At 36.0% G+C, this 144,179-nt stretch overlaps 1 long non-coding RNA gene across 1 annotated transcript; it reads right to left on the bottom strand.

The window, feature by feature from the left end:
* Window positions 1-87,927: 87,927 nt before the first annotated feature.
* LOC105483767 (uncharacterized) lies at window positions 87,928-140,134 on the bottom strand. The gene is made up of 4 exons (XR_988575.2): window positions 140,073-140,134; window positions 138,642-138,726; window positions 134,268-134,431; window positions 87,928-88,000 (listed from the first exon to the last, which is right to left on the bottom strand). It is a non-coding gene; the product is annotated as an uncharacterized lncRNA (long non-coding RNA).
* Window positions 140,135-144,179: the final 4,045 nt, after the last annotated feature.

Here is a 144,179-nt window from a genome sequence, read left to right as displayed (position 1 = left end):
ATGCTCTGTTGATAGAAGCATATAATCCATGGTGATAGAAATAAATATATTCCATCCCCTTGGCTAGTCATTTATAGCCAAGTTCAGGAATTTGAGTGTGACACAATCGATATTAGTAAGATGTTAGGACTGGCCAGAAAAAGTATCTTACTCTTTTCCCATTAGATTTGATTAGAGATGATCTAAGTCTGAAGTTAGAGCAGCCTTCTCCAAATAAAATAGACACCGAATCTGATAATAGAGGAACATGATAGATGAACAGAAAAATATTGGTACAATTTTCTTTGGAATTGGGTATCCTGTCAAATGGAATTGAATAAAATCTACTAGTACATAATTCTTAAAAATTTAAATGTATTTTCAGTTCTTTGTAATCCGATAAAAACTTCTTTCAAAGCAACATTTTTCTGGAGTCCATCTGAAATTAATTAAAGACAGACTAGAATGATAAGATTGCACAACAGGAGGAAATATCAGGGCTGTTATTTTGTATTCTTTTTTTTTTTTTTTTGAGATGGAGGCTCACTCCATTACCCAGGCTGGAGTGCTGTGGCACAATCTTGGCTCACTGCAACCTCCACTTCCTGGGTTCAAGCAAGTCTCCTGCCTCAGCCTCCAGAGTAACTGGAATTACAGATGTAAGCCACCACACCTGGCTAATTTTTGTATTTTTAGTAGAGATGGGGTTTCATCATGTTAGTCAGGCTGGTCTTGAACTCCTGACCTCAAGTGATCCTCCCGCCTTGGCCTCCCAAAGTGCTGGGATTACAGGCATGAACCACTGCTCTTGGCCCTATATTTTGTATTCTGTTTTGAATATATACAAAAAGTAATGTGCTTTAAAAGGTCTACCTGATTAATGTGCTTCAAAAGGTCTACATGATTCTTCTCCTGACTGACCTGCTACCTCTCCCCTCCTCATCCATTTTGCTCCAGCTCAATCAGCCTCCTTGCTGAACTCCCACCTCAGGGGAAATTTGCCCCTCCCAGCCTTTCTTCCTCAATGCTGTTCTCTCAAGTATCCACATGAGTTCCTAAACTCATTTAGATTTCTTTTCAAACAAAATCAAACATCAACTGCAATGTAAAAATTTAAGGAAATCACAAGGGTAAAATGCTGAGAAGGGGGTAACAATTACCTATAGGTAAGAACATGATGCTAGATGGATCACCAATTTTTTTTTTTTTAACTATTAAAAATGAAAAAGGAAATAGATTAATGGTCATAAAGGCCATGTCTTCAAGTCCAATATATATGGCTCTGCCTTCCTAGGATTAATGTACTTAGTATTGGCACATAGTGTGGCAATTGTGGTGGGTTGTGGAGATTTTAGAGAGTGAAATAAAGGATTATAATTCTGCAAAATATATTTTTAAATTAATTTTCCCCTCTGTATTGTGATTTTTTCTTTTTAGGGTGTTTTCTCTTCACCATTATTTCTTTGTTCTTATCTTTCTTCCAAGACAGTTTACATACGTGGTTGCATCTAAACACTCCTGAGGTCTTTGAAAGTCTTGAACAGCCAAGTATGAGCAAGGTATAGTTCAGAGGACAGGGCTGTTACGTTAAAGCATAGTTGGCATGATGAGACATAGAAGTATAAGCCTGAGTTTCCACACAGAGGCCAGTGGGAAAAGAGGCCAAAGGAGCCTACTCATGCCTATAAGCAGAAAAAGGCAAAGAAGGCCTTGAGACTTTCAGTGTAGTCTGGGTCAAAGACGTACTGGAGTCAGAGATTAACTTGACAATGACTCAGCAAAAAGAAATCCAGACTTCTTTATTGTGGCTTGGCAAGTTGGCCAAATTAAATATTTGGTGAAATAGAGAAATTGAGTAAATAAAACTACAGTTGTTAAATGAAAAAAATATTGAGCCACTTATCTGTAGAGTTTATTGCATTTTCCAGTCTCAGAAGATCTGGAACGTGAAGATGACTATGTTCTTGCTAACACTAAGAACTGTGCTACTCCATATTCCCTTAAATTCTTTCAATAAACTTCCATCACTGAAGGTACATTGGAAGTTTTACATCCATGTTTGTGCATGTGCACTTACATGTGATCCTGAATAGCCTGACTAGGACTCACAATGAAAATTGATTAGTAATAAACAGTTTGTCATGGACCACAGACCTTTTTATGTTTCAGAAACCTAGTGACAGAATTTAAGAACTGTATTTTTTTCATCTATGATAACTATAATTATTATTCAGAAAGTTGTTTGCTAAATATATTTTAATTAAGAAAATATTTATTTAAATAATAATAATTACTATTTACTGACCAACAGTATTCAAGGAGCTCTAAGAACATTTTCTCATTTGAACCTCACATCTAAAGAGATATAATTTTTATTTCCTTTTTCAAAATGACAAAATTAATGTTTAGAGAGTTAAAGGAAAATTTTTAAGAATACAGCTCATGGCAAATTCAGGATTTGAAGTTAGATGTAACTGACTCTGAAGTCTGTTCATTCCACTAGCCTGCTGTCTCTCATTACATGTTGTCAGTTTATTGGTGAACCCTCATTGTCTTTAAAGAAATACTTATTTGCATAATAATAACAGCTATCATATACTGAGTGCCAACTACAAGGTATTGTGTTAGGAAAAGTCCTCGTCATGTTGCCTTCACAGCATAGAAATAGGTATGTAAATGAAAAAATGCAATAATATCTGAAAGAGTACGTTTATTTAAACAGTTGATCCCATAGGAAAAGTAGATTTAAGGAATACATTTCATAGTTACTTTCACATGCTCTTTGGGTGGAATTACAAATGAGATTATTTACATTATTTCTCTTTCTTTAAGCATGCAAATTAATTGAAGTAACTATAATGTGACTAGAATGGAATGCCAATGTGCTGCACACGTGCACAAAAGTATTTATTTTATCTTTTTTTCTCTGAAAACGGTCACTTTTTAGTGCAATGTCCACAGTGTTCTTGTATAATGGAATGGGAACAGCCCTTTAAACTTCTTATGTAATACTCAGAATATCCCTATGTGTAAGTAGTTCTATTAGTTCTACTTTACAGGTGAAGAGGTTAACACTTGCCCAAAGTGTGCACCTGTATTATAAACCCTCTTTATAAAAGTAGCAAGGTAGATGTCAGTAAATAAATTCATGAGTCGTTTCAGTATCTTCTCTAGTAGTTACGAGTTCCTCTAGTATGATGATTATGGTAGGCTAAATAATGACTCCCAAAAGATGTCCACGTACTAATTCCTGGAATTTGTGAACATGTTACCTTATATCAGGGGTCCCCAACCTCCAGGCCACGGACTGAACCATGGGTTGGGAACCTGTTTAGGAACTGGGAAGCACACTAGGAGGTGAGCAGTGGGCAAGTGAGTGAAACTTCATCTGTATTTATAGCCGCTCCCCATTGCTTGCATTACCCCCTGAGCTCCACCTTCTGTCAGGTCAGCAGAGGCATTAGATTCTCATAGGAGCGCAAAACCCTATTGTGACCTATGCATGCAAGGGATCTAGGTTGCATGATCCTTATGAGAATATAACACCTGATGATCTGTCATGGTCTCTCATCACCCCCAGATGGGACTGTTAGTAGTAGAAAGCAAGCTCAGGGCTCCCTGTGTATTGACATTATGGTGAGTTATACAATTATGTCATTACATATTACAATATAATAATAATAGAAATAAAGTGCACAATAAATGTAATGCACTGGAGTCACCTGGAAGGTATCTCCCCGACCCCAGTCTGTGGAAAAATTGTCTTCCATGAAACTGGTTCCCGGTGCCAAAAAGGTTGGGGACTGCTGCCTTATATGGCCTTTACTGATGTGAATAAGTTAGAAATTGTGAAAAGGGAGGATTGTCCTAGACCATATAGGTGGGTCAAATGTAATCACAAGGATCTTTATGAGCCAGAGAGAGAGAGAGAGAGAGAGAGAGGGATGTCAGAAGCAGAAAGGAAACTGACAACAAAAGAGGTTGTTATGTGCTTTTAAGATGGAGGAAGGGGGCATGAGTCAAGGAATGCAGTGGCCTTCAGAAGCTGGAAAAGGAAAGGAAACACTTCTAAATCTTCCAGAAAAAAATGTAGCCCTAGGAATTGCTTGATTTCATGTCTCTGATCTGTAGAGCTGTTAATACATTTGTTGTAGGACACTACATTTGTGAGAATTTGTTATAGCAGCAGTAGGAAATTTACAATAATTTTGTCCTATTTACCTAGGGAATAAATAGAACCAGGATTCAAAATCCAGGTCTGTTTCATTCTGAGTCCATTTCTTTTCAAACATGAAGCATTTTTCCTATTTATATTGTCAGTCTCTCTGGGGCAGTCTGTATAAATATTGACAAATCCAAATGTTCAATTACTCTTCTCGAAAAATCTATCAGCAAACACATTTGCTTTGTGTTATGTGTCAAGTGATGTCATTTAAGTGTTTTTGTTTTTAAAGTTCCAACAAGAGGACAAGATTCCAATCTTACAGGGTATACCAAAGAGTAATGGTATAAGACTATGAAACACTTGCCCTTTGACACTAAAATTAATGTGCTTGATATAAAAATGGATGAGACTAACCATTAGTAGATAAAAACTAGATTTAATAATATGTTGCTAAAGGCATGTTGCTATGAGACCCAGGTGTTTTCAGGATCAAACAAAAAGTAAATGATATTTTAAATACTTTGATGTTGACAACCTGGTTAAATCCTCAGTAAGATGTGATTGTGGGTTTAATCAATTAGGAACTAGTACTGAATTGGTTATCCATATATCTTTATATCCTAGCCATTTAAAGGCAAGGAAGAGACTCAACAAATATTTTTTAGTGATTGAATAAAACTCTTCTATCAGGTATTAAAAAGTACTTAAAGTTACAAAATAACTAAATCTATCTCTTGGGTATGAAAGTAGACACAATAATCAATGAAGATAATTTTAAAAACCCAGAACAATATACTAACATAAAAATAACAACAGTATCATGCACCAATGCTTATTGTGAGCCAGACACTGTGCTAAGTGCTTTAAATGCATTACCTTATTTAATATAATAATCTAGTACTATTTTCATCTCTCTCCCTTAAGGAAGTTAAGACTTAAGGAGATCAAAGTGGTAAAAAGAGGTTTTCTATTATGCTAAGTGCAATGAATTTACCCACTCTGCTCTACTGACTTTTATAATTTAAAACATGATAAAGGTAGCATTTTAATTTCATAAAGAAAAACTAATTTTAAGTAGATAATGTTAGGATGGTTACTTAAAGCTCTTTGTCATGTTATTCATCAAAATTAATTTAAGACATAATAGACAAAAATCACTAAGTTGACAAACATCTTGATGAACATTACTATCTAAAAATTAAAAATTTGCATTTTAGGAACATTATAAATAAAATGAAACCCAGAAGAATATTTAAAATATATGTTGCACTTGAAAGTTTACTCAACTAATATTTAAAGTATTCTTGCAAATAAAAGAGAAATAACAATTATTCCAATAGAAGAAATCAGTAAACAATGTTCACAAAGATGTGAAACAAATGACCCATAAGTATATAATATGTTTAGCTTCAGGAGTAATCAAAAAGTACAAAATAAAATTATAATGAGAACTTTCTCACAATCAAATAGTCAAAAATTTTAAAATGGTAGCACAAAATATTGCAGACATGGGAGGAACATACATTCTCATAAATATTAATTGAGATGTAAGTGGATATAGCTTTTTAGAGGGAATAATAAGAAAATGGAATCATAAGGTATAAAATACGAAAACTCATTAATCCACAGTTCCATCTTTGTGAATTCATTTTAGAAAAATAATGAAATAAATATGTAAAAATATGAATACCAAAAATATTATCTCGGTATTGTTTATGATACTGAAAAATAGACAATTATGTGAATTTACTGGAAAGACGTTTACAGTATATTATTAAGTGAAAGAGGCAAATTACAAAAAGGTATGCATAAAAGAATTCATTCGAAGGCATCATTGCTTATAAATACTATACATATATTATGTGTATGTTTATATTTATCCTAACTCATTAAAAAGGAATAAAATAATCTCTGAGTGAATGGGATTATGGGTGAGTTTTAGTTTCCATGGTATGACTTACCTATATTCCATAATTTCTTTTTTTTTTTTTCTTTTTTTTTGAGACGGATTCTCGCTCTGTCGCCCAGGCTGGAGTGCAGTGGCCGGATCTCAGCTCACTGCAAGCTCCTCCTCCCGGGTTCCCGCCATTCTCCTGCCTCAGCCTCCCCAGTAGCTGGGATTACAGGCGCCCGCCACCTCGCCCGGGTAGTTTTTTGTATTTTTTTAGTAGAGACGGGGTTTCACCGTGTTCACCAGGATGGTCTCAATCTCCTGACCTCGTGATCCGCCCGTCTCGGCCTCCCAAAGTGCTGGGATTACAGGCTTGAGCCACCGCGCCCGGCCTATATTCTATAATTTCAAACATAAATAGGTATTTTCTGATAATCAAAGAAAGAAAAGCAAGAAAAACTAAAATAAAAAAAAATAAGGTTACACTCATCTACATTCCACATCTGATCATGTACTCACTACCAGCTTAAAAAACCTCTAATGAGTCATTTTTATTTATTTATAAAAATCCAAACACTTGAACTTGGCATCCAAAATCATTTCACATCTGGTCTTACCATACCATATTGACTTCATTATCCACTTCTGTGTCCCATGGGCCTTTTAAATACTTTTTTAAAATGCCAACCCTCTTTTTTCTCTTCTGCTGAAGAACCTCTAGCCTTCTTTCATTGAAAACATAATCTCCTCCCTGAAGACTTTCCAGTTCCCTAAGAAAGTTAGTGCTCTCCAAGCTTTGCCTCGAAACATTTTTCTTTTTCTTTTTTAAAAGAATTTTAGAGATTGGGTCTTACCATGTTGCCCAGGTTGGTGTCATACTCCTGGGCTCAAGAGATCTGCCCGCCTTGGCCTCCAAAAATGCTGAGATTATAGGCGTGAGCCATGACACCTAGTCCTTGAAGCATATTTCTAAGTGATTGGCCCATTGTCTTCCTACCTTCTACGACTGTGGATCATGTGCTCGCATTTATTCCAGATAAATACAAATAATATATATGGCAGCTATGTTTTCCCTATCTCTTAGGAGTTGAAGGATTTGGCACTAGAAGAAGTTGCGGGTTAAATGGAATAAAGGAGAGATTTGTAAAAGTTTGCAATGAAGTCAATATAAGATCAGCACAAGTGTAACAAGATACTCTTTGCATGTAATTAGGATTTACTGTAATTAATTATTTGAATGAAGTTCAAACTGACAATTTAATGCTTTTTGCAGGCAATAGCTCACAGGACTCTGTGCTAAGAGGAAATGTAACAAAAAAATAGAAGGATGGAAGGATGGATGGATATGGATGATAGATAATATTGTGTTGCTCTCTTTAATTATGGATTATGAACCTACGGTCATATACTATTCTGAAAGCATGCTATAAAATTGCCTCTTTCAGGCCGGGCATGGTGGCTCATGCCTATAATCCCAGCACTTTGGGAGACCGAGGCAGGCAGATCACTTTAGGCCAGGAGTTCGAGAATAACCTGGCCAACATGGTGAAACCTTGTCTCTTCTAAAAATATAAAAATTAACCTGGTGTGCTGGCCCACGCCTGTAATCCCAGTTACTCTGGAGGCTGAGGCATGAGAATCACTGGAACCAGGGAGGTGGAGGCTGCAGGCTGCAGTGAGCCGAGATTGTGCCACCACAATCTGGGTGACAGGGCCAGACTCTGTCTCAGAAAAAAAAAAAAAAAAAGCCTCTTTCAAACTCTTTTTCTGAAAAACTTTTGAATGTCTTAGAAATGGCACTTTGTTTTTGAATAACATGCTAACTTGTCAATTTGTAGTAGCTGCTCGGAATTCTGTGTTGGCTTATTTTCATTCAGGAGGAGGACTATGATCAATTGGCAATTGGAAAGGGATAAAGGTTTGGCAGTATATGTCATCCTTGGGCATATGAACCTCTGAAACGCTTATATAATGGGAATTTAAGAGTTGGAAGACTGTATAAACTTTCTTCTTTCATTCTTTGCTTCCTGTCTCTTCGTGCAGGGTCTGTGTTCTTGGATAGCATCCCAAAATGATGTTTTTCTTCATAGTCAAGTTCTATATAAACTCATGTTGATAAATTAAAACACCTTTAGCCTTTAGCTACTTCAACATAAATAAAAAGATTGCATTATTATGGTTCATTTTAATGATTCAGTAGGTAAAATCACTTAAAGCAACTCAGTTTGTCCTAGTGGCTTAATAAGCAATGTTTCTTGGCTCATGCTATAGTTTGGCTACCAGCTTATACTTATGAGCTGTTTTAAGAGTAAGAAATTTGGGAAGTTATTTGGCTGGGGGCATTCAAAAACAAGATGTCATGCTAGGGCTTGTTAAAAGTTCCTCTGTGACAAATTCAAACATATACAATATTATTAACTGTGTCTTGGCAGCTCATTTTCTTCTTTTATAAACAGTCAAAAAAAGCAGCTCTGGTTTATTTAATTCCCAGAAAAGAAAAATTGGAACCATTTAGCCTGCTTAATATCAAAATCTACCTGACCCAAAGGAGAATCGGGAGGAATTTCACTGAACACTTTATTTTAGTTACATCATCCTATACACAAATTCTTTGACTGTAAATAAAACATAACTTTTTAAGAAGCCCTAAAATAAACAAATTTTATAACATTCATTTCTTCTGTTATCTCTCCCTTTAATCCTGTTTCTCTGATTTCATTTTTTTATATCCACATTCAGGGATTTCCAGAAATTACTTCCTTGTTCCTTGCTCCTTTCCTATAACATGTATCTTTCTCAGAAGCTCCTCCATTCTTTATTTTTTATTTTTTTGAGATGGAGTTTCCCTCTTGTCACCCAGGCTGGAGTACAATGGCACGATCTTGGCTCATGGCAACCTCCACCTCCCGGGTTCAAGCGATTCTCCTGCCTTAGACTCCCAAGTAGCAGGGATTACAGGTGCGCATCACCATGCCTGGCTAATTTTTGTGTTTTTACTAGAGATGGAGTTTCACCATGTCAGCCAGGCTGGTCTTGAACTCCTGACCTCAGGTGATCCACCTGCCTTGACCTCCCACAGTGCTGGAATTACAGGTGTGAGCCACCACGCTCAGCCCCTCCATTCTTATGGTATGAATTTACCTACTTTGTATGAATTGATTGATGTATAAAAGTCTAAGTTTTAAACTCTCCATAATTATCTGCAGATCAATCATACTCATATCAAATATTGAACTCTTATCTTTCTGCCCACAGGATGATACATTTCAAAGATATTCATCCACTCATTCTCCATCATATCATTACCAATTATCTCTCATTTGAATCTTTTACCAGGACCTACAGACTTCATAATGTAATGAAGTTTTAGTCATTTCCTGAACTCTTCTCCTCCTCTGTTGAAACTTTTCTTCATTTCACTTTGGCTCTTTATTTAGAGCCCTGAAGAACTGGGGCACTGAACCAAGTAAATTTTGATTGGTGAATAGTAAGTAGAAGATAATGAGAATCATGATTTTAGAAGATTGCTCTGGCAATAGTGTATACAATAGATAGCTGGGAAGTATCTAAGGACTATTGTAATTGTTTAGTAAAATTAGGGATCGGAGAAGAGAAAAAGGTGTGGCTCATAATTGCATGTTAGGATATGATAATGGCTTTCTGCCTAATCTCTTCCAGAAGACAATCATAGTTCAAATGGCTCAACTAAAGGAAAGGAAGAAGAAAGAAAAATACTTATACTAGTGCCCATGCAACATTGTGTGTGATACTCAATAAACATTTTCTAGTTAAATGAGTAGTTGATGGGTTGGACTAATGGTGAAAATTAAAGTCATTTTGGAGGACTACCAAGGGATAAGTTTTTCCTCTCAAAATTTTTCTCAACACATCTCCATTAGTATTACACACCTGGCAACCCAATTTATTTCTGGATATGGGTGCCCACCTCTTGTCTTTACTGATAAATCATAATTCACTCCTAAATTTTTTCTACATCATTTTAATATTGTGCACTTCTTAGAAACTGTTACATAATAATTCTATGCCATTTCATTTGCACTCGTCTTGACTTCCCAGAGAGTCTTTAAACTCCTAAATATCAGAGACTCAGTTTCTGAATTTTCTCACAATGTCTAACAGAATGCTCTTCAGAATGAAGATCTAAATGTGTTTAATGCTTTATTTCTGAATTCTAATTAAGTATGCTAACAAACACCTTGTCTTAGAAAACATTCAGTTTATACTATGTTTTAAGCATTTCATACGGGCTATGTTAGGTTGTTTTGTTTTATAATATTTTTGTAGTTAATTCACATTTCTCACTTTATAGGAAAGTACCTTTGGTTTCCAGGAAGCAAACATTCCCAAAAGATTAATCTCTTATGCTTTTGTTTTCATTACACTATCTTTCTCCATGATATGAACTTCCAGATGTTGATGCGTTTTCTTCAATATCTGTTTATGAATCTTGATATTTGATTTTATTCATATACCAAAATCTTGGAATTAAAATGCACTTATTACATATCACAAACAGCTTTTATTCAAACACTTCCTAAAGCCTTGTTAAGAATATTTGATCATTTGGGACATGGCTATGATTAGTAGAAAGATGAATTAATTTGGTGATAATTTTTTTGTGATGTCATAATTTTTAAGGATTATGCAATATCTCATGTCACAATTATACAGTATCTTATGTTACAAGTTGATATAATTCTTAAAAATTATAAGGGTTAGTCTTTGCTATGTAAAATTATTTTTTTGGCACAATAAGCAATACTTTTTTTGAATTTTATTTTATTTTATTAATTACTTTATTTATTTTTTAGCGACATGATCTCTCTGTGTCACCCAAGCTGGAGTGCAGTGGCACAAACATAGCTCACTGCAGTCTTGAACTCCTCGGTTCAACTGATCCTCTTGCCTCAGCATCCAAAGTAGCTGAAACTAAAGGTGCACTCCACCATGCCCAAATAATTTTTAGTTTTTATTTTTTGTAGAGATGGAGTCTTGCTTTTTTGTCCATTTTGGTCTCGAACCCCTGGCCTCAAGCTATCCGCCTGCCTGCGCCTCCAAAATGTTTGGATTACAGGAATGAGCAACCACCACAGTGCCAGGCCTCTTTTGAATTTTATAGCTTACTGGTATGAAGATGGCTGTTACCTTCTTGGGAGTGAAGATTTCTTGTGTACAGAATTATTGATTCATAGACTGTCATATGAAAGATAGAGAAATTTTAGTTACTTAACCCTTTCCATCTTTGAAAATATTTTTATCAGCATAATTTCTATCTTAACAAAGATGGAACACTAAAGAAATGCAGAGATTATAAAATATACTAATGTTTGTGTGTTCGTTTTCTATTGCTATCATAAGAAATTATCGTCAGCGAGTTGAATAAAACAACACAAATGTATTCTCTTAGAGTTTCATGGGTCAGAAGTTCAACACATGTTTCACTGGGCTAAAAATCAAAGTGTGAGCAGGGACGAGTTGCTTTACAGAGGTTCTAGGGAAAAATATATTTTATTACCTTTTCCAGCTTTCAAAGGCTACTCACATTCTTTGACTTGTTTTCCTCTTCCTCCGTCTCCAAACCCAGCAATGCTGGGCCAAGTCTTTATCATGTTGCATCTCACTGATACCCTTTCTGTCAGATCTCTCTCTCTCTGACCATAGCCAGAAAAAGTTCTCCACTTCGAATGACTCATGGGATTATAGTGGGCCCCCAAATCTACAAGCCACCAATAATACAGCCTTTGTCCTTGAGAAATTAAATTTTCACATGTGAAATTTTTAAAATTATGATTTAGTGTACTAAAAAGCCCCTGCCTTCAATATACATCAGGTATCAAGAAGATATTAAATTTAGTTTTAACCTAATCCCATTCCTTGAAATTTTTAGACTCCCTCCTATCTGTAACTGCCTTTTGATATTAAAAATATTCTCCTTGCAAATGACTGAGAAGAAAAAGTATATTAAAGCTAATGACATGGAAAATTTGTTTTGTCAGTATTTGAAGAGACAAAATATTATCTTTCACCATTCCCAGAGGAAGTTTTCAGGCTATAAATCAAGATATTAGTTGTAACTGTCAAATGAGTAAGTACAGATAAAGCAGGCTGTTGAAAGTTGTTAAAATAACCCTACAACGTGTGTTTATATTTGTATGCTGTATTATTTAGGTAGACTTTTAAGCATATGCGTAGCTTTTCTTTTCTACCCATTGAAATTTCTAGTATAAATTTTTGAAAAAATTATCGTAACATTTGATCCTGCCTATTGCCATGCTTAACTTAGAGTTAAAAAAAAAAAAAAAAAAAAGGCCTTTGTGTAAGAGAGTAACTTTGGTGACTCAGTATATCTATATGCATACCCATACATAGATATTGATATAGGTACCAGAGGCTGAGTTAAAAAGAGTTGGACTAGCCTGGAAAATGATTGAAGTGTGGTTTTAACATTTATTTTCCTTTTGCTGTTCAAGTTTCACAGTTAGAAATGAAGCATTTATTAGCTAAAGAGACAAATACTTTCATTGTTCCAGGGTTTCTCTGCAGGGTTTGAGATCCTGAGGAACTTCAAGCAAATACCAAAGCAATATATTGCACATTTTATCCCTAATCAAGGACTCGGTGGTGGAAATTTGCCTATAGTTGTGAAGATAAACTTACTCGATAAGCCCAAAGAAGACCATAGGGAAGGAAATAATCAAGTCAGTGGAAGAAACCAGGTAAAGTGTCAAGTTCAGTTCAGTTATGGCTTTTTGCCATAGTGCTTGTGTAAAGTTATGACAACATTTGGACAACTGTCTTATTCTCCTTATTCACTGTAAATCACACTATATAGAATATGCTTTACAAGATGTTATTTCAATAAAATGGTTTCAGCCACTCATTCAAACCAACTTACCTGACAATAGTTTCTAGCTAGAAAATATAATGTGGAAAAACGTATTTAATAGAAAATATAATGTGGAAAAAAAATCACACAAAATAGTTGGAAAAAAAAACCCAAACCATTTTGTTTTACATACAAATGTCAGTGAGAGGGAGGAAGAAGTATAATTTTCTGTCACTTTTCAGTGGATATACATTATGCTCATGTATTTCTAAGAGCTCTCACATTTAGCTTTTATTTTGCCAAAGTCTCAAGGAAAACAGAATTATCATCAAGCCTGCCTACTTTAGATACTGAATGCCTATCTGAAAGATGCTCACCTCATTCTCCATCATCTTTCGAAGAATTGCTTCCTTGTACTGTCTTCCACCAATGGCCGCCTACTGTCGAGTCCACTCTTTCCCTTGGGAAGTACAGTAAATGTTTGTTACGTTTTATACAACAAACTGTACTTATCTATTTTCAGATTGTTTATTTTATTTATATAAACATATTTCCCTTACTCAATTGACATATATTCCTATCTGTGAAAATAATTTGCATATTTTAAGTTGGGGAAAATGCATCAAAGTTTTCCCCATTAAAATAGATTTTTTTTCACTTAACAACTTTTCACTCAGCAATAGGAATTTAAGAAATAATTTAAAACTATTCATTGAGTGATAGATGTAAGTAACATAAGACATACCCAAGGTTTCAAAAATTTTCCTCCCAAACACCCCTTTTCAGGAAATGAGTGGACGTTAGGTTCCAGAAAGTAATGAGGATATAAGCAAAAAAATATGAGATTCAAGTAAAAAGTGTTCCAACACAGGAAGGGTGATAGGAATTCTCGAAATGATGTTGAAAAGGAAGTGCTAGAATAATTGTGGAGCAGGCCTGGCTAACATCTGGCCCAAATTAGAGCAGTCTCCAAAACCGATGTCTTTAGGCTACGTTACTCATAAACTTGTGTTTCTTGTCTCAGCCAGATTTTGCTGGCCTTAGTTAACTTCATTTCTTCCTGACTACAGACTCAAGGGGCTCTTTCACATCCTCTGATTCTCTGTTGTCCCAGGAATCAATGCCTAAACTCTGCCAGGGGTCATCTTGCCCCTTTTAGTAGGCCCTATGGCAGGAGCTTTGCCCTCAACTCTCACCTATACCATTGAAATCTGGAAAGCTAACTGGGAAAGTTAAGCCTAAGGGCTCCCTCTCTCCAGTCTCACAGAATATCAAGGAAATGTGGCCAAGCACTAGGTTGGTGCAAGAATAGCCCACAAGGTGAATTCTTTCTAGAGTCCTAAATAGGACATTGGGAACAGCCGCATGCCCAGTGTAAGCTTCTTTTCTTAAATCACCTTTTCCTCTCTCTGAAACTATGCCTGGTAGGAAGTTGTCATACATGGAATCTTACACTTTCCTTTCTCATTATCTCTTTGTATTCTCCTCTGGATCTAGAAAACGGACATTTTCCCCCCTTTTATTATGTCATATTTTCCTTCTGCCATTGAATAGCAGTAAACTTGTCCTTGCAGAAATGAAATTTAAAAACATAATTTTTAAATAAAGAAAAAATAATAGCACACTTGGCTGCTTTTTTGTTATGGTTAAAGTAGTAGCTCTGTACTATAGGAATCTCTGTGGATTGGGTTCTCCAAGCCTTTGATATTTTAGTGGAGGAAATGAAGCAATTTGGATAATCTTTCTTGACTTGTTCTCTCAACTGTAGTCTTGCTTCTTGGCTACTTACTGCATACTTCTCATTTGCATATTAGTAGCTGAATCTAACTTCTTGTATTTCTCTAGTAACAAGTTCTGATCTCCTTCCTGTTAAATGGATACCTCAGAATGACTTGAACAAAGAAAAAGAGAAAAAACTCAATAACTTTTCAGTTACTACCCCGTATTACTGGTTTATATGAAGATTTTTCTTAATTAGCCTACTATAGCATACACATATACACACACAGAAAGCACATATTTTGAGAAACTGCTACACTTTTTTTCTTGTTGCTTTTTCAAAGAATTTTTTGTCTTTAAGGTTTTTTTTTTTTTTTTTTTTTTTTTTTTTTTTTTTTTTTTTTGCCAACAAACTTTAATCATTTTAAAGAAAAGAATAAGATTATGTGACAAGAAAATAAAAATTATAGGGCAATTAAAAATATTCTATTTTCTAGTTTTAAAAAATGTGATATATAAGGAGAAAACTATAACAGCTTGAGTAAAACAAATTCAGTGTATGTATAAGAGGGGTGCTTGTCTGGCTGAATTATGTAGGGATAAGGCCCTTTGGGCATCACTTGGGTAAGACACTGCTAGTTTGGCTGCCCACGTTAACTTCTATTACAGTGTGAGGTTAATGAATGATGTTATGTTGGCTAAGACTATCAGGTTTAAGGATATATACTAATAATGACAGCTACTATTGAGTATGGGCTAGACATTTTATGTACATCTATAATTAATTTTTTAACTTTTAAAACATTTCTAGATAAGTAGGTATTATTGTCCCCATTTTTTGAATGAAGAAATAAAGTCTCAATGAAGTTATATAATAGCACAGATTTCCATGGTTAGTGCTGGGCCTGGGCTGGAATTTGAGCCTAGTTTTCTTGGGTAGACTCCAAAGACTGTCTTCTTCCTTTTATATACTAGACAGCCCTCCATGATCTCCTGGGAAGGTTTTCTTTTCTACTCTGCAACACTCACAGCTTTACCACCCTTATATCTGTATCTCTGAAAAGACTTCAAAATTCTGAAGGTAACTCAATAGAATATACTTACCATAGTTTACTGATATTGATATAAGCAAAGTATCAAGGATTGTAACTTATGGGTACCCGTAAGGGTGAAGTGTAGGTTAGATGGCATTGTGCAGGGTCGAATTTCAGGGGAGAAGATATTCTGGGCAGGAAGAAGATGGGGTCTCACTCTGTCACCCATGCTTGAGTGCAGTGGTGCGATTTTGGCTCACTGCAGCCTCTGCCTCCCATGCTCAAGCAATCCTCCTGCCTCAGCTACTGGGTAGCTAAGTAGCTGAGTAGCTACTCAGTCCTGAGTAGCTAAGGACTACAGGCACATGCCACCATGCCTGGCTAATTTTTAGTAGAGACAGGGTTTCACCATGTTGCCTAGGCTGGTCTCAATCTTCTGAGCTTAAGCCATCCACCCACCTCAGCTTCCCAAAGTGCTGGGATTACAGGTGTGAGCTACTGTACCTGGTCAATTTAAAGACTTTCAAGACTAATAAGCCTCAATGGTGCACACGTTTCTACAGTTAGAAAGTAAAAGAAACAGTTCGTGTCTTCATTGCTACTTGGGCAATAACTAGAATGTGGCTGCTTCCCCTTATTTCCTCGTTTAAGTATCTATTCATACAAGGCTGTGGCAGGTAGAAGAACTTGTACTGAAGGCTTGGGAGTCATGGGAGAAGGATCTCATTAACTAATACTTAAATAACTTAACATTAAGTAAAAGATACCTCTGTTTTAAAAAGTCTTTGTGCCTACTCCACCTTATAAAATGTCTCAATGAATTCCCCTCCATAGGTAATAGCCTGGTGCCTCAATATTTTCCAAACTCCATTTTCTCTTTTTCTCTCCTCATTCATCTCTTTAACTCACACCTCCTGTAGGAATGTACCATTCACTCCATTGCATTTCCATTTCTTCTCTTTCTATCATACAGAGCAATTAGAGCAATTTAGCGTTCTTCAGACTCTTCTCAATTCAACACTCCACAACCAATTTTTTATATCTTATATCTCTTATGGATTTTGGACATATGCATTTGTGGATTTGGATATATAAATCTCACAAGGGATTTAGCCATTAAAAGGGCATCAACTCTGGCAGTCTTCATACTCTTCTTCTTAAAATTTTATTTTAAAAACTATTTTATTATCTTAAAAATATTTTTAACTGACACAAAATTGTACATATTTATGGGGTACATTATATGTATGATGTTTTGATACATATAATGCATAGCGATCAGATCAGGGTAATTAGCATATCCATCTCCGCAAACATTTGTCAGTTCTTTGTGTTGGTAACATTCAATATCATCCTTCTAGCTATTTGAAACTATGTCATATATATACGATACTCATCCTGCAGTGATACAGAACTATAGAACCTATAGTTTTCATACTCTTGATCATGCATCACTACCAGCAAAAAAGTTTGGCAAATAAATTTTATACCTGTAATATCAACTCATGTTTTAAATATGAATAAACTTTATTTCTTTCTTTTGAAAGACATACAATTAACAGAAGTGTAATTATTCCTCTATGATTATCATGTTTTGCAGACTACTGATTTATCAACACTTTATCAACAGAATGGCCCAGAAAGACCTAAGATTACCTGTACTTTTTAATAAGAAAACAAAAAGACTTTTCACAAAGGAAGTACATACCTTTAATTCAGCAAATAGCATTTTAGGTAAACAGTGAGCAATTGATAGAAAAGAACATAGGAAAGATATTTTTCTTTTAATATTTATTAGAATGATATTCTTATCAGAAGGACTTATGAAAATGCTTAAGGATGCAATGCATTCTTCCTATGTTACTCAGGGAAAATATATCTAGTCTTCTCACTGACAATAAAAACATTGACTTTTATCTAGTTTGGCTTGACTTGATACTGAAATATATATTTCAAAAGAAGAAATTGTGTTTTTCACTATTTGTCCTATGGCATAAAAATAATTGACTGTGAAACATAATTTTTCCAGTTATTCTCAGGCATCTTTTTAATGAACACCTTTCTGCATTTTGCTCCTCTCAAGGATATCTAAACATGAGTCTGAGTCAGCGTCTATTTGAACCAAATTAAAGACTTATTTCTCTAAAATGTATCTTTAACATATTGATTCCAAAGAAATGATAACTATAACCCAAATCCTTGCACTCAAAATATGATATGCATTTCTTTTCCAGACACCACCAAAATTTATTTTTAAAATCTGTAGATGATATTTAGAAAAGTACATAAATTCAAATAACTTGTTAATTTTTAAAAAATTTTCCACAGCAACACCATCCAGAGAAACCAGGCAATTCTTTCAATTAATTTCCTTCAAAGAATATTTTACCCTAACCAATTGGTTGTTCTAATTTTATTACATCTTATTTAGTTTTATGGAGACAATCAGAATCTTCATTTCAAAAGATAATCTAAGACAAATCCTCGTTCTATGGGCCACAGGGTAAAAATAATAGAGATAATTTTCAACCACAACACATCCTCAAAAATGCTGAGAAAAATGATTTGCAAGCTCTGTTAAAATATGGCACTAAATATCAAATGATAAGTTTTAAAATAAGTCATTGCTTTCCACATTATGTTTGAAAACTGCATGAAAATGTTGCAGTCATATTATGAACTCCCAATAGAAAACGTTTTTCTTTCAAGCAAAATCATCAATTCTCAAAAGATAAAATCAAAAAATGTTTTCCCAAGCCTATACACACGAAAGGAAAAAAGTATTGTGCAATTAATGGACATCTTTTCACCAGACCTGTTCTAGTCAAATTGTATCTGTAAAACTTACTTTTAAATAACAACTTTAAAAAAGGAGTTTTAGAAAATGTGGCACAATGATATTCATAGTAAATACAGCCAAAGGAGTTGGTTAATATCTTAGCCAACTTTATCAAAGTTACTGTTTTCTCAACCCTGTTGTCACTATAATTATCTGGGGACCTTTTTAAAAAATTATAGACCAATCAAATAATAATCTCTGAGGGTGATTCTGGACTTTGTTATTTTGTTAATGATCCTCATGGGCATTAACAATTGAGAACATTCAATCTAAATGAATGTTAGTAACTGTGATTGTAATAACCACTCTCATTTGTTGACTTCTCCCCTCTGTGTCAGAGACTGTGTTAAGTGTTTAACATACATCCTGTGACTTAATCTCTTTACATTTTAGAAAACTTACCCAAATCCCCTACTATTCAGTGGCAGTACCAAGACTCAGACCCCAAGCTGTCTTTCTGTAAAACACCATTTTCCTCACAATGTCCCTCAAGCACCTTTTCTTCTCTTCCAATTGTAACTGAAGTCAAGTAAAGGATGAAGCAGACATGGGATCAGTCAGCAATCAGCTAGAGAAAAAGCGTTTTCTTAGCTCTTCAGAGAAGTTCTGGATAACAACCACTCTTCTCCCACAACCCACACAAATGTATTTGAACACTTTTGAAATCTTTTGCATGCAGCCCTCAATTTGGATGTAGCAGGCAGAATAATAGTTCCCAAATATGTCCACATCCTCATCCCTATAGCATGGATATACTTTACATGGTCAAAGAGACTTTGCAGATGTGATTGAGTTAAAATCTCAAAATGGGAGATTATTCTGGATTACCTGAGTGGGCCAATCTAATCACAAATTTTCTTATAAGAGGGAGTCAGAGAACACGTGATGGCAGAGTAGAGTTTGGAGTGATTCAGAGACATAACTCAAGCAATAAGCATAGCCTTTAAATGCTGGAAAAGGCAAGGAAATGAATTTGTCTCTAGAGTTTGAAGAAGAAAAGCAGCCTTGATAGCCAATTTTGAACTTCTGATATCCAGAATTGTAAGTTAATATATATGTATTGTTTCTACCCAATAAACTTGTGATAATTTGTTACAACAGCAATAGGAAACTAATATAGAAGATATTCTATTTGCATTCAAAATCATAAAATGATGCAAAACTGTACCCACTGAGTCAGTCTAGTCATGATAAAGGATACTCCAATTGTAGCATTGTTTTAGGATTGTTGCAAAACAGAAACTACAATTCATAGATTGCACTTATTGGCAAGATATTTGCAAGACAGAGGAAAAGAGATAAACCACAAAAATTCAGGAGTCTGCCACTGCAGTGATGTTTTTGGAGTCGAGTGGTTTGGAGCCTATGAACATATCTCCTCAAAGATGAAAGACACATTGCTGCACCTTTCACCACCCCCACTAACAAAGGCTCAATTCTTGGTGGCCTTTATGGATTTTGGAGACAGCATATACCTTATATAACCCATGAGGCTTCTGGTTTTGATCAGGGACCAAAGCAAGAGAAGGTTGTGCAGCAAGTTAAGGCTTCAATACACACTTCTCTGCTAATGGGGCCTCATGATCTAGCAAATCCAATAGTACTCAGTGCAGTGTGGATCCTCTTGCGAGCACCACCAACAGGAGAATCTCAGGCATCTAGAATTTTGAGGTAAACTCATGCCTTCCTCTGCAGATAACTATTCCTCTCCAGAAAATCAGTCCTAGCATGATCCTGGGTCCTGGTAGAGACTAAATGCCTAGTTGTGGGACATCAAGTGACCATATGACCTGAGCTTTCCATTTTGTGTTGGGTGTTTTTTCGGCCCATTAGGACATGAGGTTGGGCGTGCACAGCAGCACCCTGTCATCAAATGGAAATTTTATGTAGGCTCAGGCTCCTTTGCCACTGACTCCAGCTGCATTGTCTTGTCTATCTCAGTAAACCCCTGTGTCCTTATAGGGTGTTCCTTATGACCAGTTGACTGAAAAGGGAAAAACTCTGATGATTCTGCATAATTTTGCTAGCACCAACCACAAGTAGATGGCTGTAGCATGACCATCTCTCTCAGGTATGGCCCTGAGTAAAAGGGTAAATGGAAATCATCCCAGTTATGCCTTCATTCTAGACAGGACATTGAGTGAGGGACTTTATTGTTTTGATAAAGTCTTATCTGGACGAAGAGATGTCCAGAATAATAGATCTACATTGATTTCTGGGCAATTGCCGGTGGTTTGGTTTTTCGATCAGGGATAAGAAGACCAGAACTGGAAGGTTGGTGGCAAGGGAATCTAATGGAAGATATAAATGAATGGATGTATACAATTTGGCATCTAGTGTAAAAATAATTGTGTCTCATATGAATGCTCACCAAATGGCACCTACTGTACATGGCATCTACTGAGAAGAGTGTCAATAATTAGATGAATGAAATGACGTGGTCTCCAAATGTTAAATGCCTCTTTCTCCAGCCACCCCAGTGCTTGCTCAAGGAACTCATTGGCAAAGTGGTTATGGTGAATAGAAGCTAAATGTGGGCTCATAACTTAAACTTCGTTTCACAAATATTGACCTGACTACTGTTTCTGTTAGTTTCTATCTATCAACTACAAACAAAACCACCATGTTCTTGATATGGTCATATCTATATCTATAATAAAGGATCACAGTCTATTAGTTGATATTGGTTTTATAATTTTTCACACTATGACTGGCCTAATAATTTTCTTTATGTTGTCTTTCTATATGTAGATAATTTGGTTTTGATAAAATCTAAAGTACCTTTTTTTTTTTTTCTTAAAACTATTCCTTTCTCTATCCAAGAAACATTTGACTACCTTCAGGTCACAAAAATATTTCTTTCTATATTACCTTATAGGAATTTTATAATTTTGGATTTTACATTTAGGTGTATGATTCACCTCCAAGTAATTTTTGTGTATGGTATAAGTTAGGGATCAGAATTTATTGTTTTTATATGAATTTCTAGTGGTAAGACCACTTGGTTCAAATAATTTAGTTTCTCATTGGATTGCTATGGAGCCTTTATTGCAAACAAAACCGAAGAAAAACCCTGAATAAATATCAGTCTATTCTCTTTTTTTTTTTTTTTTTTTTTTGAGACGGAGTCTTGCTCTGTCACCCAGGCTGGAGTGCAGTGGCTGGATCTCAGCTCACTGCAAGCTCCGCCTCCCGGGTTTACACCATTCTCCTGCCTCAGCCTCCCGAGTAGCTGGGACTACAGGTGCCCGCCACCTCGCCTGGCTAGTTTTTTGTATTTTTTAGTAGAGACAGGGTTTCAACGGGTTAGCCAGGATGGTCTCGATCTCCTGACCTCGTTATCCGCCCGTCTCGGCCTCCCAAAGTGCTGGGATTACAGGCTTGAGCCACCGCGCCCGGCCCAGTCTATTCTCTTCTACTGTTCTATTTGTTGAACCTTATGCCAGGCTTACACTGACTCATTACTATAGTTGTAGAGTAAATCTTGAAATCAGATAGTATAAACTCTCCTACTTTAGTCTTCTTTCTTATGACTGTGTTGGACATTCTGAGTTCTTCACATTTACATACATATTTTCAAATTAGATTGTCAATTTTGACAGAAAAAGCCTGCTGAAATTAAAATTATGACTGATGTTATCTGTCCTTGATGTTTTGTTGGTGAATGAGGAGTGCCCTATTTTTCCAAATAGAAGTAACTATTTCATTACTAAATGTTAAGAGACTTTAACTGTTAAACTTCAATGCTAATTCAGTACTTTCCTTATATTGTCATCCTTTTTGTCTACTGAGGATGTCACTGATGGTGTTGCCTTCTATGTGTGGCCTAGGCTGAAAAGATCAGTGTAATCCTAAAGTAATTCTTTATCTTCTGCTTCTTGCCAAAAATATAGTTTCCATGTAAACAAACACCAGTAAAAACACTACACAGAGGAAACTATAAAAAATGTGCTAGAAACAAATGTTTATAAATACAGAAAAAGAAAACCTTGTTTCTGGCTAATCTAGTGGTCACCATGTGCTCATGATCATTGGCACTTGTCCATAAGTGAGTTAGGTTTTAATAAGCAACTTCAACTAGGGTACTTCAGAGTACAACCATGGCAGTAAAAGACTTCAGGACTCCCTGTGGTCAATTTGACATTGTTTAATCACAATATATTCTTTTATATTTACAAGGACTGTAAAGATGAATTCCTTTAACAATTCAGTCAGAAGCCCTTTGAAACCCCTTATCAGGGACTCAGACCTTGATTTATCCAGTAAGTTGCTTCAGTAGCTGCTCAGTTTTTTGTTTGTTTGTTTGTTTGTATCTTAAAGTTTATCTGTTTCCTAATGAATCATAGTGCTTTAAAACATAGTTTAAAAACTTGGTCCAGACATATAATCTGCTTCATAATACAATTCATAATTTATTACCAAAACTGTAGAAAGGCATCAAATTCTGAGACTTGCTTAAAGAGCCCTTACAGAAGGGAAGTCTGTTTAATCTAAGTGAGTGGATATTTTGTGGGGTTTTTTTGGCTGAACATAATCCACAGAGGACTCTGAAAATAAAACGTACATGGAACATGATCTAAGAGGCCAAAAATAAATGAACTGAATGTAGAACTTTTATGGCTAAATAATGTTGTCTGTTGCAGCTGCTCGTATACTCCATAGTCACTGTGTGTTGAAACTGACTGTATGTGCATGGTTCCACCAAACCCACATTTAACCTGTGGCTACTCAGTTTTAGACTTGTATTAAGCCCTGGGGATGAGCATACTAATAAAAAGCTGTCCATGCCTTAGATAATTTCACAGCCTAGTGGGAAAAGAATATGTAACAACTAATTCTAGTAATAAAATGTGACAGAGTTATGTACAAAGTGTTCTGAGAACCCTTCTACAGAACCATGAGTACTGCTTGCTGGAGAAGCTGTGTGTATTTGCAGGAAGAGGGCAAAAAGATTGACCAAAGAGGTAGTATTTGAAATAGATTTTAAAGAAATGAGTAGGAGTGGCTACTAAGTCTGAAATGAAGACAACATATGCACCTTAAGTCTGGAATAAATTTTAGGATGTGTAACTTCTCAGTACTACCACTGATTTAGTTAATACCTTGTTAAAATACTTTTAAAAAATCTATACCCTGAATCTGTGTCTTTTAGGATTACATTAAGTTGTGGTAATTAATATTGCCACTGATTGCTCCTTCTATTAAAGTTTTGATCAGGAAACCAGAAATTCTGTCATTGATAGAGGAGGCAAAGAAAACATTTTAGCTTATTGGCAATCTGAATTATTGCAAAAGGTTTTCTTTTATCTGCCAAATGGTAGCTGATTCTATGAAAGAATTGCTGCCCAGGAACTGTCTGCACATCTCAGTAGGAAATCAGTTATACTGCAGCACCATTCTCCGAGACTCTGTGCTCCCTTAGCCAATCTATGCTCTGAATGTTGCTAGAGGTGCTTTTGCATGTTTTGAATTACATAATTGTCCTTCATGAAAGCTAAAAGAGCTATTTCACTTAATGCTTATCATCCAAGCACTGTGGGACGCTGGGGCAGGTGGGTTGCTTGAGTCCAGGAGTTCGAGACCAGCCTCGGCAACATGATGAAACTCCATCTCCATGAAAAAACACATAACTTAATCAGGTCTGATGGTGCAACCCTGTAGTCTCAGCTACTCGGAGGCTGAGGTGGGAGGATCGCTTGAGCACAGTAGATCAAGACTGTAGTGAACTATGTTCACACCACTGCACTCCAGCCTGGGTGACAGAGCAAGACACTGTCTTAAAAAAAAAAAAAGAAAAGAAAAGAAAAGAAGAATATCTTATGAATAACTACACAATAAAACTTAAAAATTATATACACTACTATATAATAACCTTAAGAATAACTATTAATAGAACCTGTTCTAGGAGCCTCTGTCCTGGATTTTCTGGTGAAACCCTTAGGCATCTGTGACCAAGAAAAATCTCTAAAGAGATTGGCCTAGTTCTACTTGTTTTTCTTTTTATATTATCATTTAATTCTCTTCTTTGCCTTTTGAGTTTGGGCCCTTCCTTGTCTAAAGTGGAATAGCCACTCTCCTTGTAGCAAGGCTTTAAATAAAATTGTTCAGTACTCTCAATGTCCCTAGCAGGAAATGTTTAGCATTCAGACTAAAACAGAGAGTTGACATCATGTGTTCCTCAGAAACATTTATCGCAGCAACAAAGACAAAATCAGGATTCTCTCTGTTCTGTAAAATCTTGACAGTATCTTTCATCAACCAAAAATTTCTTTTAAGGATGTCTACCCTTTATCTTTTTTCTTTTGGTTCAAAAAGCCATGGCTATGATTTTCTCAAACACTTTTTATTTCCTATTACTTTACTCTTTTCAGTAAGGATGATTTCCCATACCGTCATCAGGAAGAGGTAAAAATATATGAAGTGGATTCTTAATGGAACACAGTGAGGCCACTGTGGTGGGGTAGAGTTTTAGAAGGAAAGAAAAGGAAGTCATAATTTCCTTTCTTCTGATGGTTTATCTCTCCTGATGGAATATTGTGATTGGATTGGCAAACGTCTTCTTGAGAAAGCTTGTGTGACAGAGAACCAGTACCTCGCTATAGAGTGAACAACAGTCTGGCAGATCCTCAGTTCTAGAGTGCCATTTGGAACCAGAACAGGACTGAAGGAAAAGGGATCAAGGAGAGTTAGGCTAACTGTGAACTAGAATTTAAGGAATAGATATTAAAATGAGAGGGATCTTTGTTGTCTATGACTTTTCTGTCCGAGTTTATTATGGTAGGAATTTGGAGGATAAGCCCTAGTGTGAAACACTGTACACACAGTATCTCAAATAAATGATCCTTTGTCAGTTTGTTTTCATAAATTATTTCTCTCTCTCCACCCCTGTTCCCCCAATCATTTTATAGACAACAGATACATAGTTTGTATTCATTGACAATATTCCAAATATAAAGAATGCCTCCTCAGGACAAGCTAAATGGATTCCATCTCTGTCTTTTCTTACTAGTGCCCTTTCTTAAGGCTTTGGAAATCTATTAGCACATTTTGGAGCTGTCTTCATTGTTGATATGGTTTGGCTGTGTCCCCACCTAAATCTTATCTTGAATTGTAGCTTCTATAATTCCCATGTGTTGTGAGAGGGACCCAGTGGGAGATAATTGAATCATGTGGGTCAATTACCCCATACTGTTCTTGTGGTAGTGAATAAGACTCAGGAGATTTCCTGGTTTTATAAGGGGTTTCCCTTTTCGCTTGTCTCACATTCTCTCTTGCCTGCTGCCATGTAAGATGTGCCTTCAGCCATGATTGTGAGGCCTCCCCAGCCACATGGACTGTGAGTCCATTAAACCTCTTTTTCTTTATAAATTACCCAATCTCAAGTATGTCATTATCAGCAGCATGAAAACGGACTAATACAGTTGTAGAAACAGATAAGGTAGATTATAAATTGATCTTTTCTGACGACATACTCCAGTATGAAGACATTTTAAGATTTGTTAACAAAATAAGGATGTTTCTCTAATTTATTTCTGTATGTTAGCATTTAATACAAAATTTGTTGAATGAATACATGAATGAATGAATGAAAAGAATTTAGAAGTTTGGACTTGATCAATATAAACAAAAAGGTACCACAATGCTTTTTTAAAAAAGGAATCTTTTAAGCCTATAGTTCTTCATTATTTTACTAACAGAGAGTTCTCTTGACTCCCAAAAAGTCCTGCCAGGTTGCTTCTGATTTAGAAATAAAGAAATATCCCTTTTTAATGCCTGTAGCCCCTTACATCAGTGTTTGGAGGTTCTCTGATCCAAATCAGAAGAGTACAACTTCCAATGGAGATTTATAATTACTGAATATTGGTATCAACATAAGTATTTTAGTAAATTCAATGTCTTCTCTTCAGTCAGCTGTTGACTTATTACTGAATTTATCACTGAAGTAAACAATATGTGCAGCTTAATAAAAATTAACAAGAACACTGAATTAAATGCTGTGGGGTGCTGTGAGGGGGTGTAAACATGGGTGAAGAGTAAGGATAGAGCCTTCCCAGTAAGGCACAGAAAATGCCTTTTTTCTCCTCTCAAGAGTTAAAATGATTTCAAAATTGGGAAATGTTGCAGTTTTTTAATTTTACAGATGAAAAAGGTAGAAGATAAAATAATTTAAGAAGTCCTATTTTGCTAGGATAGGGGAAAAGAGAGCACAGCTTTGTGAATTTTTAATGATCAATTTATTAAGGTAGAAGTCAAACTATTCCTATGTTAAAGCTTTAGTTTAATCAAAATGAAATGATCAGGAAACAGATTTTTATTTTAGCTGATTCTTATACTGTTATTTTACTTTACTCTTCAGTTCTGAGAAAGAGGACATAAAAAATCTTGAATTTCACTCCTGTTGCTCAGTGACAATGTTCAGAGAAATGTGGCATTTTAATCATCATTTTGGTAAACTTGGCTATTTTTGTATGGCCATCTGTCCCTAAACTACATTATTAAGGATGTTCTTAACTCTGTTCTTTTCAATGTAAAAATATAAAACAAAACAAAACAAAACACACACACACAAAAACAACAAAAAACTCCAAAGCACTGAAATGCTTTTCTATGCTCTGCCTGGAGAGGATGAGGAGAGAAAACACAAAGGGATATGCCTTAAATATTATTGAATTTTAAGATAGGAATTAAGAATTTAACTTTTACAAAGTTGTTGCTACTTAAAGGATATAACACTCTCAAAAATTTTCTGTCAAATCTTTTAAACTATGTATAGAGTTCATGTGATTTGCTCTCTCTGTATTGCCTTATTTTTCACTGCTATATAGGGAATGCTAATTTCCTGATAATAATTATCTAGTAATATCTTGCCATAAAAGCAGTATATGTCCACTAGAGTATTGAGACATGACAGATGAAAAAGAAAAAGAGAAAATAAAAATCTTTGGCAATTCCACCATCTAGACATGTCTCTTTTTATTTAGAATAGATTCTTATTGTTAAAAAGGATAACAATTGAAAAGTCAGTGTAACAATATTTGAAAATGTTAACAACATATGAAGTGAAAAATAATCAGATTAAACAACAACAACAACAACAACAACAACAACAAACAGTTCTGGCCAGGTATGGGGGCTTTGGGAAGCTGAGACAGGGCAGATGACTTGAGGTCAGGAAATCGAGACTAGCCTGGCCAACATGGTGAAACTCCATCTCTACTAAGAACACAAAAATTAGCCGAGTGTGGTGATACACACCTGTAATCTCAGCTACTTGAGAGGCTGAGGCGGGAGAATTGCTTGAACGCAGGAGGCCGAGGTTGCAATCAGCCAAGATCGAGATCTTACCACTGCACTTCAGCATGGGTGAGAGAGCAAGACTCAGTCTCAGAAACAAAACAAAACAAAACAAACAAACAAGCAAATAAAAACACTTCTGGATCAAGTACATGTACCTCTTTCTATTCCTCCTACTTAATACGACAATCTTCTGTTCTCTCTGGTCAAAGGACCAGGAAAAGGGTAATCTAGCAAAATGAAAACTTTTTGACAATTACCACCCTGTTCTAACCAAATGTCACAGAAAAAAGCACTGATCTGTCTTCATCCCACTGAGAAAGGCCCATCAGGGAATTCAGATATCCACTCCTGTCCATGTGTAATGAGCTGCCCCAACCTCTCCAGTAGGGTGGCATTAGAGAAGGCTGAGTCAGGATCTGTGACTTTTAATTTCTCCCTGGTGATTATCAGACACTAATCCCCCATAGATTCAGTCGAGGCATGTGAGGATGCTGGACTACCATCGCTAACCAGTCATAAAAAAGCACTCTCTCTTCCCACAGGTGTCAGAGAAGACTAAGTGCGAAGCCAGAACTTTTGCCACGATTTGGGAGCACGAGCCCTCCCCGACTGCAGTGTCAGTGGAAGTTATGTGGGAAGCATTAAGGAAGTGCTGTTCCCTCTCCAGGCAGGGTGGTGTCACCAGATGGCTAGTGAGGAGCATGAAATACCATCTCTGCTCAGCAGTAACAAAGTACTCCTCCCCATTGGGGTGCCAAAGAAGGACAAGTGGAGAACTGGGACTTTCACGCCCACATATCAAAGGTTTGCTAAAACAGAGATTTAAATAAGGTCCAGAGTCGCAAACGCAATACACAAAATGTGCAAAGCACAATAAAAAAAAAAATCACAGAAAAATCTCACTTTGAGTGAGAGAAAACAATAGATAGATGAAAATGCCAGGATGACACAAGTGTTGGGATTAACTAATAAAGATTTTAAAACAGTCATCCTAAAAATGCCTTTGTGGGCAATTAGAAATAGGTTTGAAACAAAAAACAAAAGTAGTCCTCAGCTAAGAAATAGAAGACACTAAATGAAAACTTTAGAATTAAAAATACAATAACTGAAATAAGAAACTCAATGAAGAGGCTCAACAGCAGAATGGAGAGGACAGAGAAAAGAATCCATGAATCTGAAGATATAACAGTAGAAATTACCCACTTTGAACAATAACAAATGTAGACTTAAAAAAGAAAATAACAGAAACCTAGGGACCTGTGGGACTCTAATAAAAGATCTAACATTTATGCCATGGGAGTGTTAGAAGGAGAGGAGAAAGGGGATAGGACTAAAAAAGGTATTTGAAGAATTAATGGCTCAACATTTCCCAAATTTGGAAAAAGACATAAACCTACAGATTCAAGAAGCCGAGTCAACCAAACAGGCTAAACCCAAAACACTGCACAGATGTGGCTCAGCCTTAATTATAAAAGCCCTTTTTCTTTTGTTGAATGACTTTAGCAGAGATTTCTAACTTTGACTAAATTGTGATGCATATACAAGTAAACGTTATCTAGCTAGTCTGGTGGATTAAAGATGTGTCTAAATCTCTCATTTTCTTCATTAAAGAATGGAGTCTATTTTGCCTCCATTTAATTAAGGCCTATGGCTGCTTTTTTCTAGAAAATGTAACGGATGTGACACTGTGTCAATTCCAAATCTAGCCTTTAAGAGTAGCAGCTTCCAGTTCCTCTCAATTGGAATACTAGCTATTGGAACACTCTCTCAGAACCCAGTCACCACACTGTGAGAAGCTCAAGCCCCACGGAGAAGACAGAGCTCTTAGCCAATGACCTGCATATTCTGCCAGCCATATGAGTGGCCCCCTTGGATTTTCTAACCGAGTTGAATTTCTGATGACTGAATCCCCAGTCAATGTGATGTGGTACAGCAGAACTGCCAAGCTGAGCCAGTCAACATACAATAATAACACATAATAAACGAATTATTCTAATGCAAAGCTTTGAGGTCTTCTACTATTAGAATAAAAAACTATTTCAAACAGATTTTGATGACATGGGAAAATGTTGATTTTAATGTTAAAACAGATGACAAAAGTAACAACCTGTGACTGATATTGTTTAAAAACGTGGTAAATGCAGTATAATTTAGCACTTCATTTATACATGTAGGGCCTCACATAATCGTGTCATGTTTTCATAATTGTATGATTAGAAGAGTATACAATATGTTACCAGTAGTTGAATAATTTATTTCCTCAAATTTCTTTATTTTTCACAAATAACAGGTAATGCTACTTGCAGAGAAAACATTTTAAATATTTGACCTATCATTAACAATACACAGAATAAATCTGGTAGTTTAAATATAAGCAGTAAATATAAAAATAATTAACTCTCAGTTTGGAAGATAAATTCAGAATATCGAATTATATAATGCAGTAATGTAATTTTTATTGATGAATAACAACTATTAGACAAGTCAATAACATGGGAAAACATTGATTTTAATGTTAAGTTAAAACAGATGCCAAAAGTAACAACATGTGATCGATATTGTTTAAAAACATGTGGTAAATGCAATATAATTTAGCACTTCCATTTATACATGTAGGACCTCAAATAATCATCTCATGTTTTCATAATTATGAAGTTGTACACAGCATTAATTCTAATTAAGTTTTGCTATATTATAATTCTAATTTAGTTTTGCTATAGTAACCAAGTAATTTTTAAATATTGGAAGTGCCAATCAATATTTGTTTTTTGTGCTAAATCATATTTCTTGTTTTAATCCATGATTAAATGACTTTTGTTTTTAAGTTAAAATTGTCTTAGAAATAGATGTTTTAAATAAAATTGGTTTTTATTATCCCTGTTATGGACTCAGAATTTCCAAGAGAAGTATTGCATGGAATAATAGATAGAGACTCAGAAGGGACTATAGTGTTTATCTAGTTAACCTCTTAACCACGGAGATAATAATTTAATCTTTTAAAATTAATCAAATCCAGATTCGATTAATTCCAGATAGCAGAAGAGATTAAATTTGATCATTGAAGTTGGATCATGGAACAGTATCTGGCCTTCTCAAAATCGTGAAGTGGTGGTAGGGATTGGTTGGCGGGGCTTGAGGTTAGAGGCAGATAATCCCACTACAGAGGAGTTTCAGTTCAGAGACAAAGTAAAACATTGAGAAAACAGCAAGATGGATAGTTTTCCTTACAAAGTAGGTTATCATTAGGAAAACCACTCTATCTACTTTTGGAGGAGATTTTTGAACATTACATCACTTTATACAACATAACCAAATTAAATGTATAGCTTTTAAGGGGTGAGAACTCTAAATATTTTCTACATATGCCACATTATCTTCTTGAATACTCCAGGGATTTTTCTAGCGTTAAAATAAAATTCATTAATTCTCTGTTATAAACCCATAATTTACAAGGCACAATATTTTTATTGAATGGTGAGAATATTCTGGCTCTCAACAACTACTTCTTCTAGGAAAGACTAATAATTATTTACTCATTTATTCAACAAATATTTTTTACTGAGCACTTTTGTGTTATAGTCACTTTAATAGGTTCTGAGGATACACCAGCAAATAAAGCAGGCCAACTCCCTACTCTCATAGAATTTATATTCTAGAAAGAAAAAGAGATAAAAATACAAATAAATACAGTTATTCACCACCTAACAATATTTTAGTCAATATACAATGATATACAATGTGGTCCCACAAGATTACAATACCATATCTCTACTGTGCCTTTTCTATGTTTAGATATTTTATTTTTATTTTTATTTTATTAATTATTATTATTATTATTATTATTTTGAGACAGTCTTGCTCTGTCACCCAGGCTGGAGTGCAGTGGCGCAATCTTGGCTCACTGCAAGCTCTGCCTGCTGGATTCACGCCATTCTCCTGCCTCAGCCTCCCGAGTAGCTGGGACTACAGGCGCCCACCACCTTGCCAGGATAATTTTTTTTGTATTGTTATAGAGACGGGGTTTCACCATGTTAACCAGGATGGTCTCGATCTCCTGACCTCGTGATCTGCCCGCCTCGGCCTCCCAAAGTGCTGGGATTACAGGTGTGAGCCACCGTGCCCGGCCCTTAGATATTTTAAAATACACAAATACGTACCACTGGGTTACTATTGCCTACAGTATTTAGTAAGTAACATGACGTACATGTTTGTAGCCTAGGAGCAATAGGCTATACCATATAGCCTAGGTGTGTAGAAGGCTGTACCACATAGATGTGAGTAAGTACACTCTATGATGTTCACACAGTGATGAAATCGCCTGACAACACATTTTTCAGAACATATCCCCATCATTAAGTCATGCATGACTATATAAAAAAGTATCAGACAGAGATAAATGCTAAAAACAAAAATAAATTAAAGAGACTATTTTAAATAGAATTATTTAGAATAATCTTTATAAGATGTTTACATTTCAGCAAAAGCCAAAATGAAAGGAAAAAACATATAATGAATAAATAACTAAGGGGCTATTACATTTTTTTTGAGAAGGAAAGTGATAAGACCTGTTGTTTATATTAGGGGCATGCTTTTCATGTAAGGATAAATAAATATTGAAGAGTTATGAGTTAGGAGGTTATTACAAGACATGAGTAAGTGCTGATATTGGTTACATCTAGGTCAATGGAAGAAGAAACAGATATAATGGGCTTTGCAGAGGTAAAATTGGTTAACTTTTCATGCTAATGAGGTTAACTTTTCATGCTAATGAGTTAAATGTTGATTCATCATTCCCATTTTCATCATCATTAATATCATGAGCAGCATAATTTTAATAGGTAGTTATCATTGTGCTATGCACTGCACATGTGTTATTTCATCTAATCCAAAACTGATTACTGAAGAATAGCTATTTTTAAAATTATTTTTATTTTTAAAATAAGGAACCTGAGATTTAGAAAAGTGTAGAAACTCCCTGTGAGTCACACAACCAACAAGTGATATGCTAGGATTCAACCTCCAGAGTCTACACCCCTAACATTTTACATTGCTGCTCCCTCTACTATGCCAAATTCTTACCATTCTAAGTATTCCTCAGACTCATAAGGAACACTAAAATTCACTTTTTATTTGTGTCTTTCTGCCTTAAAAATATTTCATAGATAATATCTTCTTCTACTAATCAATTCTGTGAGCTTGGGTATTTTTACTAAAATAATGTAAGTAATACGTATTTCTTGTTATAATTATTATATGAAGCCTAATTTAATTTTTAATGTTTATAAAATGTTCTATTTGGGAGAGTTCTATTTTTCTTCTTAATACTTGTTTCATTTTTCTCTAAGCTTCTACAATATCTTCTGCTTAGTTATTAACTTTTGTATTTGTCACCATCTTTCATATTTCTTCATATCATTCGTATTTCTTCTTATATCTCTGTTATTTTCTTTTGCATTGTTTCCTTGAGTAGATCTTGCATTGCCTAACTTGAGTTTACGTGACATTAGTTATATTATTTACTCTATCTAATGTCTATTTGTAATTTTCTATGGTGGAATTAAGCCCATTTAACTTTTGTTTAACAACCACTAAGTCTTTCACTTTTAATTTTTTTTTTTTTTTTTAGACAGACTAAGTCTTTCACTTTTAATTTTTTTGTTTGTTTGTTTTTTTGTTTTTAGACAGAGTCTTGCTCTGTCACTCAGGCTGGAGTGCAGTGGTGCAATCTCGGCTGCTGCAACCTCCACCTCCTGGGTTCAAGCAAATCTCCTGCCTCAGCCTCCCAAGTAGTTGGGATTACAGGTGCCCACCACTATACTCGGCTAATTTTTTGTATTTTTAGTAGAGACAGGGTTGCACCATATTGGCCAGGCTGGTCTCCAACTCCTGACCTCAGGTAATCCACCTGCCTCGGCCTCCCAAAGTGCTAGGATTACAGGCGTGAGCCACTGCACCTGGCCTCACTTTTAATTTTTTATAAATGGCTTATATTTTCTAAAATTTTCATCCATATGGTTGAGGGAATCTACTTTATTGATAACTTATCTTTATGATTTTGTGTGATTAAGTTAAGCCTTAATTTGACCAAAATCTAATTATTATTATATAGCTCCCAGGCATGAATGAGTGTATTAATGTCTTTATAATCTCCTCTCTCCCCACCCTCTACTTCTTTCTTTTTCTCTCTGTCTCATTGTTTCATTTGGAGCAAGGATACTTTCTTCAATGGAATATATATAATAATGTAAACTAAAAATAAAATCCTAAACCCCCAACAAATGAATGCATCCCCTGTTGGCCAAGGAGAATCCAGAAAAATCTTAAAAGCAGAGTTCCTGGCCATGACAGGACAGGATGTCAGTCATGGCTTATACCACCTCACTTTTGTAATTTAGACACAACAACTGACCAGCATTAATGTTAAAATAAAGATCATAAGACTGACAGAAAAGACTCTCCCATAGTAAGATACCAAATCATTAATAACACCCAAAGCCGTGCCAGGTAAGAGTTAAGTCACACACCCCTACACTTAAAGAATAAACTATGTTCTAACTGCTAAAAGGTTTTTCAATAAGCAATATTAAAAGAATTGTAGCTCACCACCAGACACTGAACGAACTCTCCTGTTCCACACACCATAACTACAGCATTAATTGGACAAAAGACTGATTTCAGTTATTTTCTCCTGTCAAGACCACCGACCACGGACTGGTTCTAGCCAGTTTACAGAGGCTGTGCACAGTTTACAGCGGCTGTGCTTTTGTGTCTCTGCTTTACATTTTGATGTCTTGGGCCTAACTGTACTACATTTAAATATTGGGTCTCCACCCCAAGGTGAACACGAGTCATATCTTACATGCGTGTTTGTTTAATATGCATGCATCAGGACTACCTTCATGAATATTCATAGCCTCTCCTGTACTCCTATAACCCATTGAATATGTATATATAGCCAACCCATTCAGCATAAAGCTCCTACCCAAAACCCTTCTCGTGCTAAGTGTCTGTCTCTGGTCTTTGCCAGAAGCTGTGCTTCTCAGCATGCAGGATGGTGACCTTGCAGGCTGTAACCCTTTATAAGAAATAAAGCTCTTCATTTCTAAATTTACATTATGTGACTTTTTTTTTTTTTTTTAGTTAACAATAATAATAGCATTGAAGCAATTTCAAGAAGTCATGTAAGCTCACAGGAATACTTCTTGGATATACAAATCACACGATCATTTATTTTGACATTAACATTTCCAAAGATTTACATTCTGTAGCCAATCTCTGTAAGTTAATTTAGTGCCAATTCTCTTTCAATAGATAAAAATCGTTGTAAGGTTTAACAACTTTCTCACATGAGATGAATTAATTTTCTTGTACTTGCTAGTTGATATATACCTCACTTAATAAAATACTATGTTATTCCCAAGTTACTTACAAACAAATTCAATCAAAATTAAGATATTCTCATTGACAAAAAACAGACAATGAGAAATATGTTACTACTAAGAAAAATTCACCCAACTCAGTAAAATAATATTTAAAAATGTAGTGTAATTTTATAAATCATAAACAAGTGTTTTGTGATAAAAATTATCATTTTCAATGCCCTATCTCACCACTCTTCTTCAACACAGTATTAGAAGTCCTAGTCAGAGCAATTAGACAAGGGAAAGAAAATACAGGGCATCCAAATAGGAAGAGAGGAAGTCAAACTATCACTGTTTGAAGATGACATGATTCTATATTTAGAAAACCCCACAGTCTTGGACCAAAAGCTCCTTCAGATGATAAACAACTTCAGCAAAAGTTCAGGATACAAAATCAATGTACAAAAGTCACTAGCATTTCTATAGACCAAAAACAGCCAAGCCAAGAGCCAAACCAGGAACACAATCCCACTCACAATTGCCACAAACAGAATAAAATACCCAGGAATACAGATAACCAGCCATATGAAAGACCTCTACAATAAGCATTACAAAACACTGCTCAAAAAATCAGAGATGACACTAACAAATGGAAAAAAATTCCATGCTCACGAATAGGAAGACTCAATATTGTTAAAATGGCTATACTGCTCAAAGCAATTTATAGATTCAATGCTATTCCTATCAAACTACCACCTATGTTTTTTACAGAAGGAGAAGAAAACTACTCTAAAATTGATATGGAATCCAAAAGAGCCTGAATAGCCAAGGCAATACTAAGCAAAAAGAACAAAGCAAGAGGCATTACACTACCCGGCTTCAAACAATACTACAGGGCTACAGTAACCAAAACAGCATGGTACTGATATAAAAACAGGCACATAGAACAATGGAACAGAATACAGACCCTGGAAATAAGGTTGCACATCTAAAACCATCTGATATTCAACAAAGCTAACAGCGAACAAGCAATGGGGAAAGGACTCTCTGTTCAATAAATGGTGCTGGGATTACTGGATTGCTACATGCAGAAGATTGAAACTGGACCCCTTCCTTACACCATATACAAAAACTCACTCAAGATGGATCAAAGACTTAAATGTAAAACCTGAAACTATAAAAACTCTGGAAGACAACTTAGGAAATACTATTCTGGATTGTGGGGTTTTCTAGATATAAAATCATGTCATCTGCAAAGAGTGATAGTTTGATTTCCTCTCTTCCTATTCGGATGCCCTTTATTTCTTTCTCTTGCCTACTTGCTCTGGCCAGCACTTCTAATACCAATGCTATTCTTAGATTTCCTAGGAACTGGAAAAGATTTCATGACAAAAGATGCCAAAAGGAATTATAACAAAAGCAAAAATTGACAAATGGGACCTAATTAAACTAAAGAGATTCTGCACAGTAAAAGAGACTATCAACACAGTAAACAGGTTACCTACAGAATGGGAGAAAATATTTACAAACTATGCATCTGACAAAAGGTATAATACACTACATCTATAAGGAACTTAAACAAATGTACAGGCAAAAAACAAACAATCCCATTAAAAAGTTGGCAAAGGACATGAACAGACACTTTTCAAAAGAAGACATACATGCCACCAACAAACATGAAAAAAAGCTCAATATCACTGATTATTAGAGAAATGTAAATCAAAAGTACAATGAGATACCATCTCGCACAAGTCAGAATGGCTATTATTAAAGTAAAAAAATAACAGGTGCTATCCAGGTGACAGAGAAAAGGGAACACTTATACACCGTTGTTAGGAGTGCAAATTAGTTCAGCCATTGTGAAAAGCATTGGTGATTCCTCAAAGAACTAAAAACAGAACTATCATTCTATCCAGCAATCCCATTATTGGTTATACACCCAAAGGAATACATATTGTTCTATTGTAAAGACACAGGCACATGTATGTTCACTGCAGCACTATTCACAAGAGCAAAGACATGGAATCAACATAAATGCCCATCAATGGTAGACTGGATAAAGAAAAAGTGGTTTATACACACCATAGAATACTATGCAGCCATAAAAACTGTGATACTGTCCTTTGCAGGAACATGGACAGAGCTAGAAATCATTATCCTGAACAAACTAAAGCAGGAACAGAAAACCAAATACTGCATGTTCTCACTTATAAAAGGGAGCTAGATGATGAGAACACATGGACACAAAGAGGGGAACAACAGACACTGGGGCCTACCTGAGGGTGAAGGGAGGGAGTAGGGAGAGGAGTAGAAAAAGTACCTAATGGGTACTATGCTTAATACCTGTGTGATAAAATAATCTGTACAACAAACCCCATGACATGAGTTTACATGTATAAAAAACCTGCACACATACCCCTGAATCTAAAATAAAACTTTAAAGAAAATTAAAAAAAAATTTTTTCTAATTTTTCATGTTTCCATTTATTTTATGTTTAGTTTTCTTTTCCTTTGAAAATAATCATAGTGGTAATACTTTTAAAGATTTCAAATAAAACAGCATTCTAGGGTACTTCACATTGGAAGAAGAAACCCTATAAGATATGAATATTTCTTTGCCTATTTTATAAGACATTAGATTATCTTTCCTCATAAATTTTATTCTACATCACAATGAAGTGTACATTTAAAAACCCAAAGCCATATCTCCCAATTTTTGTCTATTAGTTTTCAATTTGTATTTGGTTCATATTTAAAAAAAAATTTGATCTAGGTTTGTCTGAGGCAATGTTACATATTGTTCGTTTTCTTGTCATTTTCAAGTTGCATTTTTTTCTTAAGATAGAGTATATATCTTTAAGTGTTTCTGATAGCAGAAATACCTGTTCAAATAATTTGGTGGTCCCTAATCTGTGAGTTATGGTATTTTCATTAAAACAGTAAAGATTTTAAGAGGAAGTTCTCCAAAAACAATTGTTTCTATCAAATTTTACAAAAAGTTACTCTAAAAATTCTCCAAGAGTAGGCCAAGAAAATGTCAAAACAAGTTTTAATTTTGACCATGCATGTAAACTACTAAAATCTGCATGAATCAACTCATGTGCCAAATAAAGTTCAAATATTTTCAGATGTTATTTCCTGGTTCTCTTTTTCAAACCTAATAGTTTCCAGAGATATTTTTTCAAATCTACTTTATCTTTCAATTATGGAAGAAAATAAAATTCTTGTCATTTGGCATAATTTTTTGCTTTAAAGACATAACTGGCTATTAATTTTATATTTGGTAAAACAGTATAATATATTTGAAGCATAGCATATGAAAAAATTCAGTTCAAGTGACTGCATTGATGCAACTCTGCTAGATAGAAAATGATATAAACTTGGAAAGCAATTTTCTTACTCCTAGGTTTGTTTTTCTACTATATAATCAGGTGAATTAGAAAACTGTATACAGGAAATGAAATTATCATCACCATTCACCTTTTGTTGAGGGCATACTTTGTTCCAAACCTTGACCTCACAACAATATTTTCATTATATCATTTAATCATCACAAGAATTTCATAAGGTAGGTTGCTGTCATTATCCCAGTCTTGAGAGGAGATAGCTGAGGCTTCAAAAGATTAAGTTCCCAGTGCCCAAGAGACAGAGCTGATAGCTAATTGCTAGATATGTTGGAAGTCAGAGCTCTAATTAGAATAGTTTATAGACAATGCTTTTTTCTCCCTCTTGCTTTTCTTTTTAAATCCAAAAATGGTTGGATTTATCATTTCTATCGTACTTAGTTTTTTGCCTTTGCTTACCTTGTTTTGTCTTCTTTTTGATGCCAAAAGGGTGAGGGCTCTGTATTTAAATTTTTTCTGCTTGATTGTTTTGGTCAATTTTTATTTTGAGATAAAAATTGGCTCATGCAGAAAATTCATCCAACACATTTAGAAAAAATTAAGCCACGTTTTACATGGTCTAAATGAGCTTTAATATTCTCTACCAACTCTATAAATTCCTCAAATCACACTTTTTTTCTCTTACTTGTTTTTCTCTTCCAATTCAAACTTTTAGAGAGAATAGGCTATACCCATTCTTTCCAGTGTTCGTGCATTCATTCATTCACTGCTACTAACCAACTACTATCTGGCTTCAGCTTCTAATACACTGAAACTTTTGTCATCACCAACAATCTTAGAACAGCCAAATCCAGCTAGACCATCACTGTCATTCACTTTTTTTCTTTGTGACCTTTGACATGGTTAAACATTCTAATCTTTGAAACACCCAAATCCTGCTTGTCATTTTCCTTTACAACATTTTTCCCACATTACTACTAGAAAGAGCTTTGTAAAATAGACATATAACCAACTTTTAAAAATCATTCAGCTGCTCCTCATAGTTTTCAGAATAAAGATTTCATTCTTTTGAAGTCTGTGATATCATTCTTTCCTGGATTTCCTTCCACGAAGTTCTCCTGTGTTCGTTGTGGTCTTCCCATTTGCTTACTCTGTGACTATTCATGTTTCACACAGTAGCATCCTAAGCTTTTATTCTTTTTTCCATTCTACACTCTCCTTGTGGTAACTCATCCCTATCCATACATTTTATTAAAGTTAGTGAGTCAGTAACTACCATATCTGTGTCTTTAATGCAGATCTACCTGCTGACCTCAAAATGATTACTGGATTTTTCCATTTCAAACTCATCTTAAACTCAGTATTTTCCAAACCAGAATTTAGCTCTTCTAAATCTTATCTTCCTCTGAATTAACTACCTTGATGAATGACTCTATATAAACATGGCTATTCAACTCACATATAGGACACATATCCCTAGAGGATTTTCTTATCTTTATATATACCCTATACATTCATACTAGTTTTCATGTTTTAAAAAATCTCCAAATTTAATATATTTTACAGCTGCTTTAAACTGTCTATCACTACTAATACTATCCTAATTCAGAATTCCCAGGGTTTATAAAATTCTTTAAAACCAGTAGAATATTTTTCAAAACAAAATGGCCCAAAGAAACCCATGTATAACTGATAAAAGCACATTTATTCTGATCAAGCAAAAGTGAAAGAAAGTTCAAAGTTCTATTTATTTTACATTCCTCCTGCTTCCTATTGGGACTTCTGAGATACCCCTGAGGAGTTTTGGGATCCAGAAAAAAATATTTTTTATTTTTTCTAAATAAGAATATATTATTTTGTATAATAATAATAATTATTATTATTTTCCTAAGTGAAAGAAGCCAGACCCCAAAGACTACAAAGTCTATGATTCCTTTATATGACATTCTAGGGAAGCAAAACTATAGGAATGAACACCAGATGACTGAACACCAGATGACTGAACACCAGATGACTGAACACCAGATGAACACCAGATGACTGGTCTAATGCCTATTCCTATAGGCATTAGACAAGAAGAGACTAGTTGACTACAAAAGAGCCACATAACAGAATCCTTAGGGTGATAGAACTGTTGTGTATGGTACTATGGCAGTGGATACCACTTTTCTTATTGTCAGAGAAAAAATTTACAAATAAGCAAGGGGAAGACTAGAATGAATCTTGTAGTACTAGAGTAGAGTTGGAGGTAATAGTATGAACTCATGTTAATGTTAATATACAGATAGGTACAGAGTAAGTATATAGATATGTATGTATAAGCAGTTAGTATACAAATACCTACTTCCAAGTTCTGTCTGCTGAGAGAACCTAGGGAGCAGTGATATCCTGGTATCAATGAGCACATCTAATCTAGATCTTATTTTTAAATACAGTTCTCCAAAAAATGGTACGTAGGCTCCTTGGAGAAATGGTTGATACCAGAGCTGAGCAGGAAAAATACAAGATGATCCTAGAGCACAGTGTAGAGCCAGAAAGTAAGGAAATGATAAAAGGAAAGAATGAAAAGAAAAAGACAAGAATATAGAGATAGAGGAGTATCAAAAGGACACAAGAGCCTACCTGAAAGAGTTCCCAATGGCCAAAGCTGAAAAAATTTGAACACAATAAATAACAACACCATTGGCTTATAACCCAAAGAAAAAATAAGGGTCTATTTCTTCTCTTGCCCTTATTAACTTATATATTCAATCATTCACTTTTACACAGTATGAATAAGACTAAGGGAAGAAATAAATTTTTCTTATAGAAGAATTCCAAATAGTGGATATGGAAGAAATGAGAGACAGAAAATTACCATTAAAACATCATATTAATACTTAATAAAAACAATATCCACTGATGAATGCTATACTTCGTGGGTAAAACTTTAAAGAGAAACAGGATATTTGCCCAACCTCAAAGAATTTCTCCAAAAAATAATAATTACTGTGGTGTTTTTAACTACCTAAAAACTAATTGATATCTCTTCCTCTAAGAGGGGGAGCTTACTTGTCCTTCCCTTGGGTTTGGGCTGTCAAAGTGATCTACTTCTAATAAACAGAGTATAATAACAGAGTATAATAACAAAGATACTACTTTGACCAGGTGATCAAATTTAATATCATCAGTTATGTCATGTTGATATCATGTATGCCCTGACATGATAAGAAGGGCACTTCACGTATGTAGTATTTCCACAGTTTAACCATTTAAAAAAATCTCAAGTCTAATAATGAGCAAATATTAACGTAACCCAAATTGAGAGACGTTGTATAAAATTCCTGACTAATGCATGTAATCCCAGCATTTTTGGAGGACGAAGCAAGAGGATCACTTGAGTCCAGGAGTTTGAGACCAACCTGGACAACATAGTGAGATTCATCTCTACAAAAAAATAAAAATAAAAAATCAGCTATGTGTGATGGCATGCATCTGTAGTACCAGCTATTCTAAAGGCTGAGGTGAGAGGATCACTTGAGCTCCAGAGGGAGGTCGACACTGCAGTGAGTCATGATTATACCACTGCGCTCCAGCCTGGGTGACAGAGCAAGAGCCTGTCTCAAGAAAAAAAAAAAAAAAAAGGAAAAAATTCCTGACCAGTATATTTTAAAAGTGTCAAGGTAATGAGAAATAAGGAAAACCTAAGAAGCTGTCACAGATTGAAGGAGACTAAGGAAACATAAGGACTAATGAAGTATCATGGGTTGGATCCTGGACCAAAAGAGAAACATTGGTGGAAAAATTGATGAAATATACATAAAAGTCTGTGTTAGTCTGTCTTCGTTAATGGGTAGTGCACCAATGTTAATCTCTTCATTTTGATAAATGTTTCACAGTTCTGTAGGATGTTAATATTAGGGGAAGCTGAGCAAAGGGTATATGGAAACTCTTTATTCTATCTTTGTAAGTCTTCATAATTTAAAGAACTTAAAAATAAAAAGTTATAAAATACCCAAAAACATGATTTAAATTATTGCTTCCTAGTTTACAGAAATAACCTCTTTATTATATCTGCTTATCTTCATTTTTCCTTACAATCCATTCTCCACTTTATCACCAGAAAGATCTTTCTAAAATGAACAAACGATCATCTTTTAAATAGCTTTCAGTTGCTTCTCATAGCTTTCAAAATAAAGGTCAAATTTATTAGTTTATCCTTTTCTGTAGGATAACTCCCTTTCTTTAAAGTATCACTATTATTCCCAAGCACACACTTTGCTACAGTCTTTAGGAATTATCAGCAGTTCCCCAAATATGTCAGGATGCTCCATAGCTTCATATTACCACACATGCTGTTTCTTTTAAGGAGAATGTCCATCTCCTTTTATTCTTTCATTACTTGTTCTTGGAAACTGCACAAACTTGTCTGCTTCCTGGAAGGGTTTTCTTGTATGAGTCTAAATAGTTTGTTCCCTTATCTGTACTCCCTTTGCAGATAGTTCAAAGTTGTATCATAAAATGTTTGCACTCTACTGTAATTATTCATTTACTTTTCTGTCTCTCTCCCTGAAGTCAAGGATCACGTATTTTTTAAAGCCAGTTTTATTGAGTTATAATTTATATACCGTAAAATTCACCATTTTGTGCATTCAGTTTTATGAATTTAGACAAAAAAGTATATTGTGCTGTAACCACCACTATAATCAAGATATAGAACAGCTCCACCATCCTCCAAAATGTTCTCATGCTGCTTTGTATTCAACTCCTTTCCTCACTCCTTTAACTACTGATTTTTATTTGGTGTCTATAGTATTGACCTTTTAGGATGTAATACATAGGTAGCCTTTTGCGTGGAGCTTCTTTTGCTCAATATAATGCATTTGAGATTCATCCATGTTGATTGGCACATCAATAGTTTGTTACTTTTTGTTTTGTTTTGGGTTTTTTTTGAGACAAAGTCCTGCACTGTCACCCAGGCTGGATTGCAGTGGTGCAATCTCAGCTCACTGCAACCTCCAACTCCTGGGTTCAAGTGATTCCCCTTGCCTCAGCCTCCCAAGTAGCTGCGATTACAGGTGCCCAACACCATGCCGGGTTAAGTTTTTTATTTTTAGTAGAGACGGGGTTTCATGATGTTGGACCAGGCTGGCGTCAGGTGATCCGCCTGCCTCGGCCTCCTAAAGTGCTGTGATTACAGGTGTGAACCACCGCACCCGGCCACTTTGTTACTTTTATTGCTGAATAACATTTCATCATATTAATGTATAATAGTTGTTTATTCACTCATCAGTAGAAGAACATTTGGGTTGTTTTCAATTTTTGGCAATTATAAATACAACTGCTATAGACGTTTATGTATTGACTATTATGTGAATATAAGGTTTTACTTCTCTTGGGTAAATAGCTAACAGAAGGATTTCTGGGTCACATGGGAAGTTTGTTATTTTTATAAGAAATTGCCAAACTGTCAAAGTGCTTATAACTTTTTTTTTTTTTTTGCATTCTGCTCAGCACTATATTGCTCTGCATCCTCCCCACCCCTTCATATTGCCAATCTTTTAAATTTGCATTTCCCTAATAACTAATATTAAACATATTTTCATGTGTTTATTTGGCATATGTACATCTTTTGGGTTGTCTATTCAAAGCTTTAGCTGTTAAATATTGACTTATTTTCTTACAATTGAGTCTTGAGAGTTCTTTACATATTCTGCAAAAATTTACACTATCGGATATGTACTTTACAAATATTTTCTCAATATTGGATGTATTCACCTATATAACAAACCGTCACATGTACCCCTGAACCTAAAATAAAAGTTAAAAATAAATAAAATCACATAAATTGTTAATAATAGAGCTCTATCATACTATATTTATATGTTGAAATGTGCAGCTGGCTATTCGAAAACATTTTTATCTAAGACTACTAAATTATACTGGAAAAAATTCATGATAAAATAAAGATGCAAAAATAGAATACAAACTGTATATGCCCTGTGAAAGCAATTTTGTTTTTAAAAATATGTGTATAAATACATATATAGAAAAAAGGCTGGAAAGAAAGTTAGTGTTTATCTTGAGTGATATTTTATCTTGAATTGCAGGTGATTTTTCTTCACTGTTAAATATCTGTTTTGCCCAAATCTCGTTCAATCCAGGTGTGTTTGTTTTGTTGACATAAAAAAAAAAAGCAATAAAACAAAAATAGCTTCAGTGGTTCAAATGTCTAAATTCTTCCCCATCTGGGTCTGTGTTGGGCTACCCTGTGTACCCACCAAGCCTGGCACTGGAAATGAATCCAAAGGTCCAAAACCAAGGAATATCAATCTACAAGAGATAGTCTAGAATGGGAAGTGTCACGGGATTGAGTATCACTCAAATGTCAAAAAAAAACTTTGAGGAAAATTGATAACTAAAAATCAGTGATGAATGTAGATGTCCAAATCTGAAAGGTTAAAAATGTAGCTTTAAATAGCAGACAGGGATAAGAGTCAGAACCAGTCAAATAAAGGATGAGAATAGGAGCAATTTAGGAAGAAATTAGTGGGAGCCTAGAGGATTGCCATGAATTCTCCAAAGTGGGCCTGGGGCTAATTTTTACTTTAGTTGCTAGTTCTTGGGAGGTGAGGTTGACTTAAACACAGTGTTAAGTATCATGGAGAGAGAGAAAACAGCTTTCAAAATACCCAGTTTCACTTTACCAAGTTTAATGAACTTTGGCAAACACCTATATTACCAGTCCTTTCTATCACATCCTCATTTATCAAGATTCTTGAAGGTCTAGCTCAAGTTTGACCTTCCCTCTGAAACCTTCCCCAGGCCCAGTTGGATACGATTTCTCACCACCTCCATTAAAGTCCTGCAGATTTTATTTATGCTATTTGTAAGGAACACAAGTTTGTCAGCACTATGAAATATCAAACCATCTTTTCAGGTTTGATAACTTACAGAAGCTTAGCTTGACATATATTAGGCTGCTTTATGTGACACATTGTGTAACTTTTAGTGAACTAGCTAAATGACAAAGTGCTACAGACATACACACAATTATTAAGAGGAAAATGATAAGGATGGGTGTCACCAATTGCAAATATACTCCTCTTGGAAGCTATATTTTATCTTAGTAGCTAATACTTTCACATACCAACTAGGTTCTCTCCTGCTTGCTTTTGAGTCATAAATTATTTTGTAAAAACTGGCATGCTTCCCACTGTCAAAGTTTACACATTAAATTATAATCTAGAACATTTCCTTTACTTAGACAGGTAAAATTTAATTTAGGCCTCTAGGCCACTGACGTTTCCCAGTTAATCATGTAACAGTAATGCTGTTGAGGTGAGGGCAGAGGAGGGATAGGATAGGCTGTCATACTTTCATTTTAAAGAAATGGATATATCAGCAAATTATGGTAATTGTTGCTTTTTCTCACCCTGTATGTTTTTTAATTAATGGAATGACTCTAATATTTTTGATTCCTCGAATTTTTTTCTTCTGGCATTTGATGGCCTTTTGATGAAGTGGTGCCACTTTTGATTATGTTGTGTTGTCTCGAATAACTTGCAAATTGACTTTTCATTCTTTTCTATTTCTAATCAACTGTGTACTTTGAAATGAAATTTTGACACCTCCCATAACAAATGCTTTAATTCTTTTAATAATTTTTTTTACTTGACTTTCATTAGGAAGTCCTACTGACACCTTAAACTCAAATAAATTAGAATCATTGGATTTTCTTCATTCTGCTTCTTCTCCCATAAAATCTCTTTTCTAGAGTCTGGGAGTTATTCCAATTCTGTCTTTCTCACCTCCCACACACAATCAACCACTAAATCTTCTCATGCCAAACCAAAAAATAACTACAAATAAAATACAAATTGCAGAGATTTTAGATAGTTAATATATAATACCTCCTTTTCCTTTTCCTTTTCCAGGGCAGAATCAATTGAGAAATAGAATGTCAGAAAGAGGAGACTATAGCGTTATCCTAATTGCTGCAGAACTCTTAAAGTAGTGTGAGGGCTAAATAGACTAATTAGAATGTCTTGGTAGCCCATGTCCCCTCTCAGACCTCCCATCTATGTCTGAGGAAAGTTCTCCTGTGAGCAAACTTGGTATTCAATAGTTAACATAAGCTCTTTGCTTCCCTGCCTGTCTGGTGGAGAAAGGAGAAAAGATTAAAATCCTCAGTGATCATGGATGATTGACATAATATATGAACCAATGACTTTCACTCATCAATAGAATGTTACATATTATTCATGGGGAAGAGTGAGTAAGAGGTCAGGCAAGAGACCAGGAGTGCATGCTAGGGAAGTCTGTCAGCTAGAAACAGGAAAAAATGAAAATACCTTAACTTTTCTGTAATGAGAGATTGGAAGAAAACAGGGAGAGTAGGAAGTGATGGTAAAAAAAGAGTGGAGATTATGTCAAGAAGAAAATGGTTAAACAGAGTGCTAATGCCACCCTTACACATGACATTCTGCCTATAATTTTTTGAGATCATGGTCTTTTTTAAAATTTTAATAGTTTTTGAGAAACACATGGTGTTTGGCTAAATGGATAAGTTCTTTAGCCATGTTTTCTGAGATTTTGGTGCACCCATCACTTGAGCAGTGTACACTGCATTCAGTGTCTAGTCTTTTATCCCTCATCCCCTCCAACCCTTTCCCTCAAGTCCCCAAAGTCCATTGTATCATTCTTATGCCTTTGTGTCCTCATACCTTATCTCCCACTTATAAACGAGAACGTACGATGTTTGGTTTTCCATTTCTGAGTTACTTCACTAAGAATAATGGCCTCCAACTCCATCCAGTGCTGAAAATGACATTATTTTGTTCTTTTTTATGTTGAATAGTATCCCATGGTGTGTGTGTGTGTGTGTGTGTGTGTGTGTGTGTGTGTGTATCACATTTTATTTATCTACTCATTGATTGATGGGCATTTGGGTTGGTTCCATACTTTTGCAATTGTGAACTGTGCTGCTATAAACATGCATGTGTAAGTGCCTTTTTCATATAATGACTTTTTTCCGTGTGGTGCATACCCAATAGTGGGATAACTGGATCAAATGGTAGATCTACTTTTAGTTCACTAAGGAGTCTCCAAACTGTTTTCTATAGTGGTTGTACTAGTCTACATTACCACCAACATTGTAAAAGTGTTCCATTTTCACTGTGTTCCCATCCACGTCTGCACCTATATTTTTAAAATTTTAATTATAGCCATTCTTTCAGGAGTAAGGTGGTATCATGGCTTTGATGAGCATTTCCGTGATAATTAGTAATGTTGAGCATTTTTAAATGTTTGTTGGCCATTTGTATGTCTTCTTTTGAGAATTGTCTATCCATGTCCTTAGCTCACTTTCTGATGGGATTATGAATTAAAAACAAAAATCATATGATCATCTCAATAGATGCAGAAAAAGCACTTGAGAAAATCCAGCGTCTCTTATGATTAAAACCCTCAGCAAAATAGGCTTAGAAGGGACATACCTTGGCTGGGAACGGTGGCTCACGCCTGTAATCCCAGCACTTTGGGAGGTTGAGGAGGGCAGATCACGAGGTCAAGAGATCGAGACCATCTAGATTAACATGGTGAAACCCCATCTCTACTAAAAAAAAATACAAAAAATTAGCCGGGTGTGGTGGCAGGCACCTGTAGTCCCAGCTACTCAGGAGGCTGAAGCAGGAGAATGGCATGAACCCGGGAGGTGGAGCTTGCAGTGAGTGGAGATGCACCACTGCACTCCAGCCTGGGCAACAGAGTGAGACTCCATCTCAAAAAAAAAAAAAAAAAAAAAAAAAAAAAAAAAAAAGAAAAGAAAAGAAAAAAGAAAAGAAAAAAAAAAGAAAAAAGAAGGGACGTACCTTAAGGTAATAAAAGCCATCTATGACAAACCTACAGCCAACATTACACTGAAAGGGAAAAAATTGAAAGCATTTCCCCTGAGAATGGGAACAACATAAGGATGCCTACTTTTACCACTTCTATTCAACACAGTACTGGAAGTCCTAGCCAGAGAAATCAGACAAGAGAAAGATATCAAGGGCATCCAAATCAGTAAAGAGGAAGTTAAACTGTCACTGTCCATCATTGGTATGATCATATGCCTAGAAAACCCTAAAGACACATCCAAAAAGTTCCTAGATTGGATAAATAAATTCAGTAAAGTTTCAGGATACAAAATCAATGTACACATATCAGTGGCACTGTTATATACCAACAACGACCAAGCTGAGAATTAAATCTAGAACTCAACCCCTTTTATAATAGCTGCAAAAAAAAATATTTAGGAGCAAACCTAAGCAAGGAGGTGAAAGATCTCTACAACAAAAACTACAGAACACTGCTGAAAGAAATCATAGATGACACAAACAAATGGAAACACATGCCATGCTCATGGATGGGTGGAATCAATATTGTGAAAATGACAATATTTCCAAAAGCACTCCATAAATTCAATACAGTTCTCATCAAAATACCACGATCATTCATCACAAAACTAGAAAAAACAATCTTAAAACCCAGAGGATTATAAATCATGCTGCTATAAAGAAGCAGGTGCACATATGTTTATTGTGGCACTATTCACAACAGCAAAGACTTGGAACAAACCCAAATGTCCATCAATGACAGACTGGATTAAGAAAATGTGGCACACATATACCATGGAATACTATGCAGCCATAGTATAGCATGCCACCACACCCAGCTTATTTTTGTGTTTTTAGTCGAGATGGGGTTTCACCATGTTGATCAGGCTGGTCTCAAACTCCTGACCTCGTGATCCACCTGCCTTGGACTCCCAAAATGCTGGGATTACAGCCATGAGCCACTGCACCTGGCAAGTATCTGCCAATTCTCAAGTAAAACATATCATATTGACTTTTGCATATACAAATGGGATGTTTCAAGTTGGTCTTCCAGTCAGTGTCTGTTCATTTTCGTTTTCGATGTTTATTTTTCAGCTATACCACCCATCCCATACAGCTTTCATTTTGGGTATCCATATGAGATTATAGATGTTCCTTGACTTATGATGCAGTTATATCCTGATAAACTCTTTGCAAGTTGAAAATATATAAGATGAAAATGCATTGAATACACCTAACCTAGCAAACATCATAATTTAGCTTACCCTACCTTAAATGTGTTCAGAACACTTATATTGGCCTACATTTGGGCAAAATCATATAACATCAAGGCTATTTTCTAATAAAGTGTTGAATATCTCCTGTAATTTATTGAATAGTTTACTGAAAGTGAAAAACAGAATGGTTGTATAAGTATTAGAAGTCTAGGTTCTACTGAATGTATATTGCTTTTGAACCACCATAAAGTAAAAAAAAAAAAAAAAAAGATTATTTAATTCAGGGACTGTCTGTAGTTCATTAAGAAGGTTAATGTATCGAAATGCAATCTATCCAGGTTTATCTTTATGGGACTTGGTTATCTTTGTTTTTCATATGAAGAGGTATGATTGGCCAGTTTCCTGTAAAGCTGAAAAAACCTAGTATCTCTTGAAATGCAATACTTTGCTTTTGTGCAATGTAAATTGATTACATTGTTGCATTTTTTCTATGTATCTTTCTTATAAACTTGCTTTGTTAAAAATGTTTAATTTTTTCATATTTTCCTTGCATTCTTCATTTTGAGTTTCTTTTACAAGGCTTCTCTTTATTGACAGTATATTTACTTAACTCTTTTTCTTGATCAGCACAAGTCATTTTGGGCAGCTGCCTATTATAGAGGGCAGCTAAGTACACTCTTAAAATTAATACAAAAATCTGTGGCCAAGTGAATATTTGATGTAAATGTGAAATTCTTCATGCTTGCCAATGAAAATCTGTCTTGTTAATCAAACTACTTTTCTTCTTGGTTAATAGAATCATAATAGTAAACTCCTTTCATTTTTTTTCTCAGTCTCTCCTTGAGTTGAATGTTGTTACCTTATTATTCTTTATCTCATGGTTTTCTTTTGTTTCTTAAATGTCAGAATATACCTGTAATTCAAATTCCCTGGTGTGGTTAGCAGTCTCTAACAGAACTCTCAATGATTTCTGCTTCCTGGAGTTCCCCTCCTTCTGAGTGTGGGTTGAATTTAGTGACTCACTTCTAATTAATAGAATGTGGCAGAAGTGATGGGATATCACTTACAAGATTAGGATACAAAGACATCGTGGCTTCTGTTCTGGCACCCTCTCACTTTCTCACTTGCTCACTCTAAGAAAAGCCAACTAGCATGGAGATCTTTTTCATAGCTTCCCTAAGATGATAATCATTTAACAAGTGACACGGGGAGGCTTCCAGCCAACAGACAGTAAAGAGCTGAGGTCATCAGTTCAATACCCCATAAAAAACTCAGTCCTATCAACAACAATGTGAGGGAGCTAGGAAACATTTCCCCTCTCAGTTGAGCCTTCAAATGAGACCATAGTCTCAGCTGACACCATAGCTACAACCTCATATAAGTGTACTTCCATTCCTGATCCACAGAGTGAGATAATAAATGGAATGAGATAATAAATGTGTGAGTTTTTTTAGATAATTTTGAAATAAGATATTATGAATCAATAGACAACTAAAACACTTTGTCACATATATTTTCTGATATTCCTGTTTAAGGGAAGTTTTACAACTATATTTTTGTGATCATTTCACTTTACAAATGGGAAAGATTTGAAAATTACAAGATGTTGGAATATAAGTTCAGAAGATACCATTTTGAGTAAAAGATGTATATACGATTGTGCATTGTCCAGCAAATAGTTGCTGAAAATTTCTAATTCCCAATGAAAACATTGAACCAATAAGATGTAGACTTCCCACACCTAATGAGCTAAATATGGGAATGCATGAGTCAATGGGAAATCAGCTCTCACTTCTTATGAAGCAACCCTGAGAAATGTGAAGCAAAGAAAATATGACAGTTGTTTCTACCAACATAAGCTTGAAGAGGGAGGAAGGTACTCTAATACTGAAACCTAGTCATAGGTCAAGGCTGCAGAACGGGTCAAGGCTGCCCCGTTTCCATTTTGCTGATTCATAACAGCTTATCAGATATGACTATGCCACTTGATTTTGTCATAGAGCAAACCCAACAGTGGTTCAGCCACATTCCAAGAAGAATTTATCATTTTCCCCTTCTACCGCCACAAACACATGTGCTGACCATGCGGTCATCCCACTGCAGCAATATGTACTGGGGCAATGGCTCAGCTCACAGTTCTACCCTATAACTATGTCTGTGCCACTACCTTCTGACTCAAAGAAACTCTTGCCAGGGTGATTAACCAAGGATAAAGATGTCTGATTTAAGTTGGACCAACCCAATTCTCTTTCTTGGAAATTTGAAAGTAGAAGAAAGCCACATAGAGAATGAAGGTTATTGAAGCTGGAATAGCTAATGTCAATACTTCAGAGAACATCCAAGAGCTTCTTTCTGATGCCAAAGACTCAGAACAGTCTTTGTCCCTAGCCTTTGTCAAAGCAGGATGATGGCTCTAAGCCTTTCACTTCTTAGTAATGTGTTGTCTTAGTAATCTAATCTTAGTAAGTGTTATCTTAGTAATCTAATTAATATAACTTTCTTACATTAGAGTAATTTTTGGTTGTTTAACAGGTAGGCCAGATGTTGTTGTGGGAAGTCAGGGACCCCAAATGGAGGGACCGGCTGAAGCCATGGCAGAAGAACACAAATTGTGAAGATTTCATGGACATATATTGATTCCCCAGATTAATGGTTTTATAATTTCTTATGCCTGTCTTTACTGCAATCTCTGAACACAAATTGTGAAGATTTCATGGACAATTATTACTTCTCCAATCAATACCCTTGTGATTTCCTATGCCTGTCTTTACTTCAATCTCTTAATCCCATCATCTTTGTAAGCTGAGGAGGATGTATGTCACCTCAGGACCCTATGATGATTGTGTTAACTGCACAAATTGTTTGTAGAGCATGTGTGTTTGAACAATATGAAATCTGGGCACCTTGAAAAAAGAACGGGATGACAGCAATGTTCAGGGAACAAGGGAGATAACTTTAAACTCTGACTGCCTGTGAGCTGGGTGGAACAGAGCCGTATTTCTCTTCTTTCAAAAGCAAATAGGAGAACTATCACTGAATCCTTTTTCTCAGCAAGGAACATCCCTGAGAAAGAGAATGAGTCCTTGAGGGACAGCCTCTAAAATGGCCGCTTTGGGGATGACTGTCTTTTACGGCTGTAGACAAAGGGATGAAATAAGCCCCGGTCTCCTGTAGTGCTCCCAGGCTTATTAGGATGAGGAAATTCCCACCTAATAAATTTTGGTCAGACCAGTTGTCTGCTCTCACACCCTGTCTCCTGATAAGATGTTATCAATGACAATGCATGCCCAAAACTCCATTAGCAATTTTAATTTTGCCCTGTCCTGTGATTCTGTGATCTCGCCCTGCCTCCACATGCTTTGTGATATTTTATTACCTTGTGAAGCATGTGATCTCTGTGACACACACCCTATTCATACACTCCCTCCCCTTTTGAAAATCACTAATAAAAACTTGCTGGTTTTATGGCTCAGGGAACATCATGGAACCTGCCCACATGTGATGTCTCCCTCGGACATCCAGCTTTAAAATTTCTCTTTTTTTGTACTCTTTCCCTTTATTTTTCAGACCAACTGACACATAGGAAAATAGAAAAGAACCCATGTTAAATATCAGGGGTGGGGTTTCCCTGACAAGACCTACTATTATTTATCCACTACATTCCTACTGAATAGGCTTCTGCTTGAAGATCCTGGCTGACACAAGACTCCAATTTAGTTTTCCCACACAGACAAGGTAATATAATAAAGATAAGTGAATTGATTTTATTGCTAAATCAGTCATGAATTTTGATGAGCTTAGATCTTGACAGCAAATGTAGAATTTAAGATGTGGAAAAATATTCTTAGAAGGCAAGGTCATCAGATCTGGTGTCCATTCTAATTCCCACTGGAACTCTGTGACTGCTTAATGCATAAGACACAGTTGGGTTCAGATCTTCATAATGTTCCACACTGACTTCCTGACTGTCTCAAGTAGCTATTTTATGGTCTCTTAAGAGGTAAACTGTATCACCAATTGTTGTTTAAACCTGTAGACTTTGCATCAGTAAAGTTATCTTATCATTCTGAAAAATTTGGGGCCATTTAGAAGAGCAAAACAGTATTTTAGTAAAGTGTTACCTTCAACAAGTATGTTATTGTAATTTAGTCATTGGGAAGATTAATTCATCTTCTTTAGAAAATGTTGCAGCTTAACACAATGATTAAAATCATGAGATTTAGTAATTTCAAAGCTTAACTCTCCCAGAGTTTGGCTGTTCCTTCATTTTAGAGGGATGTGTTCAGGTCATCATAGCAGGTTCCCATATCAGTGTTGTGCTCTTAGGCTCATAGGAGTTTTGTTTTATGGATGAATATTTACTTATGTCTGTTTGACTAACTTTGCTTTGTGGCTGAGCAGTTCTTTCTTACTAGTTGTGAAACTAGGTTGGGTTACATTAAAATGACATAGTCATTTCATTTCTCCTTCCACTTTTGCCACTATGTGCCAGGGGAAATAACAATTTATTCTCCCTTTACTATATACCAGAAACTGGGGATAAGTTCTTAACAGAAACATTATGGTTCCTGACCTCACAGAGCTCATGGTCTAAGGAATCCAAAATGGTGACCCACATTACTCCTGAAACTCATTCAAATCACAAAAGATCCTATCTCCAAGTAAAGAATTTTTAGGAGTACTCCTTACTTTCTTCCCAAACAGCATCTCACTCTTGATTAGGGGAGCTATATGCCAAAGCCGAGCCCCTTCCTTTTATTTGGATGAAGTATTATTGTAATTGGTAAATACATTTTAGATTCTCTAGTAACGGATATTGGTGATTTACTAATTCACTTATGAATGAAGATTCCTTTATTATTTTCTGTTGCTTTTATTATTTTGTTTAGTGTGCTATTCAAACATGCAGTCATATCATCATCTTTCCTAGAAGTCTAATTTGATTCAAGTTTGCACATTTAAAAAGCCAATGACAAACTCTACCCCCTAATCTCTGTCATCTATCCAGGTCACTATTTCCACTGTTGTTCAGAAATGATCCATACAAATTCAGAAGTAGATTTAAAATGTTATAGGTAAGCTTATTTTTTTTAATCAAACTTAAAAAAATGAAAAGGTCCTCATGGGATTTACACCCAAATACATAATAAACATATGTTTATAAAATATTAGATAATGACAAAAATAAACAATCAAAAATACTATTGTTAATCCTGTCATACAAAAATAACCAATATTAACACTTTGATGTATATTTCTGAAATTTTTAGTAGACATACACACACATAAAGACATTACATTCTTGCTCTCTCCTTCTAATTTAAATAATTAAAAGTCTTTAATACTGTAAAACTACTTTATAACCTGCTTTAATCATAGAGCTTTGTATCATAAACATATTTAGATTTCAAAAGTATAGATCTACAGCATCATTTTAATGGCTGCATCATACTCCATTTAATGTTGTAATGTATTTGCTCATTTCTGCTTACATTTAGTTTGCCTTCAGCTTTTGGTTCTTAGGAGCTCTCAGGTACTCCCTAGCCCCTTGCAAGACTTGATCTCTGTTACAAATTTTTCATCTATTTATGCTTTTAAAATACTTAATAGAAACTCATTTTACTCACGAGCATTTGATTAAGCATGCACACAATCAGAAATAAATACACATCAGTATTGTGTCATGAAGTAATACTGGTTTTGTACTTTTTCTTGTCCTTGTGTAGCAAACACTGGTAATCTGGATTTTGCAGTGTTCTCTAGTGCTTTCCACTGGTTTCAAACTGCTCTCCTTCCAAATTTAGTAATGTTTATTCCAGAATGAATGTATTAAATCTGAACTGTTTAACAAGAGTAGCCAACCCCCAAAGTTAGAATAAAGGGAAAGGCAAAACATGCCACCCATTAAGAAGCCAAGGCATTACCAAGGTAATTCTATCATCTATCTCTTTCTCATACAATGTGAGATTTGGCATTCTTGTCTATTCCTTTCCTGGGCTGCAGGCAGGAGAAGAAAAGAAGATGAATATTCTCCTCACCATCTCCCATACTCATGCAAACACACACAATGGCAAAAGTATTGATAATTTATTATAGAACCACATCTAGTACTTATTCCTACCACCTCGTTATTTTCATTATGGTCTTCTCAATTTAGGAAAACAGAGGAGGTCTCACAAACCCTCTTTGATAAAGCAGATAATAATATTTAATTTTTACATAGTGCCAAAATTGATATAAGTCTTTTGCATATGTTAACTGATTTAACAATTGTATGGACTCCATGAGGAAGTTACTGTAATTATTTGTAGTTTATAGAGGAGGAAATTGAGGCACAGAGAAAATTAGCAACTAAGGTCATATGGCTAGTGAATGGCAGAACAGTGTTTAAATCTTGAAAATCTGAAATCTGATTTAGAGCTAGACCTTCCAACCAATTTGTTATGCCTTTGTCTAATTTTATCAAGTCAATTAAATGAAATGAATACTTGGCAGCCCTTGTGTCTAAATTTGTGACAGAATTTATCTACTTACCTTGTATTAGAATTATTAGGCTCAGACAAAATAAGGGAAATCTGTTGTCAGTAGCCGACATAGACACTATTCCAACTCCATAACCTCAAATTAAATTGTGAATGCTGCAATGCATGGCAGGAACCAAGAGAATCCTTCTAGACCTTGATGTTTCTCTTTTATAATAAAACTCTTAGCTGGTGGTCCTGCTGCTGCCAATTCCACTTCACACTGTGGTAGATCCTCCCTACAGCTGCTATTTTTATCTCACTGATGTAAATGTTGTCATTACCTCCACCACATCTTGCCACAGGTTCCATGCTCCAGGCACCAGGTGGGCACGATGAATCTGGACTCTGACTTCCACACTTCCTGAGGCAAAGTTTTCTTTTTCTTTGGAGCTGGGGTTCTATGTTGGAGCCAATTATCTGCCCTTCAGTGTTCATGACACTCTTCCCTTGGAGAGAGTTTCATCTTCAGACACAAGAAACTTTATCTTCATTTCTCTTAGTTTTAGTACCTAAGAGTTAACCTCATTTCCTCTCTCAAATCCAACCATTAGCCTTTTCTCTTTTACTTTGATATTTTCATTTACTAATGATCTATTATTGTAATCACACTACATAACAAACTTAAATCTCAGTGGCTTATCATCATGTATACAGTTAGCCCTCTGTATCTGTGGGTTCTGCACCCAAAGATTAAATCATGAATCAAAAATATAGTGTTCACAGGATGCAGAACCTATGAATTTTGAGAGTTGACAGAGGGCTGACTTTTATCAGTTGGTTCTGCAGGGCCAACTGTGGGACTTGAGCATCCAATCCCTCATGGATATCAAGGGAGAAATATTCAAATATATATATGTCGCACTCACGGGTTTGTGGGTGAGCTGAACCTTGTCTCAGTTTCTTTGGGCTTGGCTGGAAGGTATAGTTTGATTTCAAGTATACACTACATGTCTCATATTTGGACCATGGTCATCTTGGGGGCATTGTGTTGTTATGACAATAACAGGGTTGCAAGTAAAGAAGCTGGCAGTAGTTAATTTTGTCTGTCAACTAAACTAAACTAAGAGATGCCCATATAGCTGGTAAAATATTACTTTTTGGTATGTCTGTGAGAGTGTTTCTGGAAGAGATTAGTATTTGGATCAATAGAATGGGTAAAGAAGATCCACCCTAGCCAATATGAGTGAGCACCATCCAATCGAGAACCCTAATAGGAAAAAAAAAAAAAAAAAAAAAAAAGGAGGAGGAAGGGCAAATGTGCTCACCGTCTTTTTGAGCTGGGGTATTTGCCTCTTCTTGACCTGGGGTATTTGCCTTTCCTAGTATTTGGACATCTGAGCTCCTGGTTCTCAGGTAATCAAACTGTAGAACATACACAGGCACCTCTCTCTTCCCCCTCCCATTTCTCAGATCTTGGCCTCAGACTCGGGGTTACACCACCAGCTTTCCTGGTTCTCCAGCTTGCAGACAGCAGATGGCAAGAATTCTTGACCTTTAGATTATGTGAGGCAATTCCCATGAGAAATATCCTTTTATATATCTATATAAATCCTATTGGTTCTACTTCTCTAGATAACCCTGATCAAACGCAAAGCCAAACCACACAAGTGCATTTAAAATTTCTGCTCACATTATGTCCACTGGCCAAAGCAAGTTGCTTGCTTGACTCAGTTGTATATCAATAAAGCAAGAAAATATATTCTACTTGCTCTAATGGAGGTACTCCCATATCATGTGGCAAAGGTTACGGATGGTTCTATCATAGGGAAGAAATAAAGAATTGGGAAAAATGTGTTACTAAAATAAATGGAATTAATGTGTTCTAAAATTCTAAGATTACCAGGTAAGTTTAAAAGATGGTATTTTTGTACTAGATGAGTCCAAGATAGATGTAGTAACATCTAGAATAGTCAAGAAAAGAATAGCAAAAATATGTATATGGCATTAAAGGTCAAAAACAAAGCTTCTCTAAAAAGCTATGAATCTTTAAATCTTAAAACCTTTACCTTTAAACCTTAAACTCTATGTATAAATTTGAGGTAAGACAGTGCATACAGTCAAGAGAGAGGTGATCTGGAATCCAGGTGACTGCAAGGATAGATTCATTCAGTTAAATCTAATATGGTATCTGTATTATGCAACTCTACTTTAGGCCTCCAGGTTTGAGCATAATTACCTGAAATCTTGTTGGCAGAACTTTTTTTTTTTTTTTTTTTTTTTTTTTTTTTTTTTTTTTACCTTTTAAAGGAGAGAATCCTCTTTCAAAAGAAAACTAAACATAATTTTTTAATGATGTAAGAAGATCCATGTCCTTAGACAAGCTTGAGCATGAATATTTTGTCCTAGTAATTCAAGCAATTCCTTTTGTGCCATTCAGAAAAAGGTCACACATAGCTAACAAGATAAGCCTGCGCATATCAAACAGTGAATATTTGTGCTCTGCTACATTTATGTTGGCAATTCTCTCGGCCTTACGAGTCAAATGGCAAAGGAATAAAATAGCTGCCTATGTGTTCTGCTATTCATTACAGATTTTCCATCTGTATTTAATATTCACTGGAGCCAGGTCAGCAAAGAGGTCAAAGATCAGCAAGAACACATCATATTAGCTAAGACTCAGGATGCTGATTAAGAACCAAGAGTAACAAAATTTTGGCTACATTCAATCAAAAGTCGTAATCAGAATGTATTTTTAAAAATAAATTTTATTGTGTATATTTGAGGTTTACAACTATTATGGGATACATATAGGTAGCAAAATGGCTACCACTATAGTGAAGCAAATTAACATATCTATAATCTTACATAGTGAAGTTTCTTTTATGGCAAGAGCAACTAAAATCTAATTATTTAACAAAAATCCTTAATATTTAAGTTTAGTATCTTTGGTTCTTACGTTGTACATTAGATTTCTAAACCTGTTCACCATAAAAATCTGCTATGTGTTTTTGTTTAAAGAATGACTAAAAACAGAACCCTCTTTAAGATTATCATTGCAGTTGAAAAGTAAAGAATGGTTTAAACATAATGAAATATTAGACCATAAGCTGCTTTGTATCTTTAAAGAAATATACTAAGGTAACTTTGGACTGGCTAAAACAGCACAAGATGATCTAGTACAGCAGTTTGCTACCTGTTAGTAATGATATTTTAATGATACTATAGCTCATTTAATCCGTCTGGTTCTTTCCAGCCAAGAATGCATCTCAGTTATCTCTCATACATATGTGTTCAATCAAATCAAACACATTTCTGACTCTCAAACATTATTAGTACATACATTATTGTGTATTAGTAGCTTGTGTCAAAATTTCACAAACTCTTTTTCCAACTGTGACTTTTTATCGAGGAACTGAATTCCACCTTTGAGAATAACCTGTTTGCTTTCTCCTATCTTGCTTTTAGATAGTAGAACATCATGGAATTATAAATTTAAGATTTCTAATCTTATCTTGACTTTATCTCCATGGAAAACCTTTCACTTGTATTTTGTAAATTTTCCTTCTGATTCTCCATGTTCAATTATTCTCTCCAATCCAATCCAAACCTATTTACTTTCCTTAAACTCAGCCTGACCTCACCCTAAACTCAGCAGATAACAGTGCCTCTTCTTATCAGAGAAAGCAGTAACTCCTTCATCTTCCTCACTCTCCTACTCTAGGCTTACTCGTATACCACTTTCACTCTTAGAGCAAGAAAGAGTTTCTTTCTGTTCACTGGATCATGCACTGGACAATCAACCATTTAAAATGTCCTTTTTCATTTATTTAAATGAAGAAATCTCTGACAATACCTGGAATTTAAGTTTTCTTGCTCCTAAAACTACTCTGTCTCCTGAATTGTCCATGTCAATGATGTTGCCTAGGCTTCTAGCTGAAAATCTTCTAGGCCTTCCTGACTCCTATGTTGCATGACTTGCCCCCTCTTATTCCATCCTCCTCCCATCCTACAGGGATGATATAAACTCACCCATCTAGTAACTAAACACTATGAGTTCTATCTAAGAAATACTTTTCAATTTTATCCATTTCTTCATTTCCACTGGTTTTTTCCAGATTGCTTATAGTTGCTCATTTGAGCTTCAGCAACTATTTCCTAACTGGATATTCTTCATTAGTGTCTCCTTTTAGTCCAGGTGACTTTCTTCAAAGTGTAAGTTCACTTTGAAGAAAGGAAGAAGAGGAGAGAGGGAAAGGGGAGAGAGAGCACGCATGCATGAGAGAGAGAGAGAAAATTAATCACATTCTTCTACTTAAAAAGTTCTTCTGGTATCTTGACTTCAGGAAAACATGTACTTGTTTTGGCTTACTCTCGATTGTCTCTCACATTCTCTAGTGAATTTCTCATTATGCTGTCATTATACTATTCCCTGATATGTACCCTACTGCTCTTCTCAAGAAAAGTCTTGGTGTTTTTTGGATAAGCCAGGCTTGTTGACAAATGTATAACCTCTGATATGTTCCCTCTGCCACTACAACCTGCACTTTTTCACCAGACATATCCTGCTCAGCTTTTCCATTTCCAGCTGTATTCATCCATTCTCACACTGCTGTAAAGACATAATTATGAGACTGGGTAATTTATAAAGAAAAGAAGTTTAATTGATTCACAGTTCCACATGGTTGAGGAGACCTCAGGAAACTTACAGTCATCGTGGAAGGAAAAGGTGAAAGCAAAGATCTTTTTCACATGGTGGCAGGAGACAGAGAGCATGAGTGAGAGCGCAGGAAAAAATGCCATTTATAAAACCATCAGATCTTGTGAGAACTCACTCAGTATCATTAAAACAGCATGGGGGAACCACCCCCATAATCCAATCACTTCCCACCAGGTCTCTCCCTCAACACATGGGCATTACAATTCAAGATGAGATTTGATTGGAAACACAAAGCCTAACCACATCACTAGCTCAACTGCTGCATTCTTAGGAAAGCCTTTTCTAATGTCTTCAGGCAGCATTTTGAAACCCTTTATGCTCTCACACCACATATTCATATCTCTATGGAACTTAATTTTTTTTTGATAATTCATATCTCTATGGTACTTAATTTTTTGAATTGCAATGCATCTGTTTCAATAATCAGCTGTTTTTTTATAGCATCCTGTTTATATCTGTGCCTTAAAGTTTGTTAAGCCATACTGTAATCACTTCTTTATATTCTAAATCTCCACTAGAGTGTGAGAAGCTTTAGGCAGGATCCGTATCTGTCTTCTTTATTTCTTTATCCCCAGAAACTATCATAAATTTAGTACGTAGCAAATGTTCTTAAGTATTTGTGGAATAAAAGAATCCATTCATTTCTCTCCATTCTTTTCTACAGAGAGAACGGGTCTTTTCTCACTATATTTTGCTTTTTCTTAGTATCTATGCCTGCCGCATAAGATGCATTCATACATGTTTATTGAATGAATTATCTGTGGTTGCATTCCAAATTTATTTCTTTGAACTGGTTTTTGAGAAAGAATAGCAATTAAGAGTTAAAGACATGAAAAAATTTTCATTGATGTGACTTGGTCAACTCTACATTCTTTGCACATCTGAATTTTTCTGAGTCTCTTCTTCAGGACAATCTTTGAATTACAGAGTCATTGAGATGACTCAATCAGTAATTCTGAGATCATTACTCCCCATTACATTTTTAAACTTGTTTTAAGTACAATAAATTCTACAGGCACTTAATTTTGGAAGTAATGCATGGCAAGAGTTTAATAATCAGTGAAAAGAGAGGACAATGCTCTGATTCACTAATACCATCCCTTTTTATCAATCATTTTGGCTCCTAGAGGTCTCCTCTTTATAGTTTGACCTATGAGTTGTGTAAACTTGGCAGAATAACAAGGGACTGATGCACATGCAACATCAAGTGAAATCATCTCATGGGAAAAACATGATATCTTGTTGTATAGCTTATGGAATTCTGTAAGAAGTACAATTTGTTTCTTTGTCACAGCTTCAAAAGTTTTCTTTCTTCTTATATAGGTTGATTTCTCCAAAATAAAATAAAGATTTTCTTTATATCTTGTAGATTGTCAGGCTAATTATTTCTAACAACCAACACATATTTATTGAATATTTACCATGTACCCATTACTGCAGAAGACTCAAAAGCAATGCCATATAAATCCAAGTTTCTGACCTCCTCCAGGAGCTGATAGTTTTGTTAGAGACACAATATCTTCCTCCCTTCTTCCCTCCCACTCTCCCTCCCTCCCTTCCTTCCTTCCTTCCTTCCTTCCTTCCTTCCTTCCTTCCTCCCTCCCTCCCTCCCTCCCTCCCTCCCTCCCTCCCTCCCTTCCTTCTTTCCTTCCTTCCTTCCTTCCTTCCTTCCTTCCTTCCTTCCTTCCTTCCTTCCTTCCTTCCTTCCTTCCTTCCTTCCTTCCTTCCTTCCTTCTCTCCTCCTTCTCTTTCTCCTCTTCCTTTTTCCTAATTAGAGGATTCTATTTGTGTTTTAGTATATATTTATATTTAGAAGATTGGAGTATAATATTTACTTTAACTCCTTCAATCTTTATCTAAAACTCAGTTATTTTTGAGTTCTGCAGAAGGAAATGAATCATCATCTGGAAAAACTGATTTCCTTCCCACGGTCCTAGAGACAAATCAAAATGACCAGTCCCAATAAAAAATGGACTATTTTTCCATCTCTCATTAAATTATGGTCTAAAATTGGGAGATAAAAGTATGACACATAAATATAAATAAAAAAATGTATATTCATTTTGCATGGAACTACTCAGATTTGCAACTCAATCTTTAGAATTAAAAATGGTTTAAGAAAAGTTTAGGTCTTCTCAGAAAGAGTGTCAGTGATTTTGGCCTTAGGGTGAATTGATCTAATCACAATTACTTCCTCTAATTTACCACTATTAACAGCACTGCATAACATACTGATGTACTATACCAGTTGAGAGGTATGTGGCAGCTTTGTTACTGGTGATACTGCTACTACTACTAGTAATAATTATACTTTAAAAATTAGAGATAATTCATTTTTAAGGCCAATATCCCTTTTCATCTTCTGCATCCTGGAGTAGTTTCTCGAGGGAAGAGGAAAGAGTTGTAGCTCTCATGCTTGGAATGCCCATGGGAATGTGAGGCAGATTCGAATTTCAGTTGTTACATGTGTCACAGCTAAAAATGTTGCAAGTCATAAGTGAACATCCTGAGACTTTGAAAAGAAAGTATGAGAGCAATTTTGGAGAATGGGATAGTTCCTAAATGAGGCAAACATGGGAGAAGAGAGCAAATAGAGAATATAAGGGTTGATGCCTTGATAAAGAGACCAAAAGCAAAGAGAGGAGTACCAAAAGAAGAGTTAGAAAACCATTGAAACAAATAGTCTACTTAATAATTTTAATTGAAGCAGGACTTGCCATTTTTTGGAAGATGACTTTTGACTACTGCTTCATTTTCTTTCATGATATTAATTTTTTTTACTTGGATAAATTTTGATCACTTTTTTTTCAAAACATTTTCTAGATTTCAACATGCATGCACCAGGTCGTAGGTAGTAAGCAGGATGGATAGAGAAATCTCTGGTATTTCCAGACAAGAGATTTGCAGAGCAGATCAGTAAGGTTCTGGAGCAAGGCTATGCCTTCTGCGGCATTGAAAGCAGAGCCTGCTGGACACTTAAAAAGCAACTCTTGGCATGCTGCTGGGCTCTAGTAGAGGCTACGCTGGACCGTGGGATATCAGGTCATCATGCAACTTGTTATGATCTGACCCACAGAGTCATGAGGTTGGGCAGGTGCAGTAGTGATCCATTAGACTATGGAAATAGTTCTTTTGAGGTCAGGCCTGGCCAAACAATTGACCAAGACCTGCATGTCACCTATGTCACAGCAATGAGACCTTTATGTTTTTCTGAATTTCATAACAATGTTTTTAGAATTTTAGTGTTATGATGGCTTTTCATTTTGATACATAGATAAATATAAGGTCAAGAACATGTCCTGCAAGACCTATTATAATAAGATTAAAAAACAGTAATGGTTGGCAGATTATCAAATGCCTTTTTGACCTGTGTGAAGATGACTCAAGTTTTTCCTTTTGACCCAATATTAAGGAAATTATATTAATAGATTTCTTAAAATTAAATCTTTCTATTATCCCTGAAATGAATTCCCCTTTATTATACAATATTATTCCTTTAAAAGGCAGGTGAGTTCTATTTGCTCATATGTTTTATAAAAGTTTTGGAATGATATTGTGTTTGAACTGTAGTTTTCTTTTTTCATGCCCTTTGTTATGCAGATTTTAGAATTTTCTTTCTTTCTCTATCATCTGAAATGTTATAAATAGTATTAAACCTCTGTTCATTAAAGCTTTGATAGAATTTGCTGGGGATGAGTTGAAATATTTGCATTTTGACTATTTATAGACTTTCTAAATGCATTAAGCAGACCCTTTAACTGTAACAAATACTTTCATTAGAAACACAATTAGTTTTTTTAGGAATTTAAACAAAATTGAATAAAATCTTTACTTTCAGAAAAGACCTACATTTATAATTGTGGCATAATAACTGAGATTGAATAAAATACATCCTACTAAATTGGGAAAAAAGTCTTAAAAATCAGAACTCCAACACTATATATGATTCCTAGAACAAAACTATGAGGCAGATAAGTCTAGAGCTTCAGAACTACATGCAGTTTTCAGCATGTAGTGGTTACATGGACTTGTCCAAGACTATAAATAAATCACCATCACTGAAATTTTCTAAATATTAGGTAGCAATAATACATACTTGCTGTATGCTGTATTTTGTTCTTTTCTCTGACAGAGATACTATGAATAAAGGAGTTCTGGTCAGGGTCAGATAAACCTATCTTCAGGTTTCTCTGTTAGCCTGTGTTTATCACTAAACTTTGAGAATTAGCTTTGAAATATGGAAAAGTATTATAACTTTTTTTTTCCATATATGGAAAAGTGGAAAGAGTAATTTAGTATAGAAATAAAAAGTTTAATACTTATGCCTTTGTAAATGTGTGTTCTTGAACATTCCATTCACGAGTTTCTGCATAAAAATGGGAAAGTTCTGGCTAAACATACATTATAGTTTTTGCGAGGATTGTGTGAACTAGATATGAAAAAAATTCTATTATGATGCTTTTTTCACCTTCATCTATTTATTAATTTAAACAATAATATTTAGAATAATAACACAATAATTCTTAGAGTAATTTAATTAAAACAATAAAACATTTACTAAAATCTGTGACATTTTACTCAGCTATGATTAGAAGAGAAGAATGAAAAACAAAAAGGGAAAAAATAAAGACTCAGAAAAGAAACAAAATATGCTATCTTTACCTCTCCCAGAAAAGACTGAGGCTGAAGTGGGCTCGCCTGTTGTGTCTGGACACAAATTATATTTATATTATATATTTTGTGTGCCTGAACCTTGCACACATCAGTATGTATACTGACACATCTCTTGTATAACCTGAACTTCACTGGTTATAAAATTCTTTTTTAAAACATTTTTTCCTTTAAACAAAGAATTCACAAATCTATTCACCAGTGCCCTTCCCTCCCATTTCTTTTCTTCCTTTAAAAATTTTTTATTTTTGAGATAAATTGTATATTAGACATATGAATCATTAAAGAATAATAATATTGTGAATAATAAGAAATAAGACACTGTTGCGCCGGGCGCGGTGGCTCACGCCTGTAATACCAGCACTTTGGGAGGCCGAGGCGGGCGGATCACGAGGTCGGGAGATGAGACCATCCTGGCTAACACGGTGAAACCCCGTCTCTACTAAAAATACAAAAAATTAGCCGGGCGTGGTGGTGCGCGCCTGTAGTCCCAGCTACTCGGAGGCTGAGGCAGGAGAATGGCGTGAACCCAGGAGGCGGAGCTTGCAGTGAGCCGAGATGGTGCCACTGCACTCCAGCCTGGGCGACAAAGTGAGACTCCGTCTCAAAAAAAAAAAAAAAAAAAAAAAAAGAAATAAGACACTGTTAATAGTATGGAAATTCTGATGTGTTTTTCTCAATCATACTTTCCTCTCTCACTTGCCAGAGGTAACCAACAGAAGAAATTCTGTTACTTCCTTGTTTGTTTTGTTGTTGTTTTTTTAAACAGATTTATAGAAGTTAATGTAATCTCAAAACAATACGTTATTGAAATTGGGCTACTTTAAACTTTATATTAAAATTGTAATGCATACATTTATATTTTATCTTTCATCTTGCTCAATTCTATAGATTTTTAAAGTCATTCATGTGAGAGCAACAAAAAAGCAACCCAGGTAAAAAATAGGCAAATAACTTAATTAGCTATTTCTTCAGAGAAGGTATACAAATGATCAACAAGCATATGAAAAGATGTTCAACATCTCTAATCATCAGGGGAATGCAAATCAAAGACACAATGAGATATCACCTCATGCCTATCAGGATGGCTACTATCAAAAAAAAAAAGAAAGAAAATAACAAGTGTTGTCAAACAAATTAAAGAAATCAGATGATTTTTGCACTGTTGGTGGGAATTTAAACATTAGGTAACTGCTATAGGAAACAGTATGGCAGTTCCTCAAAAAATTAAAAATATAATTATCATATGATCCAGCAATTCCACTTCTGGGAATATACCCAAAATAATTCAAACCAAGTTCTTCAAGAGATATTTGGACACCCATGTTCATAGCAGCATTATTCATAATAGCCAAAGGATGGAAGCAGCCCAAGTGCCCATCAATGGATAAACAGATTTGAAAAATGTGGCATATACATACAATGGAATATTATTCAGCTTTTTTTAAAGAAAGGAAATTCTGAAACATGCTTCATGAACCTTGAGTATATTATGCTGAGTGAAATAAGCCAGTCACCAAAACACAAATACTATATGATTTTACTCATATGAGGTACCTAAAGTAGTCAAATTCATACAGATAGAAAGTAGAAAGGTGATTGTCAGGCACTGGGGGGAAGGGGAAATGGAGAATTGTTTAATGGGTTATAGAGTTTCAGTTTTGCAAGATGAGAAGAATTCTAGAGATTGGTTACACAACACTATGAATGTATTTAATACTACTGAACTGGGATGATTAAAAATGGTTAAGATGAGAAACTTTATGTGATATATATTTTACCATAATTTTAAAAGTCATACATATATATGTTATGTAATACCATCATTATATTTCTGCAAATGTATTTATTCTGGGGAATATTTTGCTTGTTTTGAGATCTTGCTATTGTCTTTTTACTCTCTATAATATTTTTGTTGAAATAAATTATTAATTTCAATATAGCCAAATTTATCAAACTTTTCTTTTTATGACTGCCATTTAAAAATCTTTCCTCAATAAATATTTCCCTACCTTGAAGTCATAAAACATTTCCTTATTATTAAGTATATTAAAATTTTAAGAAAAATTCTATTTAAGTCTTTGATCTACCTAAAATTCATTTTTTGTGAAGCAGGATGTTTATTTCTTTATTTTTTCTACATGAATAACTAAATGCCTCTGCAGCATTTATTGAACAACCCCTCCTTTCCCACTGATTTACATTTCCAGCTCTGTTATGTATCCCATTTCTATGAGTATATTTTTGGATCTTTCATTTCTCTTCCATTGATCAAATTTCTATCTCTATATCTCAGCCATCTTCTGAATTCCTTTGATTTTTTCAAATCTCAAAAGTTACATTTTCTAATGTGTGCTGCTGGTGTATGCAACCTTATTTGGATTTGTATATTGATTTAGTATAAGACACCATGACTAAACTCTTTAATTAATTTGGTAATTTTTTCATAGATTATTTGAGGTCTTATATTTAGAGAATGAGATTGTTTGGTAATAATGATAACTTTTTCTCCCTTCATAAAGCCGATATTATTTTCATATTTTTTCCTCTCTAATAGTGCAGGGGCTTCAATTTAATATTGAATAAATGATGGCATCTTGGTCTTGTTTCTGTTTTCTTCTTTTCTTTAAAGAATATGTTTTAGATTCAGGGGTGCATGTATAAGTTTCTTATATAGGTAAACTCATGACTCAGGGGTTTGGTGTACAGATTATTTCATCACCTGGGTACTAAGCATAGTACCTCACAGTTTTTTCTTTTTTTCCCCCAAACCTCTCCCTCCTCCCACTCTTCTCCCTCAAGTAGGCCCCAGGGTCTGTTGTTCCCCTCTTTCTGTCCATGTGTTTTCATCATTTAGCTGCCACTTACAAATAAGAACTTGCAGTATTTTGTTTCTGTTCCTGTGTGTGTTTGTTAAGGATAATGGCCTTCAGTTGCATCCATGTTCCTAGAAAAGATGTAATCTCATTCTTTTTTATGGCTGCATAGTATTCTGTGGTATATATGTGCCACATTTTCTTTATCCAGCCTACCGTTGATGGACATTAGATTGATTCCTCGTCTTCGCTATTGTGAATAGTGCTGCGATGCACGTACACGTGCATGTGTCTTTATAACTGAACAATTTATATTCCTTTGGGTATATACACAATAATGGGATCGCTGGGTCAAATGGTAATTCTGTTTTAAGTTATTTGAGGAAACACTACACTGTTTTCCACAATGGCTGAACTAACTTACACTCCCACGAGCAGCGTATAAGCGTTTCCTTTTCTCTGCAACCTCACCAACATCTGTTATTTTTATGACTTTTTAACAAAAGCCATTCTGACTGGTGTGAAATGTTATCTCATTGTGATTTTAATTTGTATTTCCTAATGATTAGTGAGATTGAGCACTCTTTAAAATGCTTGTTGGCCCCACATATGTCTTCTTTTCAAAAGTGTGTGTTCATGTCCTTTGCCCATTTTTTAATTGGGTTCTCTGTTTGCTGTTTGTACATTTGTTTAAGTTCCTTGTAGATTCTGGATATTAGGCTTTTATCAGATGTTAATTTGCAAATATTTTCTCATTCTGAAGACGGCCTGTTTACTGTGTTGATAGTTTCTTTTGCTGTGCAGAAGCTCTTTAGTTTAATTAGGTCCCATTTGTCAATTTTTGTTTTTATTGCAATTGGTTTTGACATTTTCATCATGAAATCTTTGCTAGTTCCTGTGTCTAAAATGGTATTTCCGAGGTTGTCTTCCATTGTTTTATAGTTTTCGGTTTTATATTTAGGTCTTTAATCCATCTTGAGTTGATTTTTATATGTGGTGTAAAAAGGGGTCTAGCTTCAATCTTCTGTATATAGCTAGCCATTCATCCTAGCATCATTAATTAAATAAGTATTCCTTTTCCCATGACTTTTTGTCAGCTTTGTCAAAGCTCAGATAGATTTAGGTGTGTGACTTTATTTCTGAGCTCTGTATTCTATTCCATTGGTCTATCTGTCTGTTTTTGTACCAGCAACATGCTGTTTTGGTTTCTGTAGCCTTATAGTACAGTTTGAAGTTGGGCAAAACGATTCCTTCAGCTTTGATCTTTTTGCTTAGGATTGCCTTGGGTACCAGTACCATGCTGTTTTGGTTACTGTAGCCTTGTAGTATAGTTTGAAGTCAGGTAGCGTGATGCCTCCAGCTTTGTTCTTTTGACTTAGGATTGTCTTGGCAATGTGGGCTCTTTTTTGGTTCCATATGAACTTTAAAGCAGTTTTTTCCAATTCTGTGAAGAAACTCATTGGTAGCTTGATGGGGATGGCATTGAATCTATAGACCAATGGAACAGAACAGAGTCCTCAGAAATAATACCACACATCTACAACCATCTGATCTTTGACAAACCTGAGAGAAACAAGAAATGGGGAAAGGATTCCCTATTTAATAAATGGTGCTGGGAAAACTGGCTAGCCATAAGTAGAAAGCTGAAACTGGATCCTTTCCTTACTCCTTATACGAAAATTAATTCAAGATGGATTAGAGACTTAAATGTTAGACCTAATACCATAAAAACTCTAGAAGAAAACCTAGGTAGGACATAGGCATGGGAAAAGATTTCATGTCTAAAACACCAAAAGCAACGGCAACAAAAGCCAAAATTGACAAATGGGATCTAATTAAACTAAAGAGCTTCTGCACAGCAAAAGAAACTAGCATCAGAGTGAACAGGCAACCTACAGAATGGGAGAAAATTTTTGCAATCTACTCCTCTGACAAAGGGCTAATATCCAGAACCTACAAAGAACTCAAACAAATTTACAAGAAAAAAAAACCCCATCAAAAAGTGGGCAAAGGATATGAACAGACATTTCTCAAAAGAAGACGTTCATACAGCCAACAGACACAAGGAAAAATGCTCATCATCACTGGCCATCAGAGAAATGCAAATCAAAAGCACAATGAGATACCATCTCACACCAGTTAGAATGGCGATCATTAAAAAGTCAGGAAACAACAGGTGCTGGAGAGGATGTGGAGAAATAGGAACACTTTTACACTGTTGGTGGCATTGTAAACTAGTTCAACCATTATGGAAAACAGTATGGCGATTCCTCAAGGATCTAGAACTAGATGTACCATATGACCCAGCCATCCCATTACTGGGTATATACCCAAAGGATTACAAATCATGCTGCTATAAAGACACATGCACACGTATGTTTATTGCGGCACTATTCACAATAGCAAGGACTTAGAATCAACCCAAATGCCCATCAGTGACAGACTAGATTAAGAAAATGTGGCACATATACACCATGGAATACTATGCAGCCATAAAAAAGGATGAGTTTGTGTCCTTTGTAGGGACATGGATGCAGCTGGAAACCATCATTCTTGGCAAACTATCACAAGAACAGAAAACCAAACACCGCATGTTCTCACTCATAGGTGGGAACTGAACAATGAGATCACTTGGACTCGGGAAGGGGAACATCACACACTGGAGCTTGTCATGGGCGGGGGAGAGGGGAGGGATTGCATTGGGAGTTATACCTGATGTAAATGACGAGTTGATGGGTGTTGACGAGTTGATGGGTGCAGCACAGCAACATGGCACAAGTATACATATGTAACAAACCTGCATGTTATACACATGTACCTTAGAACTTAAAGTATAATAATAATAATAAATTAAAAAAAAATAAAGGATTGCCTTGGGTATTCAGGCTCTTTTTTGGTTCCATATGAATTTACAGTTTTTTTTTTCTAGTTCTGTGAAGAATGCCATCGGTAGTTTGATAGGAATAGCATTGAGTCTGAAAATTACTTTGGACAGTATGACCATTTTAATGATTGTGACTTTTCCTATTCATGAACATGAAATAGTCGTCTATTTGTTTGTATCATTTCTGATTTCTTTGAGCAGTGTTTTGTAATTCTCATTGTAGAGATCTTTCCCTTCCCTAGTTAGCTGTATTCCCAGATATTTTATTCTTTTAGTGGCAATAGTCAGTGTGATTGTGTTTCTGATTTGGCTCTCAGCTTGGGTGCTGTTGATGTAGATGAATGCTACTGATTTTTGTACATTGATTTTGTATCCTGAGACTTTGCTGAAGTTGTTCATCAGCTCAAAGAGCTTTTAGGCAGAAATTATGGGGTTTTTTAGTTATAGAATTATGTCTTCTACAAACAGTAATAGTTTGACTTCTTCTCTTCAAATTTAGGTGTCTTTTATTTCTTTCTCTTGTCTGATTGCTCTGGCCAGGACTTCCTCTTGTTCCTAAAAAAATGCCTTAACATTGTATTATTGTATATGATGTTTGCTGTAGCTATTTTTACATATACCTTCTATTAGATTAAAACATTTTTCTCTATTCATTGTTTGCTAAGAATTATTCTCAGCCAGGAGCGGTGGTTCATGCCTGCAATCCCAGCACTTTGGGAGGCCGAGGAGGGTGGATCACCTGAGGACAGGAGCTCGAGGCCAGCCTGGTCAACATGGTGATACCCTGTCTCTACTAAAAATATAAAAATTAGCTGGGCATGGTGGCGGACACCTGCAATCTCAGCTACTCGGGAGGCTGAGGCCGGAGAATCGCTGGAACCCGGGAGGCGGAGGTTGCAGTGAGCTGAGATCAAGTTATAGCACTCCAGCCTGGGCTGACAACAGTGAGATTCCATCTAACAAAAAACAAACAAACAAACAAACAAAAAGAATTATTCTCATCTGTGTAAGTTGATTGATATCTGATGCTATTTTTTTAGTTGACAATTATACAATCTTTCTTGCTTAATCTGTTAAAGGAGATTATGGTGAATTATATTAATTCTTTAATATTAAGAAAATTTGGTCATTATATATCATCTTTTATATATGTTTCTGGATTTGATTTTTATATTTTTCTTAGGACATTTCACTAATTACATTGGTCTTTTTTGTATTGCCTTTGTCTGGTTATTCTGTCAAAGTTCCAGTAGCCCTCTAAAATGAGTTGTGATGTTTTCTGTATCTATTCTGTGGAAAAATTTCCTTAAAACTCAAATCAATAATTCTGTATTTTCTGTGAAGAAAAATTTTAAATAATGAATTCATTTTCTCTTTACAGTTGTTTTTTCTAACCATTTGTGTAATGGCTTTGAAGTTTATTTTGACTGAAATTAGCATAGGCTTCTTTTGATTTATATTCACAGTTTTCATGCTTCATTCTTTCAAATGTTTTTCAAACTAAAGCTCCCTTTCATATATATTATTGTTTATTTGTACTGTTTTTGCTTTTTTGAATTAATATTACCAGAACTTATTTATTTTATTAGTCTTATCAGTCTCTTTATGTAATCTTTTGTTGAAATAAATGCTCAGCCATATTTCTGATTTTTGTTTTGTTTTGTTTTAGGTGCAAGAAAGGCTTATACCTATACCCTGGAAGTTAAGGATGGCTGTGTGATTCACATTGGCCAATGAAACACAAGAATATCTTACTGTATCACACCCAGATGTGCACATCTCCATGTTCTCTTTCCTTGTTATGGCAAATGCTGAACCTCTTGTTGAGACTGAAAGAGATAGTAGGGCCTCTGGCAGCCTGAGACCCTCAGTGACTTCAATGAGTAGAGCCTCCCCGATAACTCCTGGTGCTATGAAATATGAGTTAGAAATAAAGCTTTTGTTACCTTTAGGCACTGATATCTTGGCGGTATTTGTGTCATAGCATAACTAGCCTATCTTGACTCTGGAATAACATATTAATATTTATTATGACTTATGGTGGGATATGGATTTTATTATATTATTTAATATATTTTCCATATATTTGGACAATTTCAATATTTAAAATTAAATTAAATTAAAAATAATATTTTAAAATGTTTTCATAGCTACATATATTTGCTCTATTTTAAAGCATAGGAAATTTTAGGCTTCAGCCAAACAACTTGTTTCTGGGCCAAATGGCAAAGTAAATCCCTAAGTATTTAATTGAAAATTCCTGTTATTATAGCCCATTAAACAGATCTTTATTTTCTTTACTTGAATTCAAATTCTTTGTGTGCTTTAACACAGAAGTTTACTAATTAGTGGCTTTTCCTGGTTTCTGGTCTCAGGATCCTGGCCCTGGATCAAATACTGAGAGAGACACTGTTAACTTGCTGTAATCCCTGCAATAAAACATGTGGGAAAGGATCAGGGATCACTGCTCTGAACTACATTTCATACTATATTCATCCAGTAGTTGATTCTCAAGGCCATCAGAAAGCTTAGAGATTATCACAGTAAGAACCTTCAGCAGTATTATCTGTGCATTTCACAGCCTCATTCACTCTAGACTGGTTTTTATGATATTCTCTAAGCTTTGAGAATTTCCATGGTAAGTAGGTGCTAGAAATGTGGACTGACAGAAGTTTCTCACAGAAAGCTTTCCCAAAGTCCAACCAGAAATAAGCTTATCAGAAATAACCAGAAATTTTTGTGTCTTTTCAGAACTAGTAGGTAGAGTTTTAGAGGTCATTTCTTTTTCTTTTTTTTTTTTTTTTTTTTAACCTATTTGCTAAGAATCATCCTTTGTAGAGCACAGGCTTTATGTAGAACTTTATGTTCCTCATGAAGTAAGAAAACACCAGTGTCTAGGTCCCAGGTCGCCAACGCCCAAACTACAGACTGGTACCAGTCCATGGCCTGGTAGGAACTGGGCCACACAGTAGGAGGTGAGTGGCAGGTGAGATAGCAAAGCTTCAGCTATATTTACAGCCCCTCCCAATTGCTCACATTACTGCCCAAGCTCCGCCTTCTGTCAGATCAGTGGCAGCGTTAGATTCCCATAGGAGCACAAAACCTATTGTGAACTGTGCGTGCGAGAGGTCTAGGTTGCACACTCTTTGTGTGAGTCTAATACCAGATGATCTGTCACTGTCATTCATCACCTCCAGATGGGACTGTTTAGTTGAAGGAAAACAAGCTCAGGGCTCCCACTGATTCTATATTATGGTGAGTTGTGTAATCATTTTATTATATGTTACAAGGTAATACTAATAGAAATAAAGTGCACTTATTATGCACTTTAAATAAAATGAACGTAATGCACTTGAATCATCCCAAATCCTTCTTCCCCCCAACCCCCCCACCAGTCTGTGAAAAAATTATCTTCCATGAGACCGGTCCCTGATGCCAAAATCATTAAGGACTGCTACTCTAGATCATTTCTATTATGTACCAAGTGTTCCAAGAAATCTATGACAAAAAACATCAAAATCTCAGTAGAAAATGGGCAAAGGGCATAAGCAAACTGGTCGGAGTAAAAAAATACATAAATGAAGGGGTCTTAGTTGCATGAAAAGATATTCACCTTGAAAGTCCAAAAGTTTGACCTGTCCTTTGTGTGCCAGTCTTCAGAGGAAGAGACATTTCCTTACAATGCTGGTCAGACTGTCAAATGATATTAAATACAACCTCTGTGGAAGGCAATCTGACAATAACTCTCAAAATTAAACATGCATCTCATTTCTAGGAATTCATCCTACAGGTAGATATATACATGCACATGATGTTTGTAATTACAAGTTTTTATACCACAGAATCTTGTGTCCATCAATAAACAATTGGTTTTTATATAAAGCAATACTATGCAGTTTTTGAAAAGAACAAAGAGGTCTCCATGTACTTATTTGGAAATAATCAAGATATAGTATTAACTGAAAAAGAAGCAAGTCTCATAATATTGCATACACGAGGTAGGTCACCTTTTGTGTATGAAAACAGGAACAAATTTACATTGACATGTGCTTATTGTTGCCCGGAAACAGTGGATGGATACATAATAAACTAATAAAATACATTATTTATAGGGAGAAGGAGAACTATTGGATGGGGACAAAAGTAAAACTTATTATATAGTTTTTATGTTTGAACCATATGAATGCATTATCCATTCAAAAGTAAAATAAGCCAGTGTGGTGGCTCATGCTTGTAACTCCCAACACTTCGAGAGGTGGAGGCCAGGAGTTTGAATTCAGCCTGGGAAACATAGAGAAACCTTGTCTTTACTAAAAACAAACAAAAAATTAGCTGGGCATGGTGGTATGTGACTGTAGTCCTAGCTCTTTGGGAGATAGGTAGGAAGATGGTTTAAGCCCAGGAGGTTGAGGCTGCAGCAAGCCATAATCACACCACTGCACTCCAGTATGAGCAACAGAGCAAGACCTTGTCTCAAAAAACTAAAAATAAAATAAAAATAAAACATAAAACCCATAGCAACAAACTCCCAGTCCCTAGCTGTCAAAATCTCTGTAGGGTCAGACATTTCTCTGGGCCACTCAGAAACTTATTACTTTAACTCTAAATTTTCTCTTGATTTCTGACACCTCAGTTTCCTCCCTTTTTTCTTGTGAATTCGGCTATGTATTTAAAATTTAAAAAAATTATCTAATATTACTATGAATTTTCAGTAGGAGAGGTGTTCCGGTTGGTTTAGTTTTTGAAATTGCTGGAGCCCCGGTATATTCGTAGAATTAAGCAGCCAAAATGATTTCTCAAAGTTAAAGAGTGGAAGGTTTTAACGCAGCAAACTCACTGTAATGGTTAATACTGAGTGTCAACTTGATTGGATTGAGGGATGCCAAGTATTGATCCTGGGTATGTCTATGATGGTGTTGCCAAAGGAGGTTAACACTTGAGTCAGTGGGCTGGGAAAGGCAGACCTGCCCTTAATCTGGGTGGCCACAATGTAATCAGTTGCCAGCACAGCCAGAATAAAAGCAGGTGGAAGAATGTGAAAAGACTAGACTGACTTGGCCTCCCAGCCTACATCTTTCTCCTGTGCTGGATACTTTCTGCCTTCAAACATTGGACTTCAAGTTCTTGGACTTTGTGACTCGGGTTGGCTACCTGGCTCCTGGCTCCTCAGCTTGCAGACGGCTTATTGTGGGACTTTGTGATCATGTGAGTTAATATTCCTTAACAAACTCATACATAAATATATATATATATATATATACACACATATATATATATATATATATATATATATATATATATATAGTTCTGTCTCTCTGGAGAACCCTGACTAATACACTCACATGAGAGACAAGCTTTATAAGGCTCACTTATGTGGTGTGTACTTAAATGGCCCTTTATGATCATCCCTTCTTGAAGGAGATATACCTAATGTAAATGACGAGTTAATGGGTGCAGCACACCAACATGGCACATGTATACATATGTAACAAACCTGCACGTTGTGCACATTTGTACCCTAGAACTTAAAGTATAATTTAAAAAATGAAAAAATAAAAATGAAAGTCAATATTGGCTTGTATATATCATGAAATTTCTAAGCTATGATGTTATGACTGTTTGTTCTTGTTAACAGAGAAGAGTTCTGATCTGTGTGTTTAGTTTCATATATAAGTATATTTAACACTATACCAGAGATCACCTGTTCTCTTTAGCATGTTTTAGATTTTAAAATGTTTTAGTCTCTGAGTATTACTAAATACTATTCTCCTAAATTATATAAAGTAATTGAGCCAGACTAACCAACTCTTTTATTCTTCTGAATGGGCAGAAACATTAGGCCTTATAACAAAATAAGTCTTCGTTTTTTAGATATTAATAAATAGATTGTGAGATAAATGTCCATGAGGAGGATGGAGAGTACAGTTGTAAAAGGCTTTGAGCCCTGTATTAGTCTGTTCTCACGTTGCAATAAAGAAATACCTGGGACTGGGTAATTTATAAAGAAAAGAGGTTTAATTGGCTCATGGTTTGACAAGCTGTACGGGAAGCATGGTGAAGAGGCCTCAGGAAACTTACAGTCATGGTGGAAAGCAAAGGGGAAGCAGGTATGTCTTACATGGACAGAGCAGGAGGAAGAGAGAGAGCAGGGAGGTGCTACACACTTTTAAACAGTCAGATTGCGTTGCTCACTATCTCAAAAGCAGCAAGGGGGAAATCTGCTCCCATGATCCAGTCACCTCCCACCAGGTCCTCCTCCAACATTGGAGATTACAATCTGACATGTGATTTGGGGGAGGACACAGATGCAAACCATATCAAGCCCCATCAGAAATTGAGATAGTTGTGGAAACAACACTGCTAATTCAGCTGCTACACTTACTCCTATACAATCCCTTATAATTCATTCCATGGAATAAACAACTTAAAATGGAGAATCTGAAACAGTTAAGTTGTAGCAGGTTGAATGGTGTCCCCCAAATATATATATATGGCCTAATATATATATAATATATTGTATATATATGTGTATATATATACAATATATTATATATATATGTGTGTATATATACACACACACACATATATATATGTATATATATGGCCTAAACCCCAATACCTGTGAATGTGACCTTATTTAGTCACAGGGTTTTACATCATGGGATTACATCAAGCTAAAATGTGGTCATATTCGGTCAGCATGGGCCTTAATTTAATCTGACTGTTATTTGAATAAGAAGAAAAGAGACACAGTGACAGACATGGGGGAGAGAAGGCCATGTGAAGACAGAGGCAGAGATTGTAATAATGCAGCTGCAAGCCAAGGAATGCTGAGGATTACCAGTAATCACCAGAGGCTTGGAAGAGGCAAGAAAAGACTCTTATCTAGAAACTTCAGAGAGAGCATAGTCTTGCCAACTCCTGAATTATGTACTGTCAGTGTCCAGAACTGGGAGGGAATAAATTTCTGTTGTAAGCCATTTGGTGTGTAGCAATTTGTTATGGCAGCCCTAGGAAACAAAGGCACAAGTTAAGATCAAAAAGTGTAATTGACATAATCTACATTTTCAATCATAGCCATCTCTTGAAGGATGTTTAAACCTTGAGAAGATCATTCATGAATTCAAAATTGGGAGAAGGTGGGATGGGAAATTCTTGCCACTATTTCGGTCTTGGATCACTTCAACCACAAAAAGTCTTCTTTTTCTCTTTTTAGGGGTTTTGGTATTAGGAGTGCTTACTTTTATCAACCTCTTTGGTCAGCAGGATGGAAAATATATACTAAACTTTTTATAAAAATAATATATAATTAACAGTGTCAAACAATAAAGATGTTTATACACAAAAATCATCCTTTCCCCCTTTCACCTTTAAGATATACTCCAGAGATAAGCACTATAAACCATCTTTTATATCCTTCTAGAAATGTTTTATGTATATACAAGCATTTTCATAGACAAATATGTTTACACATAATTGTGATTTTAGTTTACATGGGAATTTATGCTTTATTTTCTTTGTTTAATATATTTTGGTTATCTTTTTATATTGACTCTTACAGAATCTACTTTATTCTTTTAAAAATTGCATAATATTTTATTGCATGGTTCTTGCAATTAATATGCCAAATCTTCTATTATAGGCATTTAGATGGATTTCAACTTATCAATTATACTGCAATACATGTGCTTATATGTAATCTTTAAGAATTTGTATATACAGCCATATAGTGTGGGAAATTTTAAAAAATAAAAACAAAGAATTTGTATGTATATATTTGAAGACAAATGTTATGAAAACAGAAATGTCAGGGCATGTACACTTAAAAATTTGATAACTGTTATCAAATAACTCTGAAAGAGAAATATTAATACATTTCCATGTCAACTAACTCCTGCAGCTAATTCAGTATGCATACAATTATTAAACAGCAAAATCACAAGATTGATTTAGGATAACTTTTACTCTCAAGAATATACTCAATTTTTAATTAAATAACCATGGAACAAAGTGTTTTAGGGATGAAGAAGAGAGAGTCCGTTCTAAAGATCTTGGCCTTAATGGTTTCTTTTCATCAACAGTCAGAAACATCTGTGGACAACATTCTAAGGAAGCATTAAGAAGTTGTTTTATTACAGGTAATTTCTAGGAAGCAACTCAGAAGAAGTGAACCTTGTATTTGCAGGAATTTGTAGCCAATAGAAAGGCATGGCTAAATCAGGAGAACTACCACTGGTGACATTAGTTCTTATGCTTTTAATTTTTTGACCCTTATGTTTAACTTAGAGACATAGAAACAGCTGTGATTTGTATATCACCTCTAGTAATAGTCCAGAACGAATTGTTACAGAGGCAACTAATGTGAGAAGCAAAAGAGGAGTAATGGATGAGTAATAAGTTTCACCAATTATCTTTATCAGGAGGGACTGAAAGTTAACATCAGAATCACATTATTACATAATTCTAAGTTACCAGTATTTTGAAATTTACTTATGCCAAAGTTTTAGCTGTCTATTAAACATATCTTATTTATATCTAATTGCATGACCACCCTACATATAATAGACCACCAATACATATCAGTATCTCTCTTATTTTTCTAAAATTAATTATGTTAATTATGGGTTATACTTTTAAGTCAAAAAACTTTCTGCATCTTTTTAAAGCCTATAGACAAAGGTCCCCTTTTTCCTACTGCTTAGGGGAAACACTCAAATAAGAAGATCCAGTGAGTACTGACTATCAGCATCCAAGCTGCTGCAAGAAACTTGATTTTCTTATTAAAAAATGCCTGAACAAGATGAATAGTAGCAAGACCTGTCCTATCATGTCCTTCTCCTAACATTGTGAAAGAACAAGTATGTTTCTGCAAAATCTGTTTGCCTGTACTGTGTGTGTGTGTGTGTGTGTGTGTGTGTGTATGATGATAATAGTGAGGTTGGGGATGGAGAGAGTGATATAAGTTCCCTTGCTTTCAGGCCTTACTACCCAAAGTTTCTTTGCTTTTCCAATCTTGAGCACTTGTGGTGGGAAGATATGACTCTGACTGACTCAGCCAGCTGGGTTCAGTCTGTGTCTATTGATACTTGTCCTATTTTTATTTCCCTGGAACTGAACCCTATCCTTGTTCTCTCCTGTCTCATTTTCAGGCAGAATTCCTGGAATGATTCAGCTCTGCAGCTCATTTAATTCCCATGAGTTTTCTCTATGTGGCCTATAACTAGCCTGCATTTGCTTGAGTTTCTTTGGTGACTGTTTCTCATTGTTGCTTCCTATCCACCATTAGGGCTACAGCTTTAATCCATGTTTTGCCCATGTACTCCTGTTAATTCCACTCCAGCTTCCCTGAAAAAAAGAACTTGAGCCCAATTCCTTGTAGGCTTCATGACCAACAGAGCACAGTGGTGTATCACCCTGCTGGAAGCTATAGTTGATGATTTTATGGCTTGTGTAATAAGGAGGTAGAATCCTTAGCATTTCTAGAGGGTAGGCATAGGCCCATGAACTTACATTCCTTCAAATTCCTTCCACTCAGAAACCTCTATCTTCTCAAAATGATTAATAATAGATTCCAGCTATCAAAACAATTATTTTCAAATAGTAGATTATTACACAACAAGCAGGAAGTTATGACTCAAATGTTTTAATTTTATAAACAGCTTATGATGTATTATGAGAGAGCAGAGAGATTTTCGAAAGTATTTTATTATAACTATTTGCTTTACTGAACTTTCAGCAAAAGGCAGAATAACAAAAATCTTAAAATGCTGGCATCAGTGTAACCCATTTGTTGTTTGTGTCTGGTTAAGAATTTGTTTAAAGACAGTGTACAAAATATAAATGTGTCAGTTGTTTTCACTCTGATACTAAGTGTTCATTGCGGTGTGCTGGAGCCAGGGACTCAGCAGCCACTCAGATTTGAGCTAGGCTTCAAATTTTGCTGGACACTGACCAACTCCATAACATTGAAAGGCTCACTTGACTTCTCTAAGGCTCATTTTATCTCATCTATAATAATGATTGTTAGATATCCTCTCTTTTAAAGACTTAAATAGGGAATGATACATGAAGGCATTTATCATAATGCTGATCAGATGAGTTGTCTAAAATGCATTCATGACTTTTCCAATCTTCTTTCAAAAATAAAAAAACATTAATCCAACTGGAAAATTATACAAAAGTGAGCCTATCAGATACTGTCAAATTTCTGATGTATTTTTCTTCATTGTTATTTCTGCAATATGATTCTTGACAGTAACATGTTATAAGAAAACCAGAATCACATCAAAGAAATTTAGGAACTCCAAGACCACCAAATATCAAAGATGCTCTTAAATAACATAATTTGAATAAATTGAATGCATTTAATAAGGTGTCTAATGAGAGATTGAACTAATTGTTAATACATTTAACAAGAAATTTAAAAAAGAATCAATCAAAAAATGATCTCATCTGGAATTTTTAGTTACATGGCGTTTGTCTGATAGTCTCCAATGGTCTTTTCCCTTGCTTCCAACTAAAACATTTATGAAGATAATGGGAGAAAATGTTACAAAGCAGTATTAAACACTAAGGTCCATAGACCACCAAGAGTAGATTTGGGGAGGAATCTTTGTCAAATATATGAAAGTTGAAGTGATTAGAAAAAAAAATTTTACTTCAGTAAATACAATGGGGGTACAGGCATTAGCTAACTACTCCCGTTCCAAAAGGGATAAATTGGCCAAAACAAAGGGGCTACAGAACCTGTGCAAGTTTGAAACCCAACAAGGCAGTCATTAAATCTTAAAGCCCCCAAATAATCTCCTTTGACTCCATGTGTCACAGCCAGGCAACAATGATGCAAGAGGTGGGCTCTATCCATTATCTAGTTCCAAAGCTGCTTCCACATTTTCAGGTATCTTTACAGCAATGCCCCACTTTCTGGTACCAGTTTTCTGTGTTAGTCCATTCTCTCATTGCTATAAAGAACTACCAGAGACTGGGTAGTTTTTAAAGAAAAGGGGTTTAATTGACTCAGTTCCACAGACTGTGCAGGAAGCACATCTGGGGAGGCCTCAGGAAACTTAAAATCATGGAGGAGGGTGAATGGGAAATAGGCACAACTTACGTATCTGGAGAAGGAGGAAGAGAGAGAATAAGTTGCTACACACTTTTAAATAACCAGATCTTATGAGAACTCACTCACTATAACAAGAATAGTAAGGGAAAATCCTCCATCATGATCCAATCACCTCCTACCAGGCCTCTTCTCCAACACTGGGACTACAATTTGACATGAGATATGGGCAGGGACACAAATCCAAACCATATCAAGGATAACTAGCAGTCCCAATGGTACATAGCTGAACAAGGAATATCCTTGCAAAAAACTGAGAATTTATCCAAGAGCTTTTTATATTAACTTTCTCTCCAGCTGTAGATTTGAGAAATAGATTTAATCATTATCCAAGAATGTATGAATTGAACCAGAGGCAATCCACATAACCTGTCTGTTGACAAACACAAATCGGAAAAGATTTGCTTTGAAAAAACAGTACCCAAAAACATGGGCAAGGAGTATTTCAAACACAACCTAACATACAGTCTATTGTATGGGTGAGAAAATGAGTGTACATTCTCAATAGAATGCAAGAAGTATTGGCCTTTTTGAAATAGTAGCAGAAAATCACAAAGGGAAAACATGATGCATTAAAAGGACGTTACCAAGAGATAAAAAAGAGATAAAGAGAGAAGACTAAGTAAGGATTTCTAAAAAGTAAGAAAAAATAGCATAAATAAAATCCACTGCAGAGTCCAAGAAGCAGTAAAAGATATTGTAGAAAATTAAATCAGTGTATAAACTTCCAAAGCTCTCACAGAATATACATAGAGAGAACAAAGATAAGAAAATTGTGATAGTGAAGATAAAAGACATGGTGTACAAAGAATATAGAGTCAATATACAGATAGTACATTTAGCCGCAAAAAATCTCAAAAACAATGAAGCCAGTTGTATCAGTCTGTTTTTGCACTGCTATAAAGAACTACTGGAGACTGGTTAATTTATAAAGGAAAAAAGTTTAATTGATTCACAGTTCCACATGGCTGGTGAGGCCTCAGGAAAGTTACAATCATAGGTGAAGGGGAAGCAAGTCACAACTTACATGGCAGCAGGAGAGACAGAGAGCAAAACGGGGAAATGGTATGCTTTTAAACCACCAGATCTCATGAAAATTCCATCACAAGACAACACGAGGGGGATGGTGCTAAACTGTTAGAAACCACCCCCATGATCCAATCACCTCCCACCAGGTCTCCCTTGACAAGTGGGGATCACGTTTTGAGATGAGTTTGGTTGGAGACACAGAGCCAAACCATATTACCAGTTAAATCAGAACCAGCAATTTAAAAAAACATAAATCAAAACATTTTCCTGTGCTGAAAAAGGATCTATGTATCTGTTCAAAGAGCTCACTACATTCTAGAAAAAATTCATTAAAATACATACATTTAGATACATTATTTTTTGAGGTGCTGTCATAAATTAAAAGTCCTCTTTTAATCCAGCATACAAACAATGAATAAACGAATAAGCAACCAAAATCTTACCCTCAGAACAGGAATTAAACTTAGAGTATACTCAGACTGCTTGTATAGCCCTAAGTACCAGAATAACAAGCAACATCTAATAATAAAAATATTTATCATTTAGTTGAATGCCTATTGCACTTAACATACTTACATAATTTATCTCTTTATTTCAAACAACAACCCTATGAGGTAGGTAATATATCCTCATTTGCAGAATATATCCTCATTTTTAGAAACTGAGATTCAGTTTCATAGAACATGACCAAAATTTCATAGCCATAAAGTTATAGAAATGAAATCTAACCTAAGTTTACTTGATTCCAAAACATGTGCTTTTAAAATCATGGTATGCAGCCCCTGTGATACTTGGGAGGAAATGTCTTTGATCTAGACTTTAGTACCCTGCTAAGTTGTTTTTAACAATAGTATTATTCTGTTCTCACGCTGCTAATAAAGATATACCTGAGACTGGGCAATTTGTAAATAAAAGAAGTTTCATTTATTCACAGTTCCACATGACTTGGGGGCCCTTGCAATTATGGTGGAAGGCAACGAGGGACAAAGTCACGTCTTACATGGTGGCAAGGAAAAAGAGAGCATGTGCAGGGGAACTCCTCTTTACAGAACCATCAGATCTCATGAGACTTATTCACTATCATGACAACAGCATGTGAAAGACTTGCCCCCATGATTCAATTACCTCCCACTGGGTCCCTCCTCTAACACATGGGAATTATGGGAGCTATAATTCAAGATGAAATTTAGGTGGGGACACAGCCAAACCATATAAACAACAAACAAAAGAAAACCATGGTCAGATAAGCAAAGTCTCAGAAAATACACTTTTAAAAAAACAAATATGCTTTTTGAAAGCTGCTTATATGCTTTTTTTAAAAAAAAATAGTACCAGACTGACTTTAGTTATGCAAGAAAATAAAACAAATTAAGACTTATAAAAGTCAATTCTATTGGAAAGGGATTGGGAATAAGCTTTGGAACCTTTTATGAAGTTACAGAAAATAATTATAATGAATCAAATTAGGGTTATGGTGTCAGAGATGAATATGAGAAAACGGGTTTGCAAGAATTAATGAGGCATTGACCACGGATGGGGAGTGATGAAATAGAGACTCTCTTGGGCAACTTTAAGATATATAGACTTTAGTGGCTAGATGAATCTTAGTAATGACTGGCATACAGTAGGAAGAACAGAATTTCATTTTAAAAAATCATTAATCTTTGAATATGCAGAGTTTGTTTCTTTTGTAAAATACCTACAGGCAAGCAGTTAAACAGGACTAATATTTATGAGAAGCATTTTGAGTAGAGATGCAGACTTGGAAAGTGATATTAAAGACTGAGAAGTGATTGAGATCACTTAAGGAGAGCATGACAGATGTAAATAAGACAGGTATTAGGGAATGCTGCATGCAGGAGTTAAGAAGTAGAAACATGCAATAACAACGAGTCAATGAAAGAAAGTTTTAAAAAGAAAGTAATTATAAACAATGCCAAGGGCTATGCAGAGAGCTCAGCAAAATGAAGATACAAAGCATGACCAATGAATAGAGCACTGGAAGAAGCACTGGAAGATACAAAGCATATCCATTGAATTGAGAGCTCTGAAAGAAGCACTTTGCACAAAATTGTGATACTGAGAGTCTAACTAATGACTTTAGGTAGTGGAGAAGTGAAGATAGTGAATGAGAGAAGGAACAGTTGAAGGAACAGTTTGGTTTTGAAAGACTAGATATCTGAGCATATTTACAGTCTGGATGGAAGGATGTCAAAGAGAAAGGGGATGGAGGAGGGAGAGAGATTGCATCATTGGTAGAGCTTGAAGCAAAGTCCTGAATGAGGTATGAAAGAGCAGAGCTGGAAGAATTGTCTTAGAAAAGGAGAATGAACACCCTGTACCTGAATGGCGGCAAATATGAATGATTTTGTAATGAGAAGTTGAGGCATTTTCCTTCTGACACCTCTGTTTTCTCTGAGATGTTAGAGATAAGGTCATGTGTTAAAATTGCATGAAGCAGGGACTATGCAGAGGGTTTGAGGAGAGTTTCTTTTTAAAATGAATACACTATTTTATAAACAAAGTTATATGTGTAACATGTATGTGAGTTATAATGTAGAACAGGAAGGTGAACACCAGGAATCTGCCATCCAGCTTATGCTCTAGAAGACTATATATTTATTCCCCATCTTATCACCCAGCCTCTATTACAGGCAAAATAAAGGTTTGCAACGCCAGTGGAAAGGAATGGAAAAGAAAGATAACCAAGCACAGTAGGATAATTGTCAAGCAACCCTGTAGGTCTACCTATGACTTGCTGCAGTAAATTTGTAGTGGCACAGATCTTCCTGGTTGTTAGATTTTGTTAAGCTACGTTGGTAATTCTAGTAAGAAAGAACCCAGCTTGCAGGATTGCAGCAGAATAAGGAGACTAGGAAGTTGATGGTACATGGAGAGAATACTTCAAATAATTTTCCATGGATCTGCATTCAATAATAAAAAAAAAAAGTTTAGTGAGAAGTTGGTCAAGAAACTCTAGGGTAGTGGAGATTTAATAGACTATTTCAGTTCAACAATAAAATGAAAGGACAGGTTTAGTGAAAAGGAGGAGGTAAGACAGGACAATGGTAGGAGCATTTGGTTGAGGACAGGATATTGAAGACTAACACTTTATAGGTAGAATAGTACTGAATGTCGACCAACATCTTAGGTGTGGTCATCCATTTGTGTTCCTGACATAACATGCAGGTACAGTTTATTCATTTTAAAGGCAAATAATTGTGAAATTACTATGTTGGATGCATTTTTCATATGCATGCTGAAATCATCCAGTATCATTCCAAAGTCGTGTTTGAGAGACAGACTCTGAACCAAATGTCTAAATTCTCAATGACTGGGAGTGTCTAAGAGACTGAAATTGCTATCAATTTTAGAAGCTTACCATGCCCTTACTGGGTGTCAAGAGCTTTGGAAAAAGAGAGTTTAAAATGAGTGTGACTCCTTTGGAATTTTTAATAGAGGTCAAGAGGGCTTTGCTCCATTGCATGGTTGAGGAAAGATGGAGAGATAGAAAACAGTCTTGTTTAAGAAGACTTACAGAGAAGTAAGTGTAGAACAATAGAAAGATGAGAATAGTGGGGAGAGGTGATCAAAAGAAACTGATGCAGGACAGGCAATCCCCCAAATTGGGTCTTAGCCTGTGAGAGTTCTTTGTTTCACTCAGAAAAAATTCAAGGGTGAACTGTTGGTATTAAATAGCAATTTTTTTTTTTGAAATGGCAGTGTACAGCAGTAACAGAAGCACTGCTTTTTGCAGAGCAGTGCTACCCCATAGGCAGGGTGCTCAGAATAGCACCTCAGAGGCAGTGCTGTACTTACATTTGTGCCTACTTTTAATTATGTGCAAACTAAGGTGAGGTTTATGCAGAAATTTATAGGATGATGGTGGTAACTTCCAGGTCATTGGGCTATTGCCATGGAAAGGGGCGTTAATTTCCAAGTGTTGCTGTGGTAATGGTAAACTGACATGGCACAATGGTGGGTGTGTCTTATGGAAAGCCACTTCTGCCCTAACCTGTTTTAGTTAGTCCTCAATTTTGTCTGCTGTCTGAGCCCTGCCTCTGAAGATTCCTGCCTCCTACCTCAAAACTACACTTTGAAAAGGGTCTTAATATTTCAGGAGCAAGAGTCATGGATATGGTTAACACAATAATGTGATTGCAAATTAGCTTTGGGGCCAGAATTAGATGAGAATCTGCAGTGATACTGTTGTGACCTTCCTGCAGAATTTGTCTCTCTTGTACTGGTTTGGATGGTTATCTTCCCAATGGAAACTGAAAACGTAGAAAATTCTTATTGCATAAATGAAAGTAGTCTTAAATGTGTTCATCCTATAGTGTGGATTAGATGGTGGATGAAGTGGTCAAGAAGTGATAATTTCCAGAAACAGACTATAATGACAGACACTCAGGAACCCAGTGATATACAAAGTAACCGTGCTGGAGGCAGCATCTGAAATATCTGGAACCTCAGGCAGGCTCTCCTTCTCCATAATATATTTGTAAGAGAAAGGAGTCTATTTAACCTCATGGGAGAAAAACCTAAACTGGATAAATCTTTCCCAAAAAATCTCACTATGGCTTTTGTATTGCTAAACCCAGGACTGCTTTTTAGGTGCAAAAAGATCCTTGGGATTTCCTGTCTCTGAGATAGACTAGGAATAGAGTCAGGTCATACCCTTTTTACCTCTTGTTCACTTCCCCACAAGCCAGTCTGCAGAGTAGGAACTGCTTTCCACCCTTTGTTGCTCCTGAAAAAGAGCATAGAATCACTTCTTTCCTTGAATATATAGAGCTTTGTATATATAAATGCAAGTAAACATTATTAAATATTTGTGAAATAGATATAAAGATTCATCAGATCACCATACATTCACATTTTGATGACCCGAGAAAGAAAGAATCTCGTGACAGATCAGTGGAATCTGCCATGAGCAAGTTTCTGCGATTGAATGAAATGCTCCAAGTGAACACATCTATGTTCTGTGACATTGAACAAAAGATTCAAAATATTCTGCAATATTAAAAAATAATTAAACAAAAAATGGTTTTGTAAGATTGCTTTCGAAGAGGCATTTGCTCGCGTTTGTAGTTTTCTCGGTTATTTATTCCTTCATTTCTGGTAAACAATACTTTTATAGATTTACTTTAATGAAGTCAGTTGCTACAAACTTCACATTTCTATCCTCTGAGATAATTTAATTGACAAATTATTTTCCCTGTGTTATATATTTCAGCTAGACAAAGAATAGAAAAGCAACATATGTTAATGTCATAACAAGTGAGACTCTGCAGCTGAGTAGAACCTCATTCCTTGGCTCTCAAGGTGGAAGAGATAGGGTAGGGAGGCTACAGTTGAACACAAGAAATGAAGTAAGTAAAAGCATAGCTGAGAAAACACTACAGCTCTCTCAGAGAAGAGGTCTCTGGTTATCAAGAATATGACTTAAAAAATGAAAAAGAATCAAAATGCTGTTAAAATTGGGGTTAAAGACAAGGATTGGAGAAAAGTGATAAAGGATAGAGGGTAAATCAAAGAATATTGAGAGGAATATACTGAGTATAATGATTTAAAAACAGAACCATTATAATTGGGTTCTAATCAGTTTTTCAGGTCATTTCTAAGACATAGCTTAGAACATTCGGGGACAGAAGAGGGAGACGGAAATATCCATGCAAATAATAGCACTATACAGGAAATACGTTCTTAGCATCTAGACATGTACACATATAACTGATGGGAGGGGAATGATTTGCAGAAACTTCAAGTTTCTGGTACACTTCTCACTTTTAATATTTTGTTTTACTGATAAATTGTTTAATTGGTCAATGTGTTAAGATTTTTCAGAAAGATTATAGTAATTGTGAGAGCTATACATTACTGTAGTGACAGAAAAGGAAAATGTTAGACAATTGAGGAAACAAAGGCCAGATTATTTAAAGTTCACTCGGATTTCTGTGTATTTCCTAACACATAGCCATTCACGAAAGACCATATCTTTGGAGAAAAAAGGGAGAGTTTTATTTTCTATTAAACTCAGACTGCAGATTGGGGAGATGCGTCATTCAGTGCACAAGGAGGTGGGGTTGGAGAGTTGGCGTTTATAGAGGCAAAAACCGCAGGGCAGGGAGAGGAGTCTGAGGAACAGTCCTTAAGCCCCAAATCACTAATCTTTCTTACATGGCTGTTTCCAGGTGGTCAGTACAATAGTGCCAGGTGTTCTGTTGGGGTCAACTGGGGAATTTCCAGCTGCAGTTGTTTCCAGGAACTGTTCTTTTATTTGCTTGTAGAAAAACAGGTTTTGTAATACTTTCTAAGGACATAGAGAGTGCGACCACTCCCTCACAGTGCCACGGTGTCTTGGGTCTGCTTTTACTCCCGAGTCAGGGAGTTCATCTTGTCTGTTAACTGGGGGCATCGTTTGATATAGCATAATTCTGTTTTCCTTTTACCATCACCATTTAAAAACGTTTTAAAAAGTTTATATGAAAGTTTTCTAAGGACTTGAAATATATGTAGATGATTCAGTTGAGTAAATGGCTACTTTTCACAAAATTGACTGGCTTTCATTAATTCACCGAGTGTTGTCAGTCACAACAGGATATTTGCACTAAAACTATTGACATAATTGTTTAAATGATTGTCACCACTAAATATGATAACTCTATACATTTGATGATAGAAGAATTGATTGGAAAACACTGAGTTGGTTCCATTTTCTTTGTTCAGCAAGGCTAGCATTTAATGTGCAAAATTAACACCTTTGCCAGGGGCCTATTTTTCCTTATGAAAGAAATTCACAGTGACAGTATGTGTTGCAAAGCTCATAAAAATCAGCTAGCTGATTTTTATAAGACCATATTAATAAATAATAGAAGATCAGAGTGGAATCTTTCCATCAAATTTTTCTATATTCTTTTGACATACATTATTGACTATTAAGAAGTTATTAATATTTTATATTATAAAGTCCATCAATGTTTTGATAATAGTGATGGATCCTCTACTGAGGAAAAATAAATGTGTCTGTGAAACATTTTTTACATTTCTTTGAGCCCATTCCTGGATTTCTTGGGGGTTCTTGAATGATAGGTTAAGAATTTTTATTGTAGAGTAACATCTGAAATATTACCTTTTTGTGCTTATAAATAAACTTCACTGTTAATTGTCTCTTCCTACCCTCATTAACCCCTCTTTCTTGCTCTTCTCAGCAACAGATCTATCATTTTTGTTTATTAAACTTTAAAGCAGTCAATAAATGTGTTCAGGCATGCGAAAGATTCTAATGTCTAAGAATCTTCAAATAATAAGCACATGGATCTGGGCACTTCTTTAAGTGTCACTAAGTTAAACTTGTTTCAGATTTGTTTCAGATTCATCTTTCAAAAATACCGTGAATTTATGTTTTGTGGAATCTAATCCATGGTTAACATCTGGTAGCATGATCTTTGAGGTCAAAAAAAATCCTGGATATAAATCTAAATTCTCATGTACAAGACAAAAAAGTACAATTACTATTTATTTTAACATGACTTTTAGCTTTTGGAATAAGAGAGGTTTAAAAAAAAACTCTTAAAAGGGTTTAGTTTATTCAGTTTAAAATAGCTTTACTGAGGTATATTTCACGTACAATGAACTCGTGTATTTAAGTGTACAATTTAATATTTCCTCATATGTATATACCCATGAAACCACAACCACAGTCACAATAATAAACATATTTATTGCTTCTGAAAGTATTGTCATGCCCTTTTGTAATATATCCTTCTACCTCTACCTGCATCATCCCCAGGCAATTGCAGATTTGATTTCTATTATTAAAGATTAGTTGATAGTTTGTAGAATTTTTAGTAAATGAAATAATAATGTGTGCATTTTATTTTTTTTGTCTCTCTGCAAAATTATTTTAGAATTCACCCATGATTTTATTTGTATAAATTGTTCATCTGTTTTTTATTATTGTGTGGTAATCCATTGTCTGGATACATCAGAACATATTTATCCACTCACCAGTTGATGTGTAACCAAGCACAGGCTCAGCTGCTCGCAGCTTGAAAAGCTAATGATAAGGATGAAGTGAAAGTGAGTTTGTTTTCCAAAGCTAGCAGTGAGAAGGAAGCTGGATTACACCTCTAGAAACTGCTTCGAAAGGTTGGACTGAGAGCAGGTGTTTAAAAAAAGGCTTGATATGAGAGGCATGCAGGAGTTGTGCAGGATTCAGGGGCCATGTATCTTGTTCCAACAAGTTATGGTCACCCCGGAGCAACAGGCTGATAGCATCTCGACAGCATCTGGATTGTAGATTATAGATCTTGGGGCAATCTTTAAGAGGGGGAGAGTTCCACAGCTGGGCCTTTATGCTTGGTTCATTTTAAATTGGCCTCTGGAATTTAACAAGCATATAATAAGTGTGCATGGTGTGAATTTAACAAGCATACAATTAGATAATGTGCATAAGACAAGACAAGACAGCATAATGTAGAAAAGGAAGGGAGTAGAATTTTGAAGTACATTTCAAGGCTATAGTTTAAGACTAAGGAAAAGGCTTCTGCAGGTTCCTTCAAGGTTACATATTGAGATTGGGGAAAAAGGAGAAAAATGAGAAAGGAAAAATTAAAACAAATGTTTGAAGTTAAATTACTTGGTTACAATTGGACATTTGGGCTGTTTCCCATTTGGACTATTACAAATAAGCTACTATGAACATTCATTTACAAGTCTGTTTGTGTACATATGGTTTCATTGATCACGAAGTAAGTACCTCAGAGTAGAGTGTCTGGATAATACAATAGGTGTATGATAAACTTAAAAAAAAACCTGCCAAACTGCTTTCCAAAGTGCTAGTACCATTTTACATTTCCAGTATCAGTGTGTGTTCTGGTTGTCCCACAAGTTTATTAACATTTGGTATGATCAGTCTTTTCCATTTCATATATTCTAATAGGTGTTTCATAGTATATCAACATTGTTTTAAGTTGTACATTCCTAATGAGTGTTGATGAATATTTTTTCCTGTGTTTGTTATGTTTGTCATCTGTATATCTTTTTGGTGAGTTTCTTTTCAAGGCTTTGTCTAGTTTTGATAAGATATTTGTTTATTTTCATTATATTGAGTTTTGAGAGTTCTTTATATATTCTGGACATAAACTGATTTTCACATATGTGATTAACAAATATTTTCTCCCATTCTGTGCTTCTATTTTCATTCATTAACATTGTTTTTGAAGAACAAAATTTTTGAGAAAGTCAAATTTGTCAGTTTTTACTTTAGTGAGTCATGTTTTTGCTGATATATTTATAAAATTTTTACTTCACCAAAGGTCACAAAGATTTTCCTCTATGGTTACTTCCAAAATATTTATAGTTTTAGGTTTTACTTTCAGTCTGTGGTCCAAGTTACCTTTTGTATGTGATGAAGGTCATGGAACAAAATTTATTTTTCATATTTATTCCAGCACCACTTGTTGAAAATGCTCTCCTTGAGTGGGGGCCAATATTCAACATTCTTAAAGAACAGAATTTTAAATCCAGAATTTCATATCCAGCCAAACTAAGTTTCATAAAGGAGAAATAAAATCCTTTACAGATAAGCAAATGCTTAGAGATTTTGTCACCACCAGGCCTGCCTTACAAGAGACCCTGAAGGAAGCACTAAACATGGAAAGGAACAACCGGTAACAGCCATTGCAAAAACATGCCAAAATGTAAAGACCATCGAGGCTAGGAAGAAACTGCATCAACTAATGAACAAAATAACCAGTTAATATCATAATGACAGGATAAAGTTCACACATAACAATATTAACCTTAAATGTAAATGGACTAAATGCTCCAATTAAAGGACACAGACTGGCAAACTGGATAAAGAGCCAAGACCCATCAGTGTGCTGTATTCAGGAGACCCATCTCACATGCAGAGACACACACAGGCTCAAAATAAAGGGATGGAGGAAGATCGACCAAGCAAATGGAGAACAAAAAAAAGCAGGGGTTGCAATACTAGTCTCTGATAAAACAGACTTTAAACCATCAAAGATCAAAAGAGACAAAGAAGGCCATTACATAATGGTAAAGGGATCAATTCAACAGGAGAGCTAACTGTCCTAAATATATATGCACCCAATACAGGAGCACCCAGATTCATAAAGCAAGTCCTTAGAGACTTACAAAGAGACTTAGACTCCCATACAATAACAATGGGAGACTTTAACACCCCACTGTCAACATTATACAGATCAACGAGACAGAAAGTTAACAAGGATATCCAGGAATTGAACTCAACTCTGCACCATGCAGACCTAATAGAAATCTACAGAACTCTCCACCCCAAATCAACAGAATATACATTCTTCTCAGCACCACATCACACTTATTCCAAAATTGGCCACATAATTGGAAGTAAAGCACTCCTCAGCAAATGTACAAGAACAGAAATTGTAACAAACTGTCTCTCAGACCACAGTGCAATCAAACTAGAACTCAGGACTAGGAAACTCAATCAAAACCGCTCAACTACATGGAAACTGAACAACCTGCTCCTGAATGACTACTGGGTACATAACGAAATGAAGGCAGAAATAAAGATGTTCTTTGAAACCAATGAGAACAAAGATACAACATACCAGAATCTCTGGGACACATTTAAAGCAGTGTGTAGAGGGAAATTTATAGCACTAAATGCCCGCAAGAGAAAGCTGGAAAGATCTAAAATTGACACTCTAACATCACAATTAAAAGAACTAGAGAAGCAAGAGCAAACACATTCAAAAGCTAGCAGAAGTCAAGAAATAACTAAGATCAGAGCAGAACTGAAGGAGATAGAGACACAAAAAACTCTCCAAAAAATCAATGAATCCAGGAGTTGGTTTTTTGAAAAGATCAGCAAAATTGACAGACCGCTAGCAAGACTAATAAAGAAGAAAAAAGAGAAGAATCAAATAGATGCAATAAAAAATGATAAAGGGGATATCATCACTGACCCCACAGAAATACAAACTACCATCAGAGAATACTATAAACACCTCTACGCAAATAAACTAGAAAATTTGGAAGAAATGGATAATTTCCTGGACACTTACACTCTCCCAAGACTAAACCAGGAAGAAGCTGAATCCCTGAATAGACCAATAGCAGGCTCTGAAATTGAGGCAATAATTAATCACCTACCAACCAAAAAATGTCCAGGACCAGATGGATTCACAGCTGAATTCTACTAGAGGTACAAGGAGGAGCTGGTACCATTCCTTCTGAAACTATTCCAATCAATAGAAAAAGAGGGAATCCTCCCTAACTCATTTTATGAGGCCAACATCATCCTGGTACCAAAGCCTGGCAGAGACACAACAAAAAAAAGAGAATTTTAGACCAATAACCCTGATGAACATCGATGCAAAAATCCTCAATAAAATACTGGCAAACCGAATCAAGCAGCACATCAAAAAGCTTATCCACCATGATCAAGTGGGCTTCATCCCAGGGATGCAAAGCTGGTTCAACGTATGCAAATCAGTAAACGTAATCCAGCATAGAAACAGAACCAAAGACAAAAACCACATGATTATCTCAGTAGATGCAGAAAAGGCCTTTGACAAAATTCAACAGCCCTTCATGCTAAAAACGCTCAATAAATTCGGTATTGATGGAATGTATCTCAAAATAATAAGAGCTATTTATGACAAACCCACAGCCAGTATCATACTGAATGGGCAAAAACTGGAAGCATTCCCTTTGAAAACTGGCACGAAACAGGGATGCCCTCTCTCACCACTCCTATTAAACATAGTGTTGGAAGTTCTGGTCAGGGCAATCAGGCAAGAGAAAGAAATCAAGGGTATTCAGTTAGGAAAAGAAGAAGTCAAATTGTCCCTGTTTGCAGATGACATGATTGTATATTTAGAAAACCCCATTGTCTCAGCCCAAAATCTCCTTAAGCTGATAAGCAACTTCAGCAAAATCTCAGGACACAAAATTAATGTGCAAAAAGCACAAACATTCCTATACACCAGTAACAGACAAACAGAGAGCCAAATCATGAATGAACTTCCATTCACAATTGCTACAAAGAGAATAAAATACCTAGGAATCCAACTTACAAGGGATGTAAAGGACCTCTTCAAGGAGAACTACAAACCACTGCTCTATGAAATAAAAGAGGACACAAACAAATGGAAGAACATTCCATTCTCATGGATAGGAAGAATCAATATCATGAAAATGGCCATACTGCCCAAGGTAATTTATAGATTCAATGCCATCCCCATCAAGCTACCAATGAGTTTCTTCACAGAATTGGAAAAAACTGCTTTAAAGTTCATATGGAACCAAAAAAGAGCCCGCATTGCCAAGACAATCCTAAGTCAAAAGAACAAAGCTGGAGACATCACGCTACCTGACTTCAAACTATACTACAAGGCTACAGTAACCAAAACAGCATGGTACTGGTACCAAAACAGATAAAGACCAATGGAACAGAACAGAGTCCTCAGAAATAATATCACACATCTACAGCCATCTGATCTTTGACAAACCTGAGAAAAACAAGAAATGGGGAAAGGATTCCCTATTTAATAAATGGTGCTGGGAAACCCTGCTAGCTATAAGTAGAAAGCTGAAACTGGATCCTTTCCTTACTCCTTATATGAAAAGTAATTCAAGATGGATTAGAGACTTAAATGTTAGACCTAATACCATAAAAACCCTAGAAGAAAACCTAGGTAGTACCATTCAGGACATAGGCATGGGCAAGGACTTCATGTCTAAAACACCAAAAGCAAGGGCAACAAAAGCCAAAATTGACAAATGGGATCTAATTAAACTAAAGAGCTTCTGCACAGCAAAAGAAACTAGCATCAGAGTGAACAGGCAACCTACAGAATGGGAGAAAATTTTTGCAATCTACTCCTCTGACAAAGGGCTAATATCCAGAACCTTCAAAGAACTCAAACAAATTTACAAGAAAAAAACAAACAACCCCATCAAAAAGTGGGCAAAGGATATGAACAGACATTTCTCAAAAGAAGACATTCATATAGCCAACAGACACATGAAAAAATGCTCACCATCACTGGCCATCAGAGAAATACAAATCAAAAGCACAATGAGATACCATCTCACACCAGTTAGAATGGCAATCATTAAAAAGTCAGGAAACAACAGGTGCTGGAGAGGATGTGGAGAAATAGGAACACTTTTACACTGTTGGTGGGATTGTAAACTAGTTCATCCATTATGGAAAACAGTATGGCAATTCCTCAAGGATCTAGAACTAGAAGTACCATATGACCCAGCCATACTATTACTGGGTATACACCCAAAGGATTATAAATCATGCTGCTATAAAGACACATGCACATGTATGTTTATTGTGGCACTATTCACAATAGCAAAGACTTGGAATCAATCCAAATGTCCATCAGTGACAGACTGGATTAAGAAAATGTGGCACATATACACCATGGAATACTATGCAGCCATAAAAAAGGATGAGTTTGTGTCCTTTGTAGGGACATGGATGCAGCTGGAAACCATCATTCTCAGCAAACTATCGCAAGAACAGAAAATCAAACACCACATGTTCTCACTCGTAGCTGGGAACTGAACAATGAGATCACTTGGACTCGGGAAGGGGAACATCACACACCGGGGCCTATCATGGGGAGGAGGGAGGGGGGAGGGATTGCATTGGGAGTTATACCTGATGTAAATGACGAGTTGATGGGTGCTGATGAGTTGATGGGTGCAGCACACCAACATGGCACAAGTATACATATGTAACAAACTGCACATTATGCACATGTACACTAGAACTTAAGGTGTAATAATAATTAAAAAAAAAAAAAAAAAAGATCCTGCAGAGATGGTGAGGAGAGTTGGGGGATAACAGAAGAATATTAATAAACATAATAATGGCCTGGAAAAAAAAAAAAAAAAAAAAAAGAATAGTTCCCTGATACCCAGTTGACTCTCATATAAAGTCCAAATTTTGTAGGCTGAAATAAAAGGTTCTTTATGTATCCCCATTATCTGCTTCTCTAAAAATATTACTTTTTTTCTTTTTTTTTTTTTTTTTAGATTAAAGAAATAAGATATTCTTGGGGGGGGGGGGAAGAAAATGTTCTCCTTTATCCATTACATTGCCATTGAAACTTTGTGAAAAATCAGTTGATTGTACGGATGTGGGTCTATTCATGAACTCTATTGTATTCCTTTAATCTATTTCTCTATCTGGATGCCAATAACACACTCTTTTGATTACTGTAATTTTATTATAAATCTTGAAATCAAGTAGTGTTAGTCTCTTAGCTTTACTTCCTCATCAGAGTTGTTTTGGCTAGTCTAGGTGCTTGGATTTCCAGATAAACATTAGAATCAGTTTATAAAGTTTTACCAAAATATCCTGCTGGGATTTTCACTTGAACTGTGTTGAATCTACACTTTGTTTTTAGAAAAGCTAACATCCTAATAATAGGGAGCCTTCCAATTTGTGAACACTGTGTTTCTTCTCGTTTTTCTAGGTCTTCTTTAATTCCTCTCAACAGTGTTTTGTAGTTTTTAGTATGTAGGTCTTCCACATCTTTTGTTAGTTTTATTCCTGTGAACTTTAAAGTTTTGATTCTATTTTCCAAAAATATTATTATTTTTTTTAATTGTACTTTATGTTCTAGGGTACATGTGCTCAACGTTCAGGTTTGTTACACATGTATACATGTGCCATGTTGGTGTGCTGCATCCATTCACTCGTCATTTACATTAGGTATATCTCCTAATGCTATCCCTCCCCCTCCCCCTACCCCACAACAGGCCCCAGTGTGTGATGTTCCCCTTCCTGTGTCCAAGTGTTCTCATTGTTCAGTTCCCACCTACGAGTGAGAACATGTGATGTTTGGTTTTCTGTTCTTGCGATAGTTTGTTCAGAATTATGTTTTCCAGCTGCATCCATGTCCCTACAAAGGACATGAACTCATCCTTTTTTATAGCTGCATAGTATTCCACGGTGTATATGTGCCACATTTTCTTAATCCAGTCTCTCATTGATGGACATTTGGGTTGGTTCCAAGTCTTTGCTATTGTGAATAGTGCCGCAATAAACATACGTGTGCATGTGTCTTTATAGCAGCAGGATTCATAATCCTTTGGGTATATACCCAGTAATGAGATGGCTGGGTCAAATGATATTTCTACTTCTAGATCCTTGAGGAATCACCACACTGTCTTCCACAATGGTTGAACTAGTTTACAATCCCACCAACAGTGTAAAAGTGTTCCTATTTCTCCACATCCTCTCCAGCACCTGTTGTTTCCTGACTTTTTAATGATTGCCATTCTAGCTGGTGTGAGATGGTATCTCATTTTGGCTTTGATTTGCATTTCTCTGATGGCTAGTGATGATGAACATTTTTTTCATGTGTCTGTTGGCTGCATAAATGTCTTCTTTTGAGAAGTGTCTGTTGATATCCTTTGCCCACTTTTTGATGGAGTTGTTTGTTTTTTTCTTGTAAATTTGTTTGAGTTCTTTGTAGATTCTGGATATTAACCCTTTGTCAGATGAGTAGATTGTAAACATTTTCTCTGATTCTGTAGGTTGCCTGTTCACGCTGATGGTAGATTCTTTTGCTGTGAAGAAGCCCTTTAGTTTAATTAGATCCCATTTGTCAATTTTGGCTTTTGTTGCCCTTGCTTTTGGTGTTTTAGACATGAAGTCCTTGCCCATGCCTATGTCCTGAATGGTATTGCCTAGATTTTCTTCTAGGGTTTTTATGGCTTTAGATCTAACATTTAAGTCTCTAATCCATCTTGAATTAACTTTTGTATAAGGTGTAAGGAAGGGATGCAGTTTTAGCTTTCTACTTATGGCTAGCCAGTTTTCCCAGCACCATTTATTAAATAGGGAATACTTTCCCCATTTCTTGTTTTTGCCAGGTTTGTCAAAGATCAGATGGTTGTAGATGTGTGATATTATTTCTGAGGCCTCTGTTCTGATCCATTGGACAATATCTCTGTTTTGGTACCAGTACCATGCTGTTTTGGTTACTGTAGCCTTGTAGTATAGTTTGAAGTCAGGTAGTGTGATGTCTCCAGCTTTGTTCTTTTGGCTTAGGATTATCTTGGCAATGTAGGCACTTTTTTGTTTCCATATGAACTTTAAAGTAGTTTTTTTTTTTTTCCAATTCTGTGAAGAAAGTCATTGGTAGCTTAATGGGGATGGCATTGAATCTATAAATTAGCTTGGGCAATATGGCCATTTTCACAATATTGATACTTCCTGTGAGCATGGAATGTTCTTCCATTTGTTTGTGTCCTCTTTTACTTCATAGAGCAGTGGTTTGTAGTTCTCCTTGAAGAGGTCCTTCACATCCCTTGTAAGTTGGATTCTTAGCTATTTTACTTTATTTGAAGCAATTGTGAATGGGAGTTCACTCATTACTTGGCTCTCTGTTTGTTATTGGTGTATTAGAATGCTTGTGATTTTTGCACGTTGATTTTGTATCCCGAAACTTCGCTTAAGGTGTTTATTAGATTAAGGAGATTTGGGGTTGAGATGATGTGGTTTTCTAAATATACAATCATGTCATCTGCAAACAGGGACAATTTGACTTCCTCTTTTCCTAATCGAATACCTTTATTTCTTTCTTCTGCATGATTGCCCTGACCAGAACTTCCAACACTATGTTTAATAGGAGTGGTGAGAGAGGGCATTCCTGTCTCATGCCAGTTTTCAAAGGGAATGCTTCCAGTTTTTGCTCATTCAGTATGATACTGGCTGTGGGTTTGTCATAAATAGCTCTTATTATTTTCAGATACATTCCATCAATACCGAATTTATTGAGCGTTTTTAGCATGAAGGGCTGTTGAATTTTGTCAAAGGCCTTTTCTGCATCTATTGAGATAATAATGTGGTTTTTGTCTTTGATTCTATGTATATGCTGGATTACGTTTATTAATTTGCAAATATTGAACCAGCCTTGCATCGCAGGGATGTAGCCCACTTGATCATGGTGGATAAACTTTTTGATGAGCTGTTTGATTCGGTTTGCCAGTATTTTATTGAGGATTTTTGCATCGATGTTCATCAGGGTTATTGGTCTAAAATTCTCTTTTTTTGTTGTGTCTCTGCCAGGCTTTGGTATCAGGATGATGTTGGCCTCATAAAATGAGTTAGGGAGGATTCCCTCTTTTTCTATTTATTGGGATAGTTTCAGAAGGAATGGTACCAGCTCCTCCTTGTACTTCTGGTAGAATTCAGCTGTGAATCCATCTGGTCCTGTACTTTTTTTGGTTGGTAGGTGATTAATTATTGCCTCAATTTCAGAGCCTGTTATTGGTCTATTGAGGGATTTGACTTCTTCCTGGTTTAGTCTTGGGAGAATGCATGTGTCCAGGGAGAATGCATGTGTCCAGGAATTTATCCATTTGTTCTAGGTTTTCTAGTTTATTTGCATAGAGGTGTTTATAGTATTCTCTGATGGTAGTTAGTATTTCTGTGGGGTCGGTGGTAAAATCCTCTGTATCATTTTTTATTGTGTCTACTTGATTCTTCTCTCTTTTCTTCTTTATTAGTCTTACTAGCAGCCTATCAATTTTTTTGATATTGTCAAAAAATCAGCTCCTGGATTCATTAATTTTTAGAAGGGTTTTTTGTGTCTCTATCTCCTTCAGTTCTGCTCTAATCTTAGTTATTTCCTGCCTTCTGTTAGCTTTTGAATGTGTTTGCTCTTGCTTCTCTAGTTCTTTTAATTGTGGTGTTAGGGTGTCAATTTTAGATCTTTCCTGCTTTCTCTTGCGGGCATTTAGTGCTATAAATTTCCCTCTACACACTGCTTTAAATGTGTCCCAGAGATTCTGGTATGTTGTATCTTTGTTCTTCTTGGTTTCAAAGAACATCTTTATTTCTGCCTTCATTTCGTTATGTACCCAGTAGTCATTCAGGAGCAGGTTGTTCAGTTTCCATGTAGTTGAGCGGTTTTGATTGAGTTTCTTAATCCTGAGTTCTAGTTTGATTGCACTGTGGTCTGAGAGACAGTTTGTTATAATTTCTGTTCTTGTACATTTGCTGAGGAGTGCTTTACTTTCAACTATGTAGTCAATTTTGTAGTCAGTGCATGCGGTGCTGAGAAGAATGTATATTCTGTTGATTTGGGGTGGAGAGTTCTGTAGATGTCTATTATGTCCGCATGGTGCAGAGTTGAGTTCAATTCCTGGATATCCTTGTTAACTTTCTGTCTCGTTGATCTGTATAATGTTGACAGTGGGGTGTTAAAGTCTCCCATTGTTATTGTATGGGAGTCTAAGTCTCTTTGTAAGTCTCTAAGGACTTGCTTTATGAATCTGGGTGCTCCTGTAATGGGTTCATATATATTTAGGATAGTTAGCTCTTCCTGATGAATTGATCTCTTTACCATTATGTAGTGGCCTTCTTTGTCTCTTTCGATCTTTGATGGTTTAAAGTCTGTTTTATCAGAGACTAGTATTGCAACCCCTGCTTTTTTTTTTTTTTTTTTTTTTTTTTTTTGTTCTCCATTTGCTTGGTCGATCTTCCTCCATCCCTTTATTTTGAGCCTGTGTGTGTCTCTGCATGTGAGATGGGTCTCCTGAATACAGCACACTGATGGGTCTTTATCCCATTTGCCAGTCTGTGTCTTTTATTTGGAGCATTTAGCCCGTTTACATTTAAGGTTAATATTGTTGTGTGTGAACTTGATCCTGTCATTATGATGTTAGCTGTTTATTTTGCTCATTAGTTGATGCAGTTTCTTCCTAGCATCAATGGTCTTTACATTTTGGCATGTTTTTGCAGTGGCTTGTACTGGTTGTTCCTTTCCATGTTTAGTGCTTCCTTCAGGAACTCTTGTAGAGCAGGCCTGGTGGCTACAAAATCGCTCAGCATTTGCTTGTCTGTAAATTATTTTATTTCTCCTTCACTTATGAAATTTAGTTTGGCTGGATATGAAATTCTGGGTTGAAAATTCTTTTCTTTAAGAATGTTGAATATTGGTTCCCACTCTCTTCTGGCTTGGAGAGTTTCTGCCGAGAGATCCGCTGTTAGTCTGAATGGCTTCCCTTTGTGTGGAACCTGACCTTTCTCTCTGGCTGCTCTTAACATTTTTTCCTTCATTTCAACTTTGGTGAATCTGACAATTATGTGTCTTGGAGTTGCTCTTCTTGAGGAGTATCTTTGTGGTGTTCTCTGTATTTCCTGAGTTTGAATGTTGGCCTGCCTTGCTAGGTTGGGGAAGTTCTCCTGGATAATATCCTGCAGAGTGTTTTCTAACTTCGTTCCATTCTCCCCGTTACTTTCAGGTATACCAATCAGATGTAGATTTGGTCTTTTCACATAGTCTCATATTTCCTGAAGGTTTTGCTCATTTCTTTTTACTCTTTTTTCTCTAAACTTCTCTTCTCACTTCATTTCATTCATTTGATCTTCAATCACTGATACCCTTTCTTCCAGTTGATTGAATCAGTTACTGAAGCTTGTACATTTGTTTTTATCTACCTTTAGTCTTTGATGATGGTGATGTATAGATGGGTTTTTCGTGTGGATGTCCTTTCTGTTTGTTAGTTTTCCTTCAGACAGTCAGGACCCTCAGCTGCAGGTCTGTTGGATTTTGTGGGAGGTTCACTCCAGACCCTGTTTGCCTCGGTATCAGCAGTGGAGGCTGCAGAAGAGTGAATATTGCTGAACAGCAAATTTTGCTGCCTGATCGGTACTCTGGAAGCTTCGTCTCAGAGGGGTACCCAGCTGTGTGAGGTGTGAAGTGTCAGTCTGCCCCTAGTTGGAGGTGTCTCCCAGTTAGGCTACTCAGGGGTCATGAACCCACTTGAGCAGGCCATCTGTCCTTTCTCAGATCTCAATCTCTGTGCTGGGAGAACGACTACTCTCTTCAAAGCTGTCAGACAGGGACATTTAATTAAATCTGCAAAGGTTTCTGCTGCCTTTTGTTTGGCTATGCCCTGTTCCCAGAGGTGAAGTGTACAGAGGCGGGCAGGCCTCCTTGAGCTGTGGTGGGCTCCACCCCGTTTGAGCTTCCCGGCAGCTTTGTTCACCTACTCAAGCCTCAGCAATGGCAGGCGCCCCTCCTCCAACCTCGCTGCCACCTTGCAGTTAGATCTCAGACTGCTGTGCTAGCAATGAGGGAGGCTCCCTAGGCGTGGGACCCTCCGAGCCAGGCACGGGATATAAACTGGTGTGCTGTTTGCTAAGACCCATGGTAAAGCACGGTATTAGGTGGAAGTGACCCAATTTTCCAGGTGTGTGTCACGGTTTCCCTCAGTTAGGAAAGGGAATTCCCTTCCCACTCACACTTCCGGGGTGAGGCGATGCCTCACCCTGCTTCGGCTGTAGCTCAGTGGGCTGCACCCACTGTCCTGCACCCACTGTCTGACACGCCCCAGTGAGATGAACATGGTATCTCAGTTGGAAATGCAGTAATCTGTGTCACTCACGCTGGGAGCTTGAGGTTGGAGCTGTTCCTATTCAGCCATCTTGTAACCCTGCCTATTTCTTTTTTATTTTAGTTTTCAATTGTTTGTTGCTAGTATATGTAAATACAATTTTTTATATTGTTCTTATGTCCTCCAAACCTGCTAAACCCACTCATAATTGTGGCAGCAGTTTTGTGGGTTCCATTAAATTTTCTACATAGACAATTATGTTAACTGCAATGAAAGCTTAACTTACCTCTTTCCAATCTGGATGCCTTTTATTTCCCTTTCATGTAATATTGCAATGGCTAGAAACTCTGCTACAATTTGAATGTAAGTGATAAAAGCATACATCTTCACCTTCTCCTGATCTTAGGGGAAAATCACACAGTATGTCACCATAAAAATGGTATTAGTTTTAGGCTTTTCGTAGATGCCTGTGGTAGGCTGAATAATGCTCTTCCACTTCCCCACAAGTGTCCATGTCCTAATTCTTGGCACCTATGACTATGTTACCTTACATGACAAAAGGGACTTTACAGATGTGACTAACTTAAGGATTTTGAGTTGGGAAGATTGTAATGCATTATCAAGTTAGGCCTAATGTAATCACAGGCCCTTTTAAGTAGAAAGGAGTAGTGGTGTAGTTAGAGAAGGAGATGTGATGATGGAAGGAGTACTAAGAGATCATAAGCCAAGGAGTGAGGGAACCCTCTAAAGCCTGGAAAAGGTAAGACAATGAACTTTTCCCCGGAATCTCTAGAAGGAACTCAGCCCTGCCCACCTCTTTTAAACTTTGGGCCTCCAGAACTATGAATTTTTGTTATTCTAAGCTACTAAATTTTGGTATGTTACAGTAGCAGAAGAAATGAATACCGTGCCTTTGATCAGGTTCAGGAAGTTCTCTTGTATCTCTAGTTTGCTGACAGTTTTTATAGAAATTGCTATGAGATTTTGTCAAATGCTTTGTCTGCATCTATTGAGATAATTATATAATTTTCATTTTTATTTTTTTTAATATGGTGAAGTATGTTGATTAATGTCCAATGTTAAGTCGAACATGCATTTATAGGATTGATCCTGTTTGGTCATGGGTTATTTAGAGTTCTGTTGTTTAGTTTATACTATTTTGAGATTTTCTAAGTAACTTTCTGTAATTAATTTCTAATGTAATACAATTGTGGTCAGAGAACATACTTTGACTTGAGTCATTTTAAACTTGTTGAGACTTCCATTATGACTCAGAAAAACAGTTAGCTTACATGTGCACTTAAAAAGAATATGTATTATGCTCTTGTTGGCTGTAGTGTTCTATAATTTTTTTCATAATTTATAATTCTATAAATTTCTTGATAATTGCTTGATAATGTTATTCAAGTCTTCTACATCATTGGCAATTCTCTCTCTACTTGTTTAATTATTGAGAGTGAGGTGTTAAAATTATAGAAATTTATTGCCTTACAGTCCTGGAGGCCAGAAGTCTTAAATTAAGATGTCAGAAATGCTACGTTCTCTTGTAATGTGCCAGAGAAGAAACTGTTCCATGCTTTCTTGCTAGCTTCTGGCAGCCTCAGGCACTCCTTGGTGTGTAGATGTATCACTCTGACCTCCTTTTCAGATTACATTCTCCCTGTATCTTCACGTCATCTTTCCTCTGTGTTTGTCTGTGTCTTCATCCAAATTCCCTTCTTTAAGAAGGCCACCCATCATATTGGATGAAGGTTTACCAAAATGGCTTCATTTTCACTTGAGTACCTCTCAAATAACCTATTTCCAAATAAGATCACATTTTGAGGTACTGAGAGTTAAGACTTCAATATGCAGTAGTCCTCTCTTATCCATGGTTTTGCTTTCCATGGTTTCAGCTATCCACAGTCAACCATGGTTCCAAAATAGTACACGGAAAATTCCAGAAATAATTCATAAATTTTAAATTGTGCTGTGCTCTGAGTAGCATGATGAAATGTGCTCTGAGTAGCATGCTGTCCAAACCTGTCTGACCCAGCTAATTAATCATCCACACCTTCTAAGCTACTGAAGTCACTTAGTAGCCCTCCTGGTTATCAGATTGACTGTCCTGGATCACAGTGTTTGTATTCAAGTAACCCCTTATTTGACTTAATAATGGCTTCAAACTCAAGTAGTGATGCTGGCAATTTGAATATGCTAAAAAGAAGCTGTAAACTGCTTTAAGTGAAAAGGTAAAAGTTCTTGACTTAAAGAAAGAAAAATATTTATGCTGAAGTGGCTAAGATCTATGAAAAGGACCAATCTTCTATCCATGAAATTGTGAGGAGGAGAAAAGAAATTTGTGATAGTTTTGCAGTTGTACTGCTAACTGCACAAGTTATAGCCACAGTGCATGGTAAGTGCTTATATAGGCCTTGGAACTATCAGTGGCTTCAGGCAACTATGGCAAGTCTTGGAGTATATCCCCTGAGGATAACAGGAACTGCTGTATCTTTTTGGAAGGACACAGTTCAACTTATAAGGAGTGTCTTGCTTTTTTTTTTTTTAATTTCAATCTGACAATTTGCCTTTTATTTAATTATGATTTGAACATTTACAATGTGATTATTGGTATGATTGAGTTTAAATCCATAATCTTGCTGTGTGTTTTCTATTTATTCCATGTGTTTTTCCCCCAAGTATCTGCATTCCTTTGGATTAATTTACTATTAACTGATTATTTGTATCTTCTTTGTTGTCTGGTTATTTATAACTCTTTGTTGTGTTATTTAATGAGTGCTCTATGGCTAATCTTTCATTTAGTATAGCTTACTTCCAAGTAGTAAAAGCCTTATAGTATATTTCCATTTCCCTCCTCTGGGTCTTTGTGCAACTGCTATCATACGCTTTAATCTTCATTTATTAGAAACCCAACACTACGTTGTTACTATTTTAGATTTAAACAGTTGATTATCTTTTAAAGTAATTTACATAATAAAAAGTATCTTACATTTGTTCATGTATTTATTCTTTATTCCTTTCTGTAGATCAATAGTTTATTTATAGGAAATTAATTTGATAAATAAGGTATCTCTAGCCAACTAGTAATAAGAATTATGAAATAGAATACATCTCTCAAGCTTATGTGTAACATTATTATATTTTAATATCAATACTTATTGAATTATATAAAATCTTTTGGAATGTATGTATACCAGCAGCACACTTACTTCAAAAATAATTATAATAGTCCGCCGGGTGCAGTGGCTTATGCCTGTAATCCCAGCACTTTGGGAGGCCAAGGCAATTGGATCACCTGAGGTCAGGAGTTTGAGACCAGCCTGGCCAACAGGGTGAAACCTCATCTCTACTATAAATACAAATATTAGCTGGGCGTGGTGGTGCACACCTGCAATCCCAGCTACTTGGGAGGCTGATGCAGGAGAATCACATGAACCAGTGAGGTGGAGGTTGCTGTGAGCAGAGGTCACGCCATTGTACTCCAGCCTGGGTGAAAGAGTGAGACTCCGTTTCAAAAAAAAATTATTATTATTATAGTTAATTAATAACAATGAAAGCAAATAAAAACTCAAGAATGTAAATTTAATTTTTTAAGGGTTTTTGGATTAATTCTATTACATTGGGCCAGGGTGTTACAATCATTTTCACATAATGACACATAGAGAATATGGTTATATCAGTGTAACATACTGAAGTAAATTTGATGAAGTTGCTTGATGTCTAAGGTCTGACTACCTCAGCTCTTCAAAATCTCCCAGCAGGAATAAATGTCAATGTCTTAGACCCACTGAGAAACTCCACATTAAGTGACAATACTTTATTGCGGTTATTCCAATGACCACCAGTCTTATTTCAGCCCTATATAACATGTCCTTACAATTTCTTGTCATGTTCTCTGATAAGGAACTATAACAGGGTCTAATCTGTGACACATTTTTATTTAACTTTGGCAGGTTTGATGCTCTAACCATCAATACCATGAAAAGTAGTAAGCAAACATAAATAAGGACCAAAGGAAGAAAATATGCTATTTGTCATAGGCTCACTACCTGATAGTTTCTGGGACTCACATGTATTTTTATGTCCATGATTATACCTGGCAAAAAATACATGTATAGCTGAAAGAGAATAAGCATTCCAAGCCTAATACTGTCTTTTCCTGCCCCTCAATTCACTGAAAACAAAAAATTTCTCTTTCTAAAAGAAGCAGAACAAAATAATATGGTATCACTGGATAACCACATCTGAAAAGAAGACTGGAAATATTTAACAGATAAACGTGCCTACCTTTTATGTTCAGGTTGAACAAATTTTTCTGAGACTTTAAAACTCTTAGTAATATTGGGCAATGATTCCTATTGCTGGATTTAAATTGTAGCTCATTATTTCTCCTCTGAACTTTTTATAAGACTTTATCTAAAGACTCAATAGCCATTGTTGGCAAAGACTTGTGCTCTTTGCAGAGAAGTGCTTTCATCAACAATAATGTCAGAGAGGATATTAGCCTTCCTTTTCTAAATTCATTCCATTACAGTTTCCTAAAAGTGATAAAAATAAAGTATGATGCTTGGGTTTGCACAATGAAGCTGTTGTGTTTGAATGCTGAGACTAACCAGAATGCTGTTGAGAGAAAACTTAAACTAGTAAATCATTGGTCTCTATTCCAAGTGTAAACTCCTTCTTAAATGAAAAAGAGAAATGTTTGAGCTTGGGTAGCATTCTTTTCTTTTTTCTTTTGAAGACTAATCTTTCTTGCATCAGATTTGACTTCTCAGCACCGATTTTAGTGCCGGCCATCTGTCAGTTTTCAATTAAGTATAAAATTATTTATTTATTTAAGTGATATGTAATTTCTGTTATTTTTTGGACTGGATATAAAAATCAGCATTTGAATGTTATGTAATTGAATCCTAAAAATGAGAAGATTATTCTTTGAGTAAATATTTATTTTAATGCTACACATTATAATTTTGAAATGGAAGACACTGAGTTCAACAAGTGAAGGGCCCATGCACAATTTCATGTAGTACAGGAATCTCTAATCTCGTCTTGCAATAGTTATTCTAACAATTAGTCTTAAAATCTTAGTAATAAATCAGTTCTTTTTTTTCTGAAGCCCAAATTGTTTTATTCATACAAACATTTTTCAGTTCATTTTTTTAGTTGTTCATTAAATGTTAAGTTATTAAATATCTACTATGTATCTTGCCTTTAGCTAGATGAGAAAACTGATGAAGAATCACAGTCTCTGCTCTCTAGAAGTTTTTGATTTAGTTAATCCTGGATGTTGAAATCTCTAATTATGATTCTATATTAAGCACTCTCATAAAGGTTTATTTTATGAAATAAATGAACTATGTGAATGAAGTTTAGAATCATAATGTTGAGTGAAAAAACAATTTTCACAAGATTACTTAAGCTATCAAAATTTTTTTTAAATTTATTTTTTAATTTGTGAGACAGGGTCTCACTGTGTTGCCTGCGCCGAGTGCAGTGGTGCAGTCATGGCTCACTGCAGCCTTAACCTTCTGGGCTCAAGCAATCCTCCCACCTCAGCCTCCCAAGTAGCCAGGACTTCAGGCACGCACCACCTTTCCCAGCTAATTTTGTATTTTTTATACAGACAGGGTCTTGCCATGTTGCTCAGACTGGTCTCGAACTCCTGGCCTGAAGGGATCCTCCCACCTTGACCTCCAAATGTGCTGGAATTACAGATGTGAGTCATTGTGCCTGCTGAAAATATTTTTATGAAGCTCAAAAATAGCGATAAAATAATGATGATGATGATGATTATGGAAACTTTAGGTAATCACAAAAAACTCAGGATAATAGTTATCACTTGGGATGGAGCTAAAGGGAAAGAGATCAGGGAGAAACACCAGCTGGGTGTAACAGTATTGGTTTGATAAAATGGGTAGCAGAATCAAGTGTGTTTATTTTATTATTATAAGTTATAGCTTAAGTATGTATTGTATGTGTGTGTATTTTTGCTTAATGGTTTCACTTTTCATTGGTGGAAAATTTCAATCATACAAAAGTAGACAACTACAATATATATCATGTTTCTATCACCCAACTTCAAAGAGCCTCAGTATACGGGCAATTTCATTTAATCTAATACCCCATCCATTTTATTCCCCTGATAATTTATTTTTTTACTGAGGATTCAAATAAGGAGTGATCTTTAATTTATAGATTCCTTTTTATATTTGTAATAGACTGTTTTTTATAGCAGTTTTATGTTCATGGCAAAATTGAGCAGAAGGTACTGAGATTTCCCATATACTCCCCACCCAACATTTGCATGTCTTCTCCCAGGGATAATATATTATTTCTTTTTTGCACTGCATAATATTTCATTATTTGGATGTGCCATTGTTTATTTATCGAATCACTTACTGAAGGACATCTTGGTTGCTTATGAGTTTCGGCAATTATGAATAAAACTCATATAAACATCTGTATGTAGGCTTTGTGTGAACATAAGTTGTTAACTCCTTTGTGTAGATAGCAAGGAGTGTAATTATTGGATCATATAGCAAGAGTATGTTTTGTAAGAAGTCACCACACTGACTTTCAAAGTGGCTGTATCATTTTGCATTCCCACCAGCAACGAATGAGAGTTCCTGTTGTTTCACATCATTGCTAGCATCTGGTATTGTCAGTATTCTGGATTTATGCCATTCTAATAGATGTGCAATGTATTTCACTGTTTTAATTTGCATTTCCCTGATGACATATGATAGGGAGTGCCTTTTCATATGCTTATGTGCCTTCTGTAAATCTTTCCTGTTGAGGTATTTCTTAAGGTCTCTGGTACATTTTTTAATCAAATTGTTTTCTTATTGTCGAATTTTAATAATTCTTTGTATATTTTCATAACAATCCTTTATCAGCTATATATGTTGCAAATATCTTCTTTCAGTCCGTTGTTTACCTTTCATTCTTTTGACGGCGTCTTTTCCAGAGCAGAAATTTTTGATTTTAACGAAGTCCAGTGTATTAATTATTTGTTTCATGGATTGTGCCTGTGTTGTTGTATTTTAGAAAATCATCTCCAAACCCAAGGTCATCTTGATTTTTTTCTTATATTATCTTCTAGGAGTTCTCTGGTTTTGCATTTTACACTTAGATCTGTTATTCATTTTGAGTTAAATTTTGTGAAGGGTGTAAGGTCTAAGTGCAGATTCATTTTCTTTTTTATTTTCCTTCTTTTTTTTTTTTTTTTTTTTGCAGGTGGATGTCCAGTCATTCAAGTACCATTTGTTGAATTACCTTTTCTCCATTGTACTGCCTTTGCTCCTATGTCAAAGATCAGTTGACTGTATCTAATTTCTCAGGTCAGTTAGGCTCTGATAAAGCCTCCGCATGTTAGGCTCTGGTTAAATAGTCCCCCTGCCTGATATTCACTGTGAGCATCTTATAACACTCCTGGAGGTAAAATTCACGAAAGGTAGGGTCACACTTATGACTGGGTCCCCCTGGAGTTTTATCTCTCAGATCTAACCACACTAAGCCTCCAGCAACTCATCAATTACAGCTCAAGTTTCCCCACCTTTGCACTGGTTTCTGAGGAGGTTTGTGCTCATGGGTTTCTGTTTTGATGTGTTGTAATTCTCTCTATTTCTCTGTTGGTCTTTCAATGTTTTGGGGAAGCAGTTTGCCTTATGACATCACTTCTCTGAATATTCTCAGAAAGTTTGTTGATTTTTCAATTTGCTCAGCTTTTCACTTGTTGTGAGACAGAGTGTTGACTTCCAGCTTCTTACATCCTCCAGAAAATGGAGGTTCCTTTTTTTTTTTTAATGTAATCGTACTTTCTGTAAGAAACCTCATGCATGTTGTGTAACGTCTTTTGCTCTCTGCCCAAATTTTGATGATCCATCCATGTAACAATTTCATTTAATATATTTCTCTGTACTTTGCAAATTGGTAATTCGATATAGAGGCTTGATCTGATTGCTTTATGTTTTTGACAAGATTGTTTACAGATGGTGTAATATACTTCTCTAAGGAGGTATACAATATCTGGATAGCTCTCTTTTCATGATATTAGCAGTCACTGGTAACTGCATGGATCTATTACTTGACTTGTTGTTGCAAATGGTGATATTCTGATAAGTTCTGCATTGGTTACCTGATTCACTTATCTAAAAAGAAACTTCCTTTCATCAGCTATTTGTTTACTATATATAACAAAGGAAAGATAACATTGATATGACAAACTATTGATACTATACTATTGATATAACAAAGGAAAGACAGACAACCAGCTCTATTGTTTCACTGTATTTATCAGTTTTCAAGAAAATGAACTGGCTCTCAATCAACCTTCAAGGATGCACAATGTTTTACCTGTTATTATGAACATAAGGGTTAAGCACATTTGATGTATTTTATTTTATTTTATTTATCTTTTTGGAGACAGGGTCTCTCTCTGTCACCTAGGCTGGAGTGTAGTTGCATGATCTTGGCTCATTGCAACCTCTGCCTCCTGGGCTCAGGTGATCCCCTCACCTCAGCCTCCTGAGTAGCTGGGACTACAGGCTCATGACACCATGACTGGCTAATTTTGTGTGTGTGTGTGTCTGTATTTTTCATAGAGTCAGGATTTCAACATGTTGTCCGGGCTGGACTCGACCTCCTGAGATCAAGCCCTCCCCCTGCCTTGGCCTCCCAAAGCGCTAGGATTACAGGCATGAGTAATAATATATATGCGCCAAGACACTTGATATATTTTAATCTATTGCAATTATTATCCTCCTTGAAGCTCAATTTTCCCGTCTTTGACTGAGGGGTTTGGGCTTTCTTTTGACACGGTGTAGAGCCTTTGAGAATATCCTTACTATCTGGTAGGTCAAGTTATTTCATATTCACTGTACACATTTTTTGACACAAACCTGGAATTGAGAGTCACCCATTTTTCTAAGCCCAGTTTCTTTCATGAGAAATGGTATTTTTCATTTATTATTATTATACTTTAAGTTCTAGGGTACATGTTCACAATGTGCAGGTTTGTTACATAGGTATACATGTGCCATGTTGGTTTGATGAACCCATTAATTCGTCATTTATTACATATATCTCCTAATGCTATCCCTACCCCTGCACCCTACCCCACAGCAGGGCCCCATGTGTGATGTTCCCTGCCCTGTGTCCAAGTGATCTCATTGTTCAATTCCTGCCTATGAGTGAGAACATGCAGTGTTTGGTTTTCCTTGTGATAGTTTGATAAGAATGATGGTTTCCAGCTGCATCTGTGTCTCTACAAAGGACACGAATTCATCCTTTTTTATGCCTGCATAGTATTCCATATGTGCCACATTTCTTAATCCAGTCTATCATTGATGGACGTTTGGGTTGGTTCCAAGTCTTTGCTATTGTGAATAGTACCGCAATAAACATACATGTGCATGTGTCTTCATAGTAGCATGATTTATAATCCTTTGGGCATATACCCAGTAATAGGATAGCTGGGTCAAATGGTATTTCTAGTTCTAGATTCTTAAGAAATTGCCACACTGTCTTCCACAATGGTTGAACTAGTTTACACTCCCACCAACAGTGTAAAAGTTTTCCTATTTCTTCACATCCTCTCCACTATCTATTGTTTCCTGACTTTTTAATGATCGCCATTCTAACTATCAGATGGTATCTCACTGTTGTTTTGATTTGCATTTCTCTGATGACCAGTGATGATGAGCATTTTTTCATGTGTCTGTTGGCTGCATAAATGTCTTCTTTTGGGAAGTGTCTGTTCATATCTTTTGCCCATTTTTTGATGGGGTTGTTTTTTCCTTGTAAATTTGTTTAAGTTCTTTGTAGATTCTGGATATTAGCCTTTTCTCAGATGGATAGATTGCAACAATTTTCTCCCATTCTGTAGGTTGCCTGTTCACGCTTATGGTGGTTTCTTTTGCTATGCAGAAGCTCTGTAGTTTAATTAGATCCCATTTGTCAATTTTGGCTTTTGTTGCCATTGGTTTTGGTGTTTTAGTCATGAAGTCCTTGCCCATACCTATGTCCTGAATGGTATTGTCTAGGTTTTCTTCTAGGTTTTTTATGGTTTTAGGTCTAACACTGAAGTCTTTAATCTATCTTGAATTAACTTTTGTGTAAGGTGTAAGGAAGGGATCCAGTTTCAGCTTTCTACATATGGCTAGTTTTCCCAACACCATTTGTTAAATAAGGAATCCTTTCCCCATTTCTTGTTTTTGTCATGTTTGTCAAAGATCAGATGGTTGTAGACATGTGGTGTTATTTCTGAGGCCTTTGTTCTGTTCCATTGGTCTATCTCTCTATTTTGGTACCAGTGCTGCTGTTTCGGTTACTGTAGCCTTGTAGTACAGTTTGAAGTCAGGTAGCATGATGCCTCCAGCTTTGATCTTTTGGCTTTGGATTGTCTTGGCAATGTGGGCTCTTTTTCAGTTGGGTAAACAGAATCCAGCAGCACATCAAAAAGCTTATCCACCATGTTCAAGTCGGCTTCATGCCTGGGATACAAGGCTGGTTCAACATATGCAAATCAATAAACGTAGTCCATCACATAAATTAGAACCCATGACAAAAACCACATGATTATCTCAATAGATGCAGAAAAGGCCTTTGACAAAATTCAACAGCCCTTCATGTTAAAACTCTCAATAAACTAGGTATTGATGGAACGTATCTGAAAATAATAAGAGCTATTTATGACAAACCCACAGCCAGTATCATACTGAATGAGCAAAAACTGGAAGCATTCCCTTTGAAAACTGGCACAAGACAGGGACGCCCTCTCTCACCACTCCTATTCAACATAGTGTTAGAAGTTCTGGCCAGGGCAATCAGGCAAGAGAAAGAAATAAAGTGTATTCAATTAGGAAAAGAATAAGTCAAATTGTCCCTGTTGGCAGATGACATGATTGTATATTTAGAAAACCACATCGTCTCAGCCCAAAATCTCCTTAAACTGATAAACAACTTAAGCAAAGTCTCAGGATACAAAATCAATGTGCAAAAATCACAAGCATTCCTATACAACAAAAACAGACAAACAGAGAGCCAAGTCATGAGCAAACTCCCATTCACAATTGCTACAAAGAGAATAAAATACCTAGGAATCCAACTTACAAGGGATGTGAAAGATCTCTTCAAGGAGAACTACAAACCACTGCTCAGTGTAATAAAAGAGGACACAAACAAATGGAAGAATATTCCATGTTCATGGATAAGAAGAATCAATATCATGAAAATGCCATACTGCCCAAGGTAATTTAGAGATTCAATGCCATCCCCATCAAGCTACCAATGACCTTCACAGAATTGGAAAAACTACTTTATGGTATATATGGAGAAATGATATTTTAAGATCACAATCTGAGTACTAGAAATATTAATAACTCTAAAGCAGATTAGTTGATAATTGTTTCTGGTCTTTTTTTGATGGAAAATCTATACTATCTGTTTTTCTATTTATCTACATACAGATAAACAGTATAATTACTTTGGTTTCTTGCCCTCTTTTACTCCCATTACTTCCTATCTAAAGGCAGCAACTATCCAGAAGTTGAGCTACATCCCATACACATTTTCAAATTGGGTTTAAATCCTAGCTTTGTCATTTAACCATGTGCTCTTGGGCAAGTACTTGACCTTTATTTGTATCAAGTTTATAATTTATATCAAAAAGGATTATTGTACTAGTGTACTAAACCCAGGAGTTTCAGTAATTATATAGTATGTAAATTGTGCTTAAAAGAGAGATGACATAAAGCAGCTACATGTATTAGTTATTATTAATTGTGCAAAAGCAATGTGTAGATTTAATATATTTAAAATGTATGGACTGGGTGTGCTGGCTTGCACCTGTAAGCGGTGGCACTTTGGGAGGCCAAGGCAGGTGGATTGCTTGAGTTCGAGACCAGTCTGGGCAACGTGGCAAAAACCCCATCTCTACAGAAAATACAAAAATTAGTCAGCCCTGGTGGTGGATGCCTGTAGTCCCAGCTACTTGGGAGGCTGAGGTGGGAGGTTGAGGCTGCGGTGAGCCATGATCATGCCACTTCAGCAAGGGTGACAGAATGAGACTCTGTCTTAAAAAAGAAATTATATATATTCTCTCATATTTGCATAAAATTCTGACTTTTTCATTCAATATTATACTTCCATAATCTATTTCTGTTGATATTTAATGAGGTTTTTCCATCATGAAATATGTGATAATAAATATATTTTATATATGTTATATATATATAGAGAGAGAGATACATGGAGATAAATAAATATTTGTGTGTGTATTTAGTTTTTCCAAGAAATCTTATTCATTCTCATAATTTTAGTTATAATACACATACTGATAGCTATTAATACATAATATATATTTTTTACTTCCTCTTTCTTCTAAACTCCAAATTTCTGTGCCTCCCTATGGCAGATGGAAAATATGGCCACAATATTTTTCAGCTCCCACCATCAAGAAGCTGAATCTGTTTCCCCTGTCATTTTAAACTGGGCCAACCTTGTGCCTCATGTTGACCAATAAAACATGGCAGAAATTAGGTTGTGCAACTATGACAGCAGTCTATAGGAGGCCTAGTAGTTAATATTTTTACTCTCTTGAAACATTACCTTGTAAGAAAACTAATCTAGCCTATTGAAGGATGGGAAAACACATAGAGGAATACCAGGTGCTGAAGACAAAAGCCAACATAACTCCTAGTTTTATAAATGAGGCCATTTTATAACTCTCCTCCCAGGTGAGCTGAAAGAATGACTGTAGCGACATGGGATGGCAACGTATCACGCCTGGGTAAATGCAGCCCACTGCCTATTCTTGCAGTGCTCTTGGGTGTTTTTGTGCTATAGAAGCAGAATTGAGTAGCTGTGATGAGGACTGTATGGCTCACAGAGCCTAAAATAGTTTCTATCCGATCCTTTACAGAAAAAGTGTGCTGATCCCTGTTTTAAGCCATTAGTTTTGTTTGTTTGTTTATAAAGCAATATATAACCTATGTAGTCCACTATTCCCCAGGCACAGATCTGTCCCTTTTCCTGGGTTTTCTAACTCTAACAATATTACCTCTACCTATTCATTTACCTAAACAAAAACATTAGAAAGCATGTAAGCATTTCTGCATGTATTATCTTCCATACCCCCCTAATTTATCATTAAATTTTATTAAACTTGTATTTTACATCCCTATTGGATATATCTCTTGCACAACGTTCTTCTTCAAGATTCCATAAATATTTCCTGGATAATTACAGTTGTCTCTTTATTTTATGTTTTTATGAAATAAAATCATGTTTTTGTTAGATAGTGGACATAGGCAGATTAATAATCGCAGTCCTTGTAAACAATAATAAAATAGTATAGTTAAAACATACAAGGTGACAAGTGTTGATAGAGATGAACAGATAATACTGTGGAAGCACAGAGGAGGGACATTTAATTACATTCAGTTAAGTAAGGCCGGGAAAAGCTTTCTAGGTAAGGTGATTCCTAAAATGAGATATCAAGGGATGAGCAATAGCTAACCATATGATACGGAGTGTGTGTTAGGCGCTTCTTGACTGGCTATAAAGAAATACCAGAGACTGTGTAATTTGTAAAGAAAAGCTGTTTAATTGGCTTGCTGGTTCCGCAATCTGTACAAGCATGGCACCAGAATCTGCTCACCTTCTGAAGAGGCCTTTGGGAATTTTTACTCGTGGTGGAAGGGTGCAAGCATTTCACAGGGCAAGAGCAGGAGCAAGAGAGAGAATTTCCATAATCACTCTTTCTATAGAGTTGATCAGCCTGAGAACATACCTGGGGTCAAACCATTCATGCTGGCTCAATTTTCTACCTCCTTTCATAATTCCACTGAGGGTGGCGGAGGAGCAAAAGAAGGAAAGAAAGAATGGCATGGTTCATTTACGTGATTGCTTCTTAACTCCAAATTTACCCTTTATTGCCCTGATGGTGATATTGGAGCTGAATCTTATAAACCTTTGTCCTTTGCCAATAGAGTGAGGTGGAATAACAGTGCAGGAGGGTTTCTTCTCCAGATTAGGTGTGCCTATTCTCAGTTTGCTGTTGCAACCAGCAGCTTGCAGACACACGGTGGTGATAATATTTGAGCACGCCAGTCCCAGACTGTGTTTTCCCCTCTGTTAGCCTTGGCCCAGTGATTGTGGACCAGCTCTGACTCAGGACAGCCCTGCTAACTTTCCCCCCATCCAGTATTTTGCAACCACAACTTCTCCAGTGAAGTCTAAATCCTAGCTTGGGGAAGGGATCACTTTTCAAGTTTATTGCTTTCTTTGGTATTCTCCCTCAGCCCTATGGTATTCTTTAACATTCATTGTCATTTCTTTTTAATAGCTGATTCCTTGTAAATGGTTAATATTTATTTTCTCATACAATACCTATTCAAATTACCTTATTTCTCCTGATTGGACCCTGAGTAATACAAAATATTATTTACACATCCAAATATTTATATGGTACATCTTATCAAAAATAAAACTTTCAGGAGGCCAAAATATAGAAAATTTAAGGTATTGGAATATAGAAAACCTTGTTCAGCTACTAATATCAAACCATGGTAATGATTCATATCTTTGACTGTGTTAGATAAATTTTTGCTAAGAAGGATACACGAGATTAGAAGCAGGGTGCTTTGGCCTGTGCTGAGATTTTCTGAATTGAGATGCATTCAAGAGTAGGAAGTGATACTTCCATATCCAGTCATGATAGATTTGCAGGAAGCAGAATGCCCTCCCATCCCTGTCCTGTAATTTAAACCAACTTAAAAAAATATGAAATGTATGAAACAATTGTTTTCACACATTGGAAAACAGGAAATACAGAAGAGTAAATTCCCTAGAAGAGGAAGCAAATGAGGTGAATCATAGAATTACCCCTTCTTATTGCCTTGCGTGTTTCCAGGCCACAGGACAAGTACAACCACAATCACTAGGCCCAAACAGAGCCTTTTACCATATGGGGTATTGAATGATATCCTCAGAAGGGCATTGTCTAGGTAATAAGGCCAAGTCAGCCCAAGACTGACTTGTTCAGTCACTGTTGGGGAACACCTAGCAAAGCTTAAAAGCAAGTCTTGAACGGATCAAACCATTTTTAGGTAACTTGTGCCCACCAAACCAGAAAAGGCCCCATAATATTTAAAGAATTACTAAAACAAAACAAAATCCAACACTAACAGCATAATATTCACAATGACTAGAATCTCGTGAAAAAAATGGAAAAGCATGCAGAAGCAAGAAATTATAGACCATAACAAGGTGAATACAAAGTCAATATAGACATGAAATTGCAGAGATAGTAGAACTACTAGACAGGCGAATGTTGTAGGAAGGCATATTACATTATTTATTGTAGTAAAAAATGAAGTCAGACATTTTCTAGGAAATATAGGTCTGAATTGATTTGTTGGCTTGACCATTAGGATTGGTTTTGCCTATTCATTTATACGGTGATCATTTTTCAAAAAATGAATGAAATCTATAGTTCCAATGTTTTGACAAAAATGGAATTTTAAAATGTGACATGATAAACTTATGTAGTGTTGACAAATATTTATATTAATAATATTTAGATTTCTCCTGCTTTTGAATGTATTAGGTTAAGTAAGGTGCCTCTTGATGAAAGCATAATGGATATAATTAAGTTATTTGAAAAGTTTTGGTAAAGTCTTTTTTATAGAATTCCTCAAAACTCAGAAATTGACTGACTCTAACAACTGGGTAAAAAATAATTTTGATGTCAAATGGTTTGAAAATTTTGACTTTCAATTAAATTAAGAAAGAAATAATTTAGTTGTCAATTGTTAGATGATTATAAATTATTTTTGATGATAGATTGGCATGTGATTTCTTTTACATGTTACTTGGAAGTTTTAAAGCATTAAATGAAATTGCTTTAACAAAGTTTTTTTCATTCCCATTTGTTCATACAACTGATGTTTCTTAGTATTTATACTCATAAAAATGAAAAATAGAATATAGCTGGATTTGAATCCGAGCTCAGTCTAACAAGATAAATAATATTATCAAATATATAAGCACATTGAGAAGAGGCAGCCTTGTCTATCTCATCAATATATGCATTCCAATAACATTTACTTTTTGTTTTGAAATTATCAAAACTTATAGATATAAATTTGGCCAATTGTTTACTAATAATTATAATAATAATTAAACCAGAAGACATATTTGACACAGGTCTTTTGACCACAAGAATTAAAAAATTAACTCATATAACTTTATTTGTTACAGAGAAGAGCCTCGAAATAATCAAAAAGTCCTTGATACTTAAAAATATATTTTACCTAAAATCTCATATTGAAAGAGATAAAAACACAAATTTAAGAAGCAAAAGGAATTCTATAAAATTTCTGACTCAAATAAAAGTCTGTCTATATATTTTTAGTGTATGAATTTTGGTGTCAAATCACCATGTTATTTAACTCTATTGATATTTTTAAATGAGTGATATATCAGTTTTCAATATTTTAGGAATTATATCTTTACAGCCATAAAGATAAAAAATGTAGATGTCAGCTTTGAAATGTGAAAGGGTTACAATACTTTTCAAAATTCTTCTAGGAAATAAACCAAGCAAACACATTTCAAACCTAATTCCATAGGTGACAAAACTGTTTGGAATTTTAATTAGATAAAGGGCATGGTCATATTATATTTTAGATGAAAATCTGCAGATGTGTTAATACTGTGTTAATGCCCTCCTCCAAAGATAGATTTGAGGGGGGTCAAGAATATAGGCAGAAAAATTCCTATAGAAGATGCTTGAGATCTTTTAGATAATTGATGAGGAAATTGCACAGAGATAGTGGCAAAAGCATTTACAAATTCTGACATATTTAGGAGATACAATCATCAAGGGTTGGCCTTCTATCTGGTTCCCTGCTTTGGTTTTTCCTCCTTCTAAGCCATCCTCCATGTGGCTACCCAAATAAGTCTTCTAAAACATCCGATTGTGTCCTTGTCTTTGCTGAAGTTCTTTGATAGAGTTCCATTATATTAGTCAAGGTAATAGCTAAGATGCTGTAATAAGGATATCCTCAAATTAAATGACTTAATAAGAGAGATTATTCTTTCCTGTAACAACCCAACAGGCATAAGCAGGCAGGGCAGCTCCTTTTTTTACAAGGTCATTCACACACCCAGGTTTCTCTTTCATTTGGTTAACTCTTATCCTCTAGGGTGTGTCCTCAGCTAGATGGTCAAGGCTGACTTACCACCATGATATCCACATTATTTGAGGCCATTGGAAGGAGAAAATTAGTGTATTAGGTCCTCCAGAGAAACAGAAGCAGGTGTATGTGTGTGTGTGTGTGTGTGTGTGTGTGTGTGTGTGTGTGTGTGTGTGTAAAATAAGGCATTGGCTCAGCTATTATGGAGGCTGACAAAGCCCAAGATTGTCAGTCAGCAGGCTGGAGACCCAGAAGAAGCTATGTATAGGTCCAGTCTGAGTCCAAAGGTCTGAGTTCCCACATGTTCATGATAGGGCTGACCTTTTTGTTCCATTCATGCTTTCAGTGGATTGGAATGGGCTCGCTCACATTGGGAAAGGCAATCTGCTTTATTCAGTGTGCTGATTCATTATTATTCTCATCTAAAACACCCCCACAGACACACCCAGAATAATGTTTCACCTAATATCTTGGCACTCAAAGAGGTAAAATTACAGTAAATGTTTTAGATTTCTACTTCTTCGCTTTATATAAACTTTCTATACTAGTTGACATCACTTTTATGGCATTCATCTCTTATTTACTGGCAACATGATTTTCAAAGTATATTATTTAAAAAACCTTTCTCAATTGAGAAGCCGTTTTCAATGAGCATTCTGTAAGATAATTAAATGCTACACCAATGTTTGAGCAACTATCTTCAATTCTCCCAGAGGTGGCACATAGTTTGGACCATTCTAGATGCATAGAAGATAAGTTAATTCATGATACGTGATAAAAAATCTTAAGGCACTATGGCTTAATTCTCCTGGAAATATAGTCCTAGAGACTGGCCAAGGGATTCCAAACTCTTTCTTTAAAAAAAGACCTGTCCTTCTGATATAGAAATGTGAGATTTCTAACTTATTTTTATAGTGATAGAAGTAGGCATATGTGAGGTGTAAAGTGAAAAGTGTAATTTTATGATTTAAAATGCATGAGGTTTACTATTTTCTATTTATATCATAAGTAATAGTTTTACATTGGGAAGTGTTTAATATCAATAAAGAGAACTGTTTTTATAAAACTGCTACTATGAGAAAGTTAAAAATAATAAACCCTTGGGACTAAGAATACAAATATATTTTAAAATATTTGGAGTTAAAAGAGTTTGTAACTAAACAATTAGATATTATTATAAGCTTTTGGGACTTCCCTATCTTTTCTTTTAAATTCTAAGAGCAGATGCATACTAATATCATAGATTTCATATAAATTTGAATTGGATGTAATCATAACATTTTGAAATGTTTTTATCAAGTACTAGCACAGTTTTCTGTTGCATAGAAGACAATAAATATTAGCTGCTATCTTCTTTTTCTCCCTCCTTCTTGTCTTCCTCCTTTTGACCTGCCTATTTCTTTCCCTCTCCTCCTTCCCCTTTCCTTCTCTTCCTCCTTTTGTTCTTTCTTTTGCTTTCCTTCTCTCTCTTCTTTACTCAGGAATAAAGTTATCAGGGTATCACGTTATGTATGAAAACTTTTTAAGGCAGGAGACAAGAGAACGTGCCTTTTTTAGATTCACTGGGAAAATATCATACAGAATCAAAATATTTGAATCTATATATTTTTTCCAGCAACTGGAACATATTACTTCATTTCAAGGTTATACCTGTCATAATTGTATTGGGCTTTGTGTGATATATTTGAGTTGTTTGGTTTAGGTTTGTTCCAATAGTCCCAGCTGCTATCATACTTCAATTAATGCTTGATAGCTGGAGGAAGACACTAAAAGAGGTGTGACATTTTCCCTGAATTATAGACAATGAAGAAAATATTAAGAATACACAGAATCATCTATTTAATTTACCTCTAAAAATAGAAAAAGAAGGGATTATATTTACCAAGTCCCTAATTTATGTAATTGTTTTGCTTATACCAGTTGTCTCATGGGACCCTCATGATATTTTGAAGTGAATCCTACTATCCACTGTTATATAGAGTCCTGGAAGAACTACATAACATTCTTCAAGTCTACCAATCAGTCATTAGCAGTGTTAGAATTCAAGCCTTGATTTGCCTAATTTCGGTGTCTCTTTTCTACAAAGTTCCCTTATAAACAACAAAGAAAGAAGAAGACAGAACAAAACATTTATTGAGTATCTATAATAGACTAGACCTGTGAAAGATGCTTTATAAACACATTTTCTCAATACTTCCCAATGTGGTTTGGCTCTGTGTCCCTATCCAAACCTCATCTTGAATTGTAGTTCCCATAATCCCCACATGTCACGGGAGGGACTCAGTGGGAAGTGATTGAATCATGAGGGCATTTCCCCATGCTAGTCTTGTGGATAGTGAGTAAGTTCTCACCAGATCTGATGGTTTTTTTCAAGGGGCTTCCCCCTTCACTCAGCTCTCATACTTCTCCCTCCTGCTATCATGTGAAGAAGGATGTGTTTTCTTCCCCTTCATCCATGATTGTAAATTTCCTGAGGCCTCCCCAGCCATGCAGAACTGGGGGTCAATTAAACCTCTTTCTTTTATAAATTACCCAGTCTTGGGTAGTTCTTTATAGCAGCATGAGAATGGACTAATACAATTCCCAAACCCCAGTCTCTCATCTACTATCATGAACATTTTTGTCACTGAAACTAATGTATTTTTTAGATTGCCTTAAAAAAAAGGAAAAACAAAACCTAAAGGAAATTCAAACAATGTAAATGGAAATTGAGTACATGAAAATCTTCACCAGTGACAACATCATATCCATTATCAACACTTCTGAATAGTTATTCTAAAAGTTCAGTTTTTAAAGGCTTGAAATATTTACAGGCATGCCCAAACACTATGCCTATTATTCATGCTGTTGTCTAAATTGGATACACAGGGGCCTACTCACTTTGCCCCTAATTTACATAATAATGACTGGCACGTTTAATGTGTAAAACCCTATTTTAAAATAAATACATTCATAATCATACATATTAAAATTTAAAAGATTCCTATAAAATTTATCTCACATGTAACTAAGATAACCAGCCATTCCAATTTGTCTCAGGCAGTGGGACTTTCTGTGCTAAAAGTGGGAAAATTCCACAGACAAGCCAGGATGTATGTACTATACTGGGGAAACATGGCATTATCTCATGTAATATTTATCCATCCATTCAGTTAGATAAAATTATCCCTCTTATATAGGTGAGAATACAGGCACAAGATATCTTCTAAAACAGCTACTATTTTTTGTTTTTGATGTAGAGTCTCAGTCTGTCACCCAGGCAGTGGCATGATCACAGCTCACTGCCACCTTGACCTCCTGGGCTCAAGTGATCCTACTAACTCACTGCCACCTTGACCTCCTGGGCTCAAGTGACCTACTACCTCAGTCTCCCAAGCAGGCGGGATCACAAGTGTGTACTGCCACACCTGGTTAATTTTTTTTCAATCTATTTTTTTGTAGAGATGGGGGTCTCACTATGTTGCCCAGTCTTAAAACAGAGACTATCAAATCACATATTCAAATCTAGGTCTTAAAATAGATAGATTGATAGAGGGCACGCCCAAGAAGGCTGAATAGGAACAGCTCCAGCCTCCAGCTCCCAGCATGAGCAACACAGAACATGGGTGATTTCTGCATTTTCAACTGAGGTACTGGGTTCATCTCACTGGGGCATGTCAGACAGTTGGCGCTGGTCCATGGGTACAGATCAACCAGCGAGACCTGAAGCAGGGCGAGGCATCGCCTCACCTGGGAAACACGAGGGGGAAGGGAATTCCTTTTCCTAGCCAAACAAAATTGAGACACACAACACCTGGAAAATCAGGTAACTCCCACCCTAATACTGCGCTTTACCAAGAGTCTTAGCAAATGGCACACCAGGAGATTATATCCCACACCTGGCCCAGAGGGTCCCATGCTCATGGAACCTCCCTCATTGCTAGCACAGCAGTCTGAGATCTAACTGCAAGGCAGTAGCGAGACTGGGGAAGAGGCACCCACCATTGCTGAGGCTTAAGTAGGTAAACAAAGTCACCAGGAAGCTCGAATTGGGTGGAGCCCACCACAGCTCAAGGAGGCTGGCCTGCCTCTGTAGACTCCTTCTCTGGGGACAGAGCATAGGTAAACAAAAAGCAGCAGAAACCTTGGCAGAGGTAAATGCCCCTGTCTGATAGCTTTGAAGAGAGCAGTGGATCTCACAGCATGAAGGCTGAGATCTGAGAATGGACAGACTGCCTGCTTAAGTGAGTCCCTGACCCCTGAGCAGCCTAACTGGGAGATATCTCCCACTAGGTGCAGACTGACACTTCACACCTCACACGGCAGGGTACACCCTGGAGATGAAGCTTCCAGAGCGAGAATCAGACAGCAACACTCACTGTTCAGCAATATTCTATCTTCTGCAGCCTCTGCTGCTGATACCCAGGTAAACAGGGTCTGGAGTAGACCTCAAGCAAACTCCAACAGACCACAGCTGAGGGTCCTGACTGTTAGAAGGAAAACTAACAAACAGAAAGGACACCCACACCAAAACCCCATCAGTATGTCACCATCATCAAAGACCAAAGGCAGATAAAACCACAAATATGGGGAAAAAGCAGTGCAGAAAAGCTGGAAATTCAAAAAATCAGAGCGCATCTCCCCCTCCAAAGGAACGCAGCTCATTGCCAGCAATGGAACAAAGCTGGATGGAGAATGACTTTGACGAGTTGAGAGAAGAAGGCTTCAGTCGATCAAACTTGTCAGAGCTAAAGGAGGAACTACATAACCAGTGCAAAGAAACTAAAAACCTTGAAAAAAGAACGGATGAATGGATAACTAGAATAATCAATGCAGAGAAGACGTTAAAAGAACTGACAGAGATGAAAACCATAACACAAGAACTACGTGACAAATGCACAAGCTTCAGTAACCAACTCAATCAACTGGAAGAAAGAGTATCAGAGATTTAAGATCAAATGAATGAAATGAAGCGAGAAGAGAAGTGTAGAGGAAAAAGAGTAAAAAGAAATGAACAAAGCCTCCAAGAAATATGGGATTATGTGAAAAGACCAAATCTACGTCTGATTCATGTGCCTGAAAGTGATGGTGAAAATGGAACTAAGTTGGAAACCACTCTGCAGGATATCACCCAGGAGAACTTCCCCAACCTAGTAAGGCAGGCCAACATTCAAATTCAGGAAACACAGAGAACACCACAAAGATACTCCTCAAGAAGAGCAACTCCAAGACACATAATTGTCAGATTCACCAAAGTTGAAATGAGGAAAAAATGTTAAGGGCAGCCAGAGAGAAAGGTTGGGTTACACACAAAGGGAAGCCCATCAGACTAATAGCAGATCTCTCGGCAGAAACTCTCCAAGCCAGGAGAGAGTGGGGGCCAATATTCAACATTCTTAAAGAAAAGAATTTTCAACTCAGAATTTCATATCCAGCCAAACTAAGTTTCTTAAGTGAAGGAGAAATAAAATCCTTTAGAGACAAGCAAATGCTGAGCGATTTAGTCACCACAAGGCCCACCCTACAAGAGCTACTGAAGGAAGTGCTAAACATGGAAAGGAAAAACAGGCACCAGCCATTGCAAAAACATGTCAAAATGTAAAGTCCATCGATGCTAGGAAGAAACTGCATCAACTAGCGAGCAAAATAAACAGCTAATATTGTAATGACAGGATCAAGTTCACACATAACAATATTAACCTTAAATGTAAATGAACTAAATGGTCCAATTAAAAGACACAGACTGGCAAATTGGATAAAGAGTCAAGACCCATCAGTTTGCTGTATTCAGGAGACCCATCTCACATGCAGAAACACACATAGGCTCAAAATAAAGGGTTGGAGGAAGATCTACCAAGCAAATGGAGAACAAAAAAAAACAGGGGTTGCAATACTAGTCTCTGATAAAACAGACTTTAAACCATCAAAAATCAAAAGAGACAAAGAAGTCCATTACATAATGGTAAAGGGATCAATTCACAGGAAGAGCTAACTATCCTAAATATATATGCACATATTACAGGAGCACCCAGATTCATAAAGCAAGTCCTTAGAGACTTACAAAGAGACTTAGACTCCCATACAATAACAGTGGGGACTTTAACACCCCACTGTCAACATTAGACAGATCAACAAGACAGAAAGTTAACAAGGATATCCAGGAATTGAACTCAACTCTGCACCAAGCAGACCTAATAGACATCTACAGAACTCTCCACCCCAAATCAACAGAATATACATTCTTCTCAGCACCACATCGCACTAACTCCAAAATTGACTATATAGTTGAAAGTAAAGTACTCCTCAGCAAATGTGAAATAACAGAAATTATAACAAACTGTCTCTCAGACCACAGTGCAATCAAACTAGAACTCAGGATTAAGAAACTCAATCAAAACCACTCAACTACATGGAAACTGAACAACCTGCTCCTGAATGACTACTGGGTACATAACAAAATGAAGGCAGTAATAAAGATGCTCTTTGAAACCAATGAGAACAAAGATACAACATACCAGAATCTCTGGGACACATTACACATTTAAAGCAGTGTGTAGAGGGCAATTTAAAGCATTAAATGCCCACAAGACAAAGCAGGAAAGATCTAAAATTGACACCCTAACATCACAATTAAAAGAACTAGAGAAGCAAGAGCAAACACATTCAAAAGCTAGCAGAAGGCAAGAAATAGCTAAGATCAGAGCAGAACTGAAGGAGATAGAAACACAAAAAACCCTCCAAAAAATCAATGAATCCAAGAGCTGGTTTTTTGAAAAGATCAAGTAAATTCATAAACTGCTAGCAAGACTAATAAAGAAGAAAAGAGGGAAGAATCAAATAGATGCAATAAAAAATGATAAAAGGGATATCACCACCAAACCCACAGAAATGCAAACTACCATCAGAGAAAACTATAAACACCTCTACGCAAATAAACTAGAAAACCAAGAAGGAATGGATAATTTCTTGGACACTTACACTCTCCCAAGTCTAAACCAAGAAGAAGTTGAATCCCTGAATAGACCAATAGCAGCCTCTGAAATTGAGGCAATAATTAATAGCCTACCAACCAAAAAAAGTCCAGGACCAGACAGATTCACAGCCGAATTCTACCAGAGTTATAAGGAGGAGTTGGCACCATTCCTTCTGAAACTATTCCAATCAACAGAAAAAGAGGGAATCCTCCCTAACTCATTTTAGGAGGCCAATATTATTCTGATACGAAAGCATGGCAGAGACACAACAAAAAAAGAGAATTTTAGACCAATAACCCTGATGAACATCGATGCAAAAATCCTCAATAAAATACTGGCAAACCAGATCCAGCAGCACATCAAAAAGCTTATCCACCATGATCAAGTGGGCTTCATCCCTGGAATGCAAGGCTGGTTCAACATACACAAATCAGTAAACGTAATCCAGCATAGAAACAGAACCAAAGACAAAAACCACATGATTATCTCAGTAGATGCAGAAAAGGCCTTTGACAAAATTCAACAGCCCTTCATGCTAAAAGCTCTCAATAAATTCGGTACTGATGGAACATATCTCAAAATAATAAGAGCTATTTATGACAAACCCACAGCCAGTATCATACTGAATGGGCAAAAACTGGAAGCATTCCCTTTGAAAACTGGCATGAGACAGTGATGCCCTCTCTCACCACTCCTATTCAACATAGTGTTGGAAGTTCTGGTCAGGGCAATCAGGCAAGAAAAAGAAATAAAGGGTATTCAGTTAGGAAAAGAATAAGTCAAATTGTCCCTGTTCGAAGATGACAGGATTCTATATTTAGAAAACCCCATTGTCTTAGCCCAAAATCTCCTTAAGCTGATAAGAAACTTCAGCAAAGTCTCAGGATTCAAAATCAATGTGCAAAAATCACAAGCATCCTTATACACCAGTAACAGACAGACAGGGAGCCAAATTATGAATGAACTCCCATTCACAATAGCTTCAAAGAAACATAAAATACCTAGGAATCCAACTTACAAGGGATGTAAAGGACCTCTTCAAGGAGAACTATAAACCACTGCTCAGTGAAATAGAGGAAGACACAAACAAATGGAAGAACATACCATGCTTATGGATAGGAAGAAGCAATATTGTGAAAATGGCCATACTGCCCAAGGTAATTTATAGATTCAAGGCAACCCCCATCAAGTTACCAATGACTTTCTTCACAGAACTGGAAAAAACTGCTTTAAAGTTCATATGGAACCAAAAAAGACCCTGTATTGCCAAGACAATCCTAAGCCAAAGAACAAAGCTGGAGGCATCACACTACCTGACTTCAAACTATACTACAAGGCTACAGTAACCAAAACAGCATAGTACTGGTACCAAAACAGAGATATAGACCAATGGAACAGAACAGAGCCCTCAGAAATAATACCACACATCTACAACCATCTGATCTTTGACAAACCTGACAAAAACAAGAAATGGGGAAAGGATTCCCTATTTAATAAATGGTGCTGGGAAAATTGGCTAGCCATAAGTAGAAAGCTCAAACTGGATCCTTTCCTTACTCCTTATATGAAAAGTAATTCAAGATGGATTAGAGACTTAAATGTTAGACCTAAAACCATAAAAACCCTAGAAGAAAATCTAGGTAATACCATTCAGGACATAGGCATGGGCAAGGTCTTCATGTCTAAAACACCAAAAGCAACAGCAACAAAAGCCAAAATTGACAAATGGGATCTAATTAAACTAAGGAGCTTCTGCACAGCAAAAGAAACTACCATCAGAGTGAACAGGCAACCTACAGAATGGGAGAAAATTTTTGCAATCTATTCATCTGACAAAGGGCTAATATCCAGAACATATAAATAACTCATTCAAATTTACAAGGAAAAAACAACCCCATCAAAAAGTGGGCAAAGGATATTAGCAGACACTTCTCAAAAGAAGACATTCATACAGCCAACAGACACATGAAAAAATGCTCATCATCACTTGCCATCAGAGAAATGCAAATCAAAAGCACAATGAGATACCATCTCACACCAGTTAGAAGGGCAATCATTAAAAAATCAGGAAACAACAGGTGCTGGAGAGGATGTGGAGAAATAGGAACACTTTTACACTGTTGGTGGAACTGTAAACTAGTTCAACCATTGTGGAAAACAGTGTGGCGATTCCTCAAGGATCTAGAACTAGAAATACCATTTGACCCAGCCTTCCCATTACTGGGGATATACCCCAAAGGATTATAAGTCATGCTGCTATAAAGACACATGCACACATATGTTTATTGTGGCACTGTTCACAATAGCAAGGACTTGGAATCAACCCAAATGTCCATCAGTGACAGACTAGATTAAGAAAATGTGGCACAGATACACCATGGAATACTACGCAGCAATAAAAAAGGATGAGTTTGTGTCCTTTGTAGGGACATGGATGCAGCTGGAAACCATCATTCTCAGCAAACTATCGCAAGAACAGAAAACCAAATACCGTATGTTCTCACTCATAAGTGGGAGTTGCACAATGAGATCACTTGGACACAGGAAGGGAATCATCACACACCGTGTCCTATTGTGGGGAGGGGAGAGGAGGGATAGCATTAGGAGATATACCTAATATAAATGACAAGTTAATGAGTGCAGCACACCATCATGGAACATGTATACATATGTAACAAACCTGCATGTTGTGCACATGTACCCTAAGTATAATTAAAAAAATTAGACGGATTTTAAAAATAGACGGATTTTAAAAACACTACATTTTTTTTTTTTGTCCAACACATTCTCTTAGGGAAAAATAACATTAAAAAATAATATGTTAAATTCTGACTCAGTTAAGAAAATTTTGAGCTTTCTAACCATCCCTCAGATCCCTCTTAGTCTGTTCGGGATGTCGAGGATACTACCCTGTCTTCCCCTATTTATTCTGCTCTTTGTCAGAGCTGTTGCTGTAGCCTCTCCATTTTAGCCCTCTCCCCATCACCCTCTTCTACTTTATCTCTTCTTATGTGGCACTCTCAACTTCCAGGAAAAGAACGTTTATTTATTTATTTTTTAAAACCTCCTCCCCTTTCACTCAAACCAATTTTGAATCAGTGTTTTCAACTCTCCCTTGCAATGAATTCTGCCTTACTCTCTAGGATCTTTCTTTATGCATATAAACGTCTTGCAGTTCTGCTTCACTGGACTTTGCCAGGTCATGTGGCTATTGAGAATTTGGAATGCAGCCAGTCCAAATTGAGTAGGCCAGGAACTATAGAATATACGTAGGATTTTTAAGATTTAATATTTTACAAAGTAAAATAGCTCATTAAAATATTTTATATTGATTACACAATGAAATTATAATCTTTTTAATCTGTTAAGTTAATGAAAATATAATATTGAAATCAATTTTACCTGTTTCTTCTTGTTTTTTTTTTTTAATGTGGCTACTAGAAAGTTTAAAATGACATTTATGGCTCATGTTTCTATTGGACAATGTTGTCCTACAGTGTCATGATACTTTTACATAGCTGAGACTAGAGAATATATCTACCAGGGGAGTTCTCATCCATTCTTATTTTATTTATCCATCCATCCATTCATTTATGTAACATATACTAATTAGGTTTTATGAGTATAGTGATGGAAAAAAAAACACAGTCATCCTCTTCAGTTATCTTAAAGCTTAGTGAAGGAAAAAAAAAATCATTTACCAAATATTTCACCAGTAAATGTATAATTAGAAGCTGTGTTAAATACTAAGTTGGAAAGACATACAGTAGTCCCCCTTATCTGCAGGAGATACGTTGTAAGATCCCCAGTGGATGCCTGAAACCAAGGATAGTACTGAACTTGACTGCTGTTAATCAGAACATGTTTCTGTTTATGTATCCCATCCACAAATTTAATGCCTTTTTCATCTTAACTAAACACTTACTATGCACTGTGGCTGTAAGTCTTGTAGTTGAAGTTCCACAGCAAAGCTAGCATATATTTCTTTTTCCCTTCTCAATTTCATGGACATAAGATTTGTTCTTACTGCAGATCTTAGCAGTCTCAGTATACAGTTTTTTGTTTGTTTGTTTGTTTCCTTAAGTCAAGAACTTTCACCTTTTTAATTAAAAGGAAGCACTTTGCAGCTTCTCTTTGACATATCCAAATTGCCAGCATTACTACCCCTGCACTTTGGGGTCACTACTAAGTAAAATAAGGGTTACTTAACACAAGCACTGTGATACTGTGACAGTTGATCTAATAACCAAGAGGGTTACTGAGTGACTAAGGAAAAGGTAGCATACACAGTGTGGATATGCTGGATGATTCATGTCCCAGGCAGGGTAGAGTCGGACACTGCAAGATTTCATCACATAACTCAGAAAGGCATGCAATCTAAAACTTACGAATTGTTGATTTATTGAATTTGCCATTTAATTTTTTTTAAATGGCAGTTGACTGTGGGTAATTGAAATTTTAGAAATCTAAATTGTGGATTGGGAGCAGGGTGTGGGGGGACCTACTTCTATAAGGAATACCCGAGACTGGGTAAGTTATAAAGAAAATACTTTATTCAGCTCATGGTTTTGCAGATTGTACAAGAAGCATGGTACCAGAATTTGGTTCTGATGAGGGACATAGGAAGCTTGCTCTCATGGCGGAAAGTGAAGGGGAGGGAGCAGGCATCGCATGGAGAGAGGAAGGAAGCAAGAGTGGGAGACAGGAGTAATGTGCCAGGCTCTTTTCAGCAATCAGTTCTTATGGGAACTAATGGAGTGAGAACTCATTCATTACTGCAAGAATGGCACCAAGCTATTCATGAGGAATCTGTTCCCATGACCAAAACACCTCCCATCAGTCTCCACCTTCAACACTGGAGATCACAATTCAACATGAGGTATGAAGGGGACAGATATCCAAGCTACGTTAATGACTATATGGATTATAAGAGCCAGACAGAAGGGAACCTAGTGTAGACTTTGTTTGTGGAGTATAAAGAAATGCATCTCTAAGGGACTGGCCATTTGGCCTCATAGCTAAAGGATGAGCAGAGGTTAAACTAGGACACAGTGGGATAAAAAGAGAGAGAGTATCATCTCAGGTGAGCCTTTTCAGGACGTTGGAGCAAGAGGGATTATGGCACCAAAACAGAACAAGATAAAAGCAGTTGTCCAAATGAAGTTAGAGAGGTAAAGGCCAAATCACAAAATCTTGAGGAGACAAGTGGCTGGAGGGAGACAACATCAGCAATGGCTTTTGCAAAGTTGTATTGACATGGTTGAAGCTGGTGGGCAATTTTTGTTAGGGTAAGGGGCTCTATAAAGGTCATTTGTTGTTGTTTGTTATGTTGTTTGTTTTTCTTCCTTTGGCACAGCTTTGAAAATGTGCCATGAAAATGTTGAAATGCCAGATTTTTTTTTTCTCTAGAGTTTAACTGCAGAGCTCTTTTTGGGCAAGGTTATTTGCACTTCATCATGCCAAGGTAAACATTCCATAAGGATAGAAAAGAAGAGGACTTTCTGGAATTTATATGTAACCTTCACACCTCCCACCCTGAGAGCCAGGCAGGAATCCAACTGAAAGAACCAAAAGAAAAAAAAAAAAGAGAGAGAGAAAAGAAAAAGAAAAAGTTTCTTAAGGGGAAAGAAGGGATCTTTTTTGTTATTCATTCCCATTAGAAGATTTTTTTTTGTTTATGAGCTCTTCTCTATGAAAATCTTGGTGGATTTGTTTTGTTGTTATTTTTATTTTGTTTTTGTTTTTTATAAGACAGATTCTTTACTTGATTATTACTAAACATTGGCACCAGTTCTGAGAATGATTGTGGTAATACATGCAAAAGCATAATTTGTTATAAAGTGCTAGATAAAAATTATTTCTGTGATGCTTAATCAGTGAAGATCACAGCCTCCTGCTCATATGCTCTCTGCATTACTTATACATACCCTCTTTTATTCAAATGAGTGAGGAAAGAAAAGGAAAAGACTTCATAGTGAAAGATACAGCAAGTCATTTCCCATAGCTGTAAACTTCATCCACTTAAACTACAAATTATTCTGGGAAAAGATCTAAAAATAACCATAAATCTGTAGGAATGCATGGGAAATTATTGTTAATGCAGAATTGCTTTTTGTATTTTTGTCTCTGAAATAAACTACTTTCTGTTTTATTTTTTGGATAACACATGGTTAACAGGTTTAGGACATTATATAACATTAGGGAGACTGACCTATTTCCTGACGTGCTATGCAGATCATGTTCAAAATATGCTTTATCATACTTGCAGCAAAAAAAAGTATGCACTGGAAACGTGTCACTGCAGTTTTTTGTGTTTTTTTTTTTTTGAGAAAACCAAATATATTTACTTATTTATAAGACTTTTCAGAAAAACTTTTCCAAATAACATAAAAAGAAAACTTGGAAACAAATTAAAATTTTCCAAGTGGAATCAAAGTTTAAAAACAATTAGATTATGAATAAGAATACATACCTGAAAAACTATTTAATGATGTTGATTTTTAGATTAGAATGGATTATCCAATTTATGGGTATGCAAGGTTCACTATCCCTTGCCCTTTTGTCTCTTCTGATACCAGCAGCTTTGTTTCTTATAATCGCTCAGTCATCTTTAGCTTGTTTTCTTTCCCTTTCTTTCTGGAAGAAAAGCAGAGGAGTTATCAAAGTTAGTGAAAAGCAGAACACATCAGTTTCTTTTAAAGAACAAGTTAAAATCTGGGCCCAGTGACCTCCCCATTCTTTTCATTGCATACAAAAACAAGTTACTATCTTCAAGAATGACAAATTAGCTATACTAAATTATAAGCTCTGGCCAGAATCATTTATCCATGCTCATCCAAGCATTTCCATGAGTAAGTAAATGCCCAGGATGCTCTATATGAGAAATTTAACTTGAACGTTTAACAAGAACATCTTTTGCCAGATTATTTTCTTTAACAATCTCCTTATTCATATTGGATACTAAAGAATCTCTCTACTACTTTAAGAATTATGTCAAAATCTAAAATCTTCATAACTCCAGGTTGTGTGATAAATTTTAAATTCTTGTGATGAAGATGTTGAGAGACAGAGAGTCTGAGCTTTCTTTCTGAGTGTCTCCTTCCTAATGACTTCAGAAACCTGGAATAATCTCAATAGGACCAGAGTCAGGCACCTGCCTTTCTATGCTGTGTTGTAAAAATTTTGCATTTAGGATTGTTGAACAAGCACAGTTTTGATTTTTAAAAAATTCTTTTTTAATTTTGGTAGGTACATAGTAGGTGTATGTATCTATGGGGTACATGAGATATTTTAATAAATGCAAACAATGTATAATAATCACATCAAGGTAAATAAGATATCCATCACCTCAAGCATTTATCCTTTGTGTTACAAGCAATCTAATTGTAGTCTGTTATTTTAAAATGAATAAAAAGCTACTGTTGACTGTAGTCACTCTGTTGTGCTATAAAAGACTAGATGTTATTTATTCTATCTAACTATATTTTTATACCCACTAACCATTCCTGCTTCCCCTATCACCCTCCACTACTTACTTCCCAACCTCTGGTAACAATCATTCTACTCTCTATCTTCACGAGTTCAATTGTTTTAATTCTTAGCTCCCACAAATGAATGAGAACATGTAAAATTTGTCTTTCAATGCCTGACTTATTTCACTTAACATGAATTCTGGTTCCTTCCATGTTGATGCAAACGACAGAATCTTATTCTTTTGGAAGGCTGAATAGTACTCCATTGTATATATGTACCACATTTTCTTTATCCATTTATATGTTGATGGACACTTCAGTTTCTGCCAGATCTTTTCTATTGTGAATAGTGCTGCCATAAACATGGGAGTATATTCTCTCGTTGATTTACTGATTTCTTTCTTTTGAGTATATATACCTAGCAGTGGGACTGCTGAATCATATGATTTAGTTTTCTGAGGAGCCTCCAACTGTGTCCATAGTGGTTGTACTAATTTACATTACCACCAACAGTGTACAAGGGTTCTCTTTTCTCCACATCCTTGCCAACATTTGTTATTGCCTGTCTTTTAGATAAAAGCCATTGTAACTGGGATGAGATGATTTATGGTTGTAGTTTTGATTTGTGTTTCTCTGATGATCAATGATTTTGAGCACTTTTTCAAATGACTGTTCGCCATTTGGATGTCTTTTTTTGAGAAATGCCTATTCAGATCTTTTGACCGTTTTTTAAATGGGATGATTAGACTTTTTTTTCCTGTAGGGTTGTTTGAACTCTTTACATATTCTGGTTATTATTCCCTTGTCAAATGCACAGTTTGTAAATATTTTCTCTCATTCTGTAAGTTGTCTCTTCACTTTGTTTATTGAATCCTCTGTTATGCAGAAGCTTTTTAACTTGATGTGATCCCATTAAGCACAGTTATGATTTATAAAAGTAGATTTTTGTTACCAAATAGAGTGCCGATTACAGTACTAGGCTGAGAAACAGCATGACCAAACCCCTGAGATAAGAGAGAGCTTGGCTTATTCAGAGCAATGCAAATGCTATTGTTTATTATGATTGGAGTTTAGAACACAGAAAGGTGGGCACGATGACCTAGGGAGGTAAACAGGGGACCAATCATTATAGGCCCTAAATGCCATATTAAAGAGTTTTCAAGTCACTGTTTCTTGCCATTGAGGCTCCTTCTCCCTCCAGGGACGGCAAATACATTATTTCCCATGCTTCCACCATTCAGACCTACTCTGGTGGATGAGTGCTGCCAACTGTCACAATCTCAACTTTAGTTAGACCAAAATCCAAGCTCCAAGTCACCTGTTGCATCATTCCCTGCATCAACAGAAGGAACTCAATGAGCTGTTAACTATAGCTAACCAACCCACGTGCAATTCTCCAAAGATTTCAAATATCCAGACACGAACAAATAAACTGCTATGAAAATGTTTTTTGGTATACTGCATTGTCCATTCTAGATGAGTACTTGATAGTTTATAATGTCAATTAGGAGAAACAAGATGAAAAGAGGGTTCCACATTCAATCACTATTTACTGACACTCCATTTTGTGCAAGGCTAGGGGTTCTACTATACGCTAAATGATAAAAAGATAAATAAAGGGCCGGGCGCGGTGACTCACGCCTGTAATCCCTGCACTTTGGGAGGCCGAGGCGGGCGGATCACGAGGTCAGGAGATCGAGACCATCCTGGCTAACACGGTGAAACCCCGTCTCTACTAAAATACAAAAAATTAGCCGGGCGCGGTGGTGGGCACCTGTAGTCCCAGCTACTCGGGAGGCTGAGGCAGGAGAATGGCGCGAACCCAGGAGGCGGAGCTTGCAGTGAGCCGAGATGGTGCCACTGCACTCCAGCCTGGGCGACAGAGTGAAGACTCCGCCTCAAAAAAAAAAAAAAAAGATAAATAAAGTTCAGCTTCTGCTTGGAGAGAACTGATAATCTTGCCGAGTGACAACCTAGGCTTACTATGGAGGGAAATAGCTGGGATTTGGAGGGAACTAGAAAAAAAATTTAACACTTCTAGCTTGCACAATGCCTGGCTCAAAGTAGGTGCCTGGAAAATGCTGCTGCTGTTGATGAAGATGTTATACATGAAAGTGCCAGGAAAATTTTTTCTAACAGTGAGGAATATGGGGCATTTATTCTTTATGCAGAACTTTGAAGGCTGAATAAGATTTCAATAAGTAAAGATTTAGGACATGATCATTCCCAGCTGAGCCAACTTGATTAAATGAAATAGCAGGATTAGAAAGTTCAAGACAAGGTTTGTCCAGAAGGAAGCTCTCAAAGAAGCACAGTTCTCAGGGAAAGTGAAAAGCTCCTTAGGAAGCAGTTGCAACAGGCTAGGTGAGAGACAAGGAGGACCTTACCCAGACTTTGGCACATTCACCTTTGGTGCTTAGATGTCTGACTATCCCTTTATTTAAATCTAGGTATGAAGTCTGAGGTTGTGCTTTTCTAGGACATGACCCCAACTGTATGTCTTTGACGTTTACTTCATTTTAAAAATAAAATTGGCGTTTTTCAAATGAAAATCCCTTGTCTCTTTCTTTAGTCACAGTGTACCTTCAAATGTAGGGTCTCGTTGTCTACAAATTAAGATGTCTTAATTTTGTCAGTTTAGCTAAAGCTTCCCTTGTTTTAAAAGAGAAGCCAATTCAAGAAAAAGATCTACCAAGATGATCCACCCAAATGTACTACTTTTACAAGAACTTTGTTTTCACTCGTACATTCTGATTTGTTCTTTTTTTGAACTTCCACAGCTTGAGGAAGTTTACAACACATGCAAGTCCTTCATAGTTCTAGTCTTGTGTTAAATATAAGAGAAGGTCATGATCCAGATAACTTATTAGTTGAGATGATGCTCCGTTTTGTATTTTCATGAATTCAAATCCTTTTGTAAAACTCTAAGTTTTGTTTTATTTATCTTTCACTGCATGCCTTCCTTCAGATTTCCATGAAAAAGTACTTGGAAGCTTTAACTAATCTATGATATTTAACCCTGTTGGTAATATATGTGTGCTATGTTGAACATACATGGTTCTCCAATTTACTGTGTTTCTTTGTCTTTTCTCTGTGCGTAATTAGATTTTAACATGACAAATGTAGTAGGAAGTTTTCTACCTGATGAGATTTCCTGGCTGGAAATGTTTGGAAGCATCTAAAATTTTCTGCCTAATACTTCATCAAAATTACATGTAGGGCTGTGTCTGGAAGTACTCTTGGGAACCATGGAAAGGTTTTTATTGATGTTAAACAGTTGAAGATAGTAATTAACATAATAGTCTTCATATTTAGCAATAATACTTTAACTTTCTAAATAAACTCTTTTAACCTAAGGAATTCTCTTACAATACCTTATTTTCTTATGCTCTAAAAGTAAAGTCCTTCCTGTAGCTTAATAGTCTTACAGAGCCAGAAAACAAAGCCACTGCTCTTAATCTGAAAAAGGAAAATTTAACATCTTACTTATGCATGATAAATAATTAATTTGAGTTGGTTATTATGGTAAATTATCATTTACTCCCTAGTGTGTCAACTAATCAAGTTACTCCTTAAATGCACTAATTTCTAGAAAATCTTTTGGAATTTCCTAAGTGACATTGACATCCATGCAAAAGGAAGCATTTGTGCTGAAATAAACTTTCTTGTCAAGGTCAAAACAGATTATACTCTTCTGCTTCATTCTAATTTTTTGGTTTAACTTATCAGAATTATATTAAAATGCATTGTAAATTGTATTCTCTTCCTTGGAAATTTAGAAAGGTTTCTATATGGTTTGTTGACATTCCAAACACACTCCTCTTTCTCCTCCTTATATACCTCCTTTTAAGTGATCTCATCAACACTTGTGACTGTAAATAACACATTTATGTCAAGGCTCTCAGATTTATATCTCCAGCTAGAATCTTGTTTGTTCTCTGGGCCAGTATATCTTAATGCCATCCTGAAATTTGAATGTAAAGTCTCAAAAAGGTCTCAAACTTCACACTTCCCAAGCCAAACCCAGGCCAAATCCCTTTTTTCCACCCTTGAATACTTCAATTTCTATCCCAATCTAACTTTCTCAGTGAATGCCTCTGTCATGGAACTCATAGCAGTGAATGCAGTATCATTGGCCAAATAAAAATATGGAAATCATTTTTCTCCTAAACAACTCACCCAACCCTGGTGCTAGGTCAATTTTATCTCCAGAGCATATGTTTCTATCTCCTTTATCACTACCATTGTCCAAGTCATTATCACCTCTTGATTATACCACCACAGGAGTGTCCAAATTTGCCCTCTGAGAGAAGGCCAACTCACTTGCCCTCTTACACTTCTTCCTTTTTATTCTTCTCACAGCAATCAGAATAAGCATTTTAAATCATTTCTCTAATGACATTACTTCTCTGCTTAAAATTCCTTAAAAATCTTCTTGTTGTACAGAGAATAAAGACCAAAATGTTTAGCATGATTTGTAAGTCCCTGCAAAATTCAGACTTTGTCTACTCTTCACCTACCCCCCATGCCACTATGCCCCTTGCTCACTGTTCCCTAGTTACATTGACCTCTGTTAAGGTCTTCAGTGTGCCAAGCTCCTTCCTGCCACAGCTCTTGCCCCTACTGGCACATCTTTCCCCCTTACTCTACATCCCTGGTGCCATCGCATCACTTAGATATCCATCGGTGCCACTTCCTATTCTGAAGCATGTCCTCCTCCTTAATCTCTCCCATGATCTCCTCTTCTTTTCTTTCAAAGCACTAATATAAGCTATTTACTTGTTACTTATATTTTTTCTGTTAACCTTAAGCATCATGAAAGTAGGAGACATGGCTGGTTTGTTATGACTATCCCCTAACAACGAGGATACATTTTGAGAAATGTGCCTTTAAGTGATTTCATCATTGTGTGACATCATAGAATGAATAATACTTACACAAACCTAGATGATATAGCCTATTACACAGTTAGGGTATGTGGTATAGCCAATTGCTTCTAGGCTATAAACCTGTACAGCATATTACTGTACTATATACTATAGGGAATTGTAACACATTGGTAAGTATTTGTTAGTGTGTATGTATATATGTATGTATATATACGTGTATATATGTATATATATGTGTGTGTGTATATATATGAAACAAAAGGGGCCAAACTCATCCTTTTATAAGGAAGTCACTCCTGTGATTAAAAAAACTCATATATATATATATACACACACACGCACAAATATATATGTACACACACGAAAATATATATGTATACATACACAAATATATGGTATTATAATCTTATAGAACCACCATCATATATGTGGTCCATTGTTGACTGAAATGTTGTTATGTGGTGCATGATTGTATATAGCCAGCACCAAATAGCATGCCTAATACATATTAAGTACTCAATAAGTATTTTTGAATGAGTAAATAGATGAATACGTCGACAAATAAATCACGTAAAATCTTACTTCATGATAGCAAGTGTGCAAGGAATATCACATTTCCATGTATTGGGTAAAATCTGTTGCTGAGGTCTCAATTCATTCTGTGGAGTGAGGAAATTCAAACTCATATTTTTTGGAGGAGCACTCTTCTCTAGAGGCATATCAGGACTGTGGAGGCTCATGCAGTGCCCATAAAATAAGGAAATGGCTCTCATCCTCATCTCTTAATTTAATTAACCCATTTATGGCTAGTGTTCCATTATTGCAACGCTAAGCTTGTGAGAGCTATTTATATCCTACTGCTCAAGGTCATTGCCAAGGTCTGATTTTTCACATGCACATACAAAAATTGCAACCTCTGATATAAATGGGTTAAAGAGGTTTTTACTATCATACTGCCTAGCCCTTAAAGAGAGGCTACTCTGCTGCTCTCAGGTGATGCTTGAGCAAATAAATCTTTGCTAATTGCAATGAGCCTCAGTGTCTAAGATCCACCCTTTTCTTGGATTCACAGCCACTTCTTTCTAAAGCTTGCCATTTCCCAGGACACTGACCAGGGGCAGGGCTCAGATCTCTCTGTCCTTGTTGTCATATTCTGAGCAGTAAGCTTTGGCTATAAGTGTACATTTGAGTTCAACTGATGCAAAGTATAACAGGTAACAACACCCGAATGAGATTTGTTAATATATGCTTCTGCCAAACACAACACATTATTGTAAATGATGAAGCCAACTTTGTGGAATTAGAATTATTGACATTTTGCTATACTGTTAATGGAAACATAAATGTTTGCAGACTACTATAATTAACAAGTAACAGAGATCTGATATAACATCTAATCCCACTCCACTAAAGGATTTTATGAAAATTCTTGTTTGTGTAGAGAAATTCTCCCTCTGTATCTCTACGGACTCTTCTCTTTTTGCCTTTCTTAGTCTGTTTTGTGCTGACATAACAGAATATCACGGACTGCATAATTTATAATGAACATAAATTTATTCACTCGTAGTTCTGGAGGCTAGGAAACCCAAGATCAGGGGCCGGTGTCTGGTGAGGGTCTTCTTGCTGCATCATCTCATGGAAGAACGGCAAAGAGAGGGCAAAAATGAGAGACAAAACGGGGCCAAACTCATCCTTTTATATGGAATTCACCCCTATGATTAAAAGAACTCACTCCCATAATAATGGCATTAATTTATTCGTGAGGCAGAGCCCTCATAGACTAATCACCTTTTAAAGTCCTCACCTCTCAACACTGCCACATTGGGGAATCAAGTTTCCAACATATGAACATTGGAAGACACAGTCAAACAGTCAAACCAGAGCATACTTCCCCTGGTGTCCCAAATTTATGTCCTTCTTACATGCAAAATACACTCAATTCATTCCAATAGCTCCCAAAATCTTAACTCATTCCAGCATCAGCTCAACAATTCAAAATCTAAAATCTCATCTAAATCAGATATGAGACTCAAGAAACAATTCATCTTGAGGCTAATGTCCCTCATACTGTAAACCTGTGAAATCAAAACAAGTTATCTACATCTAAAATACAGTGACCCCTGCCCCCTTATTCTTGGAGGATACTTTCCAAGACCCCCAGTTGATGCCTATACATATTATGTTTTTTCTTATAAAAAATATATATGATAAAGTTTAATTTATAAATTAGACATAGTGAAAGGTTAATAATTATAACAATAAAAGAATAATTATAACAATATACTGTAATAAAAGTTATGTCAATATTGTGTGTCTCTCTCTCTCTTATAATATCTTATTGCATTGTACTTACCTATTTTTGTACCATGAGTAACTGAAACTGCACAAAGCATAACCAGGGATTAGGGGAGACTCTATTATGCAATGGTGGGACAGGCATAAAATAGACATTCTCATTCCAAAAGAAAGAAAGAAACAAGAACAAAGAGGTAACTGATCCCAGTAAGTCTAAAATCCAACAGGATGAACAACATAAAATCTTGTCTCAGGAATAATCTTCCTTGACTCCACGTACAACCTTCTGGACACATTGTTGTAGGAACTGGGTCCTAAAGGCCTTGGGAAGCCCTGTCTCTGTGGTTTTGCTGAGTGTAGCAGCAGTTCTCATGAGTTGCAGGTGGGTGCCTGCAGCTCTCTCCGACTGGTGTTGCATGCTGAGAGCTCTATAGTTTATGAGTATCGTGGGTGACCCCACTCCCATGGCTCCACTAGGAACTGCCCTGGTGGGGACTCTCTCTAGTGGCTACAACTTTTGCAACAAGTTTCTGCCTGGGGACCCAGTTGCTCACAACATCCTTTGAAATCTTGATGGAGAAACCCACACTTACCCAGCTTCTGCATTCTGCATTTCTGCAGAATTAGCACCACGTGGACATCACTGGTTTACACCTTATGTCTTCCAGAAAAGCAGAACAAGCCACACCTGGGGCCAATTGAGCCATAGCTGCAGCAGTCAAGAAACTTGTGCCAGAATATGGGGAGCAGAGTCCTGAGGTGGCTCTGGGCAGTGAGCTCATGGTGGGCAACCAGGATACAAGCCCCGAAAGCATCTTGCTCTCCTAGAGCTCTGGGCCTGTGATAGGAGGGACAGCCTTAAAGTTCTCTAAAATGGCTTTGGAATCTTCCTCCCACTGTCTTAATAAATAGCACCTGACTTTCTTCTGTCCATGCTAATCCTTTTAATCACAGGATTGCTTGGTTGCACCCTTGTTTGTGTTCTTGTTCTCTACATGGCCAGGCTGAGAATTTTCCAGATTTTTACATTTTGCTTTCTTTCTTTTCTTTTCTGGTTTTTTTTTTTTTTTTTTTTTTTTTGAGACAGAGCCTTGCTCTGTCACCCAGGCTGGAGTGCAGTGGCGTGATCTTGGCTTACTGCAAGCTCTGACTCCCAGGTTCACGTCATTCTCCTGCCTCAGCCTCCTGAGTAACTGGACTACAGGTGCCTTGCTTTCCTTTTAATTATTAATTATGTGTTTAAATAATTTCTCTCCACTCTCATTTTACTATATGCAGCTAAAATAAGCGACATAGCTCCTTCATATTTTGCTTAGAAATTTATTCTGCCAGATGTTCTAGTTCATTTCTCTTAAATTCTGTCTTCCATAAAACCCTAGGAAACAATTCAGCCAAGTCCTTTCTAACTTTGCAATAAGGATGTCCTTGATTCCAGTGTCCAATAAAATATTCCTCATTCCCGTCTAAGACTTCATTGGAATGACATTTACTGCCCATATTTCTAATAGCACTCTGATCATGACCATTTCAATAATTTCTAAGAAGTTCTATACTTCCCCTATAATTATCTTCTTCTGACTCTTCACTAGGATTGTCCTGAAAGCTCTGTTCACAGCAATACAGGCTTTTCCCAGCCTGCTCCTCCAAACTCTTCCAGCCTCTGCGCATTATCCAGTTCCAAAGCCGTGTCTACATTTTCAGGTATTTGTTTAGAAATACCCTACTTCT

This window comes from Macaca nemestrina, chromosome 10 (genome assembly GCF_043159975.1).
Source record: "Macaca nemestrina isolate mMacNem1 chromosome 10, mMacNem.hap1, whole genome shotgun sequence".
NCBI lineage: Eukaryota > Metazoa > Chordata > Mammalia > Primates > Cercopithecidae > Macaca > Macaca nemestrina.
This window is presented reverse-complemented; position numbering and strand designations above follow the sequence as displayed.